Here is a 131,170-nt window from a genome sequence, read left to right as displayed (position 1 = left end):
CCTTCCCTTCCCTTCCCTTCCCTTCCCTTCCTTCCCTTCCCTTCCTTCCCTTTCTTTTTCCATCAGGGCAATTTTTTTTTTATTGCAGGTCTCTTTTTAATATAGGCTAACAGGAAACCTATCCCCAACCTTACAGATTGCACACATATACATACCCATTTCCACACTTCCCTTACAGCGAAAAGTTCTCTGACAAGATACCAGAATGCCAAGAGAGACAATGTTTTAATGGCTGGGCCTTGAGGACAACTCTGGTGGCATTTAAATCTCAGTGCCAAATGCACCAAGAGTTCTCTGCCACTATAATTTTTGGATCAGTCTCTTCAGGAGTCAGGCCATGGATAAAGCAGGATGGTGTCTCCCAATCTCTCCTATAAACCCCAGTGGTAAACAAGATTTATTTTTGTTCTGGACTTTCCATGGATCCATCTTTCCATGATCATGTGCTTCCTTTTCCCTTAGGAACCACCCAAGGAAGAGTTAAGGGAAAGATCAAAGAACTACTGCCTTGTTACTGGTACAATGCTCTGGAGTTCTGCAGAATGGAAACCCGGAACAGATTCATTGGCTGATGCTCCTTAATAACATGAGAAAGAAACTACTGGAGGTGTGTTCAAAAAGAGGAAGTGCATTTCCTTTCAGAATGCGACCTCAGGAACCCATACACCAAAGCTTAGAGCTACTTTGGAAGACAGTTGGACAAATGTCCAAAAACTCTACTAACTGCTGAACTGAACTACTCTGAGTCACTTCCACTCCTGAGCACATCATTTTCCTCTTGAAAGCCCCTACCTATTACTTGACCATTTTTTGACAGTTTATACAAACTGATCCCAGATTATAACCTTTAAAGGGTCTCTTGTACAATTCCACAGAAAGACTTCTGACTCTTGATGCTTAGAGCTAATGAGGAGAGGTGCTAACTCCAGGTGTTTCTTATGCCAGAGCCCATGTTCCTGGTGCTCTGCTACAGGCTTTTGTTTTGAATATTCCAGGATGCAGTTCTTCCAGTTTTCCTTACAATGGATCTCTTCCCAATTTCCCTTTGCTGCTCATGTCAAAGAACATTTATACGTACCAGGTCAAAACTTTATAGACCCAGGATGCTGGCAACAGGGAAGATTATTAGGCTTATTAGGCTTATTAGAAGGATGAACTAAAGTATCTACCATGATTATTTTTGTAATCTGGTCAGTTAATAAATGACTGCTTTCAAATGGAAAAAAAAGAATGGTGCAGTCCAACGGCTCTTTGTACTGATAGAACCATTAGAGAACATTGTAGAAGTTCTAAGGCTACCTTAAAGACATGCGGCAGAAATAACACCAAATAATTAACTGCAGACATAACTGACACATGACTCTTAATGGGCTCAGCTTCTGCTTCCCCTTTTGCAACTGCAAAGCCTTTCTGGGTGACACACCATTTATTCCCTAGGTCTTTCCAGATTCCTGTCATCTCTTGCTTTAGCCTAGGTATTTTTGGTCCTAAACAGTTATTCAAAATGTATTAATCGATGAAAAGTAGCTGTATCTTCCAAGGGGTATGACTTCCCTGATGACTGGGCAGCAGTGAGGGCTGGTTTCCCAGTGAAGCCAAACTGTCCCTCCACCACAGGGATGCAGTTCCACTCCTCCCATTCCCCTCCCCCCCGTATATATGGTGTTCATAGTATTTTTTATTTCAGATATTACTACTTGGAAAATTATGATTTCATTCCTGCTAATTAAGTCTTATACATATGATTTGCACGTCACATCCCCCAGTGAGTTTCCCCTTTATAAACTCTGGGCTGTTTGGACAGGTGCAGAAACAGGCAGAGAGGCTGGAGTTGGTGGAAATGAAGACAGTCACTCCCTCTCTCCCACCAATACCTTGCAGCCAGTGGCAGGGCACAGCTGGGAAAGTGCAAACATGAGGGAGGAAAACTTATAATAATAATTTTTTTAAAAAGTTTTTATTTATTTATTCATAAGAGACAGAGAGAGGCAGAGACATAGGCAGAAGGAGAAGCAGGCTCCCTGTGGGGAGCCCAATGCAGGACTCGATCCCAGGACCCCGGGATCACACCCTGAGCCAAAGGCAGATGCTCAACCACTGAGCCACCCAGGCATCCCACTTGTAAGAGTAATTATAAATTCTGCCAAGGGAATAAAATTGAGTTTCCTTAAACCACTTTGGAGCAGAAGGCAAACATTAAATTATCTTTCAACCTCTTGAGTCTGAAATAGTTTTGTAGGTATGTGTGACAACCGACTTCAAAACAGGCTTTTAGAGGAGACGGGTCTCTAACTAGCCTCTCTCCTCTCTAAACGTGTTTTCTAAGAAAGCACCTGCCACCAGGAGCAAAGGGACATGAGGAACTGTGGAAATAGTGGAAGAGAAATGGGGGGAGATGGGGAGAGGATGGGAGAGAGGGAGAGTCGGAAACAAAGGTCACGTTGGGTTTAAGCGTTCTGCTTCCTTTTCTCTTTCATTAGCACAAATAATGGGGGTGACCCGTGGGTTTCAAATCCACTTAAGCTCTTCTTGGGAGCTGGTCGCGGCCCGAGGGGCAGGCTGACTCTCCGAGAGAGCCTGGCAGTGACAGAGGCAGAAGTCAGATAGAAAGGCTCTGACACGTGAGCTGTCGGGTGGTGTCAACAACAGCTGACCTGTCATAAGACCTTAGGAAGAAAACCAATGAGAGTCTAGTTCCAGAGCCCCTAGCGCCCAGCCAGCTCCCTGCTAGGTGCTTGGAAACAGATTGACTAGCATAATGGAGTGGTTTTGTAATCTGTCATAATACCATAAGCCACAGACCCACAGACTTTGACCCCTCGCAGGTATAATAAGCTCCTTTATTCAGCTGCACATGTTCTCCCTATGGGGAGGGAGGGAGGGGGCCCTTCTTCTAATTACATATCCACAGCAGATGTTTTGCTGCAGAACAAAGCATTATATTCATTAGCAACAATCTTATAAACCAGGTTCTTTTTACTAGCCAGTTAACTAATTGACAGTTAAGAATTTGTATTACTAATATACTGCAGCCAGGCCTGGCTTAATCTGACAGTTTTATTAAGAACGTAGGCCAGCTCTACAAGCCAGCATGACGGTCAGCCCTTACGGAGGAATCCTGCCTACAAAGGATGCTAACCTGCCTGTAAAACGATGAGGCCCTGGCGGAAGATTGTTCTCTCGGGTCGAAGTGCAGGAGTCAGCACAGTTACTCGCTTGGGTGATTTTTTGCTGTTTTTTTCCCTTGTGACACTGCTCAACAGGGAAGTGATTTTGTCTGGGTTTTCTTAAAATCCTGTGGGTATGGTTTCCTTATCTTGGACCCAATGGTCCGAGTGGTGAATTATTCTGACTCTTTCTTCCTTTCCTCTTTGCTGTGTCCTTTGGTTTACAACTTTATCTCACGCGGTGTAGAAAGAACTGTGTCTCCTAAGTCATTCGCAACTCCATCAAAAGTTACGTGGCGGTAGAAATAGAGAAATTCAAAACCTGTCATATCACTGCCTTTTCCCCATCTCTGCCTCTGAAATTCTACCCATGGTTCAAGACCCAGTTTAAATATTCCCTCCTCCGTGACATCTCTAATTTCCTTCGCTGATGGAAACCAACCATGTTCCTCTTCTGCTTTCCCAGCAGGTGCACCAAACTTCCCTTGCGCCCTCGACTCGCTGACCGGAACCCCCTGGGCACACAGTCCGTCCCGTCTGTGCCCTCCTCCTCTTTCCCATGATCCGTTGCCTAAGCAAATCCTTACTAAACATTTGCAGGCCCAGGGGCACCTGGATGGCTCAGCAGTAGAATGTGATCCCCAGGGTCCTGGGATCGAGTCCCACATTGGACTCCCCACGAGGAGCCTGCTTCTCTCTCTGCCTGTGTCTCTGCCTCTCTCTGTCTCTCATGAATAAATAAATTTTTAAAAATCTAAAAAAAAAATGTGTTGGGTCACATTGAATTTATTCTTTATTGCTTCTTCTTATTTCAGTGAGTCAGTCTGTAAAGACTCTTTTGATCCCTGCTCTTTTTATAGCTGTCTCCAGAATCTAGGCCTTTCTGCCGCAAGGCCTTCCATACCCCTTGCCCGTCTCCCTGCTTCAGACTCAGCCTCCCTGAGACGATCTAAGACATAGGCGCATTCGCTCCTCTGCACAAACTCCTTCCAGTCATTCCTTCCCCCCCAAACATGTACGGAGCGTGCGCTGTGCCCTGCCTTGTGCTGTGGTCTGGGAATTCCGCAGGAAACAAAACCTTCCGAAATCCTGCACCTGTGGGGCGGACACTCTGGTTGGGAGAGAAACAAGAATATAGGGCTACCCTCTCCGGTCCCCTCCCTCTTCGGGAGCTTTGTACTATCACTTTACTATTGCTCAATATGTTTTGCTCTGCTGCCCACCAAGAACCCCCCAAACCTGCCCCCCTCCCCGTAGAACCCCTCCCCCTCCCCCCAAGAATATAGTATGTCAGATGGTGACAAGTACTGCAGGGAAAAGAAAACAAGGGACGGGGTCAGGCATGACGGCCGGGAAGGTTCTATCCTGGGTCGGTCAGGAAAGGCTTCTGCATGAAGGTGATTCCGAGCAAAGCCTGGCAAAGTGAGGGTACAGGCCGAGGGGGAGCCTGAGGGACAGCTTCCCCGGGGAGGGGACACAGTGAAGGAGGTCATCTGGCAGGAAGGGGCACATCCAGAAGAAGGGTCAAGTGGGAGGTGGGTGGGGTGTGATGTTGGGCTTTGGGAGCATTACTAGGAGGCCTTTGGATTTCACTCTGGGTGAGAAGGCGAGCTTTGGAGGATTTTCAGCAGAGGAGGGTTTTGATTTAACTTCAGCTTTAAAAGCTCCCCTGGGCTGCTGTGTTGAGTCCTGGGGAGAGCCCTGGGTAAGGACAGAGGTAGGGAGACCCGGTCAGAGGCTCATCACAGCAATCGAACCCAGTGATGGCAGGTCTTGGGCCCAGGTGGATCCTAGGGGTGGTGAGAAGGGGCTGCGCCGGATGCTCTGTGAAGGTAGAGCCAACAGGAGGACTTGCAGCTGGTGTGGGTGGAAGGAGAGAGAGAGGGGTGGGGAGAGAGGAATCAAAGGTGACTGCGACTGTTAAAATGTTCATGGTTTTGGATGAAGACCAGGGGTTTTTCACCCTAGGACTCCATTTGGCCCACCCCTCAGTGTTGTCACCCGTCTCCCTCTTTCTATGTTCTATGCTCCATCCACACCCAGCACCTCCGTGCTCCACACTCACATTCTTTCACATGCCTGAGTCTTTTTTTCGTGCTAATCCCTCCTACAGGGCTGCCAAAGTGTGGTCATCTGTCCAACAGGCGAACTCCTACTCCTGCTTCAAGATCTCTAAGATGACACATCTTCTGTGAGGTCTGATTTCTTTTACACACATGCACAGGCACATGCACACGCATACCCCTGAGCAGGTGCATCCACACTCAGCTCTCTTTCCCATGGCTCTTTACCAATACCTCTTCGGCCCTTAGCTTGCTTATTCAGATTCCCTGCATCTGTGGCCTCCTGGAGAAAGCATGCTCCCGGAGGGTGGGACTCTGCTGTGTCTAGCACTCTAACCTACAACAGCAAGTGCAGCTTGGTGGGGCTGCATTAGGTGCTTATTAACTCAGTGAATGAATGGGAATCATGGAGGGATGTGCCTTTCCCTCTAAATCCCTCTTCCTCCTCCCCTGCCCTTGCACTAAATGTTTGGATTCCCCCCCTGTAGCCTCTTAAGCATGCATGCTACCTGGCAGGGCATGTGATGAAGTGACTTGATGGATAAACACTGATTTGGTTTGGAAACAGAGGAATAAAATTTCATTTGCACCTTCAGTATGGTTTAAAATATCAAATGGACTTAGGACTGCTTTAACCATCCCCCAAATGAGACTGTGTTGCAAGGAATGACAGCTTTCTGCTTCATCCCCAGGAAAGCTTTCCCACAGGTCTTGGAACAGAAAGGCTCATGAACCAAATCAAATAAAAAGATATTGAATCTATTTAAAACACAGGATGGGAACAGGGGGACAGAGATGGGGTGAGTTAACACCCTTTTGATAGGGGGCAAGCACATGCAAGGGAGATTATCTTCCTCTCTCTGCTTATGCTGTAGTTAGGAGGACCAGGGTTGAGGATGGACAAGGTGGGATGTGTCAGCAGAAAGAAGGTGCCTGGAACTACGACATGCTTGCTTTATTGAAAAGACACGGGGCAAGTGTGCCTGCACAGACCTGAAGCTTGCCAGTCAGAGTGCTCAACAGCTGTGGGTTTTATTTGTATTTCTAGGGCAGAGTATACATGAGGCCGTAAAGAATAATATTGAGATCACTGGAAGGTGGCTGGTTGTGTAACTATCAGCCTTGATGTAGCATAATCCATACTCCATGACATGTCTCTCCATCCTTTTTTGTCTATAAATAACACTCTTGTCGTTCTGTCCTTAAACATATAATGTATTTTACAGGTTACCAATTTACTCACTACCTATTACCTAGCACATCTTATGAATTCTATGTTTCAAAGTCTATTTGCTCACTCATCCTACACTTAACAGAGTTCTAGCTCTCATAAGCTACTCCTTCTTTCTATCTATGCTGAACCATTCTTCGGAGTTTTATCTATCTTAGGTGTTTTTCTTTCTCTTATAGCGGAATGGGATATCTTTTCTTTTTAAAGATTTTATTTATTTGAGAGAGGGCAAGAATGAGAGAGAGAGCAAGCATGAGCAGGGGGAGGGACAAAGGGAGAAGGGGCTTGAATCCCGGACTCTTGAGTCATGGCTTGAGCTGAAGGCAGGCACTTACCCGACAGAACCACCCAGGCACCCCAGAACTGGATATTCTTAAATAACACAGCAAACACATGCACCCGTAGGCTGGAAAAGAGAGATTCTAAAATGCCAGTTTAAGTGTATCTGTGCCCCTAAGACAATGTCTAGGGAGGTTAATTACACCAGGTAAGTTATGCCTTTCACCCCCTACAGTGCGTTCCCATGATGGGCTTACTGAAGAACATGTTTAAGGGCAAAAGAAAAATGAAAGTCATAAAAACCTCTGGGATCATTAACTATGGAAACCCATGCTGGCTGGTTAATAATCATAATAGTTAATTGGAAAATTTTGTTTCCAGTCACTTTAATAACTCAAAATCTTTTTATTTTCCTGCTTACTCCTTGAAAGTCCTAAATTGTTTCCAAAATGGTATGGCTTAGCTGCAAGGAAGTCCAGGGATAGTGATTACGTATGCCCGATGAATTATATATATGTATTTATAGATTCACTCTGATATCTGATATTTTTTTATTGTTCAAATTGCTTTTTAAAAATAAACATTTTTTAAAATAAATAAATAAATAAATAAATAAATAAACAAACCTTTTTGAGGTATACTTTGCACACAATAAAACACACCCATTTAAGTATGCAATTCAATGGGGTTGGACAAATGTTTGCCCCCATATAAACACCACAATCAAGACATAGAGCACTCCGTCGTTTCCTCCAATTTTTTCATCCCGGTGGCAATTTGACACAAAAAAGCAAAAGGCTCTAAAATGTCAATTCTTAAAGGATTTCATTTCCCTTAAACTCCCAATTCTTGCCTCTGTGGGCAAAAACATCACTTAGTAATTTCTTTCCAGTAGGTACTGGGCAACACTTATCCAATACACGGCTTTTAGCTTTGGTGTCAATTTGGAGCATAAGTGTTTTTTGTCATTAGTGTCAGCCTTGCCTTCTGCCATCATCCTGAGAAATGGCCCAACCGTGGTTCCAGCATTACTTCTTTCCCCTTCTGGGCCCTCAGCCACGGTCAGACAGGATGCGTGACCGCCTTTTAAGTGCACCGCATTGACACAAAACCCAATGCCAACTCTACGCATTTGTTCACACGAAGTCCCAGTCTCAGTAAAGCCCTTTCCGGGGAGCAGCTCAAGCCCTGGCTGTCGGAGAAGCCAATCCACCTGCAGCGCCGGAGCTCCCTTTCTATCCAGAGCATTCATGTTACGTGCTGTTCAGCACACGGGGTGGGGGTCATCAGTTGAGTGTGTGGAGCTGGGTCGTAGCCTCCTCAACGGCAGAGACTTCTCTTCCCAATAGCAGTGTCCGATGCTCAGTGAATAGTAACTGAATGGAAAAAAAAAAAAGAATAGCTACTGAATGACTGAGTCCATGAGACTTTCCTTGGCTGAATACATTATATGTGAACAGGTCCCAAAACACTCCTTGAGGGACACCTGGGAGGCTCAGTGGTTGTGTCTCTGCCTTTGGCTCAGGGAGTGATCCCAGGGTCCTGGGATCGAGTCCCACATCAGGCTCCTTGCAGGGAGACTGCTTCTCCCTCTGCCTGCGTCTCTGCCTCTCTCTCCGTGTCTCTCATGAATAAATAAATAAAATCTTTTTTAAAAATTAGAAAATAAATATATATTCTGGTGGTGCATCTTGCAGTCCTGCAGATCTGTCTCTTGCTTCAGCAGCACTTGGATGGAACAGACCCAGGGATGCTCCTTCTACCAGCCTCCAACCACCCTCCAAACCTTTTTCTAGTTGCAACTTTTGGAGCCATCTTCTCAGCCACCCTCTGCCTTTGGGTCCAGCCAATACCCTATTTTGAGCTTAGCTCCTTATTACAGATCCAACATGAGCTCCCAGACTTGTCAGAATTATTCCACTGAGGTGGAGGCTGCCGTCAGCCACCTGGTCAACATGCATCTGCGGGCCTCTTCTACCTGCCTCTCTCTGGGTTTCTATTTCGACTGCAAAGATGTGGCTTTGGAAGGCATGGGTCCCTTCTTCTACAAGTTGGCTGAGGGGAAGTAAGAGGGTGCTGAGCATCTCTTGAAGATGCAAAACAATCCTGGTGGCAGTGCCCACTTCCAGGATGTGCAGAAGCCTTCCTAAGAGGAGTAGTGTAAAACCCTGGATGTCATGGGAGCTTCCCTGGTTCTGGAGAAGAACCTGAGCCAGGCCCTTTGGGATCTGCCTGCCCTGGGTTCTGCCTACATAGATCCCCATTTCTGTGACCTCCTGGAGAATCACTTCCTGGATGAGGAGGTGAAACTCATTAAGAAGATGGACAACCACCTGTCTAACCTCCACAGGGTAGCTGGTCCCCAGGCTGGGCTGAGTGAGTATCTCTTTGAAAGACTCACCCTCAAGCATGACTAGGAGCCTACGGAACCCAGCAGCCTTTGAGGGGCCCTTCTGGCATCCCCCTGGTGCCAGGACTTGTGCCTGAGCCTCTCCTTGCAGCCACACTGGAGCCCTCTCCCAAGCCATGGACCAAATGGAAACAACAAAGCCCTTTGTAGCAGCTGGTGAAAAAAAACTCAAAAATATCAATAATAAAAATATCTTCTATGTCTCTACTTTTTTGAACATATGGAGAATACTATTTTAGTGTTGTCTGCTAATTCCAAATCTATACCGGGTCTGAATTGGCTTCAATTAATTGTTGTCTCTGCACAATGGTGCATATTTTCTTGCTTCTTTCGTATAGTTGGTAATGTGTGATTGGCTCGCAGACATTGTGAACTTTAACTTGTTGGGTGATGGGTATTTTTGAAGTTTTATTAATATTTTCAACATTGTTCTGAAATGTGTTTTAAGTTACTTGGGTATCATTTGACCCTTTTGGCCTCACATTTAAGAGGTTATAGAATAAACTAGAATAGAGTTTAGTCCAGGGATAATAATCATTCTCCATTGTTGAAAGCTTAACTGACTGAGCCACACAGGTGCCCCCCATCCAATAAGTTCTGCATCCTAAATATTTACCTGTCTCCAGCACTACTTCCTAATCATCTCTCCCTATGACTATGGCAAGCCTCTCATCCTAACAACCACCACACCCAATCCTTTTTTTCCCCACAACATGGCCAGAGAGATTTTTTTCTAAAATGAAAAACAAACCATTACCCTCAGGATAAAGTTCACAATCCATATTGGAGACTCAAGGCCCTTCCTGGTCTAGTTCCACCCTGCTTGCTCTCTTGAGCCTTTTGGGAAACCATTCTTGCCTTTCCCTCCTGGCTCCACTCCTACTCTTTCATCCTGTGGCTTCCTGCCTGCAGTACTTCTCCCAGTGATTTTTCACTCAGTTAATGCCTGATTATCATTAAGTTCCCAGCTTAAATACCACTTCCTCAGAGAAGGCTTTCCTGACCACCTATGTGGTCAACTCAGGTGCTGGTCCTGCTACGCACTCTCATATTTCTTTGCTTGTGTGATCCTAGCACTGACCTCACCATCTTATTAATTGTCTCCCCCCAGCCCAACTGCGGTGCCTCTTCCCTATGGCATCCCAGCACCTAACCCAGTGTTTGGTTCTAAAAAGAACAAATATTTACCCTTTATAACATATTGCAGTTCTGCTCCTTCCATCCCATTCCCAGAGCCCTGTTCTAGGCCATGCCCTTGTAACCCTGGATTCCTGAAAAAGCGTCAGATCAGCCTCCCTGGCTGAGGGTCTCCTTCATCTAATCCACCCTGCTCACAGCAGCAAGAACCATTGTCTTCAAGCATCATTTTGATCATATCGCTCCCCTTCTTAGAAGCCTACAATAGCTCCAATTGCCTCTTGAATTAAATTAAAACTCCTAATCATGGGTCTCAAGGGTCTCTACCAATTAGCTGCTTCCCTTCCCCCACACCTAGCTGCTGTCATTTTCCACAGGCCCTCCAGCATGGCTTCCCCGGCTGCCCTGCAAATCTGCGCCATGCCCACCTCCCCCCTAAGCTTCCCTTTGACACTCTCACCTCCTTCCTTAGCTTTCTCCCTTTTGCTCCGCCACATCATATCCCTTCCTGCGCCGAAAAATTATGGCTCAGTAGTCATTTTCTCCATAGCTGTTTCCTAAATCAACTCCATGTGGTTTTTCCTTTCTATGGCACAATCTGTTTTCAGGTGTGTAGGATATTTGTGCTTGTGTGTATGTTGCTGGTGTCCAGGCCCTATGGCTTCTGCTAATTTATTATTGGCAATGTCTTCCCTATTAGGGTCCAGGAATGATGTCTTTTCATCCCTTGTAACTCCCTGTGATCCTCAGGCATGTTCTGTGCCTAAGGTCCTTGCTTACCTTTGCAGCAGAGATGGAGAGGAGACTGGTTTTCCTTCAGGTTTGCCAGACCGGACTCCAATCAGTCTGATTAGGTGTAGCCCCAGCTACGCAGCAGAGTTTGTGCTCGTGTGTCATGGGGGTGGGGGTGGGATCTCAGTGTGGAGTGAGAAACAGGGACAGAGACAAACCTTTCTGAGTGTCTGCCCTGTGCCTAAGTCTATGCTGGGAGCTTTACGTATATTATTTCATGCCTGCCCGCCGATAACATGACAAATTACAAATGATTATCCCTGACTTACAGATACATTAGGACTCAGAGAGGGGAGTATAACCTGCCTGGTCACTGATTCAGGTCTTTCTGATCCAAAACACGTGCTCCTGTTTTCATACCAAGAAAGACCTGTTTCTGGATGAGTGCCCCAAATCTAAACCACAATCAGAACACGCACCCTGACGCTGTCATATCCACACAACGTGTATACAACACATACAATGTTGTCTAGCACTGTCTGAAGAAGATGCTCACCAAGCCTGAACCACATGGCTCTGCTCACCCTGCTTACTTGTCTAGCCCTTGTGAAATAAGATTCACCCCATAAATGATCATTTTTAAAATTTTTGTCAAAGATTCCTTTAAGAATTTGATGAGAGACGTGTACTCTCTCCCCAGAAAAAAATATATACACATATAACTTAATGTACAATATCAGAGTGTTCACAGACACACCTTACTTCCAGCCATAGGGTTCCAGAGACCTCAGGCCTACAGAGAGAACTACATGTTCTCCTTATGCTCTTCCTATTTTACAGACCCGACCTATTAAAGGTAAATGTGTGAAGACTCTGTGTTAATATTATTTATGTACATGTTCCAAGGATTGCTCCAGAAGGTTTGACTTATTTAAAGATGCAAAGGTTAGCTTCAACATGGAGACCTATGAGAAAACCTTGGGATTGAAAAGAAGTCAGAGAAGGGGCTTTTGGGAAAATAAATTTCATGACCCTTCACAAGACAGGTTGTGCCTGTTTTAATCTGTGATCCCTACTGGTAGGTTTTAATCACATCTTTATTTCCAGATCTGTTTTCATTGTGATTATAGACAACACTATCCTTCCATCTCAGCTTAATTTTTTTGAAGCTTGAGCCAGAGTTTGCTCTATTAACAAGGGGAAGCTCCTTCCCAAACAGTAAACTCATTTTCCTGGGAAATTTTTCCCTTTGTAGTTGAGGAGGAAGGAAAAAGAAAAAACAACAACAACAACAACAACTAGAGGTTTTGGGGCAGCTGTTTGAGGCTGAAGAGTGACATCTCTTGGTGGAGAGATGGAAGAGACTTTTAATTAGGCCACTTTTCACTGGACCGTGTAGGAAATTGAGTGTTCATGGCTTCAGAGTGTCCAAGAACCCCTTAAAGTCAAATGCCAAATTTGGGGTGTAAAATGTGTATTTTTCTGAAGAAAAAAAAGAAGGTCCAGAGCTTTCATCAGCTCCTGGGCTTTCATCTGAAAAAAAAAAAAAAAAAAGAGGCCCAGGACTTTCATCAGGGTTCTTTGCTCAGGAAAGTTAAAGTACACTAGGTTGGGCCTGTATTTCCTGTGTTTAAGGTCAGAAGACTACGCACAGCAGAACCACTGTGGGGTGCTCATTAAAAAGCCAGATTCCAGGGTCCCCATTCCCAATCGTCTGAATTAGAATCTCGAGGGGTATGACCTGGACTCTGAATCTTTAACAACTTCCCCAGGTGATTTGGTTAAATTTCTGAATATGTTAGGAGGTTTCAAATGTTTAATATCACCTTTTAGAATAAGGCCAACCATTGCCGTGTAGGGAAGTGCGTACATTTCCCCAAATAGGCCTACATTCTAATCCCAGCTCAGTTACTTCCTAGATGTATAAGCTTGGCAAATGATGAACGTCTCTGAACCTTAGTTCCCCCACCTATAAATATGAAGCTAATTTTTCTGTCTTGAGATAATATCGCTTAATACATAATAAGAGTCCAAAAAATATTATTGACTGCTCATAGCTTCTTAAACATTGATTATTCCCCCAAACTCTCTAGGTGTAATGTTTATTTTTTTACATGCTCTATGGGGCTTTTTTCATAAAGGTGTTGTAAATAAAAAAAACAAAACAGGTTAATCATTGTCTACAATTTATAGCCACATATAAAGGGGTTCTGTTATGCCATCAAAAATGCCTGACTTGTAAACTACAAGCTGAAATTTTCTTTGCCTCAACTTAACAAATTAGCAATATTCATATTTTGCAGGCTCTACCACACTGCAACTCTCTCTTTGGACTCATAGTGATTTTAGAAAATGGGCAGCAAAAATGCCAGAGTTTACCAACAAGCACAAAGCCTTCCATGCTTAATGGTTACATTATTGAGAATGTTTGGTTTAATTGAGAATCCACTCTGAGTACGGCTCCAGAAGCCAACAGCAAAAAGGAGGAAAGAAAGTCCTGTTGTTGTACAAGCAGTTCTAAAATCCCTGGGTTTGGTAAAAAACGCCTCCTGCCCCCAGGCCCACTCCACCTCCTTCCACCATTGCCCTCCTCCACCCTCCTCCACGTGCCCCTCCCCCCACCCCCAGGAGCATTGGATGATTTCAGGCAAATTCCTTCTGATTTTGTAGCTCTTTTCTACTACAGCTGTATATCTTTTATCATTGGAAAATAATTTACACAAATAGCCATTTTTCCGCACCAGTGAACATTCATCCCCACTAACAATGTAAGCAAAAGATATAAAGGAAATATAATGCCTAAATAAAAACAACAAGCTCTTCTAATTCATTTTCACAAAGAGCAACCAAAAGTAAAGTTCTCATTTGATCAACTAAAGAATCTCAGAATTGGTCCCTGGCCTGGTGCCTTTTTTTTTTTTTTTTTTTTTTTTGAGGCTAGATATTTATTTCAGTTGCTGGTGGAAGAAGACTTGTTTGGAACATAAGAAATTGTGATTCTCTCAAGAATTGGTACCAAGAGTTCTGCTTATCTTAAATTTCCCATTTTATCAGTCTTAAATCTATCAAACTCTTCTTGAAGGACAAGCTTAGATTTTGTGTTCTTTGATTGCCATCTGCTGGTGGTCCTTTATAACAGAAAAAAATTCTCCGGAAGGTTGCAACAATCTGGTTGTTGCTTGATTTTGGCAGAGAGAATGACACGTCAGAGAGAACATTCTTAATGTCCCATGAAGACCATGATGACACCAGAGAGTCATACCAAAGTTCCAGAAAACATGTCTCTCAGAAAGATTCCTTGTAAAAAAAAGAAAAGAAAAGAAAAGAAAAGAAAAGAAAAGAAAAGAAAAGAAAAGAAAGAAAAGAAAAGAAAGAAAAGAAAAGAAAGAAGAAAGAAAAGAAAAGAAACGAAAAGAAAGAAAAGAAAAAAGAAAAGAAAAGAAGAAAAGAAAAGAAAAGAAAAGAAAAAAAAGAAAACATTCTTTGCATAGTTGTTTCCTGGAAGATGGCACAGCTACTAGGCATCACTCTGCAGGGCCAGTTGCTCATTCTTTTTAAAAAAATACACTTTGTTTTTTAGAGCAGTTTTAGGTTTACAGCAAATTGAATAGAGAGTATGGAGATTTGCTATATATCACCTGCACTCACACAGGCACAGTTCCCACTAGAAACATTTGGCACCGGGGTGGAATATTTGTTAGAATTGATGAACCTGTACTGACACCTCATTATCACCCAAAGTCCATACATTGGGATTCACCCTTAGTGTTATACATCCCACAGATTTTGACAAATGTATAATGACACATATCCACTGTTACAGTATCATGAGGAATCGTTTCACTGTCCTAAAATTCCTTTGTGTTTTGTCTATCCATATGTCCCTAACCCCTGGCAACCACAGATCTCTTTATGGTCTCCATAGTTTTGCCTTTTCCAGAATGTCATATACTTGGAATAATATGGTACATAGGCTTTTCAGATTGACTTCTTGAACTTTGTAATATGTATCTAGATTTCTTCTTTGTCTTTTCATGGCTTGATAGCTCATTTCCTTTCAGCACTAAATAATACTCTATTGTTCATCTGTCCATCCACCGAAAGACATCTTGGTTGCTTTCAAGTTTTGACACTTTATGAATAAAGCTGCTTTAGGAATTTGTGTACAGATTTTTGTGTGGACATAAGTTTTCAACTTACTTGGGTGAATACCAAGAAGTGCAATTGCTGGATAGTATGGTAAGAGTTGCTCATTTTTAAAAGGACTTAAGTGGGCAGAATTGGCCATGAACATCGATAACAAGAAAGATTTTTAACCTTTAGTCCCTGGGCCCATGGTGGGCTTCAAGTGTTCAGGAGTCCTGCCGAAATCATACACAGGCTGTTAGGTAATGTGCATTTTCTGGGGAGATGTTTCACTATTTTTATCAGACGCTCAGAGATTGCTATGGCTAAGTGTTTCTTCAGCTCCTTGGAAACTCTGAAAGGAATATAGTTGAGATATAAATAGAAAATAAGAAAGCTAACATTCCTTGAGAACTTAACATGTGCCTGATACTCTTAGCTTCCACGTTAAAAAAAAAAAAAGCATAATACTAAAAACAATACCTGGAATTTATTGAGAGTCCACCAAGTTAAATAGTTTATCTTTGTTACTGTATCTCTAAACTTACAACAACTCCACACTTACAAATTATTTTGTTTTATAAAAATGACCAGGAATCAGAAATATTGCATTACTCATGTTTGCACAGCTAAACATGAGGCTAAAACTCAAATGTAGACCAGTTTAGACTCCATTCTCCAATAACAAAAACAATAAAACAAAACTTCTACCTCCAGTGGCTTCCATCAGAGAATACAGAGCTTGATACCATCTGTGTTGAAGAATGGAGGACCCCCCCCCAAAAAAAAGAGGAAGAGAAAATATCTGAGCTAAGTGTTGATGGGCAATAAAGACCTCATTAGGGAGAGAAGATGGGGACAGAGATGGAATTCCAAGAAGGAAACAGCACATTCTATGACACAGAACATGAGAAAGAGGCTGATTGAAAGTTCCAGAGCTGGTGGTATGACGCTCAGAAAAAAATGAGTCCTTGCCACTCTTGGAGCAATAGGACAAAGACTAATCATCTCTGGTCTTAAAAAGAAGCAATTCCAAAAGTGAATTTAAAATAGATAAATTGAACTTCATCAGAGTTATAAGCATTTGTGCTTCAAAGGACACTATCAAAAAAATGAAAAGACAACCCACAAAATGGGAGAAAATAATTTTTACTTTAATACGGGACTTTCATCATAGTATATCAAGAACTTCTACAACCCAACAATAAAAGAACCAAATAACCCAATTCTTTAAAAGGGCAAAGGTTTTGGAGACACATTTCTAAAGAGGACATACAAATGGCCAATAAGCTATGACAAGATGATCAACATCATTAGTCATTAGGAACCTGCAAGTCAAAACTACAGTTAGATACCACTTCAAGCTCACTGGAAATGGCTAAAATAAAAAAGATAGACAATAACAAATGTTGATGAGGATGCGAAGAAATTGTGACCCTCATACTGGCTCACCGCCATCCAATGCTGGTGGCAGTGTAAATGGTGCAGCCACTTTGGAAAACAGTTTGGCAGTTCCTCAAAACGTTAAACATAGTTAATAAGATGACCTAACAGTTCAGCTCGTAGGTACATGCCCAAGAGAACGGGAGGCATACCTCCACACCATGAGTGCTCATAACAGCATGACTCAGCTAAACAGTAGAAAGAACCCAAATGTCTGTCAACCAATGATTGGATAAACAAAACGTGGAATGGCCATGTTCTGGAATATTATTCAGCCACAAAAAAGCATGAAGAGTACTATTTCAGGCTACATGGTGGATGAACCTTGAAAACACTGTACAAATTGAAAGAAGCCTGTCATGAAAGACCATGTCATGTAATTGTGTTTATATGAAATATCAGGAGAGGTAAATTCATAGAGATAGAAGAGAGGTTATAGGGGTTGCCGCAGGCTGGGGGGAGATGAGGGATAATACCAGTGGCTGCTACTGGATATAGGATTTCTTTTTGGGATGATGACGTGTTCTGAAATTAGGTAGTCATGATGGTTGCACAACTCTGAGACTTATATGAAAACCATTGAATTGTACACTTTAATAGGATGAATTTTATGGCATATGAATTATATCTCAGGAAAGCTGTTGTTCCAAAAGGGAGTGGGCGGGGGGTAGGGTGGGATCATTCCTGAAGCAGAGTGGTCCTATGCCCGGAGCTGTATGGGAAAGGGCAAAGTGAGAGGGGTCCTAGGGAAAGACAAGGATAACAATTATAAGCCCTCGCTTCATTCACCTCACAAGTAGTTGTTGAGCACCTACTGCAGTCTAGATGCTCGGGATACAGAGAAACACAAAATCTGTCTTCATGGAGATTCTATTCTAATGGGGAGGCAGGCAGTAAGCAAATAAGTCAATATGATTTCAGATAGTGCTAAGTGTTACTCAGAGAAAGAAAGAAGGGCAAGGGCTAGAAAGAGATAGAAGATGGAGGGACTGTTTTAAATGAGAGGCCTGGGAAGGCCTTTAGGGGGTGACATATGCACAGAGACCCAAACACAATGAATTTTTGTCAGTATTTGTCCTGTATGGCACTGAGCTTCGATGTGCATGTTATTTGACCCTCTTAACCACCTTTGGGGTAGATACTACTATTATCCTCATTTTACTGATGAGAAAATTTAAGTGGAGGGAGATGGAGCTGGTGTTCAAACCCAAGTTTGTCCTTTTACAGCACTTTATAACTTTCCAAAGCTCTTTCATGCAAATGGAATAATATATGCAGAAGTGCTTTGTGGATGATAAAGTACTATGCAAATGTAAGTAATTATAACTATTTTAATGTAATCTAGTTCGACCTCCATGGCATCCCCGTGAGGGACATAAGGTGTGTAATATAATATCACTCTTAGACGAAAACAAAGACACACAGCTGTGAAGTGCAAAGTAAAGTGGCTTGCCCAAGGTCACAAGGTTAGTTAATGGTATATTCAGAACTAGTACCTGTTTTTAAAGTTTTGTATTTTCATCTCTTGGGATAATAAATTCTATGTATTTTTCTTGCCAAGCATATTTATAAAACTATATTAATTATTAGAGTTAAAAACCAGTTTAGCATTCCTAAATAAATGTTCAGATGATCCTTTCTTCTGTATCTTTGATTCCACTTACTCTATGGGTTCCTTCCTTCTCCACATCTTTTCCCATTCCCTAACTTTTCCAGGCACTGACACCCTCACATACAGACTCCAGGAATTAGGGAGAAACCACCTCTTAATTAGCATAGGGAAGAGGCACTTACCTTCTTAACTGAATGAGACCAAGTCATTAGCTCTCAAGATAGAGAATCAGAGTGTAGTTACTAAGAGAAATCTGGATTTCTTAGGGTGACTACCCAGGGTTTGAACATCACTCTTCAAAGTGATGAGATGTGCTTGATTTTAGATGCTTGAGGTCAGAGGGCATTGGCAACAATCCTTGAATGTAAGATCTATTAAGAACGGATATTATTCTTCACTTCATCCACGGGACCAGAGATCGGCCCTTCCCTGGCCATTAAAGGCCAAAGCCAGCAGCTTTGAGACTGTAGGATTTCAGAAACCTCACACTGGGGATTTGGTTTGTGAATGGTGCCTTGGAGCAAAGTGTCTGGTTAGGGGCCTGAGGACCTTAACCAACCTCCTCCTTATCTCCCATCTACCGTAAAGCTTGGCTCTGGACCTTTCCTAAGGTTGGCTCTTTATTCAACCTTTGAATAAACTATTGTTTAAACTTCTGTAGGGATTGAAGGCAAGTCTGTATCTGGAACAGAGGACTCAGGCCCCTTCACGGCCGGCATAGGAACCTCACAACTGACCAGGGAGCCTCGCCCCAGAGGAGGGCAGCAGGAGTGATTTCTCTTATGTTCCACCTGGAAAAGTAGCTAGATGCATCCTATGAGGGAAAGAAAACAGAGAGGCTGAGAGCATATTAGATGAACATGGCCAAGTCGTCTATATTTAAAAAGAAAAAAAAATGCAACCATCGATTCTCCCTTGATATTGTGCACACCTCCATCCTGTGCCCCTTCCTGCAGCTCTCAATCCTGCTCCTTCTCTTCCTCACAGGGTAGTCCAGAGGCGGAGCACCTTCACTTGTCCCTGTCTCTCCTTTACCTTCTAATCCCTACACTTCCCTACCCCAACTATTCCACTGAAAGTGCTTTTCTTAAAGCCATCCATCGGTGGCAGCCACCATGCTGTACCTACAAGACCAGGATTTCCCAAAATGTGTTTCTGCAGACCCTTGTGATGCCTGGTTTTTCTTTTTTAAGGGGGAAATCACCAAATACTTTGGGAAGCCTCACATCTTATAACTTCATCTTAGAGATGTACATTCCTGTTAACATAGCAAGGGTTCGGGGGTGTGTTTCAATCCCCTCTCCTCTCCTTGTTTTCTCTTCCTGCCTGGTTCCAGTTTGGGACACCTTCATCTGATACCTGCAGGTCAGGGGTGGGTCACAGCAGTTGTAACCCTGTATGTATTACAGTTAATAATAGTCTGACAGCTATTCACTTGTTCTTATATTCTTTTATTGTGGAACTTTCTATCTGAAGCACTTGGGCTGCCCTTATCACTAGTTTTGGAACCCAAATCTGAGTCATTGACAGCCTGAACAAATGAAACGGAGATTAAATTTTTTATTCCTTTTGCCCTTTTTAGAAATCCCCTTTACCCCCTGACATTATATTGATAGAGTCTTAGAATTTGACGATAGGTTAAAGTCCAGATTCCTTATTCTGATCTTCAAAGCCCTTTACAAACTGGTTCCATCAATATCATCTTAATCCCATAACTGGGGGACTTTGCTGGAACAGACCTAAGATTCAGATGCTCTAGGAGAGTGGAACCTGATGGCCTTCTTTACTGTGTAGCTATTTCCATTTACTGACATGTATCAGGACTGAGGAGCCCTATGGGTAAAACACTTGAACCCTGTCCACAGTTGGGGTAAAGACATATATAGATAAGTCTGACTGACTGGGCCCCCAGGTGGAAGCTGGGATAACATGTTGGTAAGTAAGGGGAATCTGGTGCAGGGAGCAGGGTAGGGAGCAGATGCAAAGAGGAACGTCCCTGTCCTGGATTCCAACTGCCTGGATTCCAAACTCACTTCCACTGCTTACCCCCTGTGTGTGTCCCTGGGTACATTTCTCCATCCCTCTAAGCCTCCTTTTCCTCATGTTGAAATTGGGTGCCGTTCTAGTAGCTACTTCACAGAGTTGTTTGGGAATGAAATGAACTAATGAATGTAAAGTTCTCAGCAAACATTCCTGTTATCAACAATAAGGCTTTAGCATCAAGGAGTTCATATGAGCAGTTCTGGATAGAGTGGAGATTGACCCTGTGCGCTCTGGGGAGAAAAACGCCTTTTCTCATATATGTATGGAAGGCTCTGTGATTCTTGGGCACTCAAGAATCCTTTCTGTGGACTTCTCCATTGACTCTTCTATCCCCCACCCCCAACTTCAGAGAACACTCTACAGCCATCACCAACAACATAGTAATACTGGGGTATATTCTTCTTGCAAGAGCAATGACATCATGGACTTCAACAATCAGTTGCAAAGGCTCTAGCATTTAAGCAGTGGCAACAATGGTGGTGAAGGCTGGACAATGGCCTCTCTGGATTCCATTGTAGTCTGTGCCTGCAGGGTTGTAACCTAATTAGCCATGGAGGAGAGCAATTTGCAAATCCAAAACGGGCACACAGGAGAGCTCCCCTGGTCACTTGTGCAACGTCCACATGAAGCTGGATTCCTGCAGCCTGCCAAGAGGGGATGGAGAGCCATCAAAATTGGATGAATGAACCTAAATCTGGGGAAGTAGACACTGAGGCTACATTTATACACTGATGGCAATCATTTATTGACGACCTGTTGTTGTCAGGCCCTAGGTTGGGCACCTTTCATTGACTAAGCATACATGAGAAAAAGTTATTCCCATTTTACAGATGAAGTTAAGCCATTTACCTAAGATCACATAGGTAGTGAATAGGAAGCCAGGTTTTGAATTGTAAGCTGATTGGAAGCCCAAACTCTTCCCTTCTACACTAGTCTGCTTTTCTCTATCTACACTTCCTGCCATATCTTCCAGTATTGCACACATTCTGTAACTTTGTGTCAAATCTATCTCATCAGTTTGGTCTACAGTTCTTCTTCCGTTTGTTTCCTAAAGCACTCCTTTTATGATGTTCAGTAGGCATATGGTGTCTTGCCTACATGGCCGGTCTCTTCGATTTTAGCCATCACTATATACTTTTGCAGTTTTTATCCACTGACAGTAAATTTGGGTGGGTGGGGGGAGTTCTACAACTTTGCTACTCAAAGTGTAGTTCATGGTCCAACCACATAAGTTATCACCTGGAGTTTGTTAGAAATGAGGAATCACAGGGACCCCTGGGTGGCTCAGTCTGACTTTGGCTCAGATCATGATCTCAGGGTCCTGGGAGCCCCACTGGGTTCCCCACTCAGTGAGAAGTCTACTTCTCCCTTTCCCTCTGCCCTTCCCCCCACCTTGTACTCTCTGTTTCTCTCTCTCAAATAAATAAATAAAATCTTAAAAAAAAAAAAAAAAGAAATGAGGAATCACAGATCCCACCTCAGACTTACTGAATTAGAACCTTCATTTTAATAAGGTCCCCAGGGATCCATATGCACACTAGATTTTGAGAGGCACTAGTCTACAGCTTTGAGCAGAATCTCTGAAGCCATCAAACTTTTTGAGGTTGTTCCTGATTCAGTACAGAGCTTTCTAAAGCTAATACACTGCTGCTCAGCAGTTCAAGAGCCCTCAAATTACTTGATAGGGTATCACCTACCCCAACATTTAAGCCTCTAACACTTAAGCACGCTGCAGGTTTTCATGGTGATTGGAGGCAACTAGGTGCTTCAATATGAAGAGGAGCTTAACTTTTATAAATGATAGTAGTCATTCTAAAATATAGCTGCCGATTGGAATCACAGTGGGAGGTGGGAAGAAATATTCTGATATAACTGGTATAGAGAATGGCTTACACATCGGAAATTTCTTAAGTTCCCCAAGTGGCTCTTATATGCACCAAAGTTTGAGGACCGCTGAACTACTGTAAATATGTTCTTTTTTCAGTTAATATAATTCTAAAATCTGTATTGAATTCTAAGGTAGCTTAACACAGGGTTTCCCATGCTTGATTTAAAGACTTACCTGGAGTAACTGCTAAAAATACAGTAATCAGGCCTCACTCCAACTCGCTGAGTCAGAATCAGCAAGGGCCCAGGATCTACAATTTTAACCAGCACCTAGGTGCTGTGCAACTCCTCATAGAGGAGATTTGGAAGATACTGCTTCCAAAGACCAGTGGATTAGAAACTCTAAAATCTGTAGCAGTTGCCTGCTTTTCTCATCTTCTCATTTCTGGAAGGGTAACTGACCTTCACCTGTCAGGAACTAATTGGGCTTAAAAGCATAGAAAAATGGTCTTGGCATCGTTCTACAGCTTTCTAAAGGAAAATGTTTTCTTATAAAATTCTCAGGCTGACTGTAATCTAGAGTCTAGCACAGCTCTTGGCACAGAGTCTCAAATATTTGTTAAATAAATTATTGAGTGGTAAAATGGCTCTGAAAAGGAGCACCAGAGTGGCTGGAAGAAGGAATCAGCAAGCAGACTATCTTCCTTAATTCCTGACTTTTGACCTGCTCATACCCGAATGATACTCACACACATCCAACCACTACACCATACTTTGTATACTTTGCTTCAGTAGACTCGACATTTAACAAATAGGTAAATTAGGAAGTGGTTATTCATTGCACAAAAGGGTGATTTGATTTACAGATATGATTCATTAGAGCAGTGTGGTTCCCAGACTAGCAGAATTAGCATCACCTGGGAACTCATGAGAAATGCAAATTTTTAGGTCACCCTGTATAGCCCGAATCAGAAACTCTGGGTATGGGGCCTACCAATCTGTGTTTTGATAAGCCTTCCAGGTGATTCTTTTGCAACTAAAGTTTGAGAACTGCCCCAGAGGAGTACTTTAAATGACACATTCCCCAGCACAAACGAGACAAAATATTTTCAAGAATACACTTATTGTCAAAGGAGGCCTTATCTGTATTCTGTGGCCAAGTATCCCTATCCATCTTCAGAAAGCTTCCAGACTGCAGTTGGGTATTTCTTTAAGAAAGCATTTTATATAAAAATAAGTACAATTTGCTTATATTTAATATGAACAACTTTATAGGGTAATATAGAAAAATAACACAGCACATTGCACAGGGTGAGAGTCAAGTTCTCTTTTCTGACTTTTTCCCCCCAGTAATAAGATGAGCTGTAATGTAAAATATATTTTTTGCTATGAAGAATGGTCAAAGATAGCTTGAAAAGCACAGCTATATATATTGTACAAGGTTTGGTAGCTCTCATGCATGTGAACAGAGAATGTCATGGAAATAGGTATGCAGAAGGGCTCATTATAAGGATCAAATCAGTAATCCCTGCTAAGGAAGAACATTCTTTCCGTTATAACAAGGCTTTTTATTTCTGTGGTCCTAGCTCAGATTTCAAACAACGAGCTGCCTTCTCAGGTTGTTTGGTTGGTTTCCCCAGAGTTTTGGTGAGAGGAGATGCAGGCACTTGGCAGATAATTAAGACATGTATGCTAGGCTACTAGTGGGTAATACTATACCTAACAACTGTTCAAAGTAATTCGTGTAGCATTTACCTAGTGTGGAAACAAATGAAGATGATCCAAATGAGGACAAGCAGAGGCTATTTATTCAGAGCTTGCTACAGCAAGGGAATCTGCCACCATCACTTGCATCTGGCAGAGACTTAAAGCCAGGCAGGGGAATGGGGAAGCTTTGCAGTGCAAAGAAGGGAAAGCTTCACGTGTGCTCTGACCATAGGTTGTTGGCATGGAAATGGAGGAGACAGGCTAACTTGGAGCGGGTCATCCTGCGTGATGGGCTTAGGCCTGGTATTTGGCTGGTTGATCCCAATTTGAACATGAGGGCAAAAAACTGGAAAGCTGGCAGTTGACCTAGACCTGATGTTCTGAGCTGATGGCTGAAGAAGTCGTGTTTTGAATTCCTGGATTGGTTGCTGGCAAGGTTATGTGTTACAGCTCTATTGTCATAGAGGTCTAGTCTATCTCATCACCTATCAAAGCAGGGTAACGAGTTAACCTGTAGGGCAAGTTTATTCCTTTAATACTTACGGTCTCTTGCCAACTTGTCCCATGAATCAGAAGCTAAAATGAGGGCTGAATCTAAGCGGCCTACAAGTCAAAGTTTCCCTTCCTCTGAGTAGTTAGTGTTGGCGCGGATAACCTATAGAAATGTGCTTTTGGTGGACTGGAAATGTTCACTGATGCTGAAATATCTTCAGCTCAAGGGTGGCTACCCTGAGTCTGTGCTAATCTAAGTGGGCCATGAGAGCCGGGGACCCCATAGTGACCATAACTGCTCACCCCTAGGTAGCCCAGGAACAAAGCAAGCTCCCATCCAGCTGCTTGTGTTGGTCTTAGGCTGCCATGCAAAGGTTGCCAACCTTAGCAACTGAGTGAGGTCAAACTTCTAATATCTTCTTCTTTCAATTAAGGGTTTCAGACAGATGCTAACTGCAGCCCAGGAAGTAATGTCTAGAGGATCTCACCATTTAACTGCCCAGTTTCCACGGACCACTGACATTCTTAGTGGCATCTGTGCCCCTTCCAAAGTTTGGGAATCTCTCACCACATGAGGCAGAACATTTAACTCACCATAGAAGATACTCATTTTCTCATCTCACCAAATTCACTTTCCCAGTCTCCTCTGCAACTGTGGCATGGCTGTGACCCAGACCCACCAATTGACCACAACTGTATGACTTAAGCCCCCTCCCTATACAAATGCAAAAATCCCACAACATACACTACTTCCCATTATCTACGTGATCTGCTATTCCATAGTGTGAACCAGATAAGGTGGGGGAGAAACCGGAAAAGAAGGAAAGGGAAAAAAGAGTCAGGGAAACTTGTTTTAAATGGAAGGTTTTGACCAGGCTTTTGCTCAAATTTAAGCAGAAAATACAGTTTCGGAGACTGTAACAATTAACATGAATTTACATAGCATGTAAAAGGATAGACTATAACAAAAACAATTATAGGGGCATCTGGCTGGCTCAGCCAGTAGAGCATGTGACTTTTGATCTTGGGGTTGTGGGTTTGCACCCCACACTGGGTGTCGAGATTACTTAAAAATAAAATTTAAGAGAAAAATAAAAATAAAAACAATTTTGTGGAGGAGTGGGAGAAGAAATTCAATAAAGAAAAACAAATCAGTATAGAATATGTCACTTGGTGAGAAATGTCCTGAAGAAAAATAAAAACAGGGATCCCTGGGTGGCGCAGCGGTTTAGCACCTGCCTTTGGCCCAGGGTGCGATCCTGGAGACCCGGGATTGAATCCCATGTCGGGCTCCCAGTGCATGGAGCCTGCTTCTCCCTCTGCCTGTGTCTCTGCCTCTCTCTCTCTCACTGTGTGCCTATCATAAATAAAAAAATTAAAAAAAAACAAACAAACAAACAAGGAGATAGAAAATGAAGGAGGAGGCTACTTTTTTTTTTTTTTTTTAATTAAGTAAGCTCCATACCCAGCGTGGAGGCCAACGTGGGGGCTCAACGACGGGCTCAGTCTCACAACCCTGAGATCAAGACCTGAGCTGAAATCAAGAGTCAGTTGCCCAAACAACTGAGCTACCCAGGCGCCCCAGATGCTACTTTATAAGGAGATCAGGTAAGGCGTCTACTGAAGAAGTAATATTTGAGCAGAGACCTGAATGATGAGGGCTTTGAAGGGGACCATTGGGATAGCTGGGGGGAAAGAATATTCCAGGCAGAAAAACACTATGTGCAAAGGCCCTGAGGACAGAAAGGAAGCCAAGTGTGACTGGAATAAGTTAATGAGGGGGCAGTGGGAGCAATGAACCCCAGAGAGGTGGAGTGGGGGGGCAGTTGACTTAGGACCTTGCAGACCCAAACCCTTGGCTTCCTTTCTAGTAAATTACGAAGACTGTGGAGGATTTTGAGGAAAGGAGGCTTTTAAATGATCTCATAGGTTTTTGAGAGATCTTACACACATACACACCCAGGTGTATATGTAAACCTGGTGAAATCTGAATAAGATCTGTAGGTGGTACCAGTGACAATTTTCTGATTTTGATACTGTACTTTAGTTATATAAGATGTTACCACTGGAGGAGGCTGAGTGAAGGGAACATGGCCTCTCTCTACTATTTTTGCAACTTCTTGTGAATCTATAATTATTTCAAAATCAAAAGTTAAAAGAAGGGGGAAAAAAGGATTACTGGCTCTTGTGTAGAGAACAGATGTGAGGAATGACAGAGTGGGCAGCAAGATTGGAAGTAGAGGGGGGAACAGGATGTGAAATTGAAGAGCCAGCCAAGTGAGGTAAGGCATGTCAAAGAAGTCTTTTTGGGGACACAACTTTTGTATTAGATCTTAAGAAGATTTGATTGATATCAAAGAGTGGAAACTATATCCTGGGTAAAGAAGAAAGAAGAAAATAATAGAAATGGTGGCCTAGTTCGCCCTCTTGTTTCCTGCAGGACTGTCCTTAAACCATGTTAGTTCAAACCATTCCTTTTTTCTCTTTCTTTAAGGCATCCCAAGGGGATTGCAATGTCTCCCACTCATGCACTCCTTCAACAAAGTTCATTTTAAAAGCAATATTGCTAGTATGTAGCTTGGAAACTGGAAGCCTGACTTAAAAGTATTTTTTTCAACTCTGTTAGTCCCATTCACAGACTGGACTTTATGGTATTCTCCAAATGTTCTTTGAGCTGACTCCATCTGGATTTTTAAAATTCAATTTCTATTTAAGTTTCGAGGCCTACCTCAATTGCCATCTCTTCCTTGAAGATCTCTGATGTTCTCTGACAAACAAATGCCTCTTTCCTATGAGCTTTGTAAATATTTTTATCAGTATACTTCTTATTGCATTTGTCAGTCCCTTCCTTGGGTTTTTACTACTTATTGAGATAGTATGTCCACTTCATTAAAATTGTAGGTGAATTTCTGGAGGTCAGAGACTCTGTCTTAAGCTTCCCACACTTACATTCCCCACACTGGCTAATAGTGTGTGAGCTCTGTGAATGTTAAATGTTGAATGACTGAATTTCTTCTTTTTTTTTTTTAAATTAATTAATTAATTTATTTATGATAGTCATCAGAGAGAGAGAGAGAGAGAGAGAGAGAGAGAGAGAGAGGCAGAGACACAGGCAGAGGGAGAAGCAGGCTCCATGCACCGGGAGCCCGACGTGGGATTCGATCCCGGGTCTCCAGGATCGCGCCCTGGGCCAAAGGCAGGTGCCAAACCGCTGTGCCACCCAGGGATCCCTGAATTTCTTCTTTATAATAATCTGTATATTTGGAGGTTAGGGTATATATTCATTTTGGAGTTAGGGAGGTATTTTTATGTAGTGTAGAGTTCTGTGTATAGTTGTTACCACCTTCAGGAATACTCCTTCTAGGCAGTCATGCCCTATTGTCACATGAAAGAGTGATACATCTTGATTCAAGATATGAATATATCCCAGGAGGCCCAGTACCTGAAGTAAATAGGTAGTAGAGGAGAAACATAGTTTGAAATATACAGAACCAGAAACTATTCTGTGCAAAATTCTTCCACTTAGTACGTGTTAAAATTGTGGGCAGAGGATTTGGTTCTCCTTGAGGCTTATCAAAAAGGAAAATCTCTCTTAGTAGGAATATATTCAATATGCAATGTGTACATTTATAAATGTACCATAGTTTTTTTAAGTTTTATTTATTTATTCATGAGAAACACAGAAAGAGAGGCAGAGACATAGGCAGAGGGAGAAGCAGGATCCCCATGGGGAGCCTGATGCAGAACTAGACCCCAGGGCCCCAGGATCACAACCTGAGCCAATGAAGGCAGTCACTCAATTGCTGAGCCATCCGGGTTCCCCCAAATGTACCATAGTTTTAAAAAATCCTGATGGAAATCATGAAAATAGAGTTTATCAGAATTCTTTTGTTTATGGTACACAACCCTATAGCAATTATAATTATTATAAATATTAACTATCTTTAGTAGACTTTATTATTAAGAGCAGATTTAGGTTCAAAGAATAATGAAATGGAAGGTACAGAGATTCCTCATGTAATTTCTGCCCCCACTCATGTATGGCCCCTCCCTCATATCTACATCCCTCATAGAGGCAAATCTTTGTTACAACTAATGGACCTATGTTAGTTAACACATCATTATCACCCAAAGTCCAAAGCAAATATTGATTTTTGTGCCTAATTTTATAATCATAATTTTATATTCTTCTTTCTAATTAGGGTCCTCCAATCTTATATGCGGTAGGACCCACAAATATTTGCTTTTCAGAAAGATGATTTATGTTTTTCCTGAAGTCCTGATCTCTATTGAGATTTTTTTTTCTTCCTACTCAAGTATATGCCTTTGATATTTGCCCATAATGAACTCTTCTGTCTACATAGGGCCATTCTTCCAAGAAGAATAAGGTGGGAAATTTCATCCAGAGCTATTTTATGGCTTACTGGGCAATGTCAATCATTATCTTTTTTAATCAAGCAATTGGATATGTTGGTAATTAATTCATAAAGGAATGACTTTGAGGTGTTTTTTTTTTTTTTTTAAGATTTTGTTTATTTATTCATGAGAGTCTCAGAGAGAGAGGCAAAGACATAGGCAGAGGGAGAAGCAGGCGATCATGACCTGAGCCAAAGGCAGATGCTCAACCACCGAGCCACCCAGGTGCCCCTGACCTGAGTTTCTTGATACATCATTGACAACTGGTTTTAGTACAATAAATTCTCAGCTTTGTAATCACAAAAGTAGAGGTAGAGTAAGAATACTGACAAGTCCAACATACTCATGAAAAGAGAGAAGCCAAAAAAGAGACCTACTCCTAACACTTAAAAACCACTGCCCTCAATTTCTCTTTTAAAATTGTTTTCATGGGGTGCCTGGGTGGCTGAGTCAGTTAAGTGTCTGCTCAGGTCAAGGTCCTGGCTTAGTTAAGTGTCTGCTTCCTGGGGAGCAGTGGGGAGTCTGCTTCTCTCTCTGCCTCTCCCCTGGAATCATGCTCTTTCTCACTCTCTCATGGTTTCTCTCTCTCTCTCTCATAAATAAATCTTTAAAAAAAGTAGTTTTCATGGTTTTGGAGTTAAGCATAATCAAGTCCTAATGTCTTTCCACACATCCCTTCGCATTCTCTCCAAGTGTAAGACTGGGGTTTCATTGCATCCTAAGGTTCTTACAGGCGTAGGGAATGAAAGGATTAAAATGGTTTGATACCTTTTATCTAGTCAAATTTCCAATGTGTAGGCCATGATCTGAAATTTTAACTGTAATAATGTGGTGGATGCTTTTTGTAAATTGTAAGTCTGGTACAAATGTTACTTTGTTGATGTTACTATTGCCATTACTAAGGGGGTAACCTCATGTCTATTAAGGACAAATAAGAACAAATTGGTTAATTTGTATTAGAAGAGATACAGCTCTTTAAAAAAAATTATTTATTTATTTTAGTGAGAGAGCACAGGGAGCAGCAGAGGGAAAGAATCTCAAGCTGACTCCTGGCTGAACATGGAGCCCCATGTGGGGCTCAATCACATGACCCTGAGATCATGAGCTGAAATCAAGAGTTGGAGACTTAACCCACTGAGCCACCTAGATGCTTGAATTTAGCTCTTAATGGAAGAACATTCTAACTCTGAAACAAAGTAATAAGGAGTTTAACATTAAAGATGATTTGATAGGCTTTGGCAGTGAAGATTATTACAGGGTAGGGGGAGGGAGAAATGACTAGAAATAATTGCATGTACCTACCTAATAATTTGGGTCTTTCCAGTCTCTTTGAGGCTAATTCCATTAAGTGGAAAATTAAATAATGTTGATTACGGCCACATAAAGGAAAAGTAAGGAAAAAGTAAATTATTAAGAAGAAACTAAAAATAGTCAGGCTTTCTATACTTGAGAGGAATTACCTACCTAGCAGTCGAAATAAAGTTGATTAAAATATTAATTTACAGACACATAGATAATACAAAAATGCCTTTTTAAAACATGCTATTAGATTAAGAACAAAATGTGTATGTAGATCTGGTTCCACCATATTCACTTACTATTATTAAATGTTTCATTAAAATAGTCCTTTGAAAGAAACTACTGTGTTAATTTGAAAATACCCTGAATCAGAAATTGTGATTAATTAAAGATATAGTTCAGATTTGTTTTGGAGAATATTTGAGTGATCTGAGTTTATTTGTGTTCTTAAGTTTTTAACTTATCGTTAAGTTCTAGGATAAAATGTCTTTATATCTTTAAAAACAGAAGATACTTATGAAAAGAGAGGAGCCAAAATACAGACCTGCTCCCAATACTAAAGGACAAACCACAGCATTCAATCCCTCTTTAAAGTTGTTTTCATGATTTCAGAGTTGAGCGTAATCAAGCCCTAATATCTGTCCAACACCTCCCTTCACATTCTTTAATTTGCTTTAAAAAATTCATGTTTTAGATTCGTCTGGAGGTTAGCAAATAATAATGATTCATTCAAAATGTTATTTCATACTTCAGTTTTGTTCAAGCCACTCTTATGCAAACACCCAAAGCTGCAGTGAAAAGATTACTCCTGCAGGAAAAAAGTCAGAAGGAAGATATTTATCATCAATAATTTATATTGTCACAAGGTTATAAAACTGATGTATTATCTTTGCACAAATGCTGAGTAAAACGTATAATCAGAGTAATAAAAAATAACTTGTTCAGCATTATGAAAACCTGGGAAGACTTAATAACAAATTCAACATAAACAAAAGAAACTTCAGGAACCTACCCACTTCAGTTGAGCCAATTTTATGGCTAATTTGTTTCTGAAGCAAGGCAAATTGTTCTGGGCATATCTGAGTTGGGGTAATCAGAATGTTGTGCTGACTTCACAGTTCAGTCCTCTTCCCCTCACATCTCTTTTATTTTTTTCTCCTCTAAAACAGCCTTGAAAACTTTATACAGAAAAAAATGAGGAAGGAAATGCAGAGAAGACGATTTTTTAAAATTTCCTTTTCAAAATGGGTAGGTAGGACACTTGAAAAGGAAGAGACATTCCAGGTGAAAATAATCCATTATGAAGAAAAGCTTTACCAGTTATGATAAAAGCTAGTTTTGAGGACACAAAATAAAAGACATGTGAAAGCATATTGAAAGGAAGTTAGTAAATAGATTGCATAGTCTTAAAACACATTTTAAAAAATAGTGCAATGTGTGGTATTCGCTTATTACATTTTTCTCTCTCTCTTTTTAAAAATATTTTATTTATTTGAGAGAGAGCAAGAGAGCAAGAGAGCAAACGAGCAGGAGAAAGAAGGAGAAGCAGGCTCCCCACTGGCCCGGGTATCATGATCTGAGCTGAAGGCAGATAGATGCTTAACGGACTGAGCTACCCAGGCGCCCCTGCTTATTACATTTTTCAAAGCATTTTCCACTATCATTCCTTTAATCTTCACAACCAGTCTGTGAGGTAGATTGGGTGGGTCTTTCCTTTTGATCCCTAGAGGGGAGATGGAGACACTGGGATAGGCCTCTGGCCAGGGCTACAGTGGGACCGTGGGGAGTCATTCCCAGATCAGGGCACCAGCCCTCTTTCCTAGCTCAGCTGATTCGGGCCTCTGGGACCTCAACAGGCAGCCAAGAGAGAGCCTCTTGACAGCGACTGCTTCCCTAGCTGTCCCTCTCCAAGCACAGACCATGCCCACACCTCCCAAGTGCCAGCCACTCTGAGGGCAATGTGAGGCCCACGACGAGATGGTGGCCAAGGGCACTGGCTTTGTGGCATCAGAGTAATCTGGGTTTGAATCCCTAGACCTTTTTTTCTGTTTTCTTTCTTTCTTTTCTTTTCTTTTTTTTTTCTTTTTTTTTTTTTTTTACTGTGCATGACTTTAGGCGATCTCTCTAAGCCTCAATTTCCTCATCTGGAGAGGGAGCATGCATTGATTTACTCCAAGGGGTTTACTGACTATTATCATTATTCTTCTTTAAAAGACTTATTTATTTATTTATTTATTTATTTATTTATTTATTTATTCATTTATTTATTCATTCATTCATTCACGACAGACACACAGAGAGAGGCAGAGAGATAGAGAAGCCGGCAACCCTGTCCGGACCCAGATCACTCCCTGAGCCAAAGGCAGACAGACGCTCAACCACTGAGCCATCCAGACATCCCTTTACTGACGATTAAATTATATAAAGCAATAGAGGTCAAAGAAGACACTGGTGACCTGGTGTCTACAACGTGTTGCCTCTGGGATGGGTAGGTCACCGTCTCTGTCCGCCTGGGGAAGCTCCATCTGCAAAATGGGCTCAGTGCAGACCGCAGTCTTTTAGTAGCAAACATTACTTTGCCAACAAAACCCCCCTGCGCCGCCCAACTCTGAATGACCCTCGTTTTCAAAATGTGGGGACTGGAGGAACGGACCTGGAACCTAAAGAAATGTTATCTCGACCAGGGGAATTAAATAAACGAGAGGGCAGGACAAGGTGAGGTAAGGATGGGAGAAGGGAGAGGCAAGGAAGCCTCAGCTCTGCTCGGAAGAGCTGCGGATCCGGGCGCAGCCAGGTGAGCCGCGTGCACCCACTGCTCCGCGGGTCTTTGCCGGAACCCCCTAATACGCCCCCCTGCCCCCCGACACGGCTGGATCGCTGAGAAAGCAGGCGGAAGAGAAAGGGCGGGGAGAGCCGGGGAGCTCCAAGGCTAGGGGCGGGGCTCCGGAGGGGGGAGGAGCCACAGAAGAGCAAGGGGGCGGGGCCGCGCCCTGGGGGCGGAGTCAAGGGCGGGGCCTCGCGGAGTTCCACGGCTGCGCGCGCCACGTCTCCCTTAGCGAGTGCGCTGGGGAGAGGCAGAGGGAGGGAAAAGCCGAGCGGGGCGGGAACTCTGTCTTCTCGCGAGAGGTGGCGACGGCAGCGGCGGCGGCGGCGGCGGCGTGTCCGTGAGAGTAGCGTGGGGGCGGGGAGGAGAGGCGGCGGCGGCGGCGGCGGCGGCGTCCGAGCTACGCCACACAGGGCCGGGGCGCTGGGGGCCGGGGCGCAGAGCGGCGGGGTCGTGGCGGCGGCGGCGGCGAGCGGAGCGAGGCGGAGGGGGGGGTGCCATGGCGGGACAGCAGTTCCAGTACGATGACAGCGGGAACACCTTCTTCTACTTCCTCACCTCCTTCGTGGGGCTCATCGTGATCCCGGCCACCTACTACCTCTGGCCCCGGGACCAGAACGCCGGTGAGTCCTGCCGGCCGCCGCCCGCGGCCCCGCGCAGGCCCCGCCGGTGCCCGTGGGCCGCGCCGCCCCCGCCCGGCCCAGCCCCCAGCGTCGGGGTGCAGCCGCCCGCCCGGTGCAGAGGCGTCGGCGGCCGCGGGCCCCGGGCTCCGCTCCCGGCTCCGCGCTCCCGGCTCCGGGCTCCGCGCTCCGGGCTCCGCGCTCCGCTCCGCCCCGCGTCTCATTGTCTTTTTTCAGGAGTTTCGCTTCGCTCGCTCGCACCCATTGTTCCGGGCGCCCCTTGCAGCCTCCTCCTGCCTCTTTGTCTTCCCTGCCTCGGATCGTATAGGTCGTTTTCCCGTCTGGAGGGAGCGAGATGGGGATGGGGAGGATGCGGGTCGGGGAGGGGAGACCAGAGTTGGCGAGGGGAGGAAGCCGGACGTGCCCGCGGCCACTGCGAGCCCCCGATGCTCCCTCTGCCCTCGCAGCCCCGTTTAGGGCACCGTCGCGCTTGGGGCTCCCAGCGGGGCTCACCTGCCCCCCTCACCCCCCTCACCCCACCCCACCCCCGCCCGCGGCGCCCTTTCCTCCTGTTGCTTTTCCCTTTGCTCACTAACACTGTGGGGTTGGGGTTGGAAGCAATGCCGTTATCCTAACCCTTTGCAAAAAAAAAAAAAAGATCCTGTTCTCTATTTCCTTCTCTTTGGAGTTTCCTGTTGATGGCGGAAAAAAAAAAAAAAGTGCGAGCATGAAGGATTCAGTCTTGGAGGTAGTTCATCCTCTGCAGGTAGTTGCGAGGTAGCCAGCTGGTCCATCTGCTTTCAGGCCTGAATCCCCCCCCCGTTAAACACCCGGGATTAGAGCACCAACTAACTAACATAGATTCCTTCCCGGGGTTATTTTATGGTCCGCTGTCCTAGGATATACGGTAAGTGATCTCTCTAAAGCTGATGGAACTGCCTGCGGGGCCTAATAGGTTATTTTAACAGTAATCAGTAGGTTTTTTTTTGGGGGGGGTATTGGCATATCACAGGAGCTACGCTGTTATGCTAATAACTTGATTAGAGATCTTCTTTGAAGCCGGGTGGGGTGGAAGTCTAGGCTGTCCAGGTTATACACCCTCTGGGGGAGCATTGACTCAGCTGAGAGCTTGTTAACGTTTTAAGACTGACTCAAATGCTCAAATGTAAAATTCTTGAGTTACATAATGGAATTAGGTTGCATTTAAGGTAAATAACAAAGCATTCCATTTTGTAGAACGTTTGATAGTAAGTTTAAAAATGTCCAATAGGTGCAAAAATCTGCCCAGAGTTACCGGTTTTCTTATTCAGTGGACAGTTGACGAAAATCCGATTTCTGGACTGTTGTGCCTCCTTTTCCTAAGTGTGTGAATTGTCTGGGTTCTTTGGACAGGGGTCGTATATAAATGAAGAGATCTTAATACTGTGATGGTTTCCCTTATCTGCAAAGCCTCTAACCTATTACCAAAAATTCTGGTCATTTTATTTTGAGTTAAAAGTGCACTTTTCAGTATAGTGGTTTATTTTCACTTATCCCTTTGTGTGTGCAGCTGGCCGTGTGGCAGACAAAAGGGTACCAGGAGAGTAGGTAGGGTTGGTTAGAATGTGTTTTGAGAAGCTGCTGATTTCAGAAATTAGTCATTTTAATCTACACTGGATTTTTGAAGTTTGAAAGCCCTGTTTTCTTGGTGGGTTTTGTATTATAAAATTTGCCTGATAACTTGCAGGCAAGTGATACATGAGCTCCGTCACAGCATAGAAGTGGTCTTTGGAAAAGTGGTAGGGAATTAATAATGACGCTAAGTTTGGCATTCAGATGTCACTTTATGTAATTCTCTTAAAACACAATGAAGTAGGTACTATTACTGTTATCTCTGCCCTTCTGTGAAGAAGCTGGAGTTTAGACAGCTTAAGTAACTTTGTCCTTTGTGGTGGAGCCTGGTCAGCCTAGCTGCAAAGTCCTCTGTGGTCTCTGCATTGCTAGATAGAAAGGTGTTGATTTGCTCCGTCTTGACATCTGGCTCTCTGCTTCAGGCTTGCCTTAGTCAGTAAATGTGCAGGTGTTGATGTGTGTGTTTGGCCTTGCTCACAATTGCACTGTGAAAACGAAGGTGGACGCTTAAATGCTCTTCTAATCATTTTCGTGAACACTGGCGGACACCACTTGGACTCTGTGTATCTAACATAATTCAGTTGTTTCTTTAGAATTACAGTGCTATTAAAAGGATGTTTTTATCATAAGGACTTTTTTCTGAAATTCAATTTGCACTGTCTTGAATTTCAAAGAGAAATCTTAGAATTAGTAGGATCACCTGAAGCTCTGAGAAAGAAAGGTTTTTTTTTCAGATGTTTGCAGAAAAAATAATTTGGTCATTTGTATCACTAAGAGGCTACTTACAGTCTTTATTCTTCTCATTTAGAAAACTCATTAATATAGCGTATTAATTTGGAATATTAAGTTCTTTGATTATTGGTGCTGTTTTAGACCTCGGGCTTGTAAAGGTAGAGACACTACTGTCTTTTTGGAATCTTAAAAATTCTGAAATTTTTGAATAGAGCATGTTTGTTTTGAATAAAGCATGTGGACCTGTAGTAATATTTTTGATTAACACAACAGGATATTTTCATATTTGATTTTGGAGCTTATTTTATTTCATTTTCCCATGAAACTGTAAGTAGGCAAATATAAAAACGTAGGCATGTAAGTTCAGAGTTCTTATGGTGGTCTTGACACTCTCTGTAGGAAAGCATGAAAAGATTTTCTTTGCCAGTAATTCTATAGTTTTAAAGTTCAGTTTAAGTAATCTTTGTTTAATTTTTTTAAATAGTTGATATATGTGGGTCTTTTAGTTTCAAGGTTTAGTTCTTTCAGTGTCGCTCTTCTGGAATTACTGGACTCGAGTCCATTAGAAAGCATGGCACCATTTCACAGATGGTAAAATCTAGGGTTTGAGAAATAGAAGTAGCTTGGTTGTTGGCATATTTGATATATTAATTGAAGTTACTGTTATCCAGAACACTAATGGAATCCTTTTGCCTTGATTTTTGTCTAATATACTGGGCTAAGTGCACTTAGAATTAATACCCCTTTTAGTAGTTGAGGGGTTCTATTTATCTTACTCTCCTCCTGGCTGTTTGCAAATTGGCTGAATAAGTTGACTGAATTCTTTTTCAGACCATTATGGACAAAAGCTCTGGATGAAGTAATAACAGAGGGTTTAGATTTCCTTAAAACAGTGGTTCTCAACCCTGACTTCACATTAGAATCTCTTGGGGGAGCTTTTAAAAACACTTTTAGCCACCCCCTGATATTCTGATTTAATTGGTCCAGAGTGGGTGCTGTGTTATTGGTTTTTTCAAAGGTCCCTATGTGACTGTAAATTGTAGCTAGCAAAGAGGAGAACTTCCTTAGAGTGGTTTTCTGCTGGAGTTGTCATTTTGGGAGACGGTCTATTTCTTTTAATATGTGCCTTAGCCTTTTTGTTTTACAAAGTTAAGAAGCACTTACTGTGGAGCAGTGCTGTAAAATTCTTAGAGTTGAAAGCCGGGTATATTTGTTATAACAATGTTAATAAGAGAGGTTTACAATGGTATTTAACAAGAGAAAATTGCTTGTAATTATTAGAATTTCAAATAACCAAGAGCATGCTTTTATCTGTTCCCATAGGTGAAGGCTTATTGATCATTTGAATTGAAATAAAATGTTATCATTACCTTTTCCAAGATTTTGTTTTAACTCCTTGACATTTTTTTTTTTTTAACTTGTTTGACCTTACCCTTGATCTTACTTTTTCAAAACTGCCTGGTTTTGAAACCTGTCTGGATCTGCTGCTTTACTAACAGTATGGTCTTAGGCAAGTTACTTAACTTCCTTGTTTTCATTTACTCATCTGTAAAATAGACACAGTTATTTGTTTTACAGAATTAAAATGAGGATTAATATACTGTACTCAGGTTTTCCCCCCCATGGTTTGAAAAGATTATTGAAACTTTATTTTTATTTTTTAAAAGATTTTATTTATTTATTAGAGACAGAGAGAGAGAGAGAGAGAGAGAGAGGCAGAGACACAGGCAGAGGGAGAAGCAGGCTCCATGCAGGGAGCCTGATGTGGGACTCGATCCCGGGTCTCCAGGATCACACCCTGGGCTGAAGGTGGTGCTAAACCGCTGAGCCACTGGTCTGCCCAGATTATTGAAACTTTAAAAAAAAGTTACATTTCTTTATTCTTTGCTTGCCCCCTTTCAAACACTGCACAAGTGATTCAGCTCTCTGACTTGGGAATGTGAGTAGGAATCCACTTTTAGTGCTTTAGTAGCGTGTTTTGATTTTAAGTTCTAGTTTAGTCCCTATTTTGTTAGAAATTTCTGAGATTAGCCTTATTTTTAGGTGTGATAATAATATGTCCCATAAGAAGTTATTATGAGAAGCAAAGCAATAAATGCATATAAACATACTTGCAAAACCAAACACACTGTAGAAGTTCCTTCATTTAGTAGGTATTTATAGAGCATTAACTTTGTGCTAGATGCCGCTTCTAGGCATCAGATTTTTCAGTGCATGTTCTATATACCCAGTGCAGAAAAGCAAAACCAGAACAAAAATTGCTTGTAATCCCATCATCCAAAGGTAATGAAACATTCCCTTGTATTCCCACCCCCCACCCCCCACCCCAGCTATGGGGATGAATTTAGACATGGTCCCACCTCTTGGTGGGGAAGGCCCTACCCTGCCCCACCCCAGCCTGAGACAGGTAATTGTGATTCTCCTCATCTTAGCTCTGCTGCTGTTCATTTGAATGTTTGCTGCCCCAAGGTGGGTAGTGCTGATAGCACTTGCAGTAGTGTTTTGAGCTAGACTCACATATTATTCCAATCTTATTAATGAGAAGACTAAGTCCTAGAGGGGTAACCAACTTACCTAAAGCCATATAGCTTTTAGTTGGAAGATTGGGTGTTGGATTCAAATCTGTATTTCCTTTTCTTTTCTTTTTAAGTTTTTATTTATTTTTTCATGAGAGGCACAGAGAGAGAGGGCAGACTCCCTGCAGAGAGCCTGATTTGGGACTTGATCCCAGGACCTCAGGATCATGCCCTGAGCTAAGGCAGATGCTCAACCACTGAGCCATCTAGGTGTCCCTCAATCCTGTCTTAATGCTAGAATTTCTCTTGTTAGCCATCCTATAATTAATATAACACATTATAGTAAGTATTAAAATGGTAAGTGGAAATTGCTGTGGGAACACATGGGAGGGAATGAATAATTCTGTTTGGGGATTTGGGTGTTTCATGCAGAGGAGGAAATTTGAGATAGGTCATAAAAGGTAAATGGAGGAAGTGTATTCCTTAGGTAGGAGAAAGTATATGCAAAGGCATGGAGATGTTCAATAAATGGTAAAGATTTAACATGCACTTAAATGTAAATCAACCATTTTAGGCTGATTTAACTTACTTTATTTTGTAAGTTCTTGGGTAAACAATGGAAGTTTCTAAGTAGTTAGTGACATGGTCAGTTTTGCCATTTTAGGAAGCTTCTATTTGATCTTGTAAGTTATTGGTAGTTTTTAAGGTAGGGTAATGATTTGATCAGTTTTGCTTTTGTGTAGAGAATGATTTGGCAGAGGAGAGTGGGAGGTGGTGGTTACGGGGTGTGGGGAAAGACTAGATGGAGATGGAGTCCATTTCAGAGGTTTATTAGTCCACTGAAATGTAGGGGAATGGACAGATTAGAAAGAGAATTCTAAGACAGCTTGGACTATTTATGGAATATAAAAGTACCTTGGAGGGAATGAGAGAGTAGAGTGCAGATTTTGAATTTTCACTTATTTCTGTGTTTGCTTATTTCTCCCTCTCTCAAAAGCTGTTTGGTGATTGGCCCAGTAATAACCTACTTTTATCAGTTTTGGGATTGAGTGCAGGGAAAAGGATGGGGATGATCATTTTTATTTAACATGAAGTATTGGCCTTATCTGTTGATTTATCTAGGTTTCTAATTACAGTAGGGTTGATTATTTCAGTCTCTTGTGGATTTTAACAGAAAAAAAACTGGCTAATAATCAGCTTTGTGTATTCACAGGAATATATTTGATGAGTGTTCATATTTAATTTAGAGCATATAATCTTCCTAAGACTTTAGCTCTTGAAGGGATATTAGAGATCTGAGAAGTTTGTGTCATTTGAAAATAAAGTCATTCCCCTCTGTGTTCTATCCTGACAGAAAGGGGTATCAAACATGTAGTTTATATACCCTTAAGGCTTACACAGTAGAGGAAACCAGCTGTGACCTTGGCAGTATGAATTATAGTACAACATACTAGGCTTTGTACGTGTGGTGACAAGCTTTGGATTAGTAAATGCATTGCGTACAGTTGTTTTCACTTAAAGGTCATATTGCATACTTGCTTGATCTTGGAAGAATCTGAAAAACAAAAATAGGCTTATTTTCGTTTTCTCAGATGTTTGTTCCCTTAGTCATACTTTTTATTCAGACTAAAGGAGGTTACAGCAAGTAATCTACATTATACTTGGGCTTCCTTTTAAAGAATGTTTCCTATTACCAGGCTTTATCGATAAGAAATGTTACACCATCTCACCATCACATTGTTTCTTTGAAAAGTATTTGCATCTACTTGGGAATGATAGTGGGGATCTAGAGGTATTTTGACTAAAGGATGAGAAAGATTTAATGGGTAGAATGGTGGGGGTGGTAGTGCAAAAAAGAAATCCCATGAGCATGGCACCTGGCTGGCCCAGTTGGTGGAACATGTGACTCTTGATCTCGGGGTCGTGAGTTTGAGCCCCACGTTGGGTGTAGAGATTACTTAAAAATAAAATCTTTGATAAAAACAAAATCATATGAGGAAAAGTACAGAGGCTGGAAAGCATGGAACGTATTCAAAGTACTGATCAGTTGAGCAGAATTCATTTAGTGAATAAGTGAGAAAAGGCCGGAAAGTTGATTTAAGTCATATGATGGAGAATCTTATATTCCTAGCTGAAGAGTTCATATGGGTTATGGTTGACAGTATGTCATTTTTGGGCATTTTAGAATGTCTTTTTTCTACATTTTTTTACATTTTTTAATTAATGTAATAACTTCTCTTAGAATGAGAAAGAACAGAGACTAAGAAGCAGACAAGAAATAATGAGGGCCTGAACAATGGTGGTGGCAATAGGAAGATAAGGGACATACTTGAGTTGGTACTGAGGAGGAATCTTTTTTTTTTTTTCTAATTTTATGTCGAAAAGTATATATAACATAAAATGTGTAGTTTTAGCTATTCTGAATGAACAGTTCAATAAAATTAATTACATTTATGGTGTTGTGCACATTACATTTATGTGCTGTTTACATTTTTATCACCCCAAATGAACTCTATTGAACAGTAACTCCTCATTCTTTCCTCCAGCCCCTGAAAAACTCTCAAGTCTTTGTCTTTATACATTTGTCTATTCTAAATATTTCATGTAAGTGGGATTATACAACATTTGTTCTTTTGTGTCTAGCTTATTTCATTTGGCATAATTTTTCAGGATTCATCTGTGTTGTAGTATGTATTAGAACTTCATTCTTTTTATGGCTGGATAATATTCCATTGTATGGATATACTACATTTTTATTCATCTCTTGATGAACACTTGGCTTGTTTCCCCTTTTTGTCTATTGTGAATAATGCTGTAGTGAACATAGTAGTGCCATACAGGTATCTGTTTCAGTCCTTATTTTCAGTTCTTTTGGGTATATTCCTAGGAGTGGAATTGCTAGTCATGATAATTCTGTGTTTAGCTTTTTGAGGAGCTGCCAAACTGTTTGCCATAGTAGCTGCACCATTTACATTTCTACCAGCAGCATACATGGGCTCCAATTTCTGCATATCCTCTTCAACACTTACTTTTGATTTTTAAAAAATTATAACCATTGTAATAGATGTGGTGAAGTAGTATTTCATGATGGTTTTGATTTGCGTGTCCATAGTGGCAAATGGTGTTGAGTATCACTTCATTTGTCTTTTGACCATTTGTATATCTTTTTTGGAGAAATGTCCATTCAAATAATTTGCCCAGTAATTGGGTGATGAGCAGCACTAAGGAGGACGCTTGATGAGATGAGCACTAGGTGTTATATGTTGGCAAATTGAATTTAAATAAAATATTTTTTAAAATTTGCCCATTTTTAAATTGAGTTTATCTTTTTTTGTTGACTTGTAGGTGTTCTTCATATATTCTAGATATGAAACCCTTATTAGATACATGGTTTGAAAATATTTTCTTTCATTCTGTAGATTATCTTTTCACTTTCTTGATTGTGTCCTTTGATGCACAAAAGTTCTTATTTATTTTTTATTTTTTTAAAGATTTTATTTATTTATTCATGAGAGACACCGAGAGAGGCAGAGACACAGGCAGAGGGAGAAACAGGCTCCATACAGGGAGCCCGATGTGGGACTCAATCCCGGGACTCCAGGATCATGCCCCTGAGCCAAAGGCAGATGCTTAACCACTGAGCCACCCAGGGATCCCCAAAAGGTTTTAATTTGATGAAGTCCAGTATATCTTTTATTGCTTGTGTTTTTGTTGTCATATTTAAGAATCCATTGGCAAATCCAAGGTCATGAAAAGTTCTCCCTATATTTTTTTATATAAGAGAATTACTACGGTTTTGGTGTTGAGTTGTGCAAGTCCTTTATAGTTTGGATATTAACCTCTTGTTGGACATATCATTTGCAGATGTCTTCTCCTAGTCAGTAGGTTACCTTTCCTTTTTGTTGGTTTCTTTGCTGTGCAAAAGCTTTTTATTTTGGTGTAGTCCCAATAGTTCATTTTCACTTTTGTTTTCCTTGTCCTTTATCTGTTCTTTAGTGATTATTCACTATTCCATTGTACCATTTATAACTTTAGGCAAGTTACTTAACCTCTTGGAGCCTCTGTTTTTTTTTTTTTTTTCCCCAAGTATGATACATATATACATATCCCCCAGGTTATTGGAAGGTCTAAGTAAGAAAGTTGATGCAGTCAGCAAATATTTATTAGGCACCTACTATGTGCCAGGCATTATGTTTAGGCAGTCGAGTGTTTGGTAAACAATGTAGATGGGATTTCTTTTCTCTTGAAGCTTACATCCTAGTGTGGGGGAGATGATTGACATAGTTTATATTAAGTTCATGTTAACAATAAAATATTAGATAGTGATATATACCGTGTAGAGAAATATTCAGAGACAGTCTTCTGAAAACGTTCCTTCAAGCTGAGTGACAAAAGGAAGTCAGTTTTTCAGAGACCTGAAGCCTGTTGGCTAGATGAACAGTTGTGTGTGTACAAGAGCCTTTAAGGCAAAAAAGGAGTTGGGCATATTCCATGAACAGAGAAGACCAGAATGGAAGGAGTTTGCTAGAGTGAGGAGAAATCTGGGATAAAGTCAGAGAGGGAGCTGGGGTGCAGAGCAGGTAAGAAGTTCGAATTTTATTTTAAGTTCAATGGGAAGCTATTGAAGGTTTTTAAGCAGAGAAATGACAAGATCTTGACTTACTATTCTCCTATTAATGAGGTGAAAAAAAAAAAATGAGGTGAAAATAGTTCTTTGGCCACCTTGCCTATGTATCCTTTTATGGATGATGGCTTTCTTACTTAAAATGTTTAATGAAAAAATTTAGTTGTATATTTAAAAAATTACATACTATAAAATATCATACAGATGGTCCTGAGTTATAATAGTTCAACTTATGATTTTTGTACTATAAAGTGTGAAATTGATACACATTCAGTGGAAACTGCTTCAAATTTTAAATTTTGGTCTTTTTCTGGGTGGGTGATATGTGGTACAGTACTCTCATGATGCTGGGCAGCAATAGATGCTGGGCAGCAATATTGAACCTTGGCTCCCAGTCAGCTATGTGATCACTACGGTTAACAATGGATACACTTAAAACCATTCCATATACATATACTCCCATTCTGTTTTTTACTTTCAGTACGGTATTTAACAAATTACGTGGGTTTCCTTCTCGAGTGTAGGTGACAGATAAACTCAGGTTTCTTGAATTTTCCAATTTAGGTAATCTGTGATCATATGCACTGGTGTAGTGGTGGTGGCAAGTAGTGTTTAGTCAGTCCTCTATCTGTCCCAAATCCAAATGGTTCAGACTTGGCCTTGAGAATGACACATTTTGGCATTCAGATTCCAGTTAAGATCATAACAGAAGCTTTAGTTTATCTTAGTGTATTTTGAGATTAGGATGCTTTAGGCCTGAGCTATAAGTATATATCACTATCTAATATTTTATTGTTAATATGAGCTATGTCAATCATCTCCCCCACACTAGGATGAAAGCTTCAAGAGAAAAGAGATCCTGTCTACATTGTTTACCTCTGAGCTGTAGGCCTAGAGCAGCAATTCCTAATTTTTCACTATCAAATTATCATTCTGTGCCTCTCATTTTGAAGCATTCTGGGACCCAGACTGCACTATTATAGTAAAACATGTTTTACTATTTTTTCAAATTAATAAAACAAAATTGTCCCAACAGTGAGTGAGCCATTATCATGATGGTGAGGTAATACATTCTCGACTAGCTGTAGAAAGACTTTGGGTATCTAGAAAACTGATGTATAATGTATTTTTAGACTTTTTTTTTTTTTTAAAGATTTTATTTATTCATGAGAGACAGAGATCGAGGCAGAGACACAGGCAGAGGGAGAAGCAAGCTCCATGCAGGGAGCCCCATGCGGGACTCAATCCCAGGTCTCCGAGATCACACCCTGAGCCAAAGGCAGATGCCCAACCGCTGAGCCACTCAGGCATCTCTCTTTTTAGACTTTTTGGATTATTGAATATAACCTGACTCTTGGACCCCTCAGGGATTTAGGAGTAGTTTTAGCAGTCACTGAATTTTGGGAAGAGAAGTGTGGTACTTTTTCTTTTTAAGTAAATTATGTCCTCTTTATATCATTTAGCTCTATTAATTTAAGTAATCTATATTTGAGGCATGTTCATAAATTTCTCAGGTATTTTCAAAATATATAGTGATGTGTTTATTTGCACTGAAAACTGAAGTCATACTTCTTTATTTTTTTAGATTATTTATTTATTTATTCACAAGAGACAGAGAGAGAGGCAGAGACACAGGCAGGGGGAGAAGCAGGCTCCATGCAGGGAGCCCGATGTGGGCCTCGATCCCAGGTCTCCAGGATCACGCCCTGAACTGAAGGCGGTGCTAAACCGCTGAGCCACCCGGGCTGCCCCATACTTTCTTTGACTGATTTTGATTTATCTAAGTAATTTAACAATGAGGGCTGCCTTTGCCAATTTGGTTATATAGGGTATATTTTCTATAAATTGAATGATGCAAGGTAGTCTTCACCTTGGAGTTTTAACAAAATATACTTAAATTAGAAGGTAGAGCTACTTTGTCTAAAATTGTGTCAGGTTGGCAAAAGTGTACTTTTCATTTTTAAAAATAAGTTTTGGGATTTATGGGGTTTTTACAAGCTTATAAGTGACAGCATAGCAGATATTTTTCTCTAATTTTAGTAATTTATCAACTTATAATATTTATCTTGTCTTAGTAACACCAAAAAAAGTACATCAAATTTTAACATATAAAAGCTTGTAGGGATCCCTGGGTGGCGCAGCGGTTTAGCGCCTGCCTTTGGCCCAGGGCGCGATCCTGGAGACCCGGGATCGAATCCCACGTCGGGCTCCCGGTGCATGGAGCCTGCTTCTCCCTCTGCCTGTGTCTCTGCCTCTCTCTCTCTCTCTCACTGTGTGTCTATCATAAATAAAATAAAATAAAAATTAAAAAAAAAAGCTTATAGATGTCAAACCTGAGCATGATAAACTTCCTGATGTTCTTTTACAATGTGTTAAAGCATTTGGAGGTGAAGCATCTTGATGCTTGCAATTTATAGGAAGTTAAAAAAAAAAAAATGAGTGGGGAAAAGGAAATTAGAGGAAAAGCCAGGAGTTGCAAAATGTTAACATTTGGTGAATATAGGTGAGATATATTGTCCATTGTAATATTCTTTCAACTTTTTTGAAGTTTTGAAGATTTTCAAAATAAAAAGTTAGGAAAAACTTCATAGTCACAGGGAATAAAAAATTAATTTTAAGAAATAATGTGTCAGTATTATAAGAAATGGTTTGTCAGGATAAAAATATATCACATTAGGATAAAACTATGTGCGGGATGTAAAATGAAGGGTTGGCTTGTTCATGAGGTTTTGTGAATGGATGATGGTAGGTATGAAATTGCTGTGGCTTTCAAGATTTCATTGGTGTGTTTAAAAGTGATGGAACTATTTTAAAATGTCAATTTCATGTCAAAAATGACATCTTTGTGATAAAAAATTTGAGATGCTGTATTAGAAATCTACAAGTAGATACATGATTTTTAAAAATTCTTTAAAAATTCTTAGGCAGACAGGTTTGAAGACTTCAGTTCCGGTTAACATTCTTTCGGCTCTTTTGGGTTCTAGGAATATGGTGCTAAGAGTTCACTCAGTTATACTAAACCCTGACAGATCATTCTGGCACGGACAGATGGCTGTGACTATTTTAGCAAAGACATTATATAGCTTATGAAGCACAACCATAATAGCCTTCCCCCAAACCTGTACTATTTCCACAGACATAAAAACTTTTATGTTCAGCTGCTGAGAGCGATCATAATATGTTATATTGTTTTTTAAAATCACAGAATTGTTTTATGACTTTGTAATTTCCCCTTTTCTACAAATGTGGATAATTTCTTTAAAAACTATCATAAGTTAATGGTATTACTTAACATAAGTTTTACTAGGCATGACACTAGTAATTCTCTAAACTAGAAGTTTAAAAATGAACTTTTGTTTTGTTTTAATTCTAAGATTCTTCTAAAACCCTGCCTGGAAGGACTCTACTTGTGATATTTACTTTGACTTTGAGGTCATTGTTGTAGAGATTTGGAATGTGTGCTCTGAATATTTAGTTGTGCAGGAAATCTAAATGCCAGTGTGTTACTGTGTAAACCATAGCTTGTAGTACTAACTGATTGACTTCGGTATTATCCTAAAAAGTTAAGATTTGAGTTTTGGATCAGAAGAGTGAGGCATAGAATGTACACATACACATTGTGCAAAATTACGGGGCTGAAAACCATGTGTACATTTTTTTGTTCAGAAACATTGAGAGAGGGATCCCTGGGTGGCGTAGCAGTTTGGCGCCTGCCTTTGGCCCAGGGCACGATCCTGGAGACCCGGGATCGAGTCCCACGTCGGGCTCCCGGTGTATGGAGCCTGCTTCTCCCTCTGCCCATGTCTCTGCCTCTCTCTCTCTCTCTCTCTCTGTGTGACTATCATAAAAAAAAAAAAAAAAAAAGAGAAACATTGGGAGAATATCATTCCTTTGAATAGGTCAAGCCATCTGGTTAATAGAAACCTCAGCATTATTCTTATAACCTTATTAAAATTTCCCCTTGGTTTTATAGTTGAAAATGGGAGACTGTGGAGGCTTAATTTAATGAAATATAGATTAAAAAATCACCAGTGATATATTCAAAAGTGTCCATAATTTATCCAGGAAAATAAAAAAGTTAACATTACTGTCATTTCATTCTCGGACTCTTTACATTTTGTCACTTGTCTCAGTGAAGTTCTTTATAGCAGAAATTCAGTTTAGAATCACACATGACATTTAGTTGATGTTTCTTTAATCTTCTTTAGTCTGGAACACATCTTCAGTTTTTTGACTTGGAAGATTACAGGCCAATTGTTTTGGGAATGAACCTGAATTTGGGTTGTTTGGTGTTTTCTCATGATTAGATTGAGGTTATATATCTTAGGCAGAAATTTTATGAAACTGATGTTGTGTGTTTCTTATTGCATTCTGTCAGATGGTATGTGATTGCATTTTGTCCCATTGCTATTGATGTTCACTGATCACCTGATTAAGATAATGTCTGCCAGGCTTTCTGTATTAGTTTCCTATTGCTGATGTAACAAATTACCACAACCTTAATGGCTTATTACAACACAAATTTATTCTCTTACAGTTCAGGGGGTGGAAGTCCAAAATCCGTTTCACTGGCTAATCATGGTGTTTGGTAGAGCTGGTTCTGCCTGGAGGCTATGGAGTTGAGTCTTTTCTTGCCTTTTCCCAGCTTCTAGAGACAGCATGTGTTCCTTGGCTTATGACTCCTCCCTCCATCTTCAGAGGACATCACTCCAGCATCTCCCATTGTCATATCATCTTCTTTGTCTTTGGTCCTCCTGCCTCCTTATAAGGACCCCTGTGATTATATTATGCTCATCCAGATAACAGGATACATCTCCCCATCTCATCTTAATTTTGTTGGATCTGTGAAGTCTTTTCTGTTAAAAGACTATTTCTGTAAAATAATGCATTCACCATTTCTGGGTATTAGGATGTGGACATCTTGGATGTCAGTTGTTCAGCCTACCATACTTTCCCACTGTAAAATCATTCTTTTCCCTTTTGTAATAGTCTGTGGAGAGACACTTGGATCCCTTGTTCTTGTTAGTGGAGAATGGTATTTAGAACCTAGAAACTAGCAGTAAAGTGCCAATGTTCTGACTGCTATTGATCTCATTCACTGCTCCTAGGCTCACTTAATAGTGCTAGTGAATACATATGTATAGAATACATCTGTATTTCTCTATGAAAATCTATTAGTCCCTATAGATATCTTTAATTCCTATTCAGTACCATAGGATTCATTCTTTTTATTTTTTTCATGTGTGTATCTCCCTTCTCTGACTGTGAAAAACTGATTCCAGTTATCTGTTATGTATGTTAACTTATTTGATCAGTTCCCCTGCATATTGCCAGTCTTCTTTTCTGTCACCACTCCTTCCTGTATGTGGATCTGTCTTCATCACACCTGGTTCTGATATCTCCTGCCACATACCTCTCCTGTGTGGATGCTTTCCTCAAAGCATGGTGGTTAACAGGGTAGTTGGACATCTTACATGGTAGCTTTGGAACATTCTGTTGTATGCAATGTATGTTCTCTTATCTAAAATCTCATTTAAGTAGTGTGGTTTTGTAGTTTTTTAGTATTGTGAAAAAATTTCTATTTAGTATTAGCCAGCTGGAGTCAGTTTAGGTGATTTCAGTTTTTTGGCAACAACAAAAGCATTATAGTCAGGAGCCAGTGGACCATATATATGCCTTCTCCATCAGGCCTGATCGAGGTGTTGACCTTTGGCTCTTGTCAGTGTCATAGAGCTTCTTCATAATCAGTTTGATCTGGTGCTTCTTGGCCTTGACATCCTTAGTGAATACAACAATTATTGTTGTCTTCTATCTTCTTCATGGCTGACTCATTGCTCAGGGAGAGCTTGATGATGGCATAGTGATCAAGCTTGTTGCTCTTCCAAGGAAAATATTTGGGCTGCCTTTGGAGTGTCTTGGGCCACCAGAAAGTGGGTGACATGCAGATCTTCCTTTTTTTTTTGTAGCTGAGGTTGCTTTTTAGCACTGCCTTCTTGGCGTTCAGGCCTTTGTTTAGGCTTCAGCTTTAGGGGGAGGGGCTTTTTCTTTGCTTTTGCATGCCATCTTTGTAAAAAGGTACATTTTTATTTTAAAACATATTTTTTTTAACTTGTATTCAAGTGATAGTAATGAGTTTAGTAAAACGATACATGATATTTTGGCTTGGTTTAATTCCTTTTTAATCGAGTTACACATTTTTCCTGATGAGTAAAATAATGCCTTTTCTCATTCCTATATGAACCTATTTTAACTTCTCAGAGGTTTGGGTGGTTTTTCTAACTTAACATAATTATTTACATAATTGAATAATACTATTTCTGCTTAGCTTCCTTTACTAAGCTGCATGTTTCACTTGTTTTATACTTTTGTACCTTCTATAGCAGAAGGGAAAAGAAGAGAGAATTTCTGAGAAATTACTATGTGACTAAATATTTTGGGTTCAAGTCAGTTTTTTGTGTTTTTCAGTTAGAAGTTATTTAAGTCTCACATGAAAAATGATTGCCTGATAGTTGAACAAAATTTTCCAGGTAGATCATTTGTTCTGAGTGACAGAAAAATTAACCTATAATGTGAATTTTTCTTAAAGGTTATTTGATTAGGTAGTCTTTTATGTTCCAGTAAAATTTTAGCATAATAATAATGGTTAGTATAGTATTAACTGGTTTCGCCTTCACTGTGAAAAATGCTTTACCTTAACACCCTATTTATTTATTTTTTTGACAGAGCAAATTCGATTAAAGAATATCAGAAAAGTATATGGAAGATGTATGTGGTATCGTTTACGGTTATTAAAACCCCAGCCAAATATAATTCCTACAGTAAAGTAAGTAATTGGTTTCAGTAAAAAAGTACTTAGTGCTTATTCTTTGCTAGGTAACAAAAATATGCATATAAAGATGAATAAAACATATGTTTAAAGAAATTGTAGTCTTAGTAGGGATAAAATGTGAATTTGGGAGTTTATAAACAGTGATTTAGAAGTTCAGAGGAGAGAGAATGTACTTCTGACGTGGGAGGAAAGGAGAAGGGGAAGTCAAATCTTGAAGGAAGAACTTGTGCATCTTGTCAGGATTAGAATTCTGCCTTAGACTATGGGGAAATGTTTAAAAGATTATGAAAATGAAAAGTAGGGAGGTGACAAATTCAAGTTTGCATTTCATAGTGATAATTAAAGTTTATTGAGTACATACTATGTGCCAGATGCTGTGCTTAGGGGCTTATATGTTGTTATCTCATAACTTTATTATTATCTCAAAGTAGATATTTTTGCTATTTTTTTTTTTTCAAATAAAAAAAATTAAGAGTAAGATGAAGTAACTTGACTGTGGTCCTGAAGTTGGAAGTGTTCGAGTGGGGACCTAGTCGCCCTTTATTTTGGCAGGCCAATCTGATTAAACAAATCATCAGCCTGTTAAATTAGAGTAGGCCTGTTTGATTTTGTGAGGTTCTGGGGTAAGCTTTAGAGCCTAGGCTTTGGGCCTTCACCCCAAGTCATCAATTTTGAGATAATAGATTAATCTGATAGGTAAAAAAGTTGCCATTGGAGGATTGTATCTTGTGAATTACTTATATCTATCTATCCAGTAGATAAGAGCAAAGGAAATTAGCAAAAGTAGAACCATTTATTTTTTAATTTTGGTTTAAATGATGATGATAGTTTTCAGCATATCTGTGTAACTTCAAGGAGTTTAAATAGTTTTTCTTTGTAAGGTTTTACTTTGCCTGGTTTAGTTTCTTTGCAAAGGGAGGGAACTATTAGCTTTCACGTTAAGAGTTCTTCATTGATGTGAAACTAAAAGGCAGAATTAGTGTTTACAGGAGTAGTTTTATGTTCACAGTTTATTCTTTGCTTTTGCTTTTCATTTTATTTTATTTTTTTATTTTTTTGCTTTTCATTTTAAATTATAAGTTTTATGAGGTAGCAAGACAAATATTTTTGGCCTCCCAATCTCTTCCTTTTTGAGTTTTGGTCAGTAATTTGTGGGTATGCGAACCTCAGTTTTCAAGGAAAAAACCCAACTCTGTGAAGATCTCTTCAGTGATTAGTAAACTCATTTACTTAAATGGAAGCACAGAGTAAGGGATGTTTATAAATAAGGAAGAATTAAGTGGATAACTAGGAATAATTTAGATAAGATAAACATCAAAACCTTTGTGCTACTTAATTAACCTTAAAGCATTGTTTTGTAATTAAGCAGTCATTATGTAATGCTTTAATTTCTGGAAGTTGCTTCCAAAATGACCTTTAATATATGCCTAGAATAAAAACACAAGACTTCACAAGTTGATCACTGATGCTGTATGTAGGGAAAAATGCTTATCTTTTCACAGGACCTAAATATGTTTTTAAAAAATTGAGTATAAATCATGATGATGAAATCCATTATGTTTTCACCTTTGCTTTGACTTTCAGGAAATTAAAGCATAGTTGTACTGGTTGTTACAGTTGTCATCAGTCTCCAGGGTTCTCTTACGAACTTCTTTCTTCATTCTTGGGCTCAGGGAGCCAGGTGCAACATGTAAAGTCTCTATCATGGGGTATAACATATCCTAGGTGTTTTGATTCCTCTTCTACTCATGATTGCTTTTAAATCTTGTTTTAGTGATTTTCAATTTTACTTTTATCTTTGTTTTCTGAGCTTTTATAGCCTTTTGGGGCATGGGCAAAACAAAATGTGGAATTGTTAACTTGTAGATTTATTTATGATAGTCACAGAGAGAGAGAGAGAGAGGCAGAGACACAGGCAGAGGGAGAAGCAGTCTCCATGCACCGGGAGCCCGACATGGGATTCAATCCCGGGTCTCCAGGATAGCGCCCTGGGCCAAAGGCAGGCGCCAAACCACTGCGCCACCCAGGGATCCCTAGATTTTCAAGTGTTCTGTAGCATATCAAGGGTATATATAGCAAGCTTTGGGTTTGAATTAAAAATTACTATGTAAATTATTTTCATTATTCAATAAGTAGTTCTTGTGTGCCTGTTATTTATGTGTCAGGTATTATATCAGGAACTGATACATTGTAATTAACAAATAGATGTGGTTCAGCAACTTGACAGTTGTGGGAGAAAGGGGTGGAGTAAACAAGTAGTGATAATAGAGTTTAGTAAGGGCTGTGAGGGGGGTGCTATGATAGAGCAGAGGAAGGGTGCTAAACTCTGGCCTGAGATTCAGGGCTTCCCACTCAGGGTTGAAATTTGGGTAAGAAATACTAAGAACAGCTAAGAGGAATTATTTACTATCTGTGAGGTGCCTTCTAGGTGCTTTCCATACCTTTATCTCATTTAATTCTCAAACCCACTCTAAAAATTGGAAACTGAGTCGTTAAGGACAAAGCAACATTCCAAGAAAGTGTTGTGAAGCTGGGATTTGACCTCAAGTAGTTTTGTTCCAGAGCCTGTGTTAATTACCTTTCCCTAGATAGCTAGGTAAAAGTGGGAGTTTTCCAGGTAGGGCATCCTTTTCCTCTTTGGGGATGTAGGTAGTGTGGAAAGCAGTTTGCAGTATTAGGTACTTAATTAGGATTAGAACATTATTTTGGTCAGATGGAAAGAAATTTACATCTGAATGCCACTTGTGTATAAGCTACTCTGGGGTTAGTCAAAGCTCCTAAGATCCTGTCCAAGTGCTCAAGGAGCTTGCAGTGAATTAGAGGAGAAAGATCATGGTTTTTGCTTCTTTGTGATTGTAACCCTGGTTTACCCATTGATCACCTTGACAAGGGTAAGGATTGCTTTGAAGTGAGTCTTGAAGGATGAATAGAGCTTAGATAGGCAGATCTGGGGAATGGGAATTCTAGGTAGAAAGATTCAAGAGCAAAAGCATGATGGTGGGAACTTGGGAGATGGGGATTTTTTTTTAAATGGATGATAAAGGTCAGTAGTTGAGTTGGAACTTGATCCGTGAAGCTCATTCCAAATAAACATATATAAGGTAGGTTTCTACCAAATTAGCTTAATTAAACGTGGAACATTTTCTATCTTTGAAAATAGGTCACTCTGATTTTCTTTGGTTAGGCATTGTGTGATTCATTTTATGCGTTTAGCAGTTCCTGTTTAGCATAACAAATTGTGATATAGAGAGTATAAAAAATAAAAATTACTCAATTCCATCATTTAAAGATAGCCACTATTAAGATGATTTATCTTCTATATTTTTCTATATTTTTTTCTATATATTTCTATATTTTTAATAAACTTTTATTTTTTAAAAATAGCATTATATTATACGTATACCTTTGAAAGCTGTTTTTCTTGTTTTAACAATACAAGGTAGATAGTCTTCCACAGCAAATACTGTTTTTATTGGCTAGATGGCATTTTACGTCATTAATATACCATTAATTTATTTGTCTACTACTCTGTTGATGGACATCTCTAATATACCATTAATTTATTTGTCTACTACTATGTTGATGGACATCTCTGTGTGTGTTTTCTGTTATTTGTATCTGTAATCAGCTTTTTATATTTTATATGCTTTTTAAATTTTACTTTTTATTATTTTTAAAAATATTTAAATACAGTTTGCCAACATATAGTATGACACCCAGTGCTCATCTCAAGAGCCCTCCTTATATTTTATAAGCTTAATTCTAGTTTATTTCTAAGTTTCTTGAAATGGATAGTTAAAAGGGTGTGTACTTCTGCAGGGTTTTTGATACTTTATTGCCAGATCATCCTTCAGAGTGTAGTTTCTTTTTTCTTTAGCCTCTCCAACACTGGTAATATCAGTCTTTTAAATATTTTTACTAAACAACATATTGGAGAGAAATTGTTTTTTTTTTTTTTCAAACTATATATTCCTTTATATCCCATTTTTATCCTATTATGTACATCTTCTTATATCTGTATTGGCTAGTTATTTGGCTGTGTATTGGTTTGTTTTGTCTCCTATAAATGGTTTGTTTAATTAGTTCCATATAAATGGACATTTAATTTGTTTCCAAAGTTTAATTGTTATAAACAAGACTATTCATTCATCATTGCACAATTGACCCATTATTTTTTGCAGTTTATCTTACTAAAAGTCTAATTGCTAGGTTAAGAGCAGCTCTTTTTTTTTTTTTTACATTAAATGGTTTATTAAATACTTAGTATTAATATGTTTTGATCAAATTAAAACCATTAGTTAATAAGTTGCATTAAGTTCTATACATAAAATTCTGTAAATAGTTATTGAGGGAATATTACATGTAATCTAGATGCACACTATAGATTCTAGGGAATTCAAAGGTAAAAAGGGCACTGTTCAAGAAATTGTAGAATGGAGTCAGTATCAATGATGTAAAACACTTTAGATTGTTTTATTGTCTTGATCTGCCATAATGTCTGCATAGACTCTTAAAGGAATACTACATACATGTATTTATTTATATTTCACTTATGTTTTTCCTAAACAGGAAAATAGTTCTGCTTGCAGGATGGGCATTGTTCTTATTTCTTGCATACAAAGTTTCCAAAACAGACCGAGAATACCAAGAATACAATCCTTATGAAGTATTAAATTTGGATCCTGTAAGTAGTATTTTTACATAATGTGCAGTAGTTTATTGACTGTATGAAGACACTATAAGTCCATATCCTAAATAATTGGGTTGTGCCTAAAGAAATCAGACTTTGGGGATGTATCTTATCCATTATTATTCTAATATATGCATGTTTTTTAAGCTATAGATGTTAATTTCCATCCTTGTAAGGCTTACTTTGAAATTGCGAAATATAAGAATATTTGAAGATGAGATAAGAAAGTAATATATTTTTTATTTTATTTATTTTTAGGAAGTATGTATTTTAAAGATTTTTATAAGATTGGTTTAATGCAAAGTTAAAACCAGGAGGATCATGTATGTTGGGTGGTAAAAATCTCATGATCCTGTGTTAATTAACACTAAAGCAGTGTGTTAAGTCTTTATGTCTTATAAAGAACTTCATTGTTTCATTGTTAATGGAAATTCAGATTAACTTTGGATAGACTCCTTAGGTGATCTCTTAATTGAACTTGATTGATGCATCCCAGTAGAAAATTTGTCTTTTAGATATATCAGTGGAAAGTTAGAATTGAAATGAATGCTAGAGATCATCTAGCTTTTTTTTGCCAATGGAGAAAACAAGGCCTGGAAAATTTTTGTCTTGTCTAGAGTCCCATAACTTCTTATTAGTCAAGCTGAATCTAGTGTTCTTTCCATTTTTTTTCCCGAACCACTTTGTTTACTTCTAGTATTTGCTCAGTAGGTGGCTTTATCCAGATATTAATATAATACAAATACAAACCATGTTTTCTAGTTTTATGTTTTGTAGAAGCAAAATTTGCATATCTGATTTTTCTTATTGTGATGGTGATAGTCATCAAAGAGTTTTTTTTTTTTTTTTCCAAAGAGTTTTTTTAAGGTTAAAATATTTAGGGACAATTTAATGCCATAAAAATATGAAAAATTTATTGATAGAAATTGAGTCTAATTAGGAAAAGCTAAGATAAACTTATGTGTTTAAAATTAAAATACTGATAAACAAATGAAACCAGATGTTCTTCAGATTATTTCTTAGAAAGGAAGTTAACCTTTGATTTGAGAGTTTCTTCAGACTTAATTTACTGTGATAATTCTTTGATATTTAAATGTTACTATCCTTTTATTTTATTTTATTTTATTTTATTTTATTTTATTTCAGTATGGCATTGTGTGGTTTTCATTCTTAAATTATTGGTGCCTACTGAATCACATGACTCCTAGTAGGTGCTCAATAAAATAAATATATTGGACAAAATAAGTATATTTTTATTTAAAAGATACATGGGCTGAAATTTATGGGACAAACATACAGGATGAAAGCATTTTTCTCTTTTTGAAAATATTGAGTAGTTTTTTTTTTTTTTTTTAAGATTTTGTTTATTTATTCATGAGAGAGACACGGAGAGAGAGGCAGACACAGGCAGAGGGAGAAGTAGGCTCCATGCAGAGCCCAATGTGGGACTGGATCCCAAGACTCTGAGATCATGCCCTGAGCCAAAGGCAGATGCTCAAGCACTGAGCCACCCAGGCATCTCATGAATAGTTTATATTTAAAGTTCAAAATGGGATGAATTATGGTTTTACAGCATTGCGCATATTTTTATTAAAACAAAGCTTTCCTTTTAGGGGGCAACAGTAGCAGAAATTAAGAAACAATATCGTTTGCTGTCACTTAAATATCATCCAGATAAAGGAGGTGATGAAGTTATGTTCATGAGGATAGCAAAAGCTTATGCAGCGTAAGTATCATAGAACCCATTACACATTTTTAGGAGTGGTAAAGATAGTTTTTTATTTGAATGAAACAGTTGTTATACACTTTTAAATGCTGACCTCATGTGTTGAGTCTATTACTTATGGAACTACCTTGGCAACCCTAAAGTGCTAATTTAACTAAACTTGAATTTTAAGTAACTTAGAGCAGAGTAGTACTTTTGCCCATGAAGTTTGTTAAATTAAGTAGTAGGTAATACATTAATGGAGTTATTTTCCAAGCATGCTGATTAGAAGAGGATACACTTAACACCTTGTTTTCATTTCTAGGCTTTTATTAGGCTAGATCTACTTCTCTTGTTTTGGCAATGTAGCTTGTCTCATTAAGCTATCTAAAGACTAATTTAATTTTGGAGAAACAGGATAGAGTATATAAAATTGGAAGTAATTTTTCCTTCTTGAGTGTTAATATTACAAGAGATAAAAGTTAGCTGGATTCTTCAGGACTGATAGGCATATCCCCATATAGCTCTTATGTTTTAAATTAAAGAGTAAAATACAGACAAGATGTCTGTTTTTAGGACTCCGTGATGTATAATTTTGTAAGCTAGTTTTAAAAATGGAAGTAAATGATAGGATACTCAGGTATAATAGCAAACTGTGAAAGTGGTGTATGAATTACAGAAGTTTGGGAAATACTCATTTTGTGCTTAATAAAAGTATATATTGACTGTGCCTCCTCTCCCTTCTTTTTTTGAGTCGCTTGTTATGTATGTGAATAGGATTCTGCGATAAAGCAGTGCCTTCAGGAGCTTCCTGAAGTGTGTACTACGTTTTCTTTTCTGTATAGCAGATATCCTCCAGATTGCTGTCTTTCAGTTGATGTCTCCTCTCTTTTTCATTGTGTCTCCTCCAAGCATTTATTCTCATTGCCCAAGTGTTTCAGTGCCTTAATTGCTGTCTTCAGGTAATTTAAAAAGAACTGAAGATACTCAGGAAAATCAGATAGCTAAGACTATTTAATTAGTAATTTTAATTTTAGTGCCTTTGGTACAGTTATTTTTTTCCTCCTCAGTTTTCAAGTATTGTAACATTTTTAAGTTGATGATTTTGTTCTCAGGTTACTGGAAATCTGACTCTTTATGATGTATGGTCACTATTCTAAAAAGTACAGAAGAATAATATCTGGCCTTTGGTTTTAACTCAGTTACATGATCAAGCTGTAGAATATTTTATAAGTAAAATGTCTTAAATAGTTGATGGTCCATTAGGCAAATGAAGAAATAAAATGACTGTGGGACCCAGAACTTCAAGATCTTATAACTTGTGGAAGTATAAATGAGTTAGATAAAGGTACATTTTACTAAATATAAGTTCTGAGTGATTGAAGTCCCCATTTTATGCATAGCTCTAACAGCCTAAGTATAACTCAAGCAGCTTTTGAAATGCATTTATAGGCTTTGAACTGAATTCTAAAATTTTTTATTTTTTATTATTTTTTAAAGGTTTTATTTATTTATTCATGAGAGACACAGAAAGAGAGAGGCAGAGACACAGGCAGAGGGAAAAGCAGGCTCCATGCAGGGAGCCTGATGTTGGACTCGATTCCGGGACTCGAGGATCATGCCCTGGGCCAAAGGCAGGCACTAAACCACTGAGCCACCCAGGGATCCCTGAATTCTAAAATTTTTTAGAATTTGCTTTGGCTGTTCAGGATAGTTTTCCCTTATTTGTCCATTATAATAATAAGCTGGGTCATTCCTATTTCTTCATACCAGTTTCTAGCTTAAAGGAAAGAAGTCTGGTTATTTTAGAGGAGTTAGACCAGCAATTGAATTTTCTGGTTCATAGTTTCTGGCTTCTCTTTTGGATGTAGTTGGGATTTGGCTTTCATGTGTAAAACCTATGTTTAACCTACTTTATAACAAGTGAACACCGTAGATGTTACTTTAAAGCTACTTTTTTTTTTTTTTTTTTAAATAAAAAGCCTGTGTTTTCATGTATTCCTATACATAAATATGTAACTTAGCTTTATATAGTCAACTCAGGGTCAGTCACCTATAATTTAATGAATTATTATCTAGGTTATGATATAAAATCTGGGGCCCCTGAAACTGTACACAGAATTTATGTGTATTTGTAACTGTGCATTTTTCCAGGGCAGAAGGGTTACAGATTTTATTGGATTTGTAATAGGATCTATGACACAACCTCCCACTTGCAAAGTTAAGGGATATAATCATGTTTAGGAAACTTTATACTCATTGAATTTTTAAAAATTATGTTAATATCATTGGTCTTTTTAAGCTTATATATATATATACATATATATATATATATATATAAGCTTATATATGAATTATACCAAAATTACATAACTTTTAAGTACTTTAAGTCTTAGTAATGGTATTATACTGAAGCACTAATAAGTAGCCAAAATTATTTGTTTTCTTACACTTTTAAAAAGTTGATAAAATTCCTTTAATTTGAGTATGGAGCATGGTGCCTGTCACACACCATTTGTACAAGTCAGCTTAATGAATTAATGGAATGGTAATCAGCTGTGTTTGCAGTTTGAAAAAATCGAGTGCTTCTATGATGTGAGCTATGCTTTATTTTGCAAAATCTGAGGGCATTGTATAGAGAACAGAACAGTTTATTATGCTGCCATCATCAGGAAGGTAGAGCAGACAGATAATTACTTTTGGGAAAAGAATCTGATTAGAAGACAGAATATTGAGAAAAATAGTAGCTAAAGCCCTGGGTGGGTGGACAGTTGTACTGGGAAACCAGAGAAAAATATTTTGAGAACTGTCCCTCCCTTAGTTAAAAAAGAGCCACCATAAATACCCCTCTTTATGAGCTTGCAGTCTCTTCGACAGTGCTTTTTGTTGGCTTCTGTATTTTACTGTGGACTTAGGTCAAGTAGTGTAAGTGGAGTTACAAAGGGACTGAAGATGTCAATGTACTTGTTTTTTTTAAATGACCAAATTGATAAATCTAAAAATATTTTCAATCCTTGATGAACATAGGTAAAGAAATCCTCAACAAAATACTACCAAGTTGCATTCAACAATACACTGAAAGGATCATTCACCACAATCAAGTAGGATTTATTCTGGGGATGCAAGGGTGGCTCAGTATTTGCAAAAATCAACCAGTGTGCTACACTGCATTAACAGAGCAAAAAAATAAAAATCACATAATCATCTCAATAGATTAAGGAAAAGCATTTCACAGAATTCAGCATCTGTTTATGATAAAACTCTCAAAAGTGGATTTAGAAGGGAACATGCCTCAACGTAATAAAGGCCATATATGAAAAACCCACAGCTAACATCATACTCAGTGGTGAAAAACTGAGCAAATTAAGACAAGGATGTCTACTCTCACCACTTTTATCCAACCTAGCATTGGAAGTACTAGCCGTAGCAGTCAGACAAGAAAAAAAAAAAAAAAAGAAAGAGACATCAGTATTGGTAAGGAACAAGTTAAACTATAATCATTTGCAGATGGCATGATACTATACATAGAAAACCCTAAAGACTGCCAAAAAAACTTTTAAAAATAATAAGTGAATTCAGTAAAGTTGTAGGGTACAAAGTTAATACCTAGAAATTGGTTGCATTTTTACACACTAATAATGAACTAGAGAATTTAAGAAAAACAATTTCGTTTACAATTGCATCAAAAAGAATAAAATAAAATAATTAAAAATTAAAAATAAATAAAAATAATAAAAAAATAAAAAATAAAAAAATTTAAAAAAATAAAAAAAAGAATAAAATACCTAGAAATAATCTTAAGATGAAAGACCCATACTCTGAAAACTAAAACAATGGTGGAAGAAATTAAAAATATGACACAAACATGGAAAAATATTCTATGCTCATGGATTGAAGAGTTAAATTTTTTAAATGTCTGTATTACCCAGAGCAATCTACAGGTTCCATATAATCCCTATCAAAATACCAACAGCATTTTTCACAGAACTAGAATAATTTTAAAATTTATATGGAATCACTTGTGGTTCCCCAATCAAGAGATTCTGAATAGCCAAAACAGTCTTGAGGCTGAAGAACAAAGCTGGAAGTATAACAATTCCATATTTCAAGATATGCTATAAGGTTATAGTAACTAAACTATATAGTATTGGCACTAAAATAGACACACAGATCAATGGAACAGAATAGAGAGTCTGGAAATAAACCTGGATTTATATGGTCAATTAATCCATGACATAGGAGGCAAGATATGCAATGGAGAAAGTCAGTGTCTTCAAAAATGGTGCTGGGAAAACTGGAAAAGAATTCTTATATGCAAAAGAATGGAATTGGACCACTTTTATATATAAAAATAAACTCAAAATAGATTAAAGACTTAAGAAGACCAGAAACCATAAAACACTCAGAAGAACTTAGGCAGTAATTTCTTTGAGATCTGCCATAGCAGCATTTTTCTAGATAAAAATTGTAAGGCAGGGGTGCCTGGCTGGCTCAGTCAGAAGAGCATGTCATGTGACTCTTGATCTCAGGGTCATAAGTTGAAGCGCCACATTGGGCATGGAGCCTACTTAAAAAGATTTAAAAAAAGATTGTAAGGCAAGGGAAACAAAAGCAAAAATGAACTATTGGGACTACACCAAAATAAAAAGCTTTTGCAGGGGCCCCTGGGTGGCTAGGTGATTGAGCATCTGCCTTTGGCTGAGATCGTGATCCCAGGGTCCTGGGATTGAGTCCCGCATGGGGCTCCCTGCATGGAGCTTGCTTCTCCCTCTGCCTGTGTCTCTGCCTCTCTCTCTCTCTGTGTCTCTCTTGAATGAATAAATAAAATATTAAAAAAAAAAAACTTTAGCACAGTGGAGGAAACCAATAAAACAAAAACTACTTACTGAATGGGAGAAAATATTTGCAAATGATACATTCAGCAAGAGGTTAATTTCCTAAATATATAAAGAACTTAAGCAAAGCAACATCAAAAAACCAACAATACAATTAAAAAATGGGCAGAGAACCTTTTTTTTTTTTTTTAAATGGGCAGAGAACCTTAATAGACATTTTTCCAAAGAAGACATATAGGTAGATGATCAACAGACACATGAAAAGATGCTCAGCACTAATGATCAGAAAAATACAAATCAAAACCACAGTGAGTTATCACCCTGCACCTGTCAAAATGGCTACAATCAAAAAGAAAAATAAGCGTTGGCAAGGAGGTAGTCTGTGCACTGTTGGTAGAAATGTAAATTTGTACAGCCACTGTGGAAAACAGTAGGGAGGTTTCTCAGAAAATTAAATACGTAAATACACTATGATTTAGTAATTCTGCTACTGGATTTTTCCCAAAGAAAGCAGAAACATTCGTTCAAAAAGCCACATGCACCCCTATATTTATTGTAGTATTATTTACAATAGGCAAGTAATGGAAGCAACCCAAGCATCCACTGATAGATGAATGGATAAGGAAGATGGTGGTATACACACCCACGAACACGCACAGGACTCTTACCTAGCCATAAAAAAGGATGTGATCTTACTATTTGATATGATCTTACTATATGATAACATGAGTGGACCTAGAAGTATTATGCTAAGTGAAATAAGGTAGAGCAAATAAGGGTATTATGCTAAGTGAAATAAGGCAGGGAATAAGAGATAAATAGCATAGGGAATATAGTGAATGGTATTATGATAGCATTGTAGAGTGACAGATGATAGCTACACTTGTGGTAAGCACAGCATAATTATAAACTTGTCAATCACTATTTGTACACCTGAAACTAATACTGTGTTTAACTATACTTCAATTAAAAAAAATTAGGGGGCTAGCTCAGTCAGTAGAGTGTGTGACTCTTTATCTCAGGGTTGTGAGTGCAAGCCCCACATTGGGTGTAGAGCTTGCTTAAAAATAATAATAGAAATTATGGTTTAGATGAAAAAAATTAAAATCATTGAAAAATTTTACAATTTTTTAAGGTACTTCTGCATTTTCCCTCAATGTGGAGCTTTGTTGAATGAAAACCACATTGTATCCTCTGTGTGTATGTTCTGGGAAATAGAAATATTAAAACTAAATTTGGACATAAACATAATCTTTTGCCACTTGGTCTTCAAAAATGCCTTTTTAATGATATTACTGGTCATTTTGTGTGTGTCTGCATTGTCTCCTTAAGAACATTGTAAAATTTTTGAAGGATTTGAAATTTTCTTTAAGTGTTTTTTTTTTTTTTTTTTGACATCTATTTTGGGACCTGGAAAAAAAAAACACTCTCATTCTGTGCTTTGAGCCATTGCCCAGGTCAAAGGTTATATTTCCTTTTAAGTTTTTTAAAAAAGATCACTGTTATTTTTATATTGCTGGATTAGGAAGCTGTTGGTTTAAAAAGTATTTACCTAGTCCTTCTGGCAGTTGTTTTAGGAGAAAATTGTGACCTCAGCACAATGCAAATAACTTTTACTATAGCAATGGAATTTTACAGGTGGTTTCTTTTTTTTTTTTTTGAGAATGTGGTACCAGTTTTGGAAGGAATATTATTATTTGTATTAAATTTATAAATAGTATATATTATTAAAGTATAAACAATGCTCATTGAAGAAATTTTGGAAAATATATAAGAATATAAGAGAAAAGTCACCTATAATCCTTACTGTCTTCTCATAAAAATGTAGTTACCTTTAATGTTTTACATTCCAGCTTGAACTGGCAAAACTTGAGAACCCATGGGCCAACCAGGAATTTTTGTAAAGGCTCAGTAGTTCTCATTTGCTTTAATGTAGAACTCCTTGCTTTCCTCTCTCTCTTGTTTTCTGATTTCAGAGGCTTTTCTTGATTTTTCTGAAATTAATATCTTTAAGAAATGAATTGGTTAGTTAATAGAGTTTGTATGTATGAGTATTTACTTTTCATATGTGGCTTTCTAATTTCACAATTTTGTTTCTTTTGATGCTAGTTTAACTGATGAAGAGTCCCGGAAAAATTGGGAAGAGTTTGGAAATCCAGACGGCCCTCAAGGTGTGATAAATGATAATTAAAAATTACTGGTGTTATATACACACATTTTTATATGTAATGAAAATATTAATAGATTGAAAAGAATTCTTGATTTTCTTAGTTTGTGAATCGGAAAATTATAACCTCAAAGAATTAAATAGATACGTAAATTGAGTCCTCTTTAGCTAATTTTTACTTTTTCTTTCTAGCAACAAGTTTGAAAGATAGAACTTAGATTGGTTTGATGAGAAGAGTAATCACTAATTATTCATCATTTCCAGCTAGCAGTTGATAAAAGTTGGATAAAAACAATTGTTGAAAAAAAAAAATCTGTTGTTCTTTACTGACTTTAAACGTTTTCTTATGTATTCATAGAGTTTACTCAGGATATATTAAAGAATTTACATTTAATTATTAATGTTTTAAAGATTTATTATTTGAAAGAATGTGAGCAGGGGGAAGAGGCAGAGGGAAAGGGAGAGAGAGAATATCCAGCAGACTCCCCACTGAGTGTGGAGCTGACGGTGGGGCTCGACTCTGACTCCAAAATCATGACCTGAGCTGAAGTCAAGAGTCAGACGCTCAACCAATTGAACTATGAAGGCGCCCCAAAAGAATTTAGATTTAAATAAGAAGGAATTTATGTACTTTGGTTGAGCTCCCCCCCTCTTCCTGAAAAATCCATGAACTTTTATGTGTTGGGAGCACAGTCTTTCTTGGGACACCTGGGTGGCTCAGTGGTTTAGCGCCTGCCTTTGGCCCAGGGTGCGATCCTGGAGCCCCGGGATCGAGTCCCACATCAGGCTCCAGGCATGGAGCCTGCTTCTCCCTCTGCCTGTGTCTCTGCCTCTCTCTCTCTCTCTGTATGTCTATCATAAATAAATAAACAAACAAATAAATCTTAAAAAAAATACAGTCTTTCTCAAAGCTTTTTTTGAGGAAGGGGGATAGTTTGGGAGGCAGAATTTGGGGATATAACTAATAAAACTGGAAGTGGAGGAGATTCTTCAGAAATACTCTTTCTATTTTAGCCACAAGCTTTGGAATTGCCTTGCCAGCTTGGATAGTTGACCAGAAAAACTCAATTTTGGTGAGTGCATGTAAATAAGACACATTATAATAAAGAGAGCTGTAACAAAATACTGCTATGTTGTTTTTAATGTAACTGTGTATTGTCAAAACTATTTTTACATAATAGAGAAGATAATTGGTTCTCGTGATTAGATTGCTGTTTGGGCAGTAAATGTAGTTTTAAAACTTTGAAGTTGTGATTTCTTTTGGAGGCAGTTTCAGGTTGGGTCTTATCCTTGGTTTGGAGAACTACGGTTTTTATATGGTATCCTAAGTAGTACTCAGAATTTAAATTATCCTTCATTTCACGTTTATCCAAGCTCAATTAATGTTAATATATGCTTAATGATATATATATATTCCATATGGTACTTAGGAAATCAGTAGGATATTAGACTTTTTTTTTTTTGAAGATTTTGTTTATATATATATTCCATATGGTACTTAGGAAGTCAGTAGGATATTAGACCTTTTTTTTTTTTTTTTTTTGAAGATTTTGTTTACCTGACAGAGTGAGTGAATGGGGAGGGGCACAGGGGGAGGGAGAAAGAATCTGAAACAGACTCCTCACTGAGTGTGGAGCCTAGTGTGGGGCTTGATCCCATGACTGTGAGATCACAACCTGAGTCAGAACCAAGAGTCAGAGGCTCAACCAACTGAGCCATTGAGGCTCCCCAGATATCAGACTTTTAATCAGTGATAGATGCTGCAACTCTAAAACATCAGAAATTATCTTAACCTATTGTTCAGGAATAGATGTTTCCCTATTTCACATTTCTTAAAAATGATTAGGAGCTGCCTTTGTAGCAATAAAAAACAAAATTCATATAATCTGAAATTTTTGAAAATGAGGGTTTAATGTTCTAGTGGATGACCATTTGTTATTTTCAGGGATATATGGTTTCTGTATATAAGAATGTTTGTCACACTTAGGATTACTTTGGGAATACTGGAGAAGAGAAAGATAGTTAGCTATCAGATTTGGGATTAAGTAGTAGCAGAAAAATCTAAGACCAATAGACAGAAATTACTTGTAAACAGAACATTAGGAAATTGCTCCTTGATAAAGAACCAGGGTTCTAGTATTTATTTCCAAGACACTAACTACTTGCTAAAGTGTGCATCTATAAGTACCTGACTGGAAGGAAAATATAATTTATTTATTTTTTATTTATTTATTTTTTTTGAAAATATAATTTATAAAGCTGTTTTGCTGGTGTTATCTACAGAGGAGATTAAAAGATAATTTATTATAGTGGATAAGAGTATAAGTTTTTAGATTTGAAGTGCCTGGATTCCAATCCTCGCTCCACCACTTACTAGCTTTGTGACCTAGGACAAGTCATGTTACCTATGTGTGTGCTGCAGGTTCTCTATTTGCAAAAGGAAAATAATAATGATGTCTTTCTCCTAAAGTTTGAAAATAAGGATTAAATCAAATAATACATGAGGAATGCTTTTGATAGTGCCTCCGCCATGTAAGCCTAAAAATAAGTGTTCTTAGATGTTATAATTTATCTGTGAAAACCATAATTATTTCCTTTTCAATTCTAGGTTTTACTTGTATATGGATTGGCATTCATGGTTATCCTTCCAGTTGTTGTAGTAAGTTCTAATTCTTTTTATTAACAATGTTTGGAAAGGGAATTGGTGGCATGCTTTGGAGTCTATAAGATTGTAATTTGTATTAGAGTATAATCAATTGATCCTTGAATTTTAAGAATCTTGTATTCAGCTGTACTTTAAAGGTCTTCTAAAAGTGATATCATCTGAGTATGTTAAAGTATATATAGCTCCTCCCAATAAAAGTTAAACACAACTGAAATATACAGATGTATTTAGAATTAAGAATGTCTTCCTTCCTACCTCTCTCAACTTCATTTCTTTGTTAGAGATAATCACAGCTAAATTTGGTGTTCTCCCTTCCAGATTTTTTTTTAAAAGATTTATTTGTTTATTTTGAGTGGGGGTGCAGAGGGAGAGGGAGTAAGAGAATCTCAAGCAGACTCCCTGCTGAGCACGGAGTCCAGTGCAGGGCTGAATCCCTTGGACCCTGAGATCACGACCTGATTTGAAATCAAGAGTTGGACACTTAACCAACTGAGCCACCCAGGTGCCCCTTTCAGATATTTTTCTTTGAATTTTGTATACATACACACTTAAAAAAAAATCATCTTACTGTATGTATTGTTCTGTGACTTCTTTTGCTTCCTATATTATAGCAATCTGATTTTTAAAAATAAGTGCAATAATACCTCAATATGGACATAACAAAGTTTATGATTTTGTGACTTTCTTTTCTTTTGTGACTGGTGGTTTTCTCTCAGGTCTTATAGTTCCTGAGTCTCATAGTAAACTAATAATTAAGTTGTCTTGCCTTCATCATAGGCTTGTTGTGTGAGGATACAGCTGTATGGAATCAAATGAATGAAAGTAGTATATTAACAGTAAAATTGCTCCTGACCTTATATAACAAATATTTATTGAATACAACCTGTGTGTCAGGAGCCAGCTTGTTGCTTTTAAAGCAGTGGGTTGTTTTGGTTTCTGTTTTGTCTTCAGTTTCTAGCTGAAACATAAATGTTTTAAAATATATATATTTTTTAAATAAATAAATAAATAAATAAATATATATATATATATATATATATAGTGAGGTGTAGGTTGCTGTTTAGGTCTTGGGCAGTATAAATACTTGCTAAATAATTTGAAATATGTAACAAAACATTTGTGCTAAAGTTCAGGTATTGTTACTTGTTTTACGAACATTTAGAAAATTTGGCCAGAAACATATTCTGCATCAAACCTAATATTTATGGTGGTTTTGATACTTTATTTATTGTTCAATTTTATTTGCGTTTTAGGGCTCTTGGTGGTATCGCTCAATACGCTATAGTGGAGACCAGATTCTAATACGCACAACACAGATTTATACATATTTTGTTTATAAAACCCGAAATATGGATATGAAACGTAAGTAAATTTAAGTAGGCATGATATTAGATTATTTTCTGAGTCATTCTTTTTTTATATATATATTTTTTCTCCCTTAGTGTTTTCTTTTTTTTTTTTTAATTTTATTTATTCATGAGACACACACACACACACACACACACACACAGAGAGAGAGAGAGAGAGGCAGAGACACAGGCAGAGGGAGAAGCAGGCTCCATGCAGGGAGCCCAACGTGGGACTGGATCCTGGGTCTCCAGGATCAGGCCCTGGACTAAAGGCGGTGCTAAACTGCTGAGCCACCTAGGCTACCCTTTCTGAGTCATTCATGTGGGGTCGATATATATTCAACTGGAGACATTTCATTTCAGTGTTATACTCCATTTGTATAACTAAAGCTGAGGAAAATGCTAACACCCTTTATCACATTTATTTCTGTTATTCCCAATATATATATCTATATATAGATAGATAGATATCTGAGTAATTGGGAATAACAGAAATATATATATATATATATATATATATATATTTTTTTTTTTCCTAGAAATTTTAAGGCAAAGCTTCATATAAGTTAATTTTGTAATAATACTAGCTAACATTTCTTGAGTGTAGTGTGCCAGGAATTGCTAGGGATTATGTATGTGTTAATTCATTTAAGCTTTATTTTGCTCTCATAAGTAAGTTATTGTTTTTAAGCATATTTTATAGATAGGGAAACTGAGAAACTGAGCTTAAGGATACAGTAAGTGGTAGAGTTAGGATCGAACTCAAGCAGTCTGGTTCCCAGGCCCTAAAACGGTACATTATACTGTATTAATCTTAGTAAAAATAAGTAGAGATTTTGTGTGTTGAAAGAAAACTGCCAGAATATTTCATTCCCGGAGTCGTAATTCAGAATTACTTTATGGAAAAAGAAGCTCCATTTAAAGTATTTTCTTTGATTCCGTAAAGCTAACATTTATGCCTTTCAGAATCACTGCTCTGCAGAAATTATAGACATATCCTAGACAAACCCTGCTTCCCCTCCTTGGGGGAAAAAAAAGAAGATACAAGTTTTAAAAAGTTTTAAATTGTGCCTCATTGTCGAATACACTTTTGTTCCAAAACCAAAATGGACTTTTCTATAATTTGGATTTGCCAGTTTTATTAATTTTTGTTGTTAATGAGAAAGAGACTCTGAATCATGCGACTGTGTGAACAAATCTTTTATTTTTGAGGAATGAGCAGATCTTTTATTTCTGAGGTACAAGTGGTTGTTAACTCTCCCTCACGCACACATATCACTCTTATGTTGAATTGAAATATGAATACAGAAACCCTCTTATGAAAATGTCTCAAGTTTATGATGTGTTTTTTGCATCAGTGATCTTGATTTCTGATTTATTTCTGAGAGTGACACTTAGCCTTACACAGTTCTATTAGAAAAGCATTGTTTAGCTTCTAGTAGGCTTGGTTTTACGTATCCTTGGTTACTTTAGTGTTGGCATCATTTATTATATAGTTGTCTTAGGAATAGGTGTTTCATGAAATATTTGAGGATAATGATGGTGTAGTAAGTTGCACATATTAATAACTGTGCTTACTGTGTGTCAGGCACATCTGTGAAAAAGTTGAGGTCCACAGAGAGGTGAAGGATATTGTCCTGGGTCATTTAATTAGTGAAAACTCTAGGGTCTATGCTCTTTTAATCTTTGTACTGTCCTGCTTTTTGCGAGTACATTGCATGTATCTTCTGGAAGGTGTGATTGATGAACTATAGTAGCAGTTGTTAAAGAGTTTGTATAGACTAATGAGGGTAATGCTAAATATATGTGGCTGCGAATCATGTGTATGTCAAAGAGCACTTCCCACAAACCCTCTGGGGTTCCATAATAAAAATTTGTCTAAACTACAGAGTATTTCAGTTTACTTAAGGTGCTGAGATGTCATGAAGTGAGGAACCCTAAAACTCTTTTTAACTCATTGTTTTTCAGCCCTGTTTAACTATGGAGTCCTGCTTTTTCCACATAATAGCTATATAAATCACATGGGATACTTAATAATTACCTATAGAAAGTTTCTGTGGAACACATGCTTAAGTACAGAAACAGATGCTATTTGAAGTGATTTTAATGCATCCAGTGCTTTGGGACCCTTAATTTGATGAATATGTTTATTTATAGGTAATTTTCTACATATTTAGAAAAGCAAAATGTTTCTTTTTCTTATGAGAGAAATGAGTACTTGTTAGTGGAGTTCAGATGATTTTTAACTTTGTGTGCAAGTGGAAAATTGCCTCAGTTTAGGATTAATGAAGTATTATAGGAGAGGAAATTAATAGGTTAACAATTTATTTACCTTCATATTATTTTTTTGTTTTCTTAGGTCTTATCATGGTTTTGGCTGGAGCCTCTGAATTTGATCCTCAGTATAACAAAGATGCCACAAGCAGACCAACAGATAATATTCTGATACCTCAGGTTAGACCTATCTCCCAGATTCCTTGATACAAGCATATAGGTACTAAAGTTAATGCTTTTTTTAAGTACATATTTTTTATTATTTTATTTATTTTATTTCCTCTAGCTAATCAGAGAAATTGGCAGCATTAATTTAAAGAAGAATGAGCCTCCACTTACCTGTCCGTATAGCCTGAAAGCCAGAGTTCTTTTACTGTCTCATCTTGCTAGAATGAAGATTCCTGAGACCCTTGAAGAAGGTATGGTTCTAATATCTGCAGGGTTTTTTGTTTTTTGTTTTTTTAAAGATTTTATTTATTTATTTTAGAGACCACATGCGAGCTGAGGGGAAGGAGAGGGAAAGAATTTCAGGCAGACTCAGCTGATCATAAGCCTGAGGTGAGGCTCTATCTCATGACTCTGAGATCATGACCTGAGCTGAAACAAGGAGTCATATGCTTGACTAACTGAGCCACCCAGGCACCCCTCTGCAGGGTTTTAATGGTACAAAAGCAATGGGTTTAATTAGACCTCATGGTATAGTGTTTTTTGTCACTGTTCTTTTTTGCTCAACTAATTGCCCAAGGACCTTTTAAAAAGAAATTTTATGCTGCATAATTCACAAATATTTTGAAGATCTAAAAGTAATCGTATTTTGACAAATGTTAAAATTTAGTATTTCAAGGTGAGAGAATACTCTGAGAAATGTTTAGCTAGTTGCAGATATACAGTACTTTCCTAGTGACTTTTAAAAAGATTTTGTAAACTTTTCAGGGAAAGAAAAAATGGATTTCACAGCAGTTATCTCTGTGAACTCCACTACCTCCAGCAGGGGTTGCTGATGAAGGCTTTAATCTTTATTGCAAGCTTCCTAGTGCTTGAAGCCCCCTCTATATGTAAAAGAAAAGCAGTGTTTTGGGACAGTGGTGTTCCCAGGAATGTCATGAATTTGAGTGTCATCATTTCTTCTTTACTTGTATTATTTCATTTGAAGTTTTAAAAGAAAATTATTATCCCTAGGGAATAAATGTTCTTTCTGAATGAGCTCCTCCTCTTCGTTTTTAAAGCCAATAATATAACTAAATGCCTTTGAAAACAAGGCCAGTTGATGCTTAGTAATTGGTGATAAGATAAGATACTTGTGATGGAATGAAGGGTCACTATTTAGGCATTGTTATTGGAGTTGCAAATTAACTAGTAATTCTGATTTTCCTAATGCTCTGTACAGATATAAAGCCACCTCTATTTTTTACCAATTATCTAAGAAAAACAGGGAACAAATTTTTTTTAGGCTGGGTACCAGCTCCAGTCCATGATCTTAATAGCCATTATATGCAGTAAAAATGAATCTGTCTCCCTCTTCCTTCCCCTTTTCCTCCTCCCCCCCTTCTCTTTTTGCATTGAGTTAACATTTATTCCCAATCTTAGTCTTTGAACTTATTCATAGTTACAGAAATTTATGTGCAAAAGAAGATTCTTAAGGTTTTTAAGTATAATAAGATTAGGATTAAGTTTTGAGACTGTTTCTTCTGAAACAATTTATGAAGCACACCACCGTTATATTAAAAATTTGCCTTTGAAACATCTAATCTGAACCGAAGGTTTTCTGACTGATTTTGACAGTACTACTTAGAAGAAACCGTTGCGTTCAACCTGTAAAATTCTGATGTCATATAAATTTAGTATTGGTCTTACACCACAGATGATCAAGGTATTTTAACTATAAGAGTAGAATGATTTGTTGGAGATTTTCCTTTGTTTTGCAGATCAGCAATTTATGTTGAAAAAGTGCCCTGCCCTACTTCAAGAAATGGTTAATGTAATCTGCCAACTAATAATAATGGCTCGGAGCCGTGAAGGTGAGGTAGAAATGTAATTAATTATGTTGTAGTTTTTCTTGCAGGCATATGCAGATTATACTTCATAATTTTTAAGATTTATGAGTACCTACAGTAATTCTGCCTTGTATCTATGTTGAATCAGCTTTCCCACTTTTGTTCATGGTTTTTCTTCTATATTTTCCATTATGTAAAGTCTTTATCACAACTCATGTTTTTGAATTTATTGTTTTATTTTTTGTCATCACTTACTGTTTGTAAAGATTTAAGATACCTTTTCCTTCCTTTGAATATTTTTAGAGTTAGGTTATTCTGTATTTTAACAATGAGTTTGAAATAATTCCTTAAGTGATGTAATAATAATTCATCTGACATGTATTTCACATGAAGGGAAAAAAGAATGAGGAGAAAGAAAAAAAGAATGAGAGAGTTTGTGGTCAATAATGGAAAGGGAGACCCTTAAAGGAGATAATGGTTGTGGTTTTTTGTTACAGCTGATGTCAGTTCTTGGCATGATGTCAGTATGTTATTGATACTGATAAAGTTTTGGGAGATGATGGAAAAATTTTCTGTTAAATCGGTGCTTGTTGCTTGATAATGATGGTTGCATTTGAACATGTTTGTATATTTTTGGTATCTTACAATTTTTTTTTAATTTAAATTTTATGTCGTTAACATACAATGCAGTACCGGTTTCTGGAGTAGAATTCAGTGATTCATCATTTACGTTTAACACCCAGCAGTCAGCATAACAAGTGCTTTCCTCCCATCACCTTTCTAGTCCGTCCTCTACCACATCCTCTCCAATTACCCTCAGTTTGTTCTCTATTGTTAAGAGTCTTTTATGGTTTGCCTCCCTCTCTGTTTTTATTTTATTTTTCCTTCCGTTTCCCTATATTCAGCTGTTTTGTTTCTTAAATTCCACATGTGAGTGAGATCATATGGTATTTGTATTTCTCTGACTTACTTCACTTAGTATAATACATTCTGTCTCTATCCACGTCATTGCAAATGGCAAGAGTTCATTCTTTTTGATGGTTGAGTAATAGTCCATTGTGTATATATGCCACATCTTTCTCCATTCATCAATCAGTGGACATTTGGGCTCTCTCTGTGGTTTGGCTATTGTTGATAATACTGCTATAAACATTGGGGTGCAGATATCCCTTCAGATCACTACATTTGTATCTTTGGGGTAAATACCTGGTAGTGTGATTGCTGGGTGATAGGGTAGTTCTATTTTTAACTTTTTGAGGTATCTCCATACTGGATCTTACAACTTTTGGAGGAAAATCAGCATTATGATCTTAAAACTTGAGGTCTTAAGGATATTCAATGAATCATGTTTTTGTGATGAAGTGTATAGTCCTGAACATATAAAAAGTCCAGCCTTGTTTTTTCTTTTGCTCCTGTTCTTTCTAAGAAAGGGAGTTTCGTGCTCCAACTTTGGCATCCCTAGAAAACTGCATGAAGCTTTCCCAGATGGCTGTGCAGGGCCTTCAGCAGTTTAAGTCTCCCCTTCTGCAGCTCCCTCACATTGAAGAGGACAATCTTAGGAGGGTTTCTAATCATAAAAAGGTAATTCTTTGCTACTTTAAAATCAGCTTTAAGCAGTTTGTCATGTTACTTAAAGGTAACATGAATAAAAAGGATTCTAAAAGTGTTTACTATGAATTTCTTAGGTTTAGAATGTCTTAAACACTAAAACTATCCCTGAAGTGGTTCAATTAGCATTTTCTTGGTTATGGAGATATTTTATATTTTATCTACTCTAAGTGATTTTACTACTTTGAGGGTCAGTGCATTTTAGCAGTTAGAACTATTCTTTATAGTATGTTACCAAAAATAAATGTACAAAGTAAAAATGCACTGTATGCTTTCCAGTCATTTCAGGCCTGGCTTAAAGGTTGGGCAATGGTGTATTGGTTGAATAGGAACAAAAAAATTAAGCTTTCAGAAAATAGTAGATCAAATACAGATGCTTCTAATTTAGATAATGCAATCGATAGTAAAGATCTGATGATGAATCTTAAGATGTGGCAAAAATATGTGTAAATGAAAAAACTGGAGGAAATATAAGAAAAAGCAAATTATAGTTTTTAGATTTTAAACATTACTTTGTATACATTAGACAAAGTGGGCAGAAAATCGACTTTGGATTTGATAATATATTAAGGTAGATGTAAGGTAGTGTGTATTAGAAATTCACATATGAGTTCTCTGTCCTTTCAGGTAATTATATTGCCCTTATAAATTTGTACACATTTTAAATTGAAAACTGTGTAATCAAAAAGTGGGCATTTCACCTGTCTCATGATCTAATCCCTGTCTGTGAAAGTAAAAATTAATAACTAATACCAGATGCCTGGAAATTAACACTCTCCTAAGTATCCTTTTAGGCTAGATGGATATTACTGCAATAACAGACTACTTGCTATATTTAGAAAGTAATAAAAATGAGAATATTGCATCGTTATAAATCTTAAGGATGCAGTTGTACATGGAAATAAATTCCATACTCTTAAGGTTTTTATCATTAAAATTGAAAATATGGATCAGCAAACTGAGCATATCAAAATGACAGTTGTTTTGGTTGGGTCAAGATTCTATGAATATTACTAAGTTTTTTTTTCTCCTGACTTTATTTTTTTCTAAATTAAAAAAATTACCCTGTATTAACTTTGTAATTAAAAAAAAATCCTAAATTTGAATTTCTTTGGATAAAAGGCCATGAAATGCTATAAAGTTGTATCTTTTGCTTTGAAATGTGTATGCAGATCTTCCTCAGCTTACAGTGGGGTACATCCTCATAAAGCCATCGATCGTAAGTTGAAAAAATCCTAAGTCAAAAATGTATTTAATACCCCTAGCCTACCAAACGTCATAGCTTAGCCTAGCCTACCTTAAACATGCTCAGAACACTTACATTAACCTACAGTTGGGCAAAGTCATCTAACACAAAGCCTGTTTTATAATAAAATGTTGAATATCTGTCTCATGTAATTTATTGAATACTATACTGAAAGTGAAAAACAGAATGGTTGTATGGGTACAGAATGGTTGTAAGTGTATGGATTGTTTCTCTTGTGATGCATAGCTGACTGGGAGCTATGGTTCTGACCAGCTGCCCAGCATAATGATAGTATTGTATGAAATATCACTAGTTCTGAAAAAGATCAAAGTTCAGAGTATGGTTTCTACTGAAGGTGTTGCTTTTGCAGCATTGTAAAGTTGAAAAATTGTAAGTAGAACCATTGTAAGTTTGGGACCAAGTGTAATCTTAACATTTTTCTAAAAGTTGTTGGATTTTGTTTTAGTGAAACATGGTAGTTTTGTTTTTGTGAAAAATTCTATGACTTTGGGATTTATTTTCTTTCTCTCTCTTTTAAAATTCAGTACAAAATTAAGACTATTCAGGATTTGGTGAGTTTAAAAGAATCAGATCGTCACAGTCTACTGCACTTCCTTGAAGATGAAAAATATGAAGAGGTTATGGCTGTCCTTGGGAGTTTCCCATATGTGACTATGGATATAAAATCACAGGGTAAGTGGGAGATTTCCCTATTGAACATTTTTTCCTTTTGTTTATGTGGCTTAAGGTTCTCGAACATTTAATATCATAATGTATAATTAGACTTTGCAGAACTACAGTTTACCTGTCAGATTGGCTGTGAATGGACTATTATGATGTATGCTTAATAGTTTGGAGAACACTGATAGAGTCCCACAGAATCTTACTTTGATTATCCTCAGAATGGGATTACGCTTGAGAACCCTCTGTTCTGTAGTTCAGATTTTGGGAATATCTTAATTTTTCAAAGAATGAAAGAGATTTTTAGATGTGCTGAAAGATACTGCAATATATACTGGTAGTGTTAAAGAAATAGCTGCTTAGCTCTAAAATTAATTTTTTAAAAACCCAATTTACTTTAAAAAGCCTTGGAAATGACCATGTTCTATGCCAGATTTCATGTGTTTTTCTCAACCTGTCTCTGCTGCGGTGAAAAAATCGATTTTTCTATCTACAGAATTGCCCTGTAAGTGCCCATTTTAATAGCTGTATAATATCTTATAGTGGGGGCAGAATTAGAGATTATCTGCTCCATTTCTTCATTGGAACTTTATTCTCAGTTTTGATATTTAGTAAGTTCCTGTTAGAACATTCTTGTGAGACCAAGAATACAAGGATGCATTAGGAATGGTATCTGTCTATAAAGAGCTTATGGTCTAGTTGAGGAAATAGGATGTAAACATAGGATCAAAAATAAGGGAACAAGGCAGAGGTTAAGAGAATAACACAGACATTGTGCCATTCGTTCATTCAACAGCTATTGAGTGCCACTCAATTTTTTTTAGGAGGGGTGTTGGGGAAGCAGACAAAGCTTCTGCCTTATTGAGTTTGTATTCTAATGGAATTGAAAAGAGAGAAATGGCTCTCAAAGACTAGGGTATTTGGGAAGTAAGGTAAACTGCAACTGGTTTCAGTTTGGCTGGAGTGTAGGATGCATGGAATGAAACCGGGACTGCTTTGGTGGGGAGTTTGGATTTCCTTGTGATCTCATTGGGAAACTTCATGATGTTTTCATCCCATCGCAGGGTTTTTTTTAAAGATTTTATTTATTTATTTGAGAGAGACAGAGATGGTGAGAGAACATGAGCAGGGAGGAGAGAGAGAAGAAGGATCCCCGCTGAGCAGGGAGCCCTATGTGGGGCTCCATCCTAGGACCCTGGGATCATGACTTGAGCAGGAGGCAGATGCTTAATTGATTGAGCCACCCAGGCACCCCCATTCCATAGCATCTTGTGTAGATAATTTATTGTATTCTCACAGTGCTATCCAAATGTGTAATATGAGTAATACAGTTAATGGAGGGAGAAGAGAAGAATTTGACAAGCAGGAAAGGGACATCTGCATGATCCAGTGCTAGAGATGATGGATCTCTTTCCCATACTGCTTACAGGCTGTATAGAATCTCCTTTAGGCTTTTTCTCCACTTGAAAGCATCACATGACAGATATGGTTATAGCTGTTAATTCACATGCAGTACTCACACACACAAAATTGTGCAGTGTTGATGAATGTGTAGCCCAGATTTAATAGGAAATGATGGACACTTTCAGATTGAAGAAAGGATATTATATCCTTCTTTTATTAATATTATTATTTTTTTCTTTTTTTAGAGAGCGAGCAGTGGTCTGGGGAGGGGTAGAGAGGCGGGGAGGGGCAAAGGGAGAGGGAGAGAGAATCTTAAGCAGACTCCATGTCCAATGCGATCTTCAGACCTTACTAAGATCATGACTTGAGCTGAGATCAAGAGTCGGATACTTAACTGACTGAGCCACCCAGGCAACCCCAGAATATTGTATCCTTCTCAAGGCCCAGCTGTTGCACCTCACAGCCAGTAAAGGAGGTGAAAGCAGTTCTAGTTTGTTGGAGGCTGTTCTTTTCCATCTGGTGGTGTATTAATGTAGGCCAGAACAGAGTATGCTAATCTAAATCTGTATAAAAGAAACATAACAAACTTAGAACATAAGCAGAAATACACAGTGAAAGAACTCTTAAAGATAAAATTTGTAGGAAAGATATGTTTGATTAGTTACACTAATTTTATTTATTAATTTTAACATGAATGTGTGTGTGTGTTTTTTTAAGTTATTTATTCATGAGAGACAGAGAGGCAGAGATACAGGCAGAGGGAGAAGCAGGCTCCCTGCAGGGACCCCAGTGTGGGACTCCATCCCGGGTCTCCAGGATCACGTCCTGGGCTGAAGGTGGCGCTAAACCGCTGAGCCGCCTGGGCTGCCCAACATTAATGTTTATTTTAATGATAAGTTTATTAGTTTTTGGCAATATGTGTAGCAAATGTAGTCTTAATTAAACAATTGCAAAAACATTATGAAAACTTGTTAAGGTGATTTTTAATATAAACAAAACTTTGAAGTTCTTGCCTTAAAAAATAAATTTAATATGGCTTGGAAATACTAGTTCTAATTATTTTATTTCTGACAAGCAGGGTGGCATTGATAATTAAGGTAAAATCTTGTGAATACAAGGTTTACACAATTTAATAGAGTGACAGATTTTTATATCACTATGAAAAAAGTTGGGGTACAATAGTCATCATGTTGTACTTTGTTTTAAAAGACCTGAGTTTGAAACTTGGCAGTGCCAGTATAGCCATTATGTGACCTCAGGCATTTTACTTTAGTTTTGAACCTCACTTTCTTCTTTAAAGTGGAAATAATAATGCTTCATAGAGCTATTTTAAAGATGAAATGAGTATGTTATTGAAGGTAGCTAGTGGAGCGTTTTATATAGTCAAGTTTTTTTTTTTATTAAGGTTAGAATATATTTGAAATGGTGAAGTACCAAATTGAATTTTATTTTTTACTGATTTTTTTACTCTTATTTTACAGTATTGGATGATGAAGATAGCAACAACATCACAGTAGGATCCCTAGTTACAGTGTTGGTTAAATTGACAAGGCAAACAATGGCAGTAAGTAATCTCTTTTTATTTTTATGCTTTAAGAGTTATGTGTTAAAAAGAGTTATGTGTTAAGAGATGAAGGGGAAAAGGAGGTGAAGACTTTCAATTATGGAATAAGTCATGAGACTCAAGGTATAGCATAGGGCATATATATTAGAGTAGTGTTAAAAGGTGATAGAGTATAGTTGTCGAATCACTGTGTTGTACACCTAAGACTAACATAATGTGTGTCAACTATACTTCAAGGAGAAAAAGAGAAAAAAGTTATGTGCTGAAGTTCTTATATTTATTTTCTCACTTTAAGTCACATATTCTCTAAGTCAAAACTATTATAGTGGTAAAATCTAATTTTGCAAGTCCTATTAGCTGTTTTGATACTTTAAATTGATTTTTATAATTTCTTACATTAGGTTTTACATACAAAAACCCTTGGAAAATAGATTAATTCTTCATGTGATGATTTGTTAATTCCCTGTAAAACATTATAATAACAAGGTAATGTGAGCATAGTATTTAAACTCCAAAGTGCTATACAAAGATTAATTACTGATTATTTTTGAGAATTTCATTACCTATTTCTTCTTGGTTAATTCTGAATTTATTCTTAATTTTTTAAATTACAGTGAAAATATTTTTTTCTACTTATATGAAAAATTTATACTACCTGGGAAAAAAATTCAGGCAATGCAGAAAACTATAGGAAGAAATTAAAATCACCTAAAGTCCTGCCACTCTGAGATTATTGATTTTGAAGCTCATCACTTTAGCTATCCTAATGGATGAATACCCATGGGGTTAAATGATGTTTTTACTATCATGGATTCCTTCTCTCACTCATCTCCCTCAGGAAACCCCTTGTCTCAGTCCCAGATGACCAGAATTTAGTCTTGTGTGTATCCTTGCATATCTTTCTCCCCATGCTCATATTTACTGTCTGGGCCTTTATAGTGTATGTATATATATATACACACTGATACTTTTCTCATTCTCTTTCATTAAATTCAGTCACATTGTATATGTTTCCTGTATTTTGTTTTTCTTAGTTTCTATAACATGTGTTACCTCCAAGTCAACTATTACCTCCTAATTTAGAACTATCATTATAACTTGTTTTTAGTTGACTGTTCTATTTTTAAGTCCACATATTCAACTAGTGGTAGATTTTAGTCTATTCTACTCTGAGGTCTGTGAACATCTGCAGGAAACATACTCTGCATGTCCATCTCTAAAACTTTTGGTCAGAAAAGCATACTTTGTAGTAGGATATATCAAATCAAAGATTTTGGTTTTATTAGTAGCAAGTGGTAAGAAAGCATTTGTGTCATGGACTCTGGATTCGGAGTGCCCCCCTAGAAGAAGAGGAAACTCAAAGCCAGTGGCTAGGATTGGCTGTAGAATCCAAATTTGTACTACCTACATGTTTTGGAATTCCAGCCTGAAAAAATGAGCAAAAATGGGCTGTTGACACTTACGGGATAATTGGTAGGGGAAAAAAAAGCAAAATTGCCCTGGAGCAAGGGAAAGAATCAAGCATTTATCTTCAAGTTCTTGTATGAACTGAACTTCAGAGTAACTCAGTATTAGAACCCAGCTAATAAATATAAAAATGAAACAAATGGGGCAGCCCTGGTGGCTCAAGAGGTTTAGTGCCGCCTTCAGCCCAGGGCGTGATCCTGGAGACCCGGGGTCAAGTCATGTCAGGCTCCCTGCATGGAGCCTGCTTCTCCCTCTGCCTGTGTCTCTTCCTCTTTCTCTCTGTGTCTCTCATGAATAAATAAATAAAATCTTAAAAAAAAAAAAAAAAAAAAAAGAAAGAAACAGATGGTAGAATTAGATTAGGGATTGGCAAACTTCCATGAAGGTCCAGTTAGTAAATGTTTTAGGTTTTATAGGCCACATAGTTTCTGTAACAACTGTTGAATTCACAAATGGGCAATGTTGAGTTCCAGTAAAACTTTATTTAAAAACCAGGCAGTGGGCTATAGTTTGTGGACTCCTGAATTAGGCTAACAGTTTAGAGCCTAAATTATTGTTTTTACTTGTTAACTTTAGTAATTAAATTCCAGGGAGATTATTAAACACAGCCAAACATCGCTTATTATCTTTTAGTATAGATTCTAACTGAAATCTCACTAGAATTTAAATCCTAAATTTATGCTTTCTATACTGATCCTAAGTGAATTATATGATAGACGTATCTTTATTTTTATTTTTTATATCTTTAGATTATATGGATTTTCTTGGTGTTCCACCCATTAATTATTTTATTTATTTATATATGTAATTAATTTTTAAAAATTAAAAAAAATGTTTTATTAAGTAAATTCTACCCTCAATATGGTGCTTGAAGTCACAGCCCCAAGATCAAGGGTTGCGCACTCTACTGAGCCAGCCATGTGCCCTTCCATAGTTATTTTAAACTAAGAAATATTTTTGACTTTATAATGAGTTTATATAATCTTAAGTCATGACATTTGTAAATTTAAGTAGACTGTACTTTTTAAAATGTATTCAAGACAGATGTGAGATATTTCAGAAGTTATCTTCTAAAGTGTCATAGTAATTGCTAACTTTGCACACATCATTTAGTAATTGCTACAAGTCTCTTGTTCTCCCCCCCCCAATCAAGTTGTCATCAGTTAAATTTATTGGTCATCTATTTTGAAGATTGCTTTATTTGAAAGATAAATATAGGTTGATAGACTTTATGTTTTTCTTCTCTCTGCCTCTAGGAAGTATTTGAAAAGGAACAGTCAATCTGTGCTGCAGAGGAACAGCCAGCAGAAGATGGGGTAAAACTTGATTTTTCTTACCTATCTTTCCTGGTGAAGGAAATATTTAGTTTTCTGATTCATAGTGTTGTAGGGGAGTAATTCAATTTATGAAAACATTTAGTGTAGCCATTTTCATTTCAAAATTACTCTGACTTCCAAATGAAACTATAGCAATAGTAACTTCAGAGTTCAAAGTAACTTCAAAGTAACTTCAGAGTTTATATGTGTGTTTGTGATTTACAGCAGGGTGATACTAATAAGAACAGAACAAAAGGAGGATGGCAACAGAAGAGCAAAGGACCCAAGAAAACTGCTAAATCAAAAAAAAAGAAGCCTTTAAAAAAAAAACCTACACCTGTGCCCTTACCACAGTCAAAGCAACAGAAACAAAAGCAGGCAAATGGAATTGTTGGGAGTGTAAGTTTATTACTGTTATTATCCTTATTGAGGTATACTTACACTAAAATGTTCAAATCCTATGTGAATGGTTCCTAAAATTTTACATATGTATGCACCCATGATATCCACATTAAGATAGAAAACCTTAGCATCCTAGATAGCTCATTTGTGTCTCTTCTCAGTCAGTGACCCTTCCATCTACCTCCATACTCTACATTTCTGGCTGTTACTACCACAGATTAGTTTTATCTATTCTTAAATTTCACATTAGTAGAAATATGTTTGTCTACTTTCATTTAGCATTATGACTCTGAGATTTATCTGTGTTGTGTGTAGCAGCTGCCCATTCTTTCTGTGTATGTGATACTCCATTTTATGAATAGACTACAATTTAACTGTTCTGTGGTTGGTGGACATTTGGGTTCTTTCTAGTTTTGCCTGTTATTCAATTAAAATGCTGTACTTATTCATATACATGTCATTTTGTGGACATTCATTTTTCTTGGGTATGAACCTAGCAGTGGAATGTTGGGTCATAAAAGAAGTGTACATTTAACTCCATGAAAGAGCCTGTTTTTCCAAAGTTGTGCTATTCTATGTTTCTACAAGCAAAACATGAGTTCAATTGTTCCACATCCTCACTAATGCTTGGTTTTACCATCTTTTTTATTTTAACCACTGTGGTGGATCTGTAGTGGTATCTCTTCTTGTGTGATTTTTATTTGTATTTACCTGATAACAATGATATTGAGCATCTTTTCATATACTTACTGGCCATTTGGATATCCTTTTTCTTTGAGTTGTCTTATGGATTTGTAGGATTCCATTATATATTCTGGATAGGAGTCTTTTTTTACTCTCTTACTGGTAGCTTTTGATGGTACTTAATTTTAAGGAAGTCTTTCATCCATTTTATGGTTAGTGCTTTTGTGTCCTGTTGACACTTATGCCTGTCAAAGAACATGGAGATGTTTTTCTGTTTTCTCCTAGAAGCTATTACTATTTTACATGTTATATTTAGCTCTAGATAACATCTTGAATTAATTATTGCAAATAGTGTGAGATAGGGATTTGGACCACCTATTCTAGCACCATTTATTGACAACATCATCGTTTTCTCAGAATTGCAGTAGTGATTTGTTACCAAAAAAAGTGACCATAATTATATATGTGCAGATCGATTTATGGATTTGCTTGTCCATTCTATTGATTATTTGTTTATTCTTGGGTCAAAACACATTGTCTTAATTATCATGAGTTTATATTAAGTCTTGAAATATGTTAGTATAAGTCCTCAAACTCTTATTTTACTTCTTTAAAATTATCTTGCCTATATTAGGTTTTTTGCATTTCCCTCAACTTATTTATTAATTGTGTGTGTATGTGTGTGTGTGTGTGTTTTAATTTTAGTGCATGGGGGAGGGGCAGAGGGAGAGAGAATCCCAAGCTGAGGGTGGAGCCTGACTCAGGGCTTGATCCCATGACCCTGAGATCATTACTGAAGCCGAAATCAAGAGATGGATGCTTAACTAACTGAGCCACCTGGGCACCCCTCCCTTGACATTTTAAAAATAAGGTTGACCGTTTCCACCAAAAACTGCTGGAGGTTAGATGAGGATTGCCTTGATTCTGTGGTCCAGTGTGGGGAGAATTCACATGTTAACAATATTGAGTCTTTTTTTGAAAGTTTTATTTATTTGAGAGAGAGAGAGAGAGAGAGAGCACAAGTGGGGGGAGGGGTATGGGAAAGGGAGAAGCAGGTTCCCCATTGAGCAGGGAGCCAGACATAGGGCTCCATCCCAGGACCCTGAGATCATGACCTGAGCCTAAGGCAGACACTTAATAACTGAGCCACCCAGGTGCCCCTCAATATTGAGTATTTTTATTCATAATCATAGTTTATCTTTATTAATTTGTTTTTTTTTTTTTTGAAAGGGAGTTTTGGCAATTGAAGTGGCAGTGGCAAAATGCTGTCACTTTCTTTTTTTTTTAATTTTTTTTTTATCTTTATTAATTTGGATCTTCCTTAATTTTTTCTCAACTGTGTTTTGTAATTTCCCAGTAGCAGAAGTATGGCACCTTTTAGTTAGAAAATACCGTTATGTATTTGATACTTTCTAGAGCTGTTGCATGTAACATTAAAAAAAAGACATCCTTCAGTGTTTATTGCTGGTGCATAGACATAAAATTGCCTTCTAAATATTGACCTGGAGTCTTGAATTGACAATATGGGCATACCTTGTTTTATTGTACTTTAGTTTCTTGCGCTTGGCAGATACTGCATTTTTTTTTTTTTTTTTTTTTTTTTTTACAAATTGAAGGTTCGTGGCAACCCTATGTTGAGCAAATCTATTAGCACCATTTTTCCAGCAGCATTTGCTCAGTTTGTGTTTCTGTCACATTTTAGTAATTCCCTCAATTATTTTAAACTTTGTGTTATTATATTCGTTATGGTGATCTGTGATCAGAGATTACAACTCCCTGAAAGCTCATACAGTCATTAGCATTTTTTAGCAATAAAGTATTTTTTAATTAAGGCATGTACTTTAGACGGAATACTGTTTGCACACTTAACATACTACAGTATAGTGTAAACATAACTTATATGTAATGGGAAACAAAGTCATTTGACTTTATTGTGATAATCGCTTTACTGCATTGGTCTGGAACTGAACCTGCAATATCTCCAGGGTATGCCTATAATTCTAACCATTTGTAGGTAGTTTTTAAAAGATTTTCTGGGTATGCAATCATGCCATCTGAGAATAAAGACAGTTTTACTTTTTTCTTTTTAATCTTTTTTGCTTTTTCTTCCTTTCTGTCTTTCTGTATTGGCTGAAACTTTAAGTGTAATGTTGGTTAGGAATGAGGATGGTGGTCACCCTTGTCTTCTTGTTATCTCCAGGAGAAAGGGAACAAACTATTAAGTGTGATGTTAGCTCTAGGATTTTTTTGCAGATCTTCCTTACTAGATTAAGGAAGTGTTCTCTTCTGTTCCCAGTTTGCTGAATTTTATTAAATGCCATTTCTCCATTTGTTGAGGTGATGATGAAATTTTCTCCTTTCTGTAATGTAGTGAATTATGTTGATGTATTTAAACATTTTAAACTATCCTTGCATTCCTGGGACAAATCCATTTTGTCATATTATCCTTTTTCATGTTTATCTGGATTTGCTAATACTTTGTTTAGGATTCCTACATCTGTTTTTATGAGAGAATATTGGTTTGCCATTGTCCTTTCTTGTGGTACCTTTGCCACTTTTTTTTTTTAAGATTTGTATTTATTTATTCATGAAAGACACACGGGGAGAGAGAGAGAGAGAGAGAGAGGCAGAGACATAGGCAGAGGGAGAAGCAGGCTCCATGCAGGGAGCCCGATGTGGGACTTGATCCCGGGTCTCCAGGATCACACCCTGGGCTGAAGGTGGCGCTAAACCGTTGAGCCACCTGGGCTGCCCCCTTTGCCACGTTTTATATCAGGTTTATGCTGGCCTTATTAAGTTGGGGAGTATTCTTTCTTTTTCTTTTTCCTGGAGGAGTTTGTATAAGATTGGGTTTCTTATTTGGAAGAACTATTTAGAGACACCATCTGGGTGTAGGGTTTTTTAAAAGGTTTAGTTATAGAGTCCATTTCTTTAACAAATTCTCCTTTTTTCCTTCTATCAATTTTAGTAAATTATATTTTTCAAGGAATTTGTCCATTTCTTCTAAGTTATCAAAGTTATTGACAAAGTTATTCATAATATTTTTTATTTGTAATATCTTTTGAATCTATAGTAATGTCTCTTTTCTCCCTAATATTGGTAATTTGTATTACCAAATACAAATTCTCAAAAAGAAATACAAATTCTCTTTTCCCTTTGATCAGTTGTGCCTAATAAAAGTCTTTCGGCTTTATTAATCTTTTCAACAAACCAACTTAATGGCTTTAAGTTTCCCTTTGTATATCTGCCTTCTCTTTGATTTTGGGTCTGTATTACATACTTTGACTTTTTTAATACTTAATTTGCTGTTCTTTTTTCTTCTTGAAATGGATTAGTAAATATTTTGTTTGGGATGTTGCCTTTCCTTACTACATTATACTATGTCAGCTATAGAAGACCATATTAATTTCTCAAAGCAGTACTTTTCTATGAGCTTCCCATTTCCTCATCTTAAATAAAATATTTTATATAATTGGGATGCTTGAGTGGCTCAGTTAAGTGTCTGACTCTTGGTTTTAACTCAGGGAGAGCTTTCAGGGTCGTGAGATGGAGCCCTGTGTTCTTGGGCTCCGAGCATAGCAAGAAGTCTGCTTGAGATTCTCTCTTGCTCTACACCTCCCACCCCCATGCAACACTCTCTCAAATAAATAATTGTCTTTAATAAATAAATGTATGTATATATATGTGTGTGCATATATAATATAATTGGTGTTTTGAAAGTTGTGCCATGTTGCCATTGTGTAGTATACTTTGCAAATAAAGATGTTTTGCAAACGTGAAAAATGATTAACAATGGACAAATAAGCTAAATGTTAAAGTCTTTAGTCTGAGTACCACATGTTTACAAATAAGTGCGTTTTTAATTCTCTAAAATTATGTGTGAATAGTAAAATTATAATCTTGAGCTAATTTAATTATAATGGCAATAAGTTAGCTTCAGGGACTTAGAATTCACTGAGATATTCAGAACTTTTGTGTTTGCTTTTTCTTTTAGGAAGCTACGGTAAAGGAAGATGAAGAAGAAGTTTCTGACAAAGGCAGTGATTCTGAAGAAGAAGAAACCAATAGAGAATCCCAAAGTGAAAAAGATGATGGTAGTGACAGAGACTCTGATAGAGAGCAAGATGAAAAACAAAACAAAGATGATGAAGCAGTAAGAATTATAGGTTTAAATAATAGTAATTATATACCTCTGTTTTGATTTTTGTTTTTTTTTTTTTATTTACTTGTTTGTCTTAATACCAATATATGTTATAATCTTATTTTGTAAGAATATGTGGGATGGTGGCCAAAATTATAAAGAAAAATAGTTTCCAACAAGGATTAGACCTCTTAATTTTCTTAAATATTAAATTGCTATTAGTATAGGATGTAGATTTGAGGTAAAGTCAGTTTGGTATCTTACAGTAGTTTTTAGCATTAAAGTTGAGTCTGCAAATGAATTAGGAAAGGTGGATTATGGCCTAACCAGTTACTTAGAAGAATCTTTCAGAAGTTCCAGGTAATACTTAAAGAAACCTCACTGTGGACTTGAATGACAAGAGGTTGGTTAAGGGGAAGATAACATTTACAGAATGCCACCTTGTTTCAAGAGATATGTGAAACATTAAGGAAAGGAGGAGTCTCTAAGGAACTTACTAGATGGTGAGGGTAGAGAGAGTTGAAAAAAATCTCATAGTATGGCATTAAGTTATACCTGGTTTATGGTTGGGTTCTAGAAAAGAGGACTTGGTGGACAAATAATGGGTCCTGAGAGGCTTACTGCAAATGAACTGTAAGCTGATCAGCAATTCCTTTATGTTTGTGGTGTTCTGTTCTTTCTGATTGGGCCATTGACCTTAAAAGTTACCCCTGAATAACCTGTTAGACACAGGTTGAGGCCAGAAAGAGAATAAAAAAGTAAAGGGCAAAGAATAAAAGTATAAGGAACGGCAGCCATACCTTGGAGATATTACAGGCTTAGTACACACACAATGAAACTAGCATTGCAATAAAGCAAATAAAACAAATTTTTTGGTTTCTTAGTGGATGTAAGTTATGTTTACACTATATTGTAGTGTAGTCTATAGAGTGTGCAATAGCATTGTCTCAAATAATATTCATGCCTTAATTAGAACATTCTTTATTGCTAAAAAATGCTAACCATCATCTGAGCTTTCAGTGAGTTAAACCTTTTTGCTGGTGGAAGCTCTTGCCTAAGTGTTGTTGGCTGCTAATTCTTTAGGGTTTTTAAAATGAGATGACAAAAAAGTTTACTGCATTGATTGTTCCTTTCACAAATGATTTCTCTGTAGCATTAGATGCTGTTTGATAGTATTTCACCCAGAGTAGAACTTCTTTCAGAATTGGAGTCAGACCTCTCAAACCCTGCCACTGGTTTGTCAGTTAAGTTTTTACAATATTTTAAATCCTATGTTGTCATTTCAACAGTCTGGACAGCATGTTCACCAGGAGTGAATTCCATTTCAGGAAGTGACTTTCTTTGCTCATCCATCAGAAACAGCTCCTTATATGCCCATGTTTTCTCATGAGGTTGCAGCAATTCAGTCATATCTTCAGGCACCTTTCTAATTTTAGATCTCTTGCTGTTTCTACCACATCTGCAATTACTTCCCCCAGTGGAGTCTTGAACCCCTCCAAGTAATCTGTGAGGGTTGGAATCAGCCTCTTCCAAACTTCTGTGAATCCTGATATTTTGACCTCTTCCCATGAATCATAAATGTTTAAATATATATATATATATATATATATATATATATTTTCTTAATGGCACATAAAAGGGTGAATCAGAAGATTTTCAATACACTTTGCCCAGATCCACCAGAGAAGTCACTCACTATCTGTGGCAGCTATCACTTTAAAAAATATATTTCTAAACTAGTAAGACTTGAAAGTGATAATTACTCCTTGATCCATTTGCTGCAGAATGGATGTGTTAGTAGGCATGAAAACATTAATTTTATTCTGCATCTCCATCAGAGCTCTTGGGTGACCAGGTGCATTGTCAGTGAGCAGTAATATTTTGAAAGGATTTTTTTTTTTTTTTTTGAGTAATCTGTCTCAACACTGGGCTTAAAATATTCAGTTAACCATGTTGTAAACAGATGTGTTGTCATTCAGGCTTTGTTGTTCCATTTAGAGAGCACATGCAGAGTAGATTTAGCATAATTCTTAAGGGCCTTAGGATTTTCAGAATGGTGAGTATTGGCTTCAACTGAACATTACCAGCTGCATTAGCTCCTAAGAGGAGAGTCCGCCTGTCTTTCAAAGCCCAGGCATTGACTTCTGTCTAGCTGTGAAAGTCTTAGATGGCATCTTCTTCCAGTATAAGGCTGTTTTGTCAGCATTGAAAATCTGTTATTTAGTGTAGCCATCTTCATTAATTATCCTAGCTGGGTCTTGTGGATAGTTTGCTGCAGCTTCTTCACTAGCACTTGCTGCTTCACCTTCCATTATGTTATGGATACAGTTTCTTTCCTTAAACCTCATGAACCAACCTTTGCTAGCTTCAAATTATTCTTCTGCAGCTTCCTCGCCTCTTGTAGCCTTGATAGAATTGAAGAGGCAGGTCCTTGCTCTGGATTAAGACTTGGCTTAAAGAATTATTGTGGCTGGTTTGATCTTCTCTCCAGACCACTAAAACTTTCTCCATATGAGCAATAAGGTTGTTTTGCATTTTTACCATTCGTGTGTTCACTGGAGTAGCACTTTCAATTTCCTTCAAGAATTTTTCCTGTGCATTCACAACTCGGCTAACTGTTTGGCACAAGAGGCCTACCTTTCGGCCTATTTGGCCTTTCAACTTATCTCCTTCATTAAGCTTAAACATTTCTAGCTTTTGATTTAAAGTGAGAGACATGCAGCTCTTCCTTTTACTTGACCATTTAGAGGTCATTGTAGGATTATTAATTGGCCTAATTTCAATATTGTGTCTCAGGGAAGCCCCAGGAGAGGGGAAGAGATAGAGGAACAACCCATTGATGGGTCAGAATGCTCGTTTATTGATTAAATTTGCCATCTTATGTGGACATGGTTCGTGGTGCCCCAAAACAACTATTAAAGTACGTCAAAGATAAATGATCACAGATTACCATAACAAATATAATGAAGTTTAAAATGTAGCAGGAATTACCAAAATGTAACACGGAGACATGATGTGAGCAAATAAATGCTGTTGGAGAAATGGCAATAATAGACTTGCTTGACACAGGGTTGCCACAAACCTTCAATTTGTGAAAGCCACGATATTTGGAAAGCATGAATGTGCAAAGTGCAATTAAATGAGGTATGCCTGTAATGTACCTGCCCTTGAGAATGGTGGGGAAAAATGAGGATGACTTTTTAGCAGTTGCTGGCCCTCGACTGGTTTTGTACTTTGGGAATTAAATTGATTGCCAAGAAATTAAAGCCTATTAAAGGAAATTATTTCCCCAGCCGCACTTTGAGAAGTTGACATATTACTTTCTGAGTATAGTATTAGGATTATAGAGGTGACAGACTAGTTTCTTTAGATACCAAAAATACATTCATTCAGTTGTCAAATAATTATACAAACAGTTATTCATTATCTGTCACATTGCAAGCACTATGTTAGATGAGAGGAATGCAAGCCAAATGTAAAACAGTTTCTGCCCTTGCATGATATACAGTAGGCTAGTGGGGAAGGCAGACTTGTAAATAAAACATTAATGTACAAAAGAGATTATGCACATTTTGTGCAAGGTACAGTGAAAGCACAAAGGAGTGAGTGGTCAGCTCACTTGAGGGAAATTTCTGGTATTCAAGAGTTCGTGGTTTAGGCTTTAGTGGCTCCCGAAGGAATAGTAATAGAAATTTGCCAGATTAGAGAAAGAAAGAGAAAACAAAAATCCAGACATGAAGTGAGATAGCTTTGTGAGTTCAGAGAAGTCAAGGTAGTTTGAATTGACAAGAATGGAAAGTGCAAAAAGATAGGCAGTGGCAGTAGATTGGAAAGATTGGCCCAGGTCAGATCATGACTGTGTAGTTCATGCTAAAGGGCTTAGATTTGATTTATGAAATGTTGCATTGTAGGTTTTGAGCAGGGAAATGATCAGGTTTGTGGAACTGAACTCTGTGGTAGTTAGCATTGTTAGGAATAATAGTTAGAAGATGAAAACTTCATTAAAAACATACTTGATTTCAAATGTTTGATTTTTGCTTTACTAGGAGTGGCAAGAATTACAACAAAGTATACAGCGGAAGGAGAGAGCTCTACTGGAAACCAAATCAAAGATAACACATCCTGTTTATAGTCTTTACTTTCCTGAGGTGAGTTATTCATGCCTCAATGTTTTCCTTATCCATTTACTTTCTCTTTGGGGATTTTTCATATGCCCTTTATCCCTCTTTGGTGTACACTGGCTTAAATGTGCTAAAGATGGTCTGTTCTTGATAGGCAACATTTTGAAGGATACATTTCAGTATGAATTAAATTTAGTGAACGTGGTATTTATTGAGAGGATTGTTAACTTTTTAAGTATTTCTATAGTTTTCTGGGTTTTGTCTTTTTCATGCCTGGATTACTGAAGGTTGTGCTGAATAATAATTTCTCTTTAGCAGTTCAGGCAGTCTTTCAGACAAATGTGTATTTTGTCCTCATCCTAGGACTACATGGGTTTTGTGAATCTGTCACTTCTATCAAATTTTAAAAAGGATTTTAAAAGTGCTTAAATTTTTCCCATGGGTTTTCTCTGATGGTCCTATACTGGCCACCTGGAGCCACTACACTTGCTCTGGCCTTAGTAATTTCCCCAGTCCATGGCTGTGGGACCAGCTAAGTTCAAGTAGGAGTTGAGAGTGACTGAACCCCAAGTTCAGGACAGATCAGTGATGTTTGTTCTCTTGTCCTTGTTTAGTTTGTGGCTGTGGCCTGCTCAACTTTCGATCTCCTTGAGTTTTTTGTCTTTCAAATGAATTTGGGATTTGCATGACGTTTTGCTTTTGCCATGACTCTGTCTATGGCCAGGGGTCAAGAACTGGTTGCCTCTTAGTTCAGTGATGCTGCTCCACAGACTGCCTCTGAGCTTTGCCATAGAACCTTCTGCTCAGCACTCATGTTTGGCAGGTGATTTCATGTATAAATCTGCTTTCTGCTTTAGAATGTCAATCCAGAGTTGCTGGGGGCTGCTGAAGGCAAATTCCCAAGTAATTTGGCTTTCCTAATAATAAATGAATGGCTCTGCACAGACTGTTGTTTTGACTTGGAAAGAAGTCAGCCTAGGATTCCATGTTAATACGCTCGCTGATCTTCTGGCATGTCCTGAGCTTTAGCCCATCTGGTAAAGGCACTTTGCCCATTGCGGTGGTAGCTTGCCAGCCCCAGGGCTCCCGAAATCAAGCAAGTAGATCCACTCATTGATTGGTTTTAAAAGTGCCATGGGATATTATAAGCTGTATAATTTGTACCCTTTTAATAGTTCATTTTAGTCTATGCTTAGTTAATAAGCAAAACATCCATTCACTGCCTTAGAACATGTTAACCTTGAAAACGCTTTTTTCTAACTTAAGTTACAACTACACTGTAAACATCTCAATGTACCATTTATTAGATAAATTTAGTTAGGATTTTCCTAACATTTACCTACCTTCCCGTGTACCTACCGAACTATCCTAACAACCAGACTACCCGCTTAAATTGCTTGAAGCTTTATGATTGTAATTGACCTATATGTTACTGAAACTCATTCATTATACTTAATGTGTTAAGAATGGAAGGATTCTCACATAACAGAAAAACTGTTGTGTTGAAGGTGCAAATAGCTCATGCTAGAACATCTTTTCCACTTCCACCATGTGCATCAAAGAGTTTAGGCACAGGTACGTTGCTATGGATTGATATTCACCAGTTTCTTAATAAATATTCTTGAATGAATCTCATTTTAATCAAATAATCTGGGAGAGAAGAGGGAAAGGCATTCTTTTGGTGGAGAGATAAAGAAGAATTGCACATTCTTGAGCATATCCCTGTGCTGCTTACATTATGTATATGTTCTGGTAATGAGATTTTTGACAGTGAACTGCCAGAACCACTTAAATGATCGATGTGTCTACCTTATTTCATTAACAATCATGATTTTCATTTATCACACTCAATATGTTAGACATTCCAACATATCTTTTGCTTGTATTATCTCCGTTCATCTTCATAACACAGCCTGAGGTAGACACTCAATCATTTAACAGAGAAGAAAAGCGAGGTTTAGAGAAATGAAACAGTCTGTGTGGCTTTTAAACAGGCATCAGCAAACCGCAGCCTGCAGACAAGTCTGCCTCCTTACCTGTTTTTTGAATGAAGTTTTATTGGGGCACAGTCACACTCATTCTTTTCATGTTACCATTGGCAGAGTTGAGTAGTTGTGACTCAGACTCTGGCCCACTTTGAGTCCATTATGTCTTTACCTGCTTTGTGTGTACAAGACACATATAGACAAACATGCATACATACACCTATTGTGGTAATCCATCTTGGGTTAAGCAGAAGTTGCTTAACTTAAATTGTGATTTATTTGTACTTGTGATTTATTTATTCTGCTTATTAATGTTGTTGTAGTTCTTTGTAGTTTACAAGAGTTTTTTTTTAGTTGACCTTAGTGTAGCATTCTTAGAAAGATGATCAAATTTTAATGTCTTGTGGTTAAAATAAAATAGAAAGTGCAAGTGATTTGGCTTAAAAAGACCTTTTCCTTTTTTAGCCCCAAAAAAGCCGTTTTAGAAAGCTATCTTCCCTGATCAGTTCTTAAGCAGTAGATACCAAGATATGACTTAATAGTTACTGATGTGTCCTGTACAGCCATGCTCACTGATCACACTGAAATTTGGTGCTTCCAGACTACTTGGGCTTCTGTTTTGGGGGCTTTATAAAAAAAGCTCTTCTATCTCTTTTCAGTTCTTCCAGTTGTCATTGCAGTTCTTCCTGCATTTTGACAATTTCTTTACTGAGCTCTTTTTCTATTCCTAATCTTTTATGAGGTACAACTAGAAATACTATACTTCTAAAATCATGTGGAGTGGAATCTGAGATGCTTTCTTATGAGTAGTAAGTTTCAATGATTTCTGATTTGGTTGCCCGAGTCCCTTCCACTCCTACTTTCTGGCTTTTGCTTATTACTAGGTAAGATTACTAAGATTATTTGTTAGATGTTATTGTAGTAGCTTATAATGTTTTATTTTTTAGACTATCTTTTATTTAAGATTAGTACAGGGGTTTTTAATACAGAGGCCCATCATTAGGATTTCTTTAAGGGGCCATTTAAGACCCCAAAATTACATACAGAATTCTTTTGGACAATAGATCTACAAATGGTTAAGAACGATTTATTCATTCAGTAAATATTGAATATTTTGTACCAGGCACTGTATCTGTGCTAGAAATACTTTAATGATAAAACCAGAACAATGCCTCTAAAAGAAGACAAGGCAAAACAATTATCTAATTCTTTCTGATAACACACACTCTTTTTTTTTCTTTGCAGGAAAAACAAGAATGGTGGTGGCTTTATATTGCAGATAGGAAGGAACAGACATTAATATCTATGCCATATCATGTGTGTACACTAAAAGATACAGAAGAGGTAATTATCCAACAACATTATTTCCGTTTTTACAAATGTATGGTGTCTCACCATCATGCTGCTTCATAAAGTCTGTTTTAGAAATCAGTTTATCATATTTTGCTTATTGTTTTTTTTGTTAAGACACATTTTATAACTTTTCTCTGCGTCTTTTTTTGGGCTGGTAGCTGATTGGAAATTTATACAGTATTGTTAAAGGCAGGCAACTTGATCAGTCCTAAAAACTTGTTTTCAACTTATTTTTGGGAGTTTTCACTGTTAATGTCTAAGAATATATGCTTTTTGTTTTGTTGTCCAGAATTTAATTATATTTTACAAAAATTTATGATTTTTACCTTCATTGGATTAGTGCTAAGATAAATGTCTTTGGTCTTAAAAACAAAGTTAATAACTGGTAATTAGGGACACCTGGGTGGCTCAGTGGTTGAGTGTCTACCTTTGGCTCAGGTTGTGACCCCAGGGTCCTGGGATCAAGTCCCACACATCGGGCTCCTAGCAGGGAGTTTGCTTCTTCCTCTGCCTATGTCTCTGCCTCTCTCTCTTTGTCTCTCATGAATAAATAAATTTACAAATCTTTTGAAAAAAATGGTAATTAAGTTTTTAGAGTGGAATTTTTAAATATGTGGCATTATTCATTGTTGATGACATCACTAATACATCATTGCGATGAACATATTTTGTCCTTGGGAACTCCTTTCTGTTTTCTTGTTTTCTTCATGCTACTTTTCTAGAAAGAAGATTCTTTCTGCCTGGACTTGGTAGACAAGAGCAAGGTTTTTTTTTGAATATCAAGATAGTTCTATGATGTTGATTTTTAATCCAAAAAGTATTTTTCCAACTTTATAAGCGAGTAGTAAATACATGAATAGTTTGTTTTTGTTTATTTGACACCTAGAGCTAAAGTAAGGGTATTTCTTGGATAGAGCAGTTCTATTTTTTTTTAATTTAAGTTTTACTTATTTTTGAATAGATAATATATTCCTCTAGTTAATATTTCAGAAGATATACAAAAGCGCACCCACTGAAACATCCCTGTCTCTCAGTCACCCATTTCCTTTCCTAGAGGCCATCAATATTATCAAATTTTTATGTATTCTTCATGTGATACTGTATGTAAATTATGAGCAAATACATATGCATATTTTCTCCAGTATTGCATATAAATAGCATACACCTTCCCTTTTTCTCTCAGTGATATAACTTGGAATTTGTTCCAAGTTAACTACAGAAAAACCTTCCTCATTTGTTTTTGCAGCTGCATAATACTCTTTTGAGTGGTTTATTTTTTATGTAGCACTCTACCATTTAATAGACTTAAAAATTACTTCTTTTGCTTCAGTAAATAAGTTCATATGTCATTTTGCTCTTGTATAAACATACAGGATTAATTCATTGAGGTAGAATTAGTGAATCAGAGGCTGTGTATACACTGTAGTTTTGTTAGATGTATGCTAGATATTTATTTCTCCATAAGGAGAATGAATGTTTAAGAATGCCCTTTATTTCTCAATGTGTCAGACATTTTGAGTGTCACTGCTGATCAGAAAGGTGAAAATGGCATCTTAGTGTTATTTTTTCCTTCTGATCTTTTATTTTAAAAAGTTTCAAGCCTATAGAAATGTTGCAAGCACACGATCATGAGCTCCATCATAAGATCCTTCATCTACACTGATGAATTAACATTTTCTCTTATATTTAAGATAGTTTAATATTTTTCTCTACATGATATCTATAACATCATAAAATTATAACCCTAAATATTTGACACGTATCTCATAAGAACAAGGGCCATCTCCTGCATAAGCACAATAAAATTACTATATTTAGGAGAGTTAGCATTGATATGGTGTTCATCTAATAATGCAATCCATATTCAGATTTCCTTAAATATTTCACTAACATATGTTACAATTTTTATTTATTTTTAAAGATTTTATTTATTCATGAAAGACACAGAGAGAGAGGCAGAGACATATGCAGAGGGAGAAGCAGGCTCCCTATGGAGAGCCTGATGTAGGACTCAACCCCAGAACCCTGGGATCATGACCTGAGCCAAAGGTAGACACTCAACCACTGAGCCACCCAGGTGCTTCTTGTTTTGCTTTTAAACTCAAGGATCATACATTGCATTTGGTTCTCATTCCTCTTTATTCTAGAACTCTTTTTGGCATTTTTGTTTTTAAATTTTTCATGCCATCATTTTTGAAAAGTCCAGGCAAAATATTTTGTAGAATATCCCTCAGTTTTAATTTGTCTCATTGATTACTCGTGATTATATTCATCTTAAATATTTTTGGCAAAAATACTACATAAGTGATATAATCTTAGTTGGTTGCATTGGGGCACATTATATCAGTTTGCCCCACATGCCATGGTTGAACATTTAATTAAGGCTTCTCTCTACTCTAGAACATATTTTTTTCCTCTAATCTTTGGGGTAATACTTGGGCACTATGTTAATATCTTGTTCTCTAATAGTCTTTTACCCATTCATTTTATTATACATTGATGATTCTTGCCTGAATCACTTTTTACTATGCTAATTATTCTCGTAATGTCAGTTTTGTATCTCTCTTAAGAGTGAAACTGAACATCTTTCAGTGTATTTGAATTGTACTTTTTTGTGTGTCTGTGACTATTTTTCATTTTTGTTGGGTTATTGATGTTTCAGTTGTTTGGAGGAATTCTTGTTTTAAATATTATATCCCGTTGTGATATTTTTTGCAAATATTCTCCCCAATTTGTTTTACTATTATGGTTGTTTTTACCAAGCAAAAATACAAATATTTATTCATTTACTTGGTGTATTTTTGATAATGTGATTAGATTTCTTCTTTTATAATTTCTGGGTTTTGTGGTGTACTTAGGTCAAACTGTGAGATTAATTTTTTAAAAATGATATTTCCATGAATTTTCTAGTTTGTTTTTTCTAGTTTGTTTTAGTAATCTTACCTACAAAAATCTAAATTTTGGAGATTGGAGGCAGATCACCAGAACATCAAAATGCCATCTTAATAATTTATCCTTCCTTTAAGTGGAATTGAAACTTTTTCTTTAATCATCTGGTGCTCATCACAATTGCACTTCTTAATCCCCATCACCATTTTCACCCATTCCCTGCTCACCTCCCCTCTGGTAACCCTTGGTTCTCTATAGTTGAGAGTCTGTTTCTTTGTTTCTCTCTCTCTCTCTCTTTTTTTTCTTTATCTCCTTTGCTCATTTGTTTTGTTCCTTAAATTTCACATATGAGTGAAATCTTACAGTGTTTGACTTAGTTCACTTAGCATTATACTCTCTAGCTTTTCATTGCAAATGGCAAGATTTCATTCTTTTTTTATGGCTAATAGTCCATTGTTTGTATATACCACATCTAAGGTCATCCATCAGTTGGTGGATGTTTGATCTGCTTCCATAATTTGCCTATTGTAAATAAGGCTGCTATAAATATAGGGATGCATGTATCTCCTTGAGTTAGTGTTTTGTTTTTTTTTTTCTTAAGATTTATTTATTTTAGAGAGCAGGGGGAGGGGCACAGGAGTGGGAGAGAGAATCTCAAGCAGACTTCCTGCTGAGCACGGAGCCCAACATGGGGCTTGATCTGATGACCCTACGACCATGATTTGAGCTGAAACCAGGAGTCAGACGCTTAACCAACTGAACCACCCAGGTGCCCCTGAATTAGTGTTTTTGTGTTTTGGGGTAAATACCTAGCACTGCTATTGCTAAATCATAGGGTACTTCTATTTTTAACTTTTTGAAGAACCTTTTTGGGTTTTTCACAGTGGCTGCACCAGTTTGTATTCCTACCAAAGTGCAGGAGGGTTCTGTTTTCTTCACATCCTTGTCAACACCAGTTGTTTCTTATGTTTTTGGCTTTAGCCATTCTGACAGGTGTGAGGTGATATCTCATTTTAGTTTTGACCTCTGTGTCCCTGATAAGTCATGCTGAGCATCTTTTCATGTGTCTGTTGGCCATCCATATGTCTTCTTTGAAGAAATATCTGTTCATGTCTTCCGCCCATTTTTAATTGGATTTTTTTGGGTTTTGGGTGTTGAGAATTATAAGTTCTTCATATACTGGATACTAACACTTTTTTTTTTTAAAGATTTATTTGAGAGAGAGAACGTGCACATGTGTAAGCAGGAGAGGGGCAGAGGAAGAGGGAGAGAAGCAAACTCCCAGCTGAGTGAGGAACCTGTCACAGGGCTCAGTCCCATGACCCTGAGATCATGACCTGAACCAGAATCGAGACTTGGACACTTAACTGATTAACCACCCATGTGCCCCATTGGATGCTAACCCTTTATCAGATATATTATTTGCCAATATCTTCTCCTATTCCATAGGATGCCTTTTAGTTTTATTGATTGTTTCCTTTATTGCACAGGATTTTTATTTTGATGAAGTCCCAGTAGTTTATTTTTGCTTTTGTTTCCCTTACCTCAGGAGACAAGAAAAAAAGTTTCTCTGGGCAATGTCAAAGAAGATACTCCCTGTCTTCTAGGATATTTATGGTTTCAAGTCTCACATTTAGGCCTTTAATCCATTTTGAATTTATTTTTATGTATGATGTAAGAATAAGAAGGTGGTCTAGATTCTTTCTTTTGCATGTTGCTGTCCTTTTTTCTCAGCACTGTTTGTTGAAGAGACTTTTTCCCACTAGATATTCTTTCCTGCTTTGTTGAAGATTAATTGACCATATAATTTTGGGTTTATTTCCAAATTTTCTATTCTGTTCCATTAATCTGTGTGTCTGTTTTTGTGCCAGTACCATACTGTTTTGATCACTTTGTAATATAAAGTTGTTTTGATCAACTTTGTAATATAACTTGAACTCTGGGATTGTAATGCCTCCACCTTTGCTTTCCTTTTTCAATATTATTTTGGCTAGTCGGGGTCTTTTGTGGTTCCATATAAATTTTAGAATTATTTGTTCTGGTTCTGGAAAAATACTGTTGGTATTTTGGTAGGGATTCCATTGAATATAGATTGCTTTGGGTAGTAGAGATATTTTAACAATATATGTTCTTCCAACCCATGAGCCTGGAATGTCTTTCCATTTCTTTGTGACTTCTTCAGTTTCTTTCATTAGTATTGTATAGTTTTCAGAGTAGAGGAGTAAACCTCTTTGGTTAGATTTATTCCTAGGTACCTTACTATTTTTGGTATAGCTGTGAATGGGATTGATTTCTTATTTCTCTTTCTGCTGCTTCATTTTCGGTGTATAGAAACACAACAAATTTCTGTACATTGATTTTGTAGCCTGTGACTTTATCAGTTCTAGCAGTTTTTTGGTGGAGCCTTTCAGGTTTTCTATATCTAGTATCATGTTATCTGCACATACTGAAAGATTTCTTTCTTTCTTACCGACTTGGATACCTTTCTGTTGTCTGGTTGCTGTAGTTAGGACTTACAGTATTCTGTTGAATAAAAGTATTGAGAGTGGACGTCCTTGTCTTGTTCCTGACCTTAAGGGAAGGGCTCTCAGTTTTACACCATTAAGGATGATGCTAGCACTTTGGTTTTGCATACGAGGATGGCCTTTATTACACTGAAGTATGCTCCCTCTACACCTACTTCATTGAGGGCTCTTTTTTTATTTTTAATTTTTTTTTTTTAAGTAGGCTTCACACCCAGCACAGAGGTCAATGTGGGGCTTGAACTCATGACCTTGAACTGAGATCAAAAGTTGGATGCTTAACCAACTGAGCCACCCAAGTGCCTCTTATTGAGGGTTTTTAATCACGAATGAATGTTGTACTTTGTCAGATGCTTTTTCTGTGTCTATTGGAATGATCATAAGGTTCTTATTCTTTCTCTTATTGATGTGCTGTATCACATTGATTTGTATATATTGAACCAATCTTACAACCCAAGAATAAATCCCAGTTGATCATGGTGAATGATTCTTTTAATGTATTGTTGGATTTGTTTTGCTAGTATTTTCTTGAAGATTTTTGCATCTATTCTTATCAGAGATAATGGCCTGTAGTTCTCTCTCTTTCTTTCTTTCTTTCTTTCTTTCTTTCTTTCTTTCTTTCTTTCTTTCTTTCTTTCTCTTTCTTTCTTTCTTTCTCTTTCTTTCTTTCTTTCTTTCTTTCTTTCTTCTTTCTTTCTTTCTTTCTTTCTTTCTTTCTTTCTTTCTTTCTTTCTTTCTTTCGTAATATATCTGGTTTTGGTATGAGGGTAATGCTGGCCTCATAGAATGAATTTGGAAGTTTTCCTTCCTTTTCTATTTTTTGGAATAGTTGGAGAAGGTATTAACTCTTCTTTAGATGGTGTAGAATTCACCTGTGAAGCCATCTGGTCCCAGAGTTTTGTTTTTTTGGGAGTTTCTTGATTACTGATTAAATTTCTTTGCTGGTTATCAGTCTTTTCAAGTTTTCTATTGCTGTTTTAGTTTTGGTAGGTTATATGTTTCTAGAAATGTATCCATTTCTTCTAGGTTGTCCAATTTTGTTGGCATATAGTTTTCCATAATAATCTCTTAAAATTGTATTTTTGTGGTGGTGGTGATTTTTCCTCTCTAATTTGTGATTTTATTTGGGTCTTTTCTCTTTCTTGATAACTCTGGGTAGAGGTTTATCAGTTTTATTGATTTTTTTTTTCCCTTTCCTTTTTTTTTTTTTAAAGAACCAACTTTTGCCTTCATTGGTCTGTTGTATTGTTTTCTTTAGTTTCTAGATCATTAATTTCTGCTCCAATCTTTATTGTTTCCTTCCTTCTGCCGGTTTTAGGTTTTGTTTGCCACTCTTTTTCTGCCTCCTTTAGGTGCAAAGTTTGATTGTTTATTTGAGAATTTTCTTGCTTCTTGAGGTAGGCCTGTATTGCTATAAACTTCTCTCTCATAACTGCTTTTGCTGCCTCTCAAAGGTTTTGAGTTATTGTGTTTTCATTTGTTTCTTTTATTTCCTGGTTGATACATTCATTGTTTCGTAGCAGATTATTTAACCTCCATGTGGTTGTGGTCTTTCCAGATTTTTTCTTGTGGGTTATTTCTAGTTTCATAGTGTTATGGTCAAAAAAGATGCAGGGTATGAATTTGTTGAGACTTGTTTTGTGACCTAACATGTAATCTTTTCTGGGGAATGTTCCACATGCACTTGAAAAGAATATGTATTCTGCTGTTTAGGGTGGAATGTTCTGAATATATCTGTTAAATCCATCTGGTCCAGTGTGTCATTTAAAGCCTTGATTTCCTTGTTGATTTTCTGTTTAGATTATCTATCTATTGATATAAGTGGGGTATTGAAGTCCCCTATAGTTATTGTGTAATTTTTTATTAATTCATTGATGTTTTTTTATTAACTGGTTTATATATTTGGTTACTTCCATGGTGGGAGCATAAATATTTACAATTGTTACATCATCTTGTTGGATTGTCCCTTTTACTATTATGTAGTGTCCTTTTTTGTCTCCTGTTATAGTCTTTGTTTTAAACTCTTTTTTGTCCTATATAAATATTGCTACTGTAGCTCTCTTTTGACATCTATTTGCATGATAAATGCTTCTCCATCCCCTCACTTTCAATCCGCAGGTGTCTTTCAATCTGAAATGAGTCTCTTATAGTCAGCATGTAGAGGAGTCTTATTTTTTTATCCATATCCATCTGTGTCTTGATTGGGTCATTTAGTTAATTTACATTCAGAGTAATTATTGATAGATACGTATTTATTGCCATTTTATTACTTGTATTATGGTTGTTTCTGAAAATTTTCTCCGATCCTTGTCTTTTTGTGGTTTGTTGGTTTTCTTTAGTGTATGTTTGGATTTCTCTCTTTATTCTTTGCATATTTAGTATTGATTTTTGATTAGTGTTTACCATTAGGTTTGTATATAAATCTCTGCATATAGCAGCCTATATTAAGTTGATGGTTAAGTTTGAACCCATTCTTTACTCCTCCCCATGTTTTAGATATATATTTTATATCCTTTTAATTTTGTGAGTTTCTTGACTGATTTTTTTTACAGAACTATTTAGTTTTGCTGCTTTTATATATTCTACCTTCATAGTGTCATGTTTGGTCTTTCCTTTCCACTCAGAGAGTCCCCTGTAAATATTTCTTGCAGGGCTGGTTTAGTGGTCGTGAACCCCCTTATTTTTGTCTAGGAAACTCTCTCTCCTTCTATTCTGAATGATAGATAGCTTTGCTGGATAGAGTATTCTTGGCTGCAGGTTTTTCCTTATTAAGCATTTTAAATAACTTTCCAAGCATGATATCATGCTACTCCTGTTGGCTTGGAAAGTTTCTGCTGGAACATTTGCTGATAACCTTATGGGATTTCCTTTGTATGTAATTGTCTTTTTCATGTTGCTTTTAATATTTTTTTCCTTTATCACCTTATATTGCCATTTTAATAATAATCCGTCTTGGTGTGGATCTGCTTTTGTTGATTTTGTTGAGGGTTCTCTATACTTCCTGGATCTGGATTGGATATCTGTTTCCTTTCCTAGATTAGGGAAGTTTTCCCCTATTATTTCTTCAAATAAAGCCTCTGTTCCCTTGTCTCTCTCTTCTTCTGAGATCCTATCATATGAATGTTACTATGCTTGATGCAGTCTCTGAGTTCCTTACTTTTATTCTTGTTTTTTGCATAATTCTTTTTCCTTTGTTCAGCTTGATTTACTTTCCATTACTCTGTCTTACGGATCATTAATTCATTCCTCAGCTTCTTCCAGCCTGCCATTCACTCCATCAGGTGTTTCTTATTTTGTTCATTGAGCTCTTTATCTCTACTATTGTTATTCATTTTCTGCTGTGTTAATGGTCTCGATGTCCTCTACTCTTTACTCAAGCCCAGTGAGTATCCTTATGATTATTGCTTTAGGTTCTCTATCAGGCATGTTACTTATATTTGTTTTGCTTAGATCTCTTGCTGTGGCCTTTGTTCTTTTAATTTGGGAGAGATTTCTCATTTTGTCTAAGTCTCTGTGCCTCTTTGTGTAGGAAAGTCAGCTATGTCTTCTGTTCTTGAGAGTAATGGCTTTATTTAGGGGAGGTCCTGTAGTATTCTGTAGTGTAGTGTCCCCTGTTTCCAAGGGCCTGGTGCTTCAGAGAATGTCTCCAGTGTGTGCTTTGTGGGCTTTGGTTTTGTGTTTTGGCTGCTTTATCCTTCAGGCCGTTAGTCTACAGATGGTCCCTTTGCTTGTTGGTAGGCAGTGTTTGGTCCCCTGAATGTGGCATGTTTTAACTAGGTTCTGTTTTGCTCTGCTTGTAAAACGAGTCTTGTTGCCACCTCCATGGGAACTGAGGCCCTGCCAAACTTAGGGCCCATTGTGCTGGGACTGAGGCAAGTATGACTGGAAGGGGTGGTTCTGCTGGAACATAGGTGTTGGGGGGCTTCATGTGAGCAAGTTAGGTAGTGAGTATTGGTACTTTGCTGCTTCCTGTCTGAGGCGAGGGGTAGGGGAGGGTAATGGCCCCAGCCAGAGGACTCTCCGTGAACACCATCTCTCTCTGATGCCCTCTGAAGTGAGTGCATGCCCTCCCCACTGTGTGCCCCATTATTTTTCAGGTCACTGTTTCCATGCTGTATGTCCATGGTCTGTTTGCCCTGCCTTTTCTCTAAGAGCAGCCCCAATGCCCTCTGAGCTCTCCCAGAGCCAAGCATGCTGACCTTTAAAACTCCAGGCTTTAAGCCCTGCTAGTTGCAAGAACTCATGAAATTTGGGCACTCTTGTTTTCCAAGGCCTTTGCTATGAGATTTCCTTTTCCATGTGCACTCCCCTGTGTATTAGTTTGTCTCTTGCCATTCTCCACAGCTGTGGCTCCCTCCCTACCACAGTGCCCATGATCCATTTCTCCCAAACTGTGTCTCCATACTTCCTACCTTCTTCAGCATGGCTTCTTCTCTGCCCTTAGCTGTGGCGTTTTTTTTTTTCCACCAGTCTTCAGGTCAAGTTCTGGGGTATTTAGGATGATTTGATAGTTACCTAGTTGTATTCATGGGATGATGTGAGCCTAGAGTCCTCCTGCTCCCCTGCCATCCTTTCCCTGGAATTGAAATTTTTAAGAGTTTGTAACTGTATATGAAGTTTATGATTTAATAGGTAATAAATATATTCTTGATCTTTTAAGGTGCTGGGCATGGGTTTTTTTTTTCTTTTTTATTTAAGAGAGAGCAGGAGCAAGAGCAGGAGAGCACAAGCCAGGAGGAGTGGCAGAGGGCGAAGGAGAAGCAGACTCCTCACTGAGCAGGGAGTCCGACTGGCTCGATTATAGGATCCTGGGATCATGACCTGAGCCAAAGGCACATACTTAACCGACTGAGCCACGTAGGCACCCCAGCACTGGGCATGTTTTAAAAAAATTATTTTATTTGAGTATAGTTGACATACAATGTTACATTAGTTTCAGGTATATAACAGTGATTCAGCTTCTCTATATGTTAAATTATGTTCACAATGAGTATAGCTACTGCCTGTCACCATACAATGCTATTATAATATTATTGACTATATTTTCTATGTTGTGCCTCTTGTTTATGACTTATTAATTCCATAACTGGAAGCCTGTATCTCCCATTCCTCTTCACCCATTTTGCTAGTCACCTCACCATTCTCTCTGGCAACCATCAGTTTCTTCTCTGTATTTATAGGTCAAATTCTGTTTTTTATTTATTCATTTATTTCTTTTTTAGGTTCCACATATGAGTAAAATCATTCAATATTTTCCACATTGGGCATTTGTAAAGGAAAAACTCACTTCTGTGTGTTTTTCATTTACACTAGTATCATACTCAAAACACTTTTGAGACTGATGAGGTGTATGGGTTTATCCCCACACCAAGCAATTCTTTGTCACACCAGCAATGTCCTCCAGCTTAATGCTGGCACTCTTTAGCTGGAATTAGCATCACATCCCCCAGGTTAAGGGCTCAGTTCCACAAAACTGCCTCCCCACCAAGTACTTCACATGTCAGTTGCAAGTCTGAAGTTGTCACCTGTATTTCTCACCAACTGGATATGAATTGGGGTTCCCATGACCCCCTCCTTGGGTCTGATAATTTGCTAATAAAATGGCTCATAGAACTCAGGGAAACATATTAACTAGTTTATTATTAAAGAATATAATAAAAGATATAGATGATGTTTTTTCCATTTCTCAAAAATACAGATTTTTAAGTGCTATTTTTTTCTTCTAGGTAGAACTGAAGTTTCCTGCACCAGGCAAGCCTGGGAATTATCAATATACAGTGTTTCTGAGATCAGACTCCTATATGGGTTTGGATCAAATTAAACCCTTGAAGGTAAGAATAGTGACTTCAATAAATATGGTTGCCTATTTGAATAAGTGTTTAACATACTATGAAAGCATTTCTAGTTCTGACATGTAGAGTAAGAGAGGGAAAAAGATGTCTTCTCATACTTTGTATGTGATATACTTGATGGTCTGCTCTTTCAATAATAAACTTAATTTGTTGAGTTAAAGTAGTATAATGCTTTAGAACCTAGAATATAAATTACTAAAATGATTTAGATTGTTAAGTATAAATTACTTAAGTGTAGTCTTAATGTGTTACATACTGTTAACTTTCTAAGACCTCATCAGCTGAGTTCTGTATTTTGGGGTTTTTTTTAATAGAAAAGCAGATGTATTTTCCCACAGATTCTGTTGGAATGTTGATTTCTGAAATTAATTTGTTTTTATCAAGGTATACACTTTGTATAAGTATCACTTAAAGCACATTCCTGTCAGTGTTTACCAGCTTCATTTGTGGTTTTTATAAAAGGCATTGTTGTGTAAATGTTGTGCTGAAGTATTGTTCCACTGTGTGCTAGAGTCCCAAAGTATTTTTTTTTTAAGATTTTATTTATTAATTCATAGAGACAGAGAGAGGCAGAGACACAGGCAGAGGGAGAAGCAGGCACCATACAGAGAGCCTGATGTGGGACTCAATCCAGGGTCTCCAGGATCACACCCTGGGCTGCAGGTGGCGCTAAACCGCTGTGCCACCGGGGCTACCCTGGAGTCCCAAAGTAAAGGGAACTGGTAAAGGCATACCTGTTTTTTCCCATGAGAGTGCTATATTTTTTTCTTATTGTCTATAGAATATTACGTGATGAGTATGGAGCCTGCAAAATACCGTTTTGAAAGTCATAGTTGGGTTTTTCTTCCCTCAGCAGACTTGTTAAGACATAATTCTTAATTCTTATTAAGACTTATGAAGACGGGGATCCCTGGGTGGCTCAGTGGTTTAGCGCCTGCCTCCGGCCCACGGTGTAATCCTGGAGTCCCAGGATCGAGTCATGGGATTGGTCCCGCATCGGGCTCCCTACATGAAGCCTGCTTCTCCCTCTGCCTGTGTCTCTGCCTCTCTCTGTCTCTCATGAATAAATAAATAAAATCTTTAAAAAAAAAAAAAAAAGACTTATGAAGACATAATTCTGTGTTCTTGCTGAAGAATCACAGTGATTAATCTTTCATTGTATAGGATAAATAGTATAGCCTCTATAGAATTAAAATGTCAAACTGTATTAGAAATTTAACCATATTTGTCTGTTAACAGATTATAAATATCTATTATAATAAATTTGTTAAATTTAGAGTTAACCATAAAATCTATTTCTTATAATTGCTCTGGTCAAAGAAAACCTTTTCTTTATATCAGATATTTCTTCCATTTTTCCTCCCAAAATTTCTGATGTCTGCGTTCAATTCTTTATAGTTGGAAGTTCATGAGGCTAAGCCTGTACCAGAAAATCACCCACAGTGGGATACAGCAATAGAGGGGGATGAAGACCAGGAGGACAGCGAAGGCTTTGAAGATAGCTTTGAGGAGGAGGAAGAAGAGGAGGAAGATGATGACTAAGCAGTACTATGAACGGACCACAGTATTTGCAAATGTTTGCTGTTTTGGAAGTGTATAATAAACCGGAAACAGTGCAGAACTGATGTTGAGGGAGGTGTTAGTGCTTTACTAGAAATGGGTGCATAATATAACTAGGCAGTGGTGATGCCTTGGTACAGTCTGAAAAACACTTAAGGCTTGTTAAAGCCTTTCAAGTATGGGATGGTGCATTTATTTCATGGGCAAATGATAATAAACCCTTTGTTATAACTGTCCAGAAGTGTGGGCTATGTATTATCTGATCAGTTTATGGTCCCAGTAAAAGTAAAGGTACATAAAAACCAATCTATAAGTGAGCAATTTTTCTTTGTTTAGCTTTAGTTTTCAGCAAACATTGAAGTATGATAAACACCACACGTTTTAAGTAACATCTGATCAAGTTTTAATCTTTTGATAAGCTCTGCCATTCATTTATTGACATTTTGCAGTGATACAAGACTATTTATATCAGTTCCATTCATAGCTTTGAAATTTTTTTTTTTTTTTTTTTAGCTTTGAAATTTTTATTTTTACCTGTCTTGATCATAAGTTGACATTCTATCACATTCCACATAATATAGAGGGCTACATTTGAGGATGTTCCTTTTCTTAATTGCCCAGAGTCATCAGACGGATTATAAAAATGGCTTTTAATGGCTTAAAACATTTTTAAGCCTCTATTTAGCAGATCAGTGCAGGATCTAATTCTTTTTATAAGCTATAGGTCTAAAAATGATTGTGGGACCATGTGTTCTCTGATGTTGGTGACTCATGTTATTAAACCTTTTTTAAAAGGTTCACTATAAAAGCTGAAGTACATTCTTAGCTTTTAAAATCTACCTGACTCAGAAGCCTTTTAAGGAAAAAAATACATAACATGCAAAGGAGGCATTCTTTTGTATTCATTTTGGACTCCTGTCAATAAAATAGAAGTTTGACTCATTTTACGTTTGTAATGGTGTGTGTCTTTTTACTTCCAGAGAAAGGATATAATAGGATAATTCACTCTTATTTTTCAACTAAAAAATTAATAATGTACATTACTGCTGAAGTGACTGCTGTTTCTGTATGGTATAGAAAAACCCATGCGTGGGAGGAATTTCCCCCTCACACATTGCAACCCAGAAAGATAGTGCTTATAAAGAGTAGGAATGTATACATGATGAATCATTGAGGTAAGATGAATATTTTTATTACTATATACTGAGGAAGCATATGTCTATAATATAATAGGACTGATTGTAATAATCCTCTCCTATCAAAATCTCCATAGGCCAAAGGACTGTTGGAATACTAATTTGTGACCTTATTGATTTAAAAGGTTGCCACTTTCCATGCAGAATTATCACTGGTATTTTGTTACTGTGGTAGTTGGAAATAAAATTTGAAAATTACCAAAAACACGAATGGTTTTTCTGGTTCTAAATTTAGGATCTAATTTCAACAGTATACTCAAAGCAATTTCATTGGAAATTCCATCACCTGTTTTTCTTTTTAAAGATGTTAATGAGACCTTTCCTTGGCAGGCAGTAGTGCCACTGAGGATTTGTTTTCATTTTACAAGTAGACGGTGGGTGGGTTCAATTTTGAGTCAGGTTTTTCTGGAAGCTCCAGTGTCCGGTGAGACAGCTGCTGGTCACCGAAGTGCGATAAAAGGGAGTGAGCCCAGCCTGTAGCAACAAGCAAAAGGAGGGATTTGAGAAAACATGTGAGCAAACCAAACAAGGTTTAATGTGCACATGTCCTGGTTTTCTTAAAAGATAATTTTCAAGAAAAGTATTTCTATTCTAGTAGCTATTTTGTCTGAGACTTGATTCATCCAAACAACTGGCTTTCTGTGTTTTAAACCTCCAGAGAGGATGATTTTGCAACTCAGTAACTCACCACAGTGCTTAAAAAACATCATTTTGACCTTAGAAAATCCCACCAGTCTGTTTTCCTTTGTCCTTTGTGTGATACATATGTACTTCCCAACCACGTTAAGTACATTATCCTTTAATAAGTACTTTAGGTAAAAAAAAACTCCTTCCATATTGCGATAGTGAAAGAACTAAGCTTTCATATGGTTCCCATCTCCAGCAAATCTCTGAACTCCATATCCCTTCTCTTGATCAAGATTTGATAACTAACCCTGGTTTGCATTTAATGTAATGGAAACAGTGTAATTTCAGTTCTGTTTTCATCAAGAAACTTGACATTTTGTCAGCAGAATAAATGAACGTATAGATGAAAACATTCAGCATGTGTACACAAAATGAGACTGGTTATTTATGAAATTAAGTTACTTAAATTGTGTAATATTTTAATCTCTTTAAATTGATGAGGTACCTATTAAAAGAAGTCATGAGGAGACCACAACTGAAAGTCTCGCAGTTGTAAATTTTAGTGTTATAAAACTTGATGGAGGCCCCACAGTGTTTTGTCATGTGTGTATCTTGATTTCAAAAGTCAGATTTTCATGTCCTTTCTAAAAATGTTTAAGCTTTCATGAATATTTTTTTTTAATTAAGGAGCACTTTGAAAAAGATTCTCTGTATAGAACAGTACTCTTATTTCTCCTCGCTTGCACTAAGGTAAGGGGTGGAGAAGGACAAGACTGTCCGGCTGTACGACTCCACTGCACTCCACTCCATGGTGGGAAGCTCAGACCTTGGGTGCAAGCAGTAGGAATTGGGGGATGCCAAAGGAATGATGGGAAAGGGAGTGGGAGGATGTTGAAGAAAGTAATGAAGCTCTCTGAGTGTGTCATTGACCATGACGTTCATCTAGTTACTTGCTTCAACAAATCAAAACCAGATGCTGGAGTGTTTTTTAGCAACAATTATTTCAAATGTAATTCAGTACTCTACATACTTTTTGAGCAGTTGTTCATCATTCATCATATATTCACTGAGTTTCTGTGTGCCTGGGCTTATGATTGGATACTGGGGCTATAGAAATAAAAGAATTCCTGTTCTTAAGGACTCACCGGTATTAGGACAGGCGGATGTGCAGCAATCCATTCTAATCCATTTGTGTTAGCTAATGGCCATTGTTTGCAATGGTTTTTTTTTTTTTTTAAGTTTTCTACTGTAGGCAGAGGAATTATTTTTTTTCAGATGCTAGCTATTGGCTCTTTATTTTTTTCATAGGCAAATCCTCATCCTTTCGTTTAAGTATTTCTATAAAGCACTTTTTCCTCTCCAGATTCTTAACTCTGTGAAATTCCCTACTTAGTTTGCCTTAAAATGAAACCGCTATTAGTGAGCCATAAAGTAACATTTCACACTAGCTGTGATTAGGCCAAATATGTCATAAGTTAGCATCTTAACATCTTCACACAGTAAAACTAGATACTAGGGCTATTTTGCAAAACTTTAAAAAGCTGTGATATCATACATTTTTCTGTAACCTGAGCTAAAAATCCAAATACAGCAATCATTGGCATGCTTTAGGACTGTGGTTTCAGGTAGGGGTGTGTTAAATCCCTGGGGTATCCAGATAATCAGTCCGTTGGGAAAATGTTAAAATGGTTATTTGTATTTACTCTCATCCTTTTAAATTTCTATTTTTGTGTGTTTTATAATGTACATAATATATTGTACAATTGTACACTTCTATAATTCATAAATAAATACATTTATTGGTGCATTATAACTTTTTCTGATTTCAGTGCATGATCGAAACATTTGGATATGTTGCTTTTAGGTATAGATAGGGTGACCTTTAAAATGAAGGTTTGGACCTTTGGCACTCACCATTTGAATTCACAGTGTGATGTTACTCTGTTGGAAGAGCCCTACTGTAGGCCCCAGGAGCAGTGATACTTATTAAGATGGAACTGAGTCTGTTTCATGATGGGGTTAATAGATGAGGGACGAGTTCTGAGCGGATCTCGTCCACGAAGTGGAAGTGGGGTAGGTAGAGGCAGAGGCGCTGGGGACTACCTGCTGGGATGTCCAGCAAAGGCTATGCTGTTAGTGGTCCCTGTGATCTGGCTGCCACAAATTAAAGGTGAGTGTGGGGAGGATTGTCTACTCTTTTCGGCACTAGGTTGTTCAGCATTAACCTGTCAGGCTGCATATGCAAAGGAAGCTGTGTTGTTTTATCTTTCTGAACATCTGAGGTTTATGCTTTAAAAATCTGGAAAACGAAAAAAATAATAATCTGGAAAACGGTAACAATAAATAACAGAGATGTGAGCAGTTTTCATAAAGATCAACTTCAAAACTATTTCCCTGCAGTTTCCAGCCTGGTTCCGGTAGAGGGCGATAGGGCTATAATTTTCATTAGTAACGAATGATTTAGCCTGTGGGATGAAACAAAAAGACACGCTTTGTAATTTATTTCTATTTCCACCCTCTAGAATTACTTTCTTCCCCTTTACTCCTTTTTTTTTTTTTAGCCCTATCTAACCTTTGTCTTTCTTACACGTATCCTTTAATACATTATATTTACTTCTCAGTTTTCTGGCTGGAAATACTAGATCCCTTTGCAACAAACTCCAGAAGACAGTCCATATTTATTCGTTGTGCTGGAATTGTATTAGATCGTTTGCTTGAGGTAGGAAGTTAGGACAAAAAAAATCATTTTATTCTGTAAAATTTAAATTTGCGGAGTGATTGGTATCAAGAACTAGGGAGGGTCCGAGACTGAGGCTGTGTGCAGGCTGACAAGTTAACCTGCCACCGTGTCATGGGTGTTAGCCAAAGACAGGGGAGTCCCGGGTCAGAGGCACCACAGGCTGCGTGAGCTTCATGTTCCCCATCTGCTCTTCTTGTCTCCCAAGCTCTGTGGGAGCTACGCAGAACAGCCCAGATGCTGTACATGGAATAGGCTTGCATCACAGCTGAGGAATTTCTAGCTCTGGATCTAGTCTTTAAAGGGTATACAAGTAAAGCTGTCCAAGAGGGAGATACTCTGTCTTCGAAGCGAGTTTCCTCCATCAACATTAAAAGCCTGGAACAAAAGGTCTGTGCCTCGGCTCACAAGGTATGCAGAAACATGAGCTCTCCGTGGAAAATTGTCTCTCCAAAGTTGGAATTCAAAATACATAGTACCTGTATTTAGAGAAAGTCTTTGGACCTCTGGTTAAAACTGAGGAACCTCTGAGATACCCTGAACAATCGTGCTGCCACCTATGATCATCCTTGGAGGGAAGATTAATTTTTGGTTTTGACTACGAAAAGTTGCCCAGGAGATTATGCAGATGAATGGGGAGGGTAATCAAATTTGCTGGTAGACATTTTGATCAAGAATTAGGCATGTGACTAAAATTCAATGAGAGACTTTAAAAATTGTGATCAAATTGCGTTCGAGACGTCCAATAATCATACTGGGATAACTATAGCCTCCTTCATTTCTATGTATTAGTCTGCATCTATATCTTTGCAAAATCAGTCTACTTACTTTATCATCACATCCAAAGTTTCTCCAGCTTTTAAAATAATATTCCAGTATAATTAATAGTGTTGTCTTAATTTCTCTCCAGCTTTTTAATTTCTTGATTCTCTGCCACATTCTTAGGACTTTCAGTCACTGGCTGTGCTGTACATCGCTTTCCAAATTTCTCCTCCTACTGTGACAACATACACATAGAAGGGGGAGCCCCAGGAGGGGTGTCCCAGCTGAAGGGAGGCGAGGCACCCCCCTTCCAAGTGTCTTGGGGGTTGCCCAAGTGTCGGAATGCCCCACAAGCCCCTCCTGGTTCAGAACTCTGCAGTTACTCCTTTTCCCACCGTCTCAAGGAGCCCTTGCCCCACTCACCCTACCCTCTACACACAAAACACTGTTGTAGGCCTATTATCATGGAAATTATAAGGATTAATGTGATTTTCAGCAAAATGCTTTTGAGAATTGGAGATGAAACTGTAGTGTTATGATTCACAGCATTATTTCTTTATACACTGAAAGCCCCCACATCTTTCAAGTCTGCTGACTTAATGACAGGGTATCTCACTAAATGTCAGGAGTGACATGTCAGGAGCAGCACATTTCAGATAGGAGCTTGGGTTTGGTAATATTAAAAATTGAGTTTTGAGTAGCATTTTGAATGTGTGTTAAAAAGGAAATTTTTGGAGAAAAAAAATCTTAAAAAAAAAAAAAAAGCCTGCCTTCATTCCACTCCGTATGATTTGTAAAGTTTATTTTGCATTTGATCCTAGGGTGCTCATAACCTGATTGAACAGAGTACCTGCCTGCCAACGCCCCACATAAGCGAGCTAGAATAAAGGACTGGAAATGAAATCCCCGGGCTGTAGTCTGGGATATCAGGCTTAATCTGGTAAGTGTGGAAAGTGCTGGAAACTTATGAGATGCCCTCTCTGGAGTCTGAAGTAAATGGCACTCGCAGTTTCATGCACAGAGGGTTGGTGTGAGAGGGAGACAGAGAAAGGAAGACCCAGGGGCCGGGGCCTGCGTGGCTCAGTCGGTTAAGCATCTGCCTTCTGCTGGGGTCATGCTCCTGGGATCCTGGGGTCCTGGGATCGAGCCCCATGTGGGGCTCTCTGCCCCAAGGGAGGGGGTCTGCTGCTCCTTCTTCCTCTGCCTGCCTCTCTGCCTGCTTGTGCTCTCTCTCTTTCTCTCAAATAAATGGCTGGAATCTTAAAAAAAAAAAAAAAAAGGGAGGGAGGGAAAGAAGAGAAGTTAACTTGTCACCTGTCACAGGGGTGACAGACGAGAGCAGGCATGCAGGCCCCCTTCCGCACAGGGTGCCGCACGTCCCCCAGCCCCACGTCCACCTGCACCGCAGGTCTCCTAGGGCGGAGCTACCAGCAGAAGCTCCACCACCCAGTTCCTCGCAGGCCCCGGCTCCAGGGCCCTGGAGCTGCAGGAGGGCCAGGGGACAGGGCCAGCAGTACACGTCACCGGCCCTGTGCTTGGGACAAAGAACAGAAAAATCGGGAAAAGATCCCCTCCAGACACTCTAGGGGGGAAAAGAGTGACCAGTAAACAGATAAGCGATGTAAATAGTACGTGTGCGCGCGGTCAGTGTAGTGGACAAAAGGAGTAAAGTACAGAAGGTAGAGGGAGGGCAGGTTCAGGTTTCATGGTCAAGACGAGCTTCATCTCAAAGCCGACGCCCGGCCTTGAAGGGGTGGCAAGTTCTCCTTGCAGGTACTCGGGGGCAGTGGCCCCGGCCTGGCAGTGCGCGCAGAGCACCCGCGAGGCCCGCGGCCCCATCCGAGTCCACCAGGGGAGACGCAGCGAGTCACAGCAGGCTGGGCCTTGCAGGTCCCGGTAAGCACGTCGGCCTCTACTCCGGGTGAAGTGGGAGCCATCGCAGGTCTGGAGCAGAGGGTGATGAGATCTGCCTGTGTCTCCAAAGGATCCCTCTGGCTGTTGTTTAAAACCAAAACGAAAACCAGACTACAGAGAGAGGGGTTGGAAAGGGAAGACCCAGTGCGAAGGTGATTGCAGAAATCTCCCTGGAATTTTTACCTTGTTCCAAGGCGATTGGTGCTGTGCCTTTGTCCCTACGGAGGGTCTGACGGGGGGACAGCTTGGAGGTAGGGTGCAGCGTTTGGATTTGGGCTGTACGCATTTGAAGGTAAACCCAGCAAGATTTCCTAATGAACTGGACGTGCTGTTATGAGAGAAAGAGAGGGGGAAGGAAGCTGCTAAGAATGTGCCTGAGCAAGTGGAAGGATGGAGGTGCCGTCAGCTGAGAAAGTAAAGGGAAGATGTGGAACAGATCTGGGGGGGAAAGATGAGTCATCCTGCTTGGATATGTTAGTTTCAAATTCTTCAAATGGAGAGAAGTTAGGGGAGGCAGCTGGGTATAGGGGTCTGGAGTTTGTGAACAAAGTCTAGTTAGGAATATAAATTTGGGGTTTAAATGGCATTAGCATGCTGAATGAGATCCCCAAAGAAGTAAAAGCAGAGGTCTGGGCCCTGAGGGGGGTTGACATTACCAGGCTGGAGAGGGAGAGGCAATGGCAGGACAAGGGAGGCGGTGAAGGAGCATGAGGTGTGGCAGCAGGAAAACCAACAGTGTGGTGACCTGGAAGACACTGTGCCAGGAGAAGGACCACGGATGTCACCTGCTGCTGAGAGGGCAAGTAAGGTGAACACTGGCGTTGGCTGGGCAGGGTGTTGCTGATCCCCTTAGAGCAATCCTGGTGGAACAATCGGAGACAAAGCCCTGTTCTAGGTGGGCTTGAGAGAGAATGGGAATTAGGACAGTGTGGTATTAGGACAAAAGCAGAAGGCCAGCGATACAGAATGGAAATCCAGAGACAGACCCGCACATGTGGACAGACTCACACACCTGGTGTGCGTGACAAGTTGGTGTTGCAGGACAGCGAAGAAAGGAAGGACATTTTCAAAATACGGCGCTGGGATCATAGGATACCCATGGGGTGGGGCGGGGGAGGGAATACCCGAAGCGTGGCCCCTGTCCCATCCCTTATGCAGCAATTAATTCCAGGTGGCTTGGAAGTCTAAATTTGCAAAGCAAAACAATAAAAGCTTTTAGAATATGGGAGATATTTATGACCTTAGGGTAGGATACAAAGAGCATGTCGAAAAAGGGAAAAAAATGGAGAAATTAAATTACATCCAAATGAAGGACTTTTGTTCTTCAAAGACACAATAAGGAAAGAAAAACGGAAGCCCTTGAGTGGGACAAGATATTCACCACACACATAACTGACAAAGCACTCAAATCCATACTAAACAAAAGACTCCTACAAACTGGTAAGGAAAAAAGAGAGACAATGGGAAAATTGGCAATAGGCTTAAAAAGACACTTTGTGTCACCGATTGTGACACTTTGTGAGGATCGAGTCTTTAAGAAACAGACACTGAGAAGGGGTTTGTGGTGCCAGATATTTATTAAGAACCAAGATGTTGGGGATCCCTGGGTGGCGCAGCAGTTTGGCGCCTGCCTTTGGCCCAGGGCGCGATCCTGGAGACCCGGGAACGAATCCCATGTCGGGCTCCTGGTGCATGGAGCCTGCTTCTCCCTCTGCCTATGTGTCTCTGCCTCTCTCTCTCTCTCTCTCTCTCTCTCTCTGTGACTATCATAAGTTAAAAAAATTTAAAAAAAAAGAGAACCAAGATGTTTATTGCGAACCAAAGAGGGAGGGAGCAGGATGGGGCAGAGAAAGGAGCTGAGCCATGATGGAGGCCTAGCAAAGCCTGGGCCATGCTAGGGGGTGCTCCAGAGGGAATATTGCTCCTTAGTACATCCCATGTCAGGCTGAAAAGCTGTGTCTTCAGAGTCCTGCCTTGCTCAGTGAAGAGCATGGGCTCCTCAGGGGGGGCATGACCTTGACAAGGGGCGGACGTCTCCGTATCAAGGCCAACCCTGAAGAAAATGTTGGCTGGAGGCTCTCTGCAGACCGCGCACACTCTCTGCCGCTAGGCAGCACGACCTTCCTTGAAGGAGGACCTGAGTGCCGTGTCTCCGTGTCTCGTATACTTTGCAAAATACCATATCATCAGGGTGAAACAAATACATGAAAAGCCAGCTGTTCAGGTTCTTCATCCATCCAGGAATCGCAAATTGAAACCACAGTGAGATACCACTACACATTCACCAGAACGCAGAAGTTGAAGAGATTGGCAACACCCACTGGTGGACACATGGCACCTTGAAATCTCATCTGTTCCTGGCAAAGCTGTAAATTTGTAGACTACTTTGTGAAACGGTGTGCCGTTAATTACTAAAGTTGAAGTTATGCCTGGGCAGGGATGTAGTCATTATACTTTCAGGTATTTACCCGACAGAAACGTATGCAGATCTGCACCAATAGACACGTATTAAGAATGTCCATAGAAGCTCTATTCCTAACAGTCCCAAACTAGAAACAACCCAGATGTGGACTCATCATAGAATGGATGAATACAGGGCAGCCTGGGTGGCTCAGCGGTTTAAGCGCCTGCCTTCCGCCCAGGGCGTGATCCTGGAGTCTCAGGATCGAGTCCCATGTCGGACTCCCTGTGTGGAGCCTGCTCCTCCCTCTGCCTGTGTCTCTGCCTCTGTGTGTGTGTCTATCATGAATAAATAAATAAAAATCTTTAAAAAAAAAGAATGGATAAATACGTTTTTCTGTGTTTATACAAAGGTTGTGATGGGCAGCCTCCAACATGGTCCCCAATGATCCCTGCCTCCTGGTGCTCCCATCCTGGCCTGGTCCCCTCCCACGCGGGACCAGCTTGGTCTGTGATCAATAGCGAATGGCAACAGTGATGGTGTATCACTTCTGAGATCAGATTATAAAAAACATTGCAGCTTCCACTGTGAGAGCTCTCACTCCCATGTATTCTCTTGGACTATTTGCTCTGCACAATCTAGGTCATGAGCGCCCCCATGGAGAGGCCAACACGGGAAGGATCTACTCTCTCGTCAACAGCCATGTGAGTGAATTTGGAAGTGGATCCTCCAGCCCTAGTGAAGGCTTCCAAGATTATAGCCTCAGGCAACAGCTCGACTGCAAAGACTTGAGAGACCGTGAGCCAGGACACCCGGCAAAACCGCAAATGATTCCTGACTCCCAGAACGTAGGTGATACAATAAATGTTGGTTTTCAACTGCTAAGCCTTGGGGTAATTTGTTACACAGCAATAGATAACTAATGCAACGGAATGGTACAAAGTAATGAAGACAAATGAAATGCAGTTACATATGTCAACATGGGTGAATTTTACCAACACAATACTGAGTGAAAAAACCAATCACAGAAGACATTTTTAAGATTATCCCATTATTTAAAGCTCAAGAAATGGGTAAAATTGGGATCCCTGGGTGGCTCAGCAGTTTAGCACCTGCCTCCGGGGCAGGGTGTGATCCTGGAGTCCCGGGATCCAGTCCTGCATCAGGCTCCCTGCATGGAGCCTGCTTCTCCCTCTGCCTGTGTCTCTGCCTCTCTCTCTTTCTCTCATGAATAAATAAATAAAATCTAAAAAACAAAACAAAAAAAAAAAGTCAGGATGATGGTTACCTTTGGGGACAGAACGGGGTAGGAAGTGGGAGGGAGCACAAGGAAGGCTTCTGTGCACTTGCGAATAATGTGCCGCTTCTTGACCTGGATGGTGATAGCAAGGGTGTTCGTTGTGGATAAATCAATAAGCTTTATGCTCTTGTTTTTAACCCCCCCCCCACACACACACATACACTCCACTTTTTTGTATATGTGTCAATCTCACAATGAAAAGGCAGACAGAGGATGGGTTGAGAGAAATTGGGAACAGAGAACACAGACAACTCTCCAGAAGAATGTTGTTGCCGAGAGGATCAGAGAAATGGAATGGGAGCTGGAAGAGAACTTCTAAGAAAGATTTCCAAAACAAGACTTTTTAAGAGATGAAAACAACAGTGTGTTCTGTGCCGAAGGAAATCATCTGCTGGAGAGGAAAACCCACTAAGACAGAAGAGGGGTATTGCTGGCACCACGTGAGGTAAGCGAGTGATGGGTCTGGCCTGAGCTGGGGATACAGCCTGGGTCACAGTCCTCTGGAGATACACCCCAGAGAATGCACCTACACCTATACCCTCTTCGTAAGCCTGTATCTATATATTGATAAACCTGTATCTGTACCTAGCTCCCTGTCTATAGATTTATTTTGAGGGGTTTATAGTTGATTCTAAGGCTCACATGACTGTGGAGGCTGGAGAGTCCCAAATCTCCAGGGTGGTCGGGCAGGCTTAGCAAGTCCTATGTTTAAAAAGATGGGACTTCCCTGTCACAGATGCCCCAGATGACCCAGCAGGCGGGGCATGAAGCTGCCCAACACCTGCAGACCAGCCGCGGAGATGTGCTCGGGAGCAATGAGGCTCTTTCCTGGGGGACACCCAAGTGTAGCCTTAGTGCGGCCCCAGAACTGGGTGACCAGCAAGGTGGGTGCTTCGGGGGAGGCTTGGCTGTGATGTCCAAGTCCGTGAAGACACTGAAAAAGGTGCCTTCGGGGGGAAAGGGCCACTTTTCCTTCTTCTCCGCCCCACAGAGGCACTCACTAGCTCCCCCAAGACTCTGCCCCCACCAAGGCCCCGGTGCAGGTGCTCTGGCCATTGGGCAAGCCAGCTGCAGCCTCCAGGGGACACCTTGGGGAACCTCGCTCCGCCGGCCCCCCCGCCAGAGCCCAGTGGGGAGCTACCCTCACCTAAGGGTACACCTCGGCCTCCTTAGGCCCCACTGCACACCCAGCTCAGCTGTTTGGGACTTGCTGGGGCACCGGGAGCGGGGGTGCCAGGTGCACCGCACCCACGGAAAGGACACCCAGGTACATTTGCATTTCGGATAAACAGCAAATTATTTCGTATGTGCATGTCCTGTGCGATATTTGACACATTCTTATGTATTTGGGGCAATACTTATACATATATGTGAATATTCATATTCATTTATGAATATATATAGTTTTAAAAATTCTGACTTCTCTCTTTTGTTTCAGTGAAACCCAAGTACATTCCCCCCTGCTCCCCTCCCCGCAAGCCCTCAGCTTTCTTAGCAGATTTGAAAAAGAAGCCACTTATCCTTTTCGTCACGGCATTCATTCAGCTAAAGCCGCTGCCCTTTACGTCTATGGAGCCTTTCTTTTCGAGGAACTTCGTGTTTTTATGTTAACTTATTTTTATGGGCAAATCTGTATTTTTGCTCTTTGGGCAGAGAGGTTTGCTTTTGGCCTGGAGTCCAAGCTGAAGAGGAACTATTCGCTGGGACAGATTATGGAAATCATGACAACATCCGTATGCCACCTGGAACGAGGCCCTGAGGGATCTCCTGGGGACCTTCCTTCTGGGTCACCATTTCTCACACCCACTCTCCTACGGGACACACACACATACACACACAGTCTATGTGTCCATTACGTTTAGATTTTGGATCAAGAGATTCCATGCCCTGTAAGGGACCAAAGCCCTTAACAATATTCCTAGTGACACTGCTTGGCCCTTGTTGAGCTCATTTCCCTGAATCCACTGTGGAATGACCTCCAGAATCAGACGGCCTCAGATGTACATATGCTGTCCCTTGGGCCTGACCCCCTGGGTCTTGGAGGACATGGAGCCAAGAACATCAGTTTCCTGGGACGGGCTGTGACCAAGTACCACAACCTGGAGGGCTTAAGCAGCAGAAGTGTATCGTCTCACAGTTCTGGAGGCTAGATTTCCAGAATCAAGGTGTCAGCAGGTTGTTTCCTTCCGAGGGCTGTGAAGGAGATCCAGCATCTCTTCTTGGCTTGTAGATGTGTCTCTTCACGTTTTGTTTTCTCTCTACATATATGTGTGTCTCTGTGTCCAAATTTCTCCTTTTAATAAGGACACCAGTCGTATCAGATTAGAGTCCACCCTAACGACCTCTGTAAAGACCCTATTTCAAATAAGGTCCTGTTCTGAGGTACTGGGCGCTGAGGATTTCAACGTATCTTTTTTGGTGGTGGTTGGGGGAGGGGGACACAATTCAACCCATACACCAAGGAGACCCTGATGAGGGAAGGCGCAATCCATTGGTATCTGAGAGATGACTCTTTGAGGGATTCCCATCAACACCTCCATAGACTAGAGCTTGGCTGTCAGGCTGGAGCTTTGGTCAGGAAGCTTCTAGAACCAGGAAGTGCTGACTTCATGGGAGAGCTCGCCGTTCCTGTTGGACACCTAAAGCTGTCTGAGAGGCCAGCTGAGCTCCTGGTAGGGAGAGACACTTTCCTCTCCACAGTGAGCCTCAGGGAGGGGTCCTTTCTCTTCAGCAGGGCAGGGGGCCACTTGCCTTCTCTCCCTGCAGGTGGGAACAGGCCTGTGAGCAGAGCATTCTCCACAGACTTGTCCAACCCATGTGGCACCCGAGTTCACTGGGGAGCTGGGAATTGGTCCAGGAAACGAAAACAAGGGCAGGCATTTGGAGGGTTTGAGGTAAAAATGTAATAACATGTGTGGTAAATGTTCGTAGTAATTTGGGTCTCATAAAACCCTGCCTTCCCGCACCGTATCCCCTTACTCCGACAATAAAACTCTAATGTTCTGTCACAGACAATTGAAATCTGAGGATTCAAAATAATACCTTGCCTATTTCTCTCTAAGGGAGCACAGTCACTGAAGAGTTTCAAACTTCTCATTCTCATAAGTTTGCTTTTTTTTTAAGAGAGAAAGAAAGAGAGATGGGGCATCTGGGTGGCTCAGTAGGTTGGGCATCTGCCTTTGGCTTGGATCGTGATCCCAGAGTCCTGGGATCAAGTCCCACGTCGGGCTCCCTGCACAGCGGGGAGTCTGCTTCTCCTTCTCCCTCTGCAGCTCCCCCTATGTGCTCGCTCTCTCTCTCATTCTTTGTCAAATAAATAAATCTTTAAAAAAAAAAAACCACACAATCATAGTAGATCTGTCTTTTAAGAAAAAGGAGAGAGAGAGCAAGCACAAGTGGAGGAGGAGAGAGGCAAAGGGAGAGGGAGAGAGAAATTCTTAAGCAGGCTCCACATCCAGTGTGCAGCCCATCACAGGGCTTCATCTCCTAACCCTGAGACCATGACCTGAGCCGAAATCAAGAGTCGGACACTTAACCCACTGAGCCACCCAGGGCCCCTCTCATAAGATTTTAATATTCTGCTTAGTAATAGGAAATCATGTAAGTGAGTGAGAAAATCTCAGTCCCTCCATCGATTCCATGGAGAAGAAAGACTCAATCATTCTGTCATTTCCAGGGAACCATCCCCTTACCAAGAGCTGCTGAGCTACTAGCACCCGCGGTCTCCCACCGTGTCCGGCCCGTGGGACAGTGTTCAGCCTTCAACAACACTAACTTGGTAGTCAGGGTGATCATGTCCTGCTGTGTTCGGACAGATTTTTTTGACCCCCTCCCCCAAGCCTAATTTCAGATGATCCCTTTTGCCAAAGTGAAATCCTCCCAGTCGCTGTGTTGGGGATATGGTTTCATAGTCTCTCCATAGAGTGTGTTGGAGGTGCGGAATTTGGCATGTGAACATAGGGGATGGAGAACTGACTGCAGGGAGGGAGTTCCCCGTGCCCTGGCTGCCCAGGCAGTTTGGGGCCTCGGAGGTAGACGTTTGGAAAATGGATTAGATTCTGTCCTTAAAAATCAAGTTATTTAGCAAAGTGGGGGAGCCTTGATCCAGCTGAGAGCCTCAGGAGCAGCCGGGGGCTTAACACCCTCCTGCACAGCTCTAAGGACATTTGAGGCTTGTGACCACTCAATCAGTCCCTGCAAATCATTTTAATCATCAGCTTCTTGCTACGTTGTGAGCACATTAATGATTTTTTCTCAGTGTGTGTAAGGGAAAAAGAGATTGCTAGTAGAAGCCTATTTAACTTGATTGCCTGCGTCCACGGGCACCAACGCGTCCCTTCCTCTGCCTTCCATCCATGGCACCCTCTGGCTGCGACACCTATCTATCATGCAAGTGTGAGTCAACCCCATGCCACAAGACCTGCTTGCCCTCCCATAGCCAATTTGTATTTTCTTTCTGCTTTTCATTCCTTCTTCTCCTCCTGACACACTCACATCTGTTTCTCATCGTTTAATTATTCTGTGTCATGGTTTACAGTTTATTTTCCAGTTTCCTCTGTTTTACCATCATACATCTAGCTTTCCTTTAGCAAACCCATACTCATTTCATTCTGATACCGTGTCCTGACAGTGTCCCTACTTGGTTTGCTATCATTGTTGGTTTCTTTTCTTTTTTGATTTTTTTTTTCCCCATCACTTTGGTTTTTTCTCTCTCTCAGGAACAGAGAAACCAAAGTACAGGTGTCAAAGCCAGTCAAGAGGACATTGCCAGCAGCCCGGTGTCATATCTGCCAATCTCTGTATTAATGGTCTCTCTAATGCTTGTGAAAGCAGGTGTGACAAAGTCCTCTGTTCCCCCCCTCCCCCCGCACCCCTGCCTCCAGGCCATTTCTGAAAGTTTGGATGGGTAATCCATACCTGGCAATATGTTCAGTCTCCTTCTTCCCCAGAGTTGAGTGTGCCTAGGATTGTACTGGTTTTCTACAATCTCCCTTTGCAATGTCCCCTGTGCTGGGGACAACAGCACAGACATCACTAGCAGGGTCAGTGGGCAGAGGAGGCAGGTTGAAGAAGAAGTTAGTGGCAGAAACAATTCTGTGTGTAGAGGGAGTTGTTTTCCTGGCCCAATTTGAATTACGCACTTCTCTGGACTTTGGAATACCTGGTGGTCAAAGGGCATGCTCTCAACAGTTTTAAGATTGCTACAAAATAGGCTGCTCTGAGTTTGGTGAAGGCAATTCTAGATTTCCTTTTTTCTTTTTAATTTTTGGATTGATGATTTCTAAAGAAAATGAGAATGATGTTTCTGATGACTCTCTGAGAGTCTCCTCCCTCCCTCAGGGAATGTAATATGCCTTTTTTCTTTGGCTGCCTTCCAGGTTTCCTTTTAATATTTTGTTTTCAGCAGTTTAAAAGTGATATACCTAGGTGTCATGTTTTGTTTGTTTTCTGCTTGATGTTTCTGAGCTTCTTGGATTTGTGGTTTGGTGTCTGTTATGAAGTTTGGGTGTCTGTCAATGGTTCTTCTAATATTTCTTCTGCCTCATTCTTTCTTCTTCTGGTATTACAATTGCATTTATATTAGACCATTTGATATTGTCTCACTTAAAATATAAAAACATAGATTATGGCTAAAAAGAATGAAAAATAAATACTAGGCAAACATCAAAGAAAGCTGGAGTTGCTGTATTATATTAATATTTGAAAAAGTAGACTTCACAATAGGGAATATTTTCAAGGATAAATAGTGACATTGTATAATGATAAAGAGATTAATCCTCCAAAAAGACCTAACAATTCTAAATGCACACATCCCTAACAACAGTGCTAAAAAATCCATAAAGCAAAAACTGCCAGAACTGAAAGGAGAAAGAGACAAATCTCATTAAAGATGGAGACATCAATGATTCATGGAAAAAGGAGGCAAAATCAGTAGACATAGAAGATATGAATAATATCATTAACCAACTTGATCTAAGTGACATTTACTGAATACTGTACTCAACAATAGAATACATATTCTTTTTTTTTATTTTATTTATTTATTCATGAGAGACACAGAGGCAGAGACATAGGCAAAGGGAGAAGCAGGCTCCCTGCGGGGAGCCCGATGTGGGACTCCATCCTGAGATTCCAGGATCACACCTGAGCCCAAGGTAGAAGCTCAACCACTGAGCCACCCAGGCGTCCCCACATTCTTTTCAATTGCACACAGGATAGTCATCAAGATAGATCATTTGCTGGCCCATAAAGGAAATCATAACAAACATTTATTAATTTATTTTATTTAATTTAAATTCAATTAATTAAGATATAGTGTATTTTTAATTTCAGAGGTAGAGGTCGGTGATTCATCAGTTGTATATAACACCCAGTGCTCATTATATCACGTGCCCTCCTTAATGCCCATCCCCTAGTTACCCCATCCAACCATCCCTCTCCCCTCCAACAACCCTCAGTTTGTTTCCTGTGGTTAAGAGTCTCTTATGATTTGTCTCCTCTTGGCTTCTGGAGGTGCAGCCTGTGGACAAGAGTGGTGGTGCTGCTCAGAGAGTCTACAGGGCACTCCTGCTGGGCTCACGGGCAGAGGGCAGGCAAAATGGTTGAAAGAAAGAAAGAAAGAAAGAAAGAAAGAAAGAAAGAAAGAAAGCAAGCTCTCACAAAGTAATGTTCTTGGAGCATAATGGAATTAAACTAGAAATCAATAACTGTAAGATACCTAGAAAATCCCCCAAATAATCAGAAATTAAACAATACACTTTTATATAATCTATGGACTGAAAAAAGAAACCTCAAGAAAATTTAAAAATACTCTGAATACAAAATAAGAGGGAAAATTTATTATATCTAATTTGTGGGTTGCAGCTAAAGTAATGCCAAAAGCATGGCACTTTTAAGATGTTTATGTTAGAGAAGAAGCAATGTCTCCAATCAATAGTCTTAAGCTTCTACTCCAAGGAACTAGGAAAAGAAGAGCAGTTAAACCCAAAACGAGCAGAAGAAAGGAAGGAGCAATTAAGAGCCTAAATTAATGAAATTGAAGAAAATGGAAAACTTCCTACCACCCACTCACCCCCACCCCCACCCCCGCTGAGTCCTATGTCCCTGTGTACATCAGTGAACGTAAACAGAGACGTGTGGAGGAGGAAGGATTTATCAAATTACTCAGATCAGATTGTAAGTGTTAGCTCTGTCCCAGGACCTCTGTGAAAACTAGATGTTATAAATGTCTTAAAAATTATTATAAGCTCTTTATGTCATTTTAAAAGCTAACATCTATGGGGAGCTTATGACATCCCAGGTACTCTGGTAGGCACTTTAAATATTCATTTATGTTAACCCAACAAGTAACCTATTTTATTCCCATTTTACAAATGTGGGAGCTGAAGCCCGCAGAAGTTAAGTAATCTGACAAAAGTTCCTCACCTAATGAGTCACAGAGTCAAGGTCTGAATCCAAGCAATCTGGCCTGAGAGCACAGATGTAAAGAAGTGTTTTTGCTGGTGTCTGCGACTGTGAGGTCCATGATACGAAAGGTGTGTTTATTTATTTGTTTTGCCTAGCCCAGTCTGACACATGGCAGCTCTGGATTAGTGTTAGTTGGCTGATTTACAGCTTGAGCCCCCTGTAGAATAAAAACGGAAACAATAGTGGCTTTTTAGAAAGGGAACTTCAAAGTTGCTAAGAGACTAGGTCTTAAATGTTCTCACCTCAAAAGAAGAAGGAGGAGGAGGAGAAAGAAAAGAAGAAGAAGGAGAAGAAGGAGAAGGAAAAGAAGAAAGAAGGGATCCCTGGGTGGCTCAGTGGTTTAGCGCCTGCCTTTGGCCCAGGGCATGATCTTGGAGTCCCGGGACCCAGTCTTGCATCAGGCTCCCTGCATGGAGCCTGCTTCTCCCTCTGCCTGTGTCTCTGCCTCTCTCTCTCTCTCATGAATAAATAAATAAAATATTAAAAAAAAAAAGAAAAGAAAGAAGGAGGAGAAATAACAACTATCTGAAGTGATAGAGGTTTTAGCTAAAGCTCTGGTGGTAATCATTTTGGAAATATATAAATGTATCAAATCAACATGTTGTGTGCCTTAAATTTACACAAATTTAAGGGGAGCCCGGGTGGCTCAGCGGTTTAGCGCCACCTTCAGCCGAGGGTGTGATCCTGGAGACCCAGGATCGAGTCCTATGTTAGGCTCCCTGCATAGAGCCTGCTTTACTCACCCTCTGCCTGTGTCTCTACCTCTCTGTCTCTCTGTGTCTCCCATGAATAAATAAAATCTTTAAATTAAAAAAAAATACACAATGTTATAAGTCAATTGCATCTCCAAACAAAAAAAGTGATGACTACCACTCTACATTTTATTTATTTATTTATGATTTTATTTATTTATTCATGAGAGACACAGAGAGAGGCAGAGACGCAGGCAGAGGGAGAAGCAGGCTCCATGCAAGGAGCCCAATGTGGGACTTGATCCCAGATCCTGGGATCACGCCCTGAGCCAAAGGCAGAAGCTCAACCACTGAGCCACCCAGGCGTCCCCACTCTACATTTTAAACTATTAAGTATTGGTGGGCACTTGACGGGATGAGCACTGGGTGTTATTCTATACGTAAGGGGAGCGGGAAGGAGACGGCGTGTTTGGGGATTGAGCGGAGAGATGGAGCGGGACATTTCTCTGATGACATCACAGAAGTCCAGAGGATTGCAAATAAATCCGTCTTGAAGATCTTCATATCCTTTCTTCGGGCTGACTTCCACTGCGCCCAGTCGGAGGGGCCCAGGCAGTGCTTCTGCAGACATGCAGCGGGGAGGGAGGCTCTCCCAGGACGGCACCCCGCTCACCCTCTTTCCCCGGGCCGTGGGGTGCGGGAGCTGACTCTCACTGGGCCTGCGCCCCTCGCTGCTTTTAGGCCTCAGCACACCTTCACCCCCAGCGGACTCCTCTGGCTGCTCTCATTTTAATCACAACACTCCTCCTCCCGGCACCATGACCCTGACCCTCTCTAGCCCTTTCCTGCTCAGATGTTTCTCCTTAGCACTCATCCCCATTCAACGTGATAAATATTTTAAATATTTCACTTATTTATCTTGCTTATTGTCTGTCTTCCTACAAGAGAAAGTAAGCTCCCTGAGTGTAGACATTTTGGTCTCTTTCTTTCTTTCTTTCTTTCTTTCTTTCTTTCTTTCTTTCTTTCTTTCTTTCTTCTTTCTTTCTTTCTTTCTTTCTTTCTTTCTTTCTTATATTTTATTTATTTATTTATTTATTTATTTATTTATTTATTTATTTATTATTCATGAGAGACCCACAGAAAGAGAGGCAGAGACATAGGCAGAGGCAGAGGGAGAAGCAGGCCCCATGCAGGAAGCCCGATGTGGGACTCGATCCTGGGTCTCCAGGATCACGCCCTGGGCCGAAGGCAGACATCCAACCGCTGAGCCACCCAGGCGTCCCTCTTCCTTTCATTCTTCTTTCAGATTTTATTTATTTGAGAGAGAGAGAGAGAGAGAGCACAAGTGGGAGGAGAAGCAGAGAGAGAGGGAGAGAGAAGCAGACTCTCTGCTGAGCAGAGAACCCAACATGGGAACCCAATGCTGGGCTCCATCCCAGGACCCTGGGATCATGACCTGAACTGAAGGTGGATGCCTAACCCACTGAGCCCCCCGGGGGCCCCTGTGGTCTATTTCTTAAGCTGAGCCTAGAATAGTGCCTGACACTCAGCAGGCATTCAGTACTATTTGTGGAATGAATGGAGGAGTCAAGATTCCCTGTCATTTCACCTATGAGTTAGGAGAAGGACATTCAGAAGTCAAGATTCTGTGAGCATCTGATATGCTATCTAGATAGCTCAAAAATGCCATATTTATTATAAAATCCCTGCTTATGATTAGGTGTGTGTGCTCGGCACATAGTGGCTCATGTTATTTGTCTCCGATCAGGACCCAGCGATCAATCTGACAGCCTCTGCTTCCAAGGAACTCTCTCCCACTCATTCAGAGTTCAAGCTAGGATATTAGATGTTCACAAGTGCGTAACAAATTAGCATTTCTCATCCATTCATGATCATTAACAAACATTTATTGAGTGCGACCATATGGCAGGCACTATTTCAGGATGTCTCCAAGAAAAAAGTCCAAAATTCGACTAGAGAGTAATGGCTTAAGTATCTTCATAAAGAATCTATAATAACAGGGACACCTGGGTGGCTCAGTGGTTCAGCGTCTGCTTTCAGCTCGGGGCGTGATCCTGGGATCCAGGGATCGAGTCCCACATCAGGCTCTCCATGGGGAGCCTGCTTCTCCCTCTGCCTGTGTCTCTGCCTCTCTCTCTGTGTCCCTTATGAATAAATAAATAAAATCTTAAAAAAAAAGACTTTATAATAACATTGCTTTTTTTTAAAGATTTTATTTATTTATTCATGAGAGACACAGAGAGAAAGAGAGGCAGAGACACAGGCAGAGGGAGAAGCAGGCTCCATGCAGGGAGCCTGACGTGGGACTTGACCCTGGGTCTCTAGGATCATGTCCTGGGCCGAAGGCAGTGTTAAACCGCTGAGCCACCCGGGCTGCCCGGCATTTTATTACGAGCAAAAAAGCCATAAAATTAGGTTTACAGTTTTTTAGAACTTTGTTTACAATTTTTATTTTAATTTATGATTGGATTTTACGAAATGTTTTTAAAAAATGACAACTCTCCTTAAGTGAAAAAAATATCATGTTCATGCTTTTTGTGAACTCTTCCACTCTCAGGGGTAGAGGATCAATGATTGCTTTTTATTGTAAAGAGAGTGCTTAAAATGTTTTATTTAATACTTTTTATGATCAAAATTATGTATGCATATATCTGTGTGTGTATGTATCTATTGAGAAAGATTAAAAAGGGAAATAGTTCCATAAGATTTATATCAAAAATAGTTGTCTCCTGTTCCTGCATCCCTTCTCTCTAATGACAACCATGGTTTTGGCTGTTGCTTCTGGTATTTGCCTCTGAATTCCTAATTAACCTGTATATATTGCCTTTTCTTGCTTATTTTTTGTTTTAGATAGTGATTCCTTACTTTGGAATGTGTGGGCTTGTTTGAAAATCTCATCTCCCCTTTTTCCTCTCTCCATGCTCCCAAAAAAGTTATGGCATAATTTTTAGTGAAATCAATACTTAGTAATAATATTATTTTGAAAATGTGTATGTTATTTAGAATTCAGCTATATGGTATACTACAGTTAATGTTTCTCTTTCTCTGAGTTAATAATTCTCTTTTTTATTTGTCACTTGGTTTTCCAAGTACCTTTAATAAATTTATCCCCAAATTATCCACCAGCACTGTAACACTTTCATTATGCTCAAACATTAACCTTACCTCCTCATTTTATTTTTTTCCTTTAGAGACATTCCTCAAGGATGGACAATTCACTACGTCCATTCATAACTGTCATTCTGGAATTTCTCTTCACCATTATTCTGGAATGAAGCATGACTACCAACTGCCCTGTGATGATTTATCCATCTTCAAATACTCCTGATCCAAGCCTTAGAGGACACTGGGGAAGAATTAAGGATGAGCCAGACCTGACCTCATGTTTCTCTTACCACTCCTGGTATTTATTTGAGGTTCTTGACCACTGTCACGGACATGGTTGAGCCAATATCACTGCTCTGAGCCACTAAGCTTCACATAAAACTTGTACATTTCTTGTTAAATTTTCTTTTCATTTTTGCCATTTCTATCTCTTGAGTGTTCATCTATGGGCTGTACCCCTTCCAACAATCTGGGAAAATGGGTTCTGTCTCTCCAGACAGTCCCCCCAAACTCTCTGAGTTTGGTTCTTAGTCCAAAGAGGTCATTCCTGGGCTCAGTCCCTGGAAGGTCAGTAAAGGGCCCATCTTTAGATGCTGCTGCTATGTCCTCTTGTGCCCTGAGGCCCCTCCATGTCCCTTGAGCCCCAAGCTGTGTGATGCTCGCTCACCAGCTCCTTCAGGTCCCCTCTGGCCATTTTCCCAAGGCTTGCCTTTGGGCCCAACTTGGTCCTAGAGGGCAAAACTGCCCCTCCCACAATTCCCTTCAGGCAGAGCCTGGCTCTTAACTCCTACCCCACACCATACCACGCATGGCACACACACCCACATGAGCCAAAGGGCAGACCGCAGAGCCCCATTAAGGCAATCACAGTATTCTCTCAAATAACCCATCTGGAGAATACCAATTCCAGTCAAGCCCTCCTCTCCAGAAGACCCCTCATCTTTATTAAAGAATAAAGTACAGCTAAATACACACCCAACTTCCATAACTCTAGCCCCTTGGTCAGCTGGCTGCCTTTCCGCCCTACAAATTCCTGATTTTCACAACCCGGGAAAGGTCCAGAGTCCTCCTGGTTATGGCTACCCATTCCCCCAGGCTCGATAGTTTCTAAATCCCTTTGGTCTTGGCCCTGGCTTCTCATGAGCTCTTTGGTTTCACCTGCGTCGCCCCAGGATGTGCAACTCAGCCCAGCCTCTTCAACAGTTTCTACAAGAAATCCAACCACATCAAGCACTTCACGATTCTGTGGTCTTTCCTGAAGATCTGTGTCTGAGAGCTGTAGCGGTGAAGGTCACAGGCACCAAGCACAGCAGCCTACCATCTCTTCTCCACATCTCCCCCCACCACCACCTCCTACTAATCAGTTGCTTCTTGCTGATTTTGGTCGTTTAGCATCCATTTCTCTAGGAGGGAAACTTCCTAGCTCTTCCATGGAAAAGTCCTAGGAGAGGCTCTCCGTTGTGTTGGATGTCAGTGGGAAAGTATGGCAGCCTGAGAGCAACTGGCAGCCATATTGTGACCATGAGGGGAGCCAGGCATAGGATGATTCAGACCATTTCTTTGGTGACATTACTGAGCTATTGGATCAGCCTCACCTATAGCTCACTAGACACCCTGCCAATGCATGATCTTTATTTTTAAGCCAGTTTGAGTGGTTTTTACTGTTACTTGCTGTTTTACCTCCTCTTCCTTCCTCTTGGCCCAGACCCAGTTTTTTTGAGTTTAGATTCTACCCTAGGTGGGCTTATCAAAGACATGGTCCACACTAAAGTTGGTTCTTCTTAAGGGGAATTCATCAACCAATTGCTTTTTATTCACCCACCAAGGGTTTTTTCGGTTAAAGAGAGTGAAAAATTTCAGACTGTATCATCTGCATTGAGATTCAAGTTTTAGTAACCAAGAGGCCCATCTTGGAGATCTTCCCCCAAATAAGGGGAGACAGAGCCTCGGGTGATTAATGATTTTATTCTAGAAACTGAAAGTACAGGCAACCTTAACAATATATCTAAATGAAAATTTTTTTAAAAAGTAATCATTCTTGGCTGTGCCCCCTGCCATGTCCTTTCTCCTTTACATATGTGTGCACACACACACATACACATGCACACGTGTCTTTCCATAGAAATTGGGGTCAAGGGTGCCTGGGCAGCTTAGTCAGTTGGGTGCCTGACTCTTGATTTTGGCTCAGGTCGTGATTAGGTCATGATCTCAGGGTCGTGAAATGAAGGCTCTGCCCACCTCTCCCTTCTACCTCCCCTGCACAGTCACTCTCTGACACGCTCTTGCTCTCTAAGATAAATAAATCTTTTTTAAAAAGTTAATTAGTTTCAAACAAACATGGCTCAAAGCAGAAGTGATCTGAAGAAGATAATATTTTAAAAGTATAAAGGAGGAAGAAGGTAGGAAATAGAAATCATCCTTTCAATTTTAACAAATTAGGATTTTTTTTTTTTGATGACAGACATCTAAAGTCAATCACTTTTTTCAGAGAAAAGGAATAGTGTCTAAAAGCTTAAACTAATATTGAGATTAGGTTACTGTCTTTAACCTCTAGTTTCTTTTATTCATCAGCAGCAGTTGTTGACTTCTTGGTATAGAACAGGCACGTGTTACACGCTACAGATACAGCAGAGTACAAGACGGTGCCCCGCCATCTTGGAATTTATGGCCTAGTGACCAAAGAGAAAGCCCCTGCTGTCGTCCCCCTCAGCTCTCCCAGCTGTCAACACATGCCT

General features: G+C 38.8%; 1 protein-coding gene and 1 pseudogene across 1 annotated transcript; both read left to right on the top strand.

Moving 5' to 3' along the window:
- The first annotated feature begins 8,629 nt into the window (after positions 1-8,629).
- LOC106559596 lies at positions 8,630-9,157 on the top strand (annotated as a pseudogene).
- Positions 9,158-33,162: 24,005 nt separating this feature from the next.
- Positions 33,163-107,614, top strand: SEC63 (SEC63 homolog, protein translocation regulator). The gene is made up of 21 exons (XM_038554873.1): positions 33,163-33,430; positions 49,634-49,733; positions 54,309-54,423; positions 56,043-56,155; positions 63,079-63,140; positions 64,151-64,209; positions 65,745-65,795; positions 67,055-67,163; positions 69,510-69,604; positions 69,711-69,843; positions 71,350-71,442; positions 72,845-72,999; positions 74,818-74,965; positions 77,839-77,921; positions 80,645-80,704; positions 80,930-81,103; positions 85,785-85,943; positions 89,978-90,079; positions 93,283-93,381; positions 104,528-104,632; positions 106,052-107,614. The coding sequence occupies exons 1-21, from the start codon at positions 33,307-33,309 to the stop codon at positions 106,193-106,195; spliced, it is 2,283 nt and encodes a 760-aa protein (XP_038410801.1). The 5' UTR covers positions 33,163-33,306; the 3' UTR covers positions 106,196-107,614.
- Positions 107,615-131,170: the final 23,556 nt, after the last annotated feature.

Source organism: Canis lupus, chromosome 12 (genome assembly GCF_011100685.1).
Source record: "Canis lupus familiaris isolate Mischka breed German Shepherd chromosome 12, alternate assembly UU_Cfam_GSD_1.0, whole genome shotgun sequence".
Lineage (NCBI taxonomy): Eukaryota > Metazoa > Chordata > Mammalia > Carnivora > Canidae > Canis > Canis lupus.
Note: the sequence above shows the minus strand (reverse complement) of the source record. Positions and strands in the feature narration are given on the sequence as shown.

What these genes read in the sequence shown, in the direction of transcription:
- SEC63 (XM_038554873.1), top strand. Translation starts at nt 33,307, where the DNA reads ATGGCGGGACAGCAGTTCCAGTACGATGACAGCGGGAACACCTTCTTC. An exon ending in AAGTATTAAATTTGGATCCT is followed by an intron (nt 54,424 to 56,042) that starts GTAAGTAGTATT and finishes CTTTCCTTTTAG; the next exon opens with GGGGCAACAGTAGCAGAAAT. An exon ending in ATAATATTCTGATACCTCAG is followed by an intron (nt 69,605 to 69,710) that starts GTTAGACCTATC and finishes TATTTCCTCTAG; the next exon opens with CTAATCAGAGAAATTGGCAG.